Below are 144,179 nucleotides of genomic sequence, written 5' to 3'. Positions count from 1 at the left end.
TGCCTGATCTGCCTCTGGAAGCTTCGTCTCAGAGGGGTACCCGGCTGTATGAGGTGTCAGTGAGCCCCTACTGGGAGGTGTCTCCCAGTTAGGCTACTTATGGGTCAGCGACCTACTTGAGGAGGCAGTCTGTCCATTGTCAGAGCTCAACCACCATGCTGGGAGAACCACTGCTCTCTTAAAAGTGTCAGACAGGGACGTTTAAGTCTGCAGAAGTTTCTGCTGCCTTTGGTTCAGCTATGCCCTGCCCCCAGAGGTGGAGTCTACAGAGGCAGGCAGGTGTCATTGAGCTGTGGTGGGCTCCACCCATTTCGAGCTTCCTGGCTGCTTTGTTTACCTAGTCAAGCCTCAGCAATGGCAGTTGCCCATCCCCCAGCCTCGCTGCTGCCTCACATTTCGATCTCAGACTGCTGTGCTAGCAGTGAGCAAGGCCCCATGGGCCTGCCAGCCACAGGATATAATCTCCTGGTGTGCTGTTTGCTAAGACCATTGGAAAAGTGCAGTATCAGGGAACGTCCTGATTTTCCAGGTACCAGCTGTCATGGCTTCCCTTGGCTAGGTAAGGGAATTCCCCAATCCCTTGTACTTCCCTGGTGAGGTGATGCCCCACTCTGCTTTGGCTCACAGTCCATGGGCTGCACCCGCTGTCCAACCAGTCCCAGTGAGATGAACCTGGGACCTCAGTTGGAAATGTAGAAATTACCTGTCTTCTGCATCGCTCACTCTGGGAGCTGTAGACTGGAGGTGTTCCTATTCGGCCTTCTTGGAACAAAAGTCAAGTTACTGATTTTTCTGATTCTGAGCTAGATAGGAAACATAAAACCATCTAGGAGAAAATAGCCAATTTGATGAATTTAAGCCACATTCTCCATCCAACGTAATGAGTAGGCCGTATTTAATGAATGTGCTCAGCATAAGTTTTTCCTTCAGTGTGGATCAGAGCTTCTTTGCAGCCCTGATACTGGCCCTTGGATTCCCCATATTAAGCCTGATCATTGCTCTAAACGTGTACCCTTAAACTCTGAGTTCTGGTTGCAGATCTTTTTCCTGTCTTTGAGTTCAATCCTTGATCCCTCAAGCAATACTGTCACTTCCACTTTCTAGGAGGACTCAATACCCCAGAGTCTCCTAATCCAATGGAAACTGCTTGTTATCGTTCTTAAAGGCACTGATGCAAATGACATTATTATAACAAGAATGATTGAACAAAATAGATGCCTTTGGGTTGATTTCTAGTCACTCTTAATCTCTGGAGAAGTTTTAGTCACACTGCTTTTTCCATAAACAGAATTTCTATTTTCTCTCTTTAAAAAAAGGTACATTTGTTGTCACTGCATATGTGCGTGTGGATGGGGTGTGTTTTTTCTCCTGGTACATTGATGTAAACAGTTTCTTACAAAGGAAGGTTGGCCTTAGCTAAAGACTGATATTGGCAACACTTATCTAAGTTAACTTCCAGACTCTCTACTTGAAAGTTTCTCCTTCCTAACATAACTTTCTGTCCTTTTATTCCTTGAGGATAATTTTAGTTAACTTCTAATTATGTTTATTTTTCTATAGAGTGTATTTGTATAGACAGAGACTCTGCCATGTTCCTTTTGCATTGTTCTTCATTCATCTCTTTATTGACTCTTTCATTTAACAAATATTAAGCACTTTAGCATAGGCATCGTGCAACTCACCAGTAATAACATGGTAAGCAAAATAGATAGGCTTGGATCTTTTCATAAAGGGAGCTATTTACTTTTTTTTTTTTTTTTTTTTTTTTTGAGACAGAGTCTCTCTCTGTTGCCCAGGCTGAGTACAGTGGCGTGATCTGAGCTCACTGCAACCTCTGCTTCCTGGGTTCAAGCGATTCTCCTGCCTCAGCTTCCCAAGTAGCTGGGATTACAGGTGTGTGCCACCATGCCCAGATAACTTTTTGTATTTTTAGTAGAAACAGGGTTTCACCATGTTAGCCAGGATGGTCTTGATCTCCTGACCTCGTGATCTGCCTGCCTTGGCCTCCCAAAGTGCTGGGATTACAGGTGTGAGCCACCGTGCCCAGCCACCAATTTTTTGTTTGAAAAAAGATAACGCTATATTAAATGATGGAAAGCTTTATCTTTCTTGTTTTTATTCCATTACTTCTGAATATTTCTGCACTTAGATGTGAAGCAATAAAGAATAGATACATAGATGCTTTCTTAGCCTTTGACATCCTTTAAAAATATATTTTCATCTGGAATATGTATTAGTTGTAATCTGCCAAATATTACTGCTCTTTGAGGAAGCCCTGGTACAGGGAATAAAGACAAATAGAGTTGATAATTTTACAAGCATGAAAGGAGAAGAACCATCAGAAGAAAATAAAATTCGTAAAATGACATTTTATTACAAAACAATTAGAATTAGATCTCAATATGTAAAAAGCAAACAGAGTTTCAACAGGACTCTCTGAGCTTAGTGGTAAGAGTGGTTTAAGCTTACTTTTTTTTTTTCACATTCCTAAAGGAAGAGACACATCTGTTTGTATAACATTGAAGAAAAGGAAAAAATCATGTGTATGAATCAAATTTCAGGATAAGACTTTGTTTATTTGAGAATAAAACCTAGCAATTATCTACTGGTATTAAAATATCTTCTGGAGTAGGAGGAGGATATGTTTAGCTGGCTTATGTCTCTTCCAAATCTAAACCCAATGTCTAATGATTATTTGTACCATTTTTTAAATTCCTAAAAGGAAGATTTTTAAAAAAAATTTGTACATTTTGCACTTTGCTCTATGTGCAGGACAAGGCCATACATGTAGTAAGTAAGCAAGTGCAAAATTTAATAGAATAAAGTTGTTTTTGTATGATCGACTCGAAGACAGTCAGACAAGGAGTAATTATCATTTTACTTATCAGTTGGCAGATATTTACTGACAATTCATATGAGGCAAGAAATATACAAGGTGTTGGAATGTGAAGTAAAATGAGATAGAATCCATGCCTTAGAGGTATCCACTTAACATGCATGTTAATTATAGCACAATGTAGAAATATCAAAATGTAGCTATGTATAAAGTACTGCAGGAGCCGAAGGGGTCATGGACCAATGCTTCCTGGATAAGTTGAAGAGGACCTTACAAAGCACACTGGATATTTGGTTTAGATCTAGAGAGATTTTCTAGGTATTGAACGAGACAAAAGTGTAACAGGCAGGGACAATAGCTTGTGCAAAGCCATAGAGGTACAGAAGGACCTGGTTTGTGACAAAGCAGAAGAAATTGGGGCATGGAAGTTAGAGGGAGTCTAGGAAGGCATGGATCTTTTGTTTTGCATGAAGTCCAGGTTTTATTCTCTATGCAGTGGGGAGCCATTGGATGATGTAAGCAGACCAGCGACATTATCTTGAAATACCTCCAGCTAGTTTTAAGAATGGGTTGGTGGAGAGGAAAAGACCAGAGCCAGCAAGGCAACAAAAGCAGTCAGAAGATGATAGCATTAGTCCAGCCGAGAGATGGCCAGGGTCTGTCTGACATAAGACATAGAGACAAGAAGGGGAAGGAGAGACTTAAGATTTTATAAGGCAGATTTGAAAGAACTTGATGAGTAACTGAATTATAGAAAAAAGAGAGATGAATAAGTTAGAGGAAGGCATCTGGTATAATTTCAAATCCTAAAAAGAATCCCATGTTATACTATGTTGTTCAGGTGGAAATGCATCTGATTAAGGTTGATATTAACTCAACTTATTGCCTAATGAAAACCTATTAATGTAACAAGCAATTATCATTTATCTCTTATGTGTTGGACACTGATTTCTTCTTAAAAAGTCAGTAACAATAACTAGTATTATTGAGTGCTACTTATTTAGGCACGATGCCAAGGACATAGACATTTTTGTCATTCTTGCAATCACCTTGGGATGTATGTATTACAGCCCTTGTTTTATAGATAAAGATGCCCAGGCGCGAGTGACTTGTTTCCCTTGTAACCTGCTAAGCTTGTAAGAGGTTTCCATAATAGAACAAACACTGGACATTTCTAGTTCAAAAACCCTGCTATTTTCTAGCTTACTCTGCCTCAGTATATCAATTTAATATATTCTGTGTTTTAGGATTTTGGAAAGAGAAATATTCCTGATTGATCATTAGAAAGCACCAACTTGTCCACATCCTCTGAATTACTTTAAGTTTGATTCCTGTGGATTCTTAGTTCTCCTTTTAAGATGTCTATGTTGTTTATCTTGCAGCAGTCTCTGAGGTTCCATGGGTCTTAGCTCTTTTGATGGTGTCTCCTGAAGACTGCCGATGAGAACTGTTTTATATTTGCCTTACAAGTGGTATACAGCATAGGAGTCACGCTGTCTGGGTTGAGATCACCCCCTCCATCATTTATTAGCTTTATGACTTCACTTTAATTCTTTATGCATATACATTTTTTTTTGCTCATTCATCAAGAAAAGATTATAGTTTTATTTCACAGGGTTGTGGTGAGATAGTTAGCATAATAGAACCTGGCATATAGCAAACATTTTAAAAATGATCATCATTATTATTTTTTTTAAATGACCTAACACTGTTGAATCATACAGTTTCCAGAAACAAGTATATTATTTTTGCATTTCTTACTTTGCTGTCTTTATACATACTTTCTTACCTGGAGTAGACAAACTCAGTTTCTAAATCTTCAGTTGCTTCTTTCTCTAGAACAGGAGTTGGCAAAGTTTTTCTGCAAAGAGCCAGAAGGTAACTATTTTAGGCTTTGAGGTCCATATGGTATCTGTTACAATTGCTAAATGCTGCCATTGTAGCATGAAAGCAGCCATGTTCTGAAAGGACTAATTATTCTGTGTTCCAATAAAACTTTAATTATAAAAACAAATGTCCAACTGGATTTGGCCTGCAGGCATAGTTTGCCAACCTCTTTCCTAGAAAGTTCTTTCAAAGTTCCCAGTCTGAGTTGGGAGCCATTCTAGGTGAGCCTTTATCCACTCATTACCTCCTATTGAACACTCTACATGCAGGAAATAATTTATATCTTTCATAAGATGAAGAACTTTGAGAACAAGGATTGTATCTTGTATTTGTCATCTCTTTGTAACTTTTGCAAGGGTAGAAATGGTTCATTAATGTTTCTTGAGCGAATGGATGAATTTCATTAACAGGGTGCTGTGCACTGGCTCTATGATTCAATTGCTGTTAAAAAAAAAAATCTGACCTGCACTGATAAGATTAGTGTAAGGTTCAAATTGAGGCCCAATCAGCATGGATCATAGTTGGGAAAGGCTTGGCCTCCCTGTCTCACAGATAACACAAAATAAGCATATACTACTTCATGTTTGCTTTAAAATAATTATTTTCCCTACCAAGGAGTACAGCTCTCAGAGGCCATTGAAATGAAATGATGCAATATAAACAGTTCTTTTATTTCTTAGAAATAGGATCACTCAGTTAAGTACAATTTTAAATTTAGTGATGTAGGAAAGACAGTGTTTGGGAATGGGATGTTGATTAGTTGTAGGCTTTGGAAATGCCTGTTAATGGATTATCAAAATACACAGGAGAAATGCTACACACCTTTGATATATGCATGACAAGACCTTTGTGCATCTTCAACTTAGCTGAGTAGGGAGGAGACTGAAGATAAGGGTTACCAAAACCCAAAGAAGAATTGATCTGGAGGAGACATCTGACAAACCGCATGATAGAAAATGATCAAATTTAGACACCTCTTTTCTGATTTCTCTTTATTTTGCGTACTGTAATTCTTTGTTGACTACTAAAGAAGCAAGATTTTGTACCACATTTTCATGTTTGTTCATTAAATTGTCTAGACACATACAAGTGAACTCGATATTTAAATAGCTTTGGATTTCCGTTTTTTTTTTGGCAAAAGTAAGCAACAAAGTGCCAGGCTGTGTAGACTTGCATGCTGCTTCTAATTTGCGATGAGTAATTGACAACAATTTGTTTGAATGTTCATTTCTTTCTCCATTTCAACCTCGCTGGCTGAAAGTTGGCAGAAACACTTCTGATACATAAACCAGCCATCACTTTACGGGTTACACACTGATAATATATGGTGTGCCTTTTAGAACTGTCTCTCGCCAGTAACTCATGAGAGTGATTTGAGGGGATAATATGAACTTTTAGAATTTCGATTTTTGTCTCTGCCTGAAGGCTGCTCAGCTGGATAGATTGAGTAGTCCATGGTCAAATCTGAGCATAGACTTTATTTTGATGTAGGCTTAGAAATCTGAGGCTGATGTCCTTTGAAATGGCAAGCAAGTGCTTTGCCTTCCCATTCATTCTAGTTACCACTATTCAAATCCAATTCTTTAATACCTCAGCTTAGTAGCATATCTTCCATTCTTTGGTTACTCTCTTTAACCACCGTGTGTATTAATATTATTACAAAACTCCTTTCAGAATATCATTATTTGTTCTAGAACATGCAATGAATTCTTTATCTACCTCATCAAGGGCAAGTTCTTCAACTTCGCTTTAGATTCTGAAATCTAATCTCATTCTGTCTACTTAACACACGATTTTCTCCTTTACCTAATTTAAAACACTATTCCTGACAGATGGATTTACTTACTGTCCCCTGGGCCTGCCAAAACCATGTTCTTCATCTGCATGCCCTCCTCCAATAGTCTGCTCAGTTGAACACTGGTCAGTCTCTGAGATTTTCCAGTTCCCTGAATCCTCTAACTACCTTAGCCTACCCTGATCTAACCTTCCCTCATCTTCCTTCCACCCCACATGTGTTTGTTTCAGTTAAAAGAGCTCTAAGTTCCTTGAAAGCAGAGGTTACTAGCCACGTGATAGATTTTTTTTTTTGAGATGGTGTCTCACTTTGACCCTCAGGCTGGAGTGCAATGGCACGATCTTGGCTCACTGCCATCTCTGTCTCCCAGGTTCAAGTGATTTTCCTGCCTCAGCCTCCCGAGTAGCTGGGACTACAGACATATGCCATCACACCTGGCCAATTTTTGTATTTTCAGTAGAGATGGGGTTTTGCCATGTTGGCCAGGCTGGTTTCCAACTCCTGACCTCAGATGATCCACCTACCTTGGCCTCCCAAAGTGCTGGGATTATAGGCATGAGCCACTGTACCCAGTAATTGATTCTTAATAAATGTGTATTTGGTTTTACTAATGAGCATTAGAATACCTTTCTTTGAATGTATTTTTATAAAGTTGTTTTTTCTATGTCATTAAAACTTCTGGATTCTGAAAAAAATAAGAACTAGTAAAATGCATTGCCATACACTTAAAAATAGAACCAAACTGTTTGCTTTTGGTACAGTATTAATATTTTGGCAGTAGATTATAACTCTTTACCAGTAATAGTAAACTATGGCAGGTCCTGGGTTTTAAGTATTAGCAATAAATAATTTCAAAAAATTTAGTCTTGAAAATTGAAAAAGTTAAAATTAATAAATGTAAAAATTAAAGAACAAAAATGCTTTCTATTCTACTTCTTCCTCAATTAGAAGTATATTAACCCAGATTTCTCTTTTACCCCCATGCAACTCTTTTGCCACCCAGTTAATGAGAGAAGAGGGTTTCAACAATAAGAGAATTAAATAAGAACATAAGTAACAAAAATCCCTCTCTAGATCATCCCAGTGAATGTCAAAGTAAACGTTGTGTATAATATAAAAATATCTCAGTTATATTTTAATTACAGAGCCAAACACTTAGAATTAGCTGCTGGATGTATAGAAAACTCCCATCAACCATAATGTAAGGATCAGAAAATCTTCCCAACCTGCCAGGCGTGGTGGCTCACACCTGTAATCTAAGCCCTTTAGGAGGCTGAGGTGGGTGGATTGCTTGAGTCCAGGAGTGGCAAAATGAATGAATGAAAATCTCCTAAACCAGAATTATTTTTACATGATTCTATAATGTAGTTGATATTAATGATAACCCAGAGGCATTGAGCAAGATTCTGACTTAGTGTTTCAATTTTGGAAGGGACTTTAATGGTTACCCAAAACAACTCCCTTATTTCTCACCTGAAGAAACTGAGGATCAGAAAGGTTAAGGAATTTGGTCAAGCTCACTCAGCTTTGATCCAGAGAACCTGATCTTTTGATACCCAGGCCCGGATTTTTAAAAATTTTCACATCATATTCAAGAAAAAGAATAAACTATATTCAGTAAAAAATCAACAACTCTGGAAACTAAAAGAAAATATAGGCTGGGCACAGTGGCTCACACCTGTAATCCCAGCACTTTGGGAGGCTGAGGTGGGCAGATCACAAGGTCAGGAGATCAAGACCATCCTGGCTAACATGGTGAAACCTCGTCTCTACTAAAAATACAAAAAAAAAAATTAGCCGGGCGTGGTGGCGGGCGCCTGTAGTCCCAGCTACTTGGGAGGCTGAGGCAGGATAATGGTGTGAACCCAGTAGGCGGAGCTTGCAGTGAGCCAAGATCATACCACTGCACTCCATCCTGGGCCACAGAGTGAGATTCTGTATCAAAAAAAAAAAAAAAAAAAGAAAGAAAATATAAGGAGTAAAATGAATATCGTCTACCTTTAAATTATCCGAAGATAGCTTATTTTATAGATTCCCTTACAGTCCTTTATTTGAATCTATATTGAATACATAATATAACTTAGCTATAATCACTGTGATCACATAAAATATACAGTTTTCTATGTAGTTTATTTCTACTTAGAACTTCATGAAGCAAGGAGGTTGTGGTTTACTTTCTGCTTTGTTCTTAGTGCTTTGAACATTCTCTAGCATGTGCTGGGCATCAACAAGAACAACTTATTTCCCCATTAAGTAGTTTTCTAAGTCATGATTTTTAATGGCTTCACTATATTTCATTATATAGTTATACTTAGTCTCTTATTTTGTACCATTAGGTTGTCATTTTTTATATAAATAATGCTGTTATGAAGATTCTTGAAGACAGATCTTTCAGAATACATTTTATTGATTTTTTTTAGAAGATAAATACTGACTTAGCACTATTGGGACAAAGGGTATGGTCAAAATTATTTAAGGCTAAATTATGGGCATTGTTCATTTTATTAATAGTATCAATTTTGATAATTTTTCTTTAATAGATGAAAAAGAATTTTCATTTTAAAGTTTACATTACTCTTATTCATCAAATTGAATATTTTTCAATATTTATGGATTATATTGTTACTTATCAATTGCCTGTTCATAACTTGTGTCTTATATTTTATGAGGACTTTTCTTACATTTCTCATTTTGCATTAGTATAGAGATTGTATGAGTCTGTTCTTACACTGCTATAAAGAACTACCTGAGACTGGGTAATTTATGAAGAAAAGAGGTTTAATTGACTCACAGTTCCAGAAGCTGTACAGGAAGCATGGCTGGGAAGCCTCAGGAAACTTACAATCATGGTGGAAGGCAAAGGGGAAATAAGCACGTTTTACCATGGTGGAGCAGAAGAGAGAGCTGGGGTAAGTGACACACACCTTTAAACCATCAGATCTCCTGAGAACTCATTCACTCTCGTGAGGACAGCATGGGGGAAATCCACCCCCATGATCCAATCACCTCCCACCAGGTCCCTCCCCCAACATTGGGAATTATAGTTCACCATGAGATTTGTTGGGGACACAGAGCCAAACCATATCAGTGATTTATAGATTCAAAGTACACACAGCTTCTCATTTATTCATTATAACAACCTTGTGGGGAAAATAGTGTATTAATCCAATTTTATAGATGAAGACAAACTTAAAAAGTTGTTACTTACTCAAATATGCAGCCGGGATAAGAACTGAGCTTTTTTCTATTAACATTGCCCTGGCCTAAAAAATATCTTTTCAAAGGAGAGATCCTTGAACATAAAAGATAAAGGAAAACTAATACTACATGAGAATATCAAGTACTGTATAATTAAATTGATGTAATGTGAAGCTTATCATGGGGCAGATCAGTGCTGATTAGCTTACTAGCACTGATGTGAACATCTGATATAGGCTAGGGACTCAATTCATTGTTGCTGAGCAAATGGCACGGTCTAAACTGGATAAACTGGATAAAGTTGCTAGGAGGGTACACGGTTGTTATGGCTGAAAATCCAAAATATTTGGGTAAAAGTTTGGCTTGGAAAAAAGTCCATTATATTTGTCAGTCAAGGTTCAGATCTACATTTGAAAGCAGTTTCTTAATTGGAAAACATCATTCTCAGTAAACTATCGCAAGGACAAAAAACCAAACACCGCATGTTCTCATTCATAGGTGGGAATTGAACAATGAGAACTCATGGACACAGGAAGGGGAACATCACACTCCGGGGACTGTTGTGGGGTGGGGGGAGGGGAGAGGGACAGCATTAGGAGATATACCTAATGCTAAATGACGAGTTAATGGGTGCAGGAAATCAACATGGCACATGGATACATATGTAACAAACCTGCACATTGTGCACATGTACCCTAAAACCTAAAGTATAATAAAAAATAAATAAAATAAAATAAAAAAAAGAAAGAAATCTATTCCCCCTATAAAATACTGAAAAAAAAAAAAAAAAAAGAATCTCTAAAGTGTATTCAAAGAGGTTTGCATGTACCCAATATTCTGGAATATATAATGTAGACTCATCTTTTTCTTTCTCTTTCTTTTTCTGACGTAAACATAAGAGTTCTGCATAAACGTAATATTAGACCATGGGAATTTAGGTGACTGTGCTTCTCTGATATAGGTGGTCAGAAATTTAATGCCAGAATTTAAATTCATTGTCATTCCTTCTGCTTTGGAAAGAATGTATCCAAAGAGAGCCTTGTAGGGGAGAAAAAGCTCCAGCTCTTCCTTGGTGAAGTTTGCATTATTTTAGGTTTAACCCAACAAACACTTTAAGTCACTGTGATGTTGTATATAACATTCAACAGACCTTAGGGTGTCAAGAATCACAGTTATTGAGATACAGTTTATAAGATTATCTGATTTCAAGAATGCATTCTATTCTTTAGGATAAAAAGGAAAAGCAAAGATAGAGAAATACAATTATACTTAAAGGCCCCTTTTAAAAAAATAGATATTACAATAGTATTGGAAAATATATGCTTTACAAACAAAATGTATTTTCCCTGACCAATACCCTCCAGATAAAAACCATATTATTCTGGCTGTAAAGGAGTGTAATAGTAGCTGCAAAAATCTTTATCTAAATGGAAATATATTTCATTATTGAAAAACCATGGTTTTATTCTGATTACCAACTGTGCTATATTTTATTTAAGTATTAGCAATAAGTAATTTCAAAAAATTTAGTTTTGAAAATTGAAAAAGTTAAAATTAATAAATGTAAAAATTAAGGAATAAAAATGCTTTCTATTCTACTTCTTCCTCAATTAGAAGTATATTAACCCAGATTTCTCTTTTACCCCCATGCGACTCTTTTGCCACCCAGTTAATGAGAGAAGAGGGTTTCAACAATAAGAGAATTAAATAAGAACATAAGTAACAAAAATCCCTCTAAATAGATTCCTTCCTTTTCATACCTATTGCTCCAGGCCCATAATGTATGACTTAGATTTCTTGTTTACTTTCTACATTGTTCTATATTCCTACCAAATAACTTTCCAAAACATTACTTTGATTATATTACACGTGTACTCTAAAACATTTGATGATTACTCCATTTCCTAAAGGGGAAAGTGCTTTCAGTTGAATAATTATTAATAAACAAATTCTAAATATTAGAAATATCTTATCATACTACATTAATGTTGTTGAATTCTCTATGTTGGAGAATTGGAAATGTGTATATATGAACATTGAAGGGGAAAAAAAGCTGGTGCATGTTTTCCTTCCACTTTTGAGATGAAGTCTTGCTCTGTTGCCCAGGCTGGAGTGCAGTGGCACGATCTAAGCTCACTGCAACCTCCACCTCCCGGGTTCAAGCGATTCTCCTGCCTCAGCCTCTCTAGAAGCTGGGACTACAGACACGTGCCACCATGCCTGGCAAATTTTTTGTATTTTTTTAGTAGAGATGGGGTTTCACCGTGTTAGCCAGGATGGGTCTCAATCTCCTGATCTTGTGATCTGCCCGCCTCGGCCTCCCAAAGTGTTGGGATTACAAGTGTCAGCCACCACGACCGGCATTTTTTTTTTTTTTCTCCTTAAAGAGGAATTTTATTCCAAAGTTCGACTCTCTTTTTAGATTTGGTTCTCAGAATCATCTTTCTCCTGAGGAAACTCCTGTGGCTGGGGTTTCTCAAGTGTAAGAGTGTAATAGGATGACACCCATCTAAAGTTGTGGCCTCCTGATTTTAAAATATTCTTTTCCATAGTAATGAACCCATTGTTTAAAATGAAAATTAAAATGGAAGTTGTAAGTTGTAATTTACTTTATAGTTGTTTTAGACCAAATCGTGTCACCTCTTGGACTCTTAAAAGTTGTTAAATAAATTTGTGCTTTGATAATCATTGTTGCTGCATAACTCTTTGCACATTGAGGATTTTTTTTTTTTTTCTGAGTAGTGGCACTTTTCTTGTTTGCTTGTTTTTTGGTCTCAAGTCATTAACTGAAGAGCAATAGTTCTTAAAAGCAGTTTACCAATCCGAAGATGAAATATACGTATCTGTCAAATTACCAGTGATAACTTCTAAATATCACGAGGCAGAGCAGAAAACCATTTACAGAAGTGTTTGTCACTTGCCTGCTTGAATTTGTTTTTTAATCCTAATAGTTGTTTTCCATTGATCATAGAATTAAGACCACGTTTCCCAAGTCCTTCAAAGCAGTTCTCTCATTTTTATTAACTTTTCTTATTCTCATTTTTGCTTTTTTAGCTTTCCTAAATGGTTTTCCTGAACATTTCCCTCACTGGATTTTTGTCCCACTCCCACCTTTGTACATTCCCCAAATTCATACCCAGTGGAAATTGTCCTCCTGCTTTCAGATTGTCAAGTTTTAAAATTTTACATTAATTCTGTATTTCCATCTCTTTCACTAAAACTTTCTCACCTCACCGATTAAAGGGTATTAAAAGGCATTTTCTTCTATATGAAGCTTGCCCAGGAGAGCACATTCCATGAACCTAGTAAGTGCTTTTGGTCATGATGAGAAATAATTAACTAGAATTTTAAGACCTTAGTCAACATTTTGATCTTTCAAAAGATTGAAACAAGCTTAATTAATTTGCTAACGGAAAAATCAGAAAGGAAAATAGTTAATGATTGTTGATCTTTTATTTTGGTACCAGTATTACCTGAGTACCATACTGCTGCGGTCAATTACATGAAGTTAAAGTTAACTCTTCCACAGGGCAGCTCCACGTGTGATTGCTTCTCAAACAAAGCACTCTCCCTAGAATGTGTAAAGTTTTTGTACTATCACACCTTTTCCTGTGTAGTCTACTGTGGTTCATTAAGAAACTACTTAGAATTTCCTACATGATAGTATTAATCATTTTCCTAGGTGATATAGGAGTCCACAGTTCCGCTGAGGAAGGCAAAACATATCTGAAGCTGTTAAATCTTTGTATTAGAAATCACATAATTAAGTGCCAAATTGAGTACAGGAGATGGAAATACAGACTAGGGATACACTGAGGTGTTCCGGGCGAAATTTCATTGAGAAGGTAGATGTGGACTTGAGCTGTGCAAGAAAAAACGAAAGGATGGGAAGAGCACTGGTGAGGCTTCATGATGATCAACAGAGGTGCTATTGGCATTTTGGTAGCACAGTGTCTCATCATGAGGTATTGCCTGGTCATTGTGGGATGTTTAGCATCCCTGGCTTTTGAGTACTAAATGACAGCGGTACTTCCAGTTGCAGGGGCAATCAAAACACCCCACACAGGTCCAAAGCACTCACTTGGATATTGTACTTGCCTTGGTTGGGAGCCATGTCTGGGACATGCCATCCTCCTGTGGACAGTTTGATTTTTGGCCTTTTGAGGCACAGAGTTTATGATGCCAAGTAACAGGAGGTGAAGGTTTATATATTGACACTGTAATGTATTTTAGGAGAAGATGTAGAATTGGATGCTTTAAGAAACAGGTTGAATTTTTTTCTCTTGAAATTATTCCTAAATCTGAGTTTTGCAGTCAACCAGGGAAAACTTTACTGTGGATCCAAGAAAAGATTGTGTGACATAGGCAGATCATACATCAAAAAGGCTGGGATGTGTGAGAGCAACATAGGAACCAACAAAATATAAGTTACTGAAATTGGTGAATTCAAGAAAAATCTGGGAATGGGTCATTTTTGGCTGACTTATATGCCTATGCAGGGAAAAGACCTTCATACTTAGTGAAGCAAGCTTTGGACTAGTTTTGGAAGCTTGTAGTCTCCATGTATCTTTAGAAATTATGCATAATTATAATACTAAACAAATATATGCTTATCTTTTAAAATGTGAAGAATGCCAAACATTTTGGAAAAAGAAACTAAAAATTACCTCACCAAGGAATTTTTTTCAAACTATGCTTTCTGTGGTTGAAATCATACAATATACACAATTTAGTTTCCTGTTTTTTAAATTTAAATTTAATTTTACATTTAATTTTAAATTTAAATTTAAAATTATGAAAGTATTTTACTTGCACATTAAACTCTTTATAAGAATATTGCATCAATAATAGAATATTTACTATAAATGGTCAAACAATTGTACTGTATTCTTCATTTATCAGTTCTGTAAAACTTCTCATGTTAAATAAACCCAGATGAGGAAGCATCATTGATTTTTCTCATGTTTTAGCAGTGTTTCCTAATCTCTTGCTTTCTCTCATGTCTTTGAGGGTCTAATGAAATCACTGGATCTCTTCCAGAAAGACATGTGTACATAATACACATTTTTTTCTGTATTATAAAGCAGTCTCCAGACCTCCTGAAGACTATCTATGGATCCATTAAAGGAATATAAATCCTGGACTGTGAATTCCTATTTTTCAGCACAAACTTTCTTTCGAATATGGGAAAAATCAGGAGAAGAATTAACTGTGATGTTGAGATGTCTGTCACTTGCTGGTCTCAGTGGAACTTAATGATCTGAGTGTGTTGTATGGTATACTTATTGCCAACTGTTCAGTACCCTGAGGCCATCTTCAGAGTTTGTTTATTCCAGGCCATTGTACCAGAACGTCTTTATTGATGAAGTTGGCTGTGTGCGGTTGGAAGGGGTATGAAGAGTCTCTAGGTTATTAACTTGGGCAGAACTGTAAAGTCACATCTTCAGAGTCTAGAGACAAGCCTCTTTGCAGACACGACTGGTTTGGTGCACAATGGGAAAGTATCCAAAGATTTTCCTTGGTGATTTCTAACTTTTCCTTCAGGTGTTTTCATCTTTCTGTTTGGTATTCCATCCTCAAGCTCTACCAAATTCTCCCTTTCAAGCACCCTTAATTAGCACTTACAGCATTTCCCTTTTCATTTCTTGCCCCACCACTATCTTGTCTATTTTATTCTTTTCAACCTAGGCTAGGTACTGTTCTGGGACACAAAAATAAAAAGGTATTTTCTCAACATATAGTATGTTTCACCCTATGCTGTCCTATTCAAAATCTCTAGAAATTCCTTGGAAGAGGTGATTGTTCTCAAACTTCCATTCTATGCATTCCCTTGGCTGTTTTATTGCTATAGAAACCTCAGTAGGCCTAAAAGTCAATTCACTTCTCTGATTCCCTTGGCCTGAACCAGGCTGTTTTCTTACTGTGACATTATTCCAATCCCCTTAGACTCAAAACTGCCCAGTCATTTTCCACATCGTTATCTCACTGTCCAATTAGAAACATGGTATCCAGTCCTTCCTAGAAAACAAATCGTTTCTTACATTCCTTCCTTTTCATACCTATTGCTCCAGGCCCATAATGTATGACTTATATTTCTTGTTTACTTTCTACATTGTTCTATATTCCTACCAAATAACTTTCCAAAACGTTACTTTAATTATATTACACATGTACTCTAAAACATTTGATTACTCCATTTCCTAAAGGAGAAAGTGCTTTCAATTGAATAATTATTCAACTAGAATATCTTAAATGCCATTCTTCATGCTGTATAGGGTACAAATGCGATTTCGATGTAGCTTCCCGAGAAACTCACAGTACAGCAGGAAAACTGAGGTGCACATAGTTAACTATAGTGTTATATAGAAGGTGCTGTAAGTCTTGAGAGACAAAAAGTTTTACTAAATCTGAGAGAAGAGAGTGATAATTCCTTCTAGTAGAGAGGCATAGGGGAAGATACTACTTTAAAGCCATATCTGAAAGAAAGTAGGATGTAGACACAAGGAGAAATGAGGCAGCATATTTGAAAATGGAGAGGATAATCTGAAAAAAGACCAATACCCAGCCAAGGCAAAAAATACCCCAACAAAATTTGGGGAACTTCAAGTTGTCCAATTCAAAGTTGTTACTCTGGCTCTCAGGGCTTTCCAGATAATGGACAGCCATCTTTCTGGACATGTCTCCTTCCACTTCCTACCCACATTGTCCTAGGCTTTCTTGTCTGACAATGCTTTGATTTCATTTTATCCTTTCCTTTTACTTTTCTGCTAGTGGGCTCTTACTTTTCTCTCTAACCAAAGTTCAAACTGCCAGTCTGATGTCCCAATTCACATCTGAAAATGTGTTTTCTTTGTAGGTACAGTGTTTGTTTTTAAATTAAATTTGAATGCCTAAATGTGGGGCAAGCACACTCTATTTCACCACAGTCTGCCTAATTTTCATTGTCATATTTTCTAAATTGGCTTTTCTCTTTTTAGTTTCTGCTCAGGCTCTTGTCATAGGGATTTAAAATCCCTTGAGCCCACTCAAATTGTACTGAATTTTTCTTTAAGAAAGACTGTCCAAGCCACTCTAGCCCATAGAAATAACTTCAATCTTTAAATTTTCTTTCTCTTCTGATCATACTGTTTTATGCTTTTCAGTTATAAATTATGTATTGCCTTAAAATACCCCTAAATTGAGTGATTTAATAGCTACTTAAATGTTTAACTATTATACCTTATCTCTTCAGCCAGCTGAAAGAACTAGAAGTATTTCATGCCCACAAGAATGACTTACATTCAGCATGAGTGCAAAAAACATTAGGTCTAACCATAAGGAATTACTACCTTTGTTTGTCCAAATGGTTGAATATCAGCAATTTGAAAGCATTCGATGTAATAGTCAAATTTGACTTTTTACCTTGCAAATTTATAAAACTCCCCAAAATGGATTTTTAAAATTTTATAGCTAAATATTTGTTTATTTGGCATCTTTCATATGGAAAAATTTCAATAACATTTGATAGAGCTTGACCACTGTATTTATAAATTAAGAGTTTAAAAAGTCATTTTAATCTGGGCATATGAACAATAAATATCATTAATCTATACTTATAGAAAAATCACTATTTTGTTGAGGAAAGGTAACATCTTAGGAAAGATCACGTCGTATTTGATCAGCATTTTTTTTCACAGAAAGAAAGAAGTAGACAGTTGTAGTTGTTTGAGTATTATCATGGACTCAGTTACTGGAACTTTAATTCTGGTCTGAAACAGGTCACTTCATCTTTTTACCTTCTGTTTCCTGTTGTGTAAAATAGAAATAATGGTAATGATACCTTTTTCACAAGCTTGTTGGAAGGATCAAATAAGATAACATGTAAAAGATTTCAAGGATGTGCGTAGTACGTAATAGACACTCAGTTTCCTTTCCTTTTTTTGTTCAGGCAAGGGTGGTCTTAGGGAGAATGTTAGTTACAAATGACAGTAATTTGTAATCATCAAGACTAGGGAAAATATTTGCTTTCCTATTTACTCATGTTTTGTTCATTTGGATCTACATAATAAGTATCTCTGACTTTGTGTCTCAATACCTTTACCTATTCGTCTATTGTTGCTTTCTTGGTCCCAGACAACTTCAAGTCTCTTAATCTTTGCTTGAACTATAATTTTCCCCACACTCACTAGGGCCCATTTCTCCATACCCTGTACTACTTTTTTCTTTGCAGCACTCATCACAATTGCAATGGAAGAGTAATCATGGAGCTCAGTGTTTAATATCTGTACCTTTGCTAGTATATCTTTGCTAGTACAGTGACCATGCTGATTTCATTTGTTGTTGTTACTACAGAACCAAGCATAGTACCTGGCCTATAGTATGGTAATGTTTAATGAGTACTTGAGAATCAATGATTGGCTGACAGTTTTAATTCATACATTTATAGACAAAGACCTAAGAGTGGCCCATGCACAGCCAAGATGGAATAAGGGTCTGTTCTCTCGTCCAAACTCATTTTCCAGCTATAAACTACCTAAAAGAAGTACAGATTCTTATTTATGAAACTGGTAGAAAGGAGAATTTTGCCTTTAGTGAAACCAGTGACGTGAGCTCTGTATTCAAAATGATCAGAATATAAAGATTTGCAAGTAACTAATGCTGAAATTTGGAGAACTAGAAGTGCAAATGTTATTCAGAGTATAAGAGCCAAGTTCAATTGCTGACTCAGATGAGAAAGTTAGTTTTAGTTGATACAGTGAATTTACCATTAAGTTTCCTTTATGTGTATAAAAATCAGAGTAAATTCATTCTACTTCTCCCTCACCCGCCTCTCTTCTTTCTTAAATATACTCCTAATAATTTTGCCTCCTGCTTTCTTCCATATGCCAGTGAGATCAATCTATCCGTGCATATTGATCTGTCTGTGGATGTCTATGGATACCTATCCATCTATCTTATCTGTCTCTGTATACCCAGCTATCTACTGATATCTATTTAACTCATATGTCATATCTGGAGAATGTAGATAACTGTGTGTGTGAGTGTGCACACATGTATGCTCCTATGTATTTCACTAATGTTCTGTCTAAAATATCTTCCTAATAAGTTTTCTTTTTAAATTTTATTTTTCCATAAGTTATTGGGGTACAGGTAGTATTTGGCTACATGAGTAAGTTCTTTAGTGGTGATTTTTAAGCTTTTGGTATACACTATACCATATTTGTAGTCTTCTATCCCTTGCCCCATTCCTATTCTTCCCCCAAGTCCCCAGAATCCTTTGTATCATTTTTATGCGTTTGCATCCTCATAGCTTAGCTCCCACATATCAGTGAGAACATATGGTCTTTGGTTTTCCATTCCTGAGTTACTTCACTTAGAATAATAGTCTCCATTCTCATCCAGGTCACTGCAAATGCTGTTAATTCATTCATTTTTATGGCTGAGTAGTATTCCATATTATGTATGTACACCACAATTTATTTATCCACTTGTTGATTGATGGGCATTTGTGGTGGTCCCATGATTTTGCAGTTGTGAATTGTGCTACCATAAACCTGCGTGTGCAAGTATCTTTTTTGAATATTGACTTCTTTTCCTCTGGGTAGATACTCAGTAGGGGACTGCTGGATCACATGGTAGTTCTACTTTTAGTTCTTTAAGGAATCTCCACACTGTTTTCCATAGTGGCTGTATTAGTTTACATTTTCACCAGCAGTGTAGAAGTGTTCCCTGATCACCGCATCCACACGAACATCTGATTTTTTTTTTTTTTTTTTTATTATGGCCATTCATGCAGGAGTGAAGGGGGTATCACATTGTGGTTTTGACTTCCATTTCCCTGATCATTAGTGATATTATGCATTTTTTCATGTTTGTTTGCCATTTGTTTATCTACTTTTGAGAATTGTCTATTCATGTCCTTAGCTCACTTTTTGATGGGATTGTTTTTTTCTTATTGCTTTGAGTTCGTTGTAGATTCTGGATATTAGTCCCTTGTCAGATGTATAGATTGTGAAGATTTTCTTCTAAATAAGTTTTCCGGATGGGTTATTTGAATTTCGTTTGGAGTTAAGACATCTCTTATTTTTATCATGTAACATTTTGTTATTTTCTCCTCTCGTGCTCTAAGAACCTGTTGTTTTGCTATAATTTTTACAGCAGGATCTGATACTTTCAAGTGGCCAAACCTGTTCAAATGGCCAAGCCTGTTCACATTAGTTTAAGTTCCCAGATACCTCATTTTGATGCTCTGAAAAACAGTAGACTCTGTTGATCCCTGGGCTCTGGACGGCAAATCGTATTTCCTCTCCTGGGGCACTGAAGCCACGTTAGGGAAATTGAAGAAAAAAAATTTTTGTTATTGTTGAGTTTTAAGTGACTTTGCTCTGAAGCTAAAGACTCCCTTGGCTGGTATATGTAGAACTGTTAAAGAATTGAGAGGCTAGTGAATGTATCTGTAGGCCCGAATATACTCTGTCAACTATTCTCGAGGCTGAAACAGGTAGAACTGGGAGGAGTATGGATTAATTCTGCTTCAGTGTTCATGACTTACATTTTTCTTAAGGAAGTTTTTCATACTGTCATTGGCTTTCCTTTGTGCATCTTACATTGAGGCTGAAATAATACAGCCAATTCCACGCATGTACGCTAAGGCTCTATCTCAGAAGTTTTGTGGGGAATGATTTGTGGCAAATTTTTCTTCTCACTTTTTACATTTTTATTTTAAATCTTTCTCATCACCCAGGTGCTTACTTTGACTCTGTCAGGCAGAAGTGATTGAAAATAACCAGATCTTTTACTTTTCTTGAAAAAAGCACGCCGTTACTTTTTTTATTCTCCTTAACTTTGTGTGTCTATGTATGTTTCTGTATGAGATTGTAAACATAAAAACATGAAAGTCAAGCTTCAAGGAAAGTTTTTTCCTCTTAGCTCATCATAAAACTGGTCGTTCCTCTTTTTCTTGTATAACTATGTAAGATGGGTGCTGCCAAGATCTTACCGACAGTTGCACAGAAATCCCTGACTAACAAGTCTTTGATTACTGTGGTTTCCTTGAAGACAGGAAAAGAACCCTTCAACTTCTTAGAACCAGAGCTGCCCAAAGAATATTATATGGCAATTAAAGAGTTACTGGAGAATGTAGATGATGTGGAAATATATTCACAATATGATTGAGTAGAAAAGTATAACATAATAGAAAAGTTATATATGTATGCATCTGTGTGTGCCTGTGTGTGTACATGTCTTGATGAATATTTATTTTGATGTTAATAGTGGTGGTCACTGGAGATACTATTTTGGTTTAAAATTTTTAATAAAATTGCAGTAAAATTAATAATGGAGGTAACCTTTCCTGAGGGCTTACTGTATGTTAGGCATTGTGAATGCGATATCTGACTTGTTTCACTTCTCAAATTACTTAATAGTATACATATTTTAATAAGTAATAAAATAATGTTGATGTTTCAAAAGAAGTCTTCCTTTTTCTTCCTACTTTGCCAACAACAAATATTTAATTAGATAAATTGTGGCATTAACATTCCTTTTCATGAAGATTCAAAGTCTTCCATTTTATTATACTTCAAGAAATCTCTTCATAGGCAGCTTATAGATGTAAAGTAGAATGGCTCTTGGTATAAGTTAAGATGTGATATTTAGGATTCTGTCACTTTTGAACATCTGTGGCTCTATAAACACTAGGTCCTTCCCTGAGAGAGATCCCACAGATGATCTGCTGCTATAAAATTAAAGATCATGCTCAATTATCTGGTCTGACCATGAGGATTTAGAATTCAGAAACGAGGTTTGATGAATTCTTTGGTGTTCTTTGGTCTTCAATGCAGTGGTTCCTGAGGCTGTTGAGGAAGCTTCTTAACTGGCTTATTTTCCATCCATAATTAGGAAACCATTGCCCTTTTAGGTAATCTAAATTTTCAGAAATCGAGTCTAATTTGTTCCTTGTAACCTCATAAATCATTGATCTATTCATACTTGGTCTCCTTCCCTGAAAAATTTGACCTCACTTATTCTTATATGTTAGATAACTATCTAATAAGTGTAAGAGCCATCAATTGAGCAAATGCTGTCTCTGAGAAAAGCATTTCCAAACATTCTGACTGTTAGCATATGTTCTCAGTACCAATGGAAGATCACATGTACTTACCAGAAAAGGATAAATGTTTGTATTGTGTATATGTCTGTCAGCCAAACACATGGTAAACTAAGAATCAAACTGATTTTTATGGAACACTGATTGTCATTTTCTTCAGAAACTTTATAATCTATTCTCAGGTTTTGGAAGATTTATTAAAGTTATTGCTATAAATTAATATTTTGAGCCCTTATCCATGACTTAAGCTACAGGCCAACTATATAATAACTGGCTTACTGTTATATAATGAATAATATCATATAGTAATAATTATTTAGGGATTACCATAGCAGCATGAAAATCAATGAAAATGAGTTATATATACACAGTTCCAATATCCAATTGACTACCAGATATATCTGTACCTTGATATTGCACAGACAGTTCAGAGCCAAGATTTCTAGGCTAATTCTTATTAGTTTTGCCAACTCAGCTCTTCTGAATGTGTCCCCTTTCTATATTTTCTATCTTTTTTTTTTTTTTTTTTAAAGACAGAGTCTTGTTCTGTCCCCAGGCTGCAGTGCAGTAGTGCAATCTCAGCTCATTGCAACTTCCACTTCTCGGGTTCAAGCGATTCCCTTGCTTCAGCCTCCCAAGTAGCTGGGACTACAGGCATGCACCACCACACCCGACTGATTTTTTGTATTTTAGTAGAGATGGGGTTTCACCATGTTGGCCAGGATGGTCTCAATCTCCTGACCTCGTGATCCGCCAGCCTCAGCCTCCCAAAGTGCTGGGATTACAGGCATGAGCCACCATGCCTGGCTTGTATTTGCCATTTTAAGGAACAGCCCACCACTTTTCTGCCTCTTTCTCTCAACTGAGCTAGAAATCTTGGATTCATTCTTAACTCTATTCTTTCCATTACCATTTCCACATCCAACCAGCCACTACTACTTGTTGACTTTATGCCTAAATCTTCTAAGACTCAGCAGGTGTGGTGGCTCACGCCTGTAATCCCAACACTTTGAGAGGCCGAGGTGGGTGGATCACTTGAGGTCAGGAGTTTGAGACCAGCCTGGCCAACATGGTGAAACCCCGCCTCTTCCCCCCCACCAAAAAAAAAAATAAAGTAGCCAGGTGTGGTGGTACATGCCTGTAGTCTCAGCTACTTGGGAGGCTGATGTGGAAGAATCCCTTGAACCCGGGAGGCAGAGGTTGCAGTGAGCCAAGGTCATGCCACTGCACTCCAGCCTGAGTGACAGAGTTAGACCCTATCTCAAAATAAATATAAAATAAAATATTCCAAGACTCACTTAAATATAACAGATAATCTGCTAATGTAATTATATCAATAGTAACTGCTTTTCAAAAATTGTAGATAAGGACTAGTCATTCAATTTGAATGAGTGTCGTGGTCTGGTTGCAACATGATTGTGAAAAACTGGAAATAAGCCATGTTGGAAGTACAGACTCAGTGTGTTCAGATCTTTTCAGCATTTTATAAGAAGTTAGAAATCTGGGTCATTGTATGGAGTCCTGATTTCTAAATGTAAGCCTCTAATACAAATAAAGATGTTCCAAGCCAGTTTAAAAGTTCTATAAGTTAAATTTACTTTGTGAGTTGCTAGCTTAGATTTATGCATATAGATCATGCTGGGTACCAAATTTTACATGCGTTTAAATTGCGTTCTTTTTTCTAAATAGTTATTAAATAAATATTTTTCAGAAATAATTAGTTTTCTAGATTGATATTTTGAGACTACAAAAGAGACAAATATGGAGGTGTTATTCTACCTTCTCATGTTTTGGAACCATTCTTCAAAACTTCAAGAACAAACTTCTGACATTAGGATTTTGGGCTCCCCTTGTGCTACTCAAAGCTTTTAGAATTTTTCTTTGTTTTTTCCTTTATCAAGTAATAAGTGTGTTTTCATTCCCTAAAGGAGGATATCATGTGACTGTCTCAATTGAGGTATCTCAGAAGATGAAACATTTTCTAATTTCTTGGTTATATTTTGCCAGAAGGGATAAACTTCAGAGTCCATTATACTTTTTTCTCTTTTAATTAAAAGATTTTTATTAACTGAAGAATGAATGCCTTTTATGGCTGTTTTTAAAAATGACATTAGAAGTAATCTTTCTTTATTTTAGACTCTGGAGAGTGCCTGAACAATCTAAAGGCTCACCTAAAATTCTATCAAAATAAATTATTCTTAATATGGTGTTCTTACAGAATTTAATGACTGAAATAAATTGTTACATTTAGGTACAAGGCACAAGAGTTTTGCTTTTCCTTCTGATATTGCCTAAAAACCCTAAGATTGCTAAAGGCTAGGAAAACCATAGCTAAAATTTCAGTGGTATCTATGGGAGCATCAAAGAATAGAAATGCGAGTGACTGGCAGTTTCCATGGCAACAACGGAATTTTCGGGCTAGAAAGATGTGTAGGTTACACCATCAAATGTGCCAGAGATTGGTCTCCATGACGACAGCAGTGTGAATGGGGAAATGTATGCTCATGAGATTTTGTTTTAAAAGCCTATTGGGTTATTTTAGAAGAAAAGTCTTTGCCAAATTAATATCTTTTCTATTATGCTTTACTTTTTGTGGAAAACATATAGTTAAAATAAGGGATTCCATTCGTTCTAATATTTTTGAGAAAGTAACATTCTTAAATATTTGTACTACCAAAGAGGTTATTGACTTAAAGTAACTCCTTTGGCAGCATTTCTGAAATAAGGAACCAAAAGAATGCAGGTTTTTCCAATTTATTTACTTTTACATTTCAACATTTATTTCCAGGAGCAGTGCCCCTAAATATGAAAACAACTAGAGTTATTTAAGTTTTCTGATGTATATGAACATCGATTAGCCACCAGAATATATGATATATTAATAACGTTTTACTCTTGTGGTATCAAAAGACAGGATTTATTACAGCATCATGGAATAGAAGAATACGGAAAGCTAATTACTACTCAAGTTATGCTTCCATTTGTAACAGCTTTTGATGAATTTTTCTTGTTGGTGTGTTTCAAAAAACTCTAACTTATAAGCACTAGCAAAATGGATCATTCCTTTAGTGTTTTGTGTGCATAATTAAGGATGGATATACTATGTGTTAGTGAAGGATTGACTCAATCATAGAAATAAACACTGGCCTTATGCCTAAGGTTTAAAATACTTTGGGAACACATTTTGTTTTTGTTTCATGGGCAGATGCTTGTGTAATCATTTTTGAGACCTGCTTGGTAAGATTGATGTGTTTATGTTAGGAAATGTACAACTTACAAAACTATAAGCAGGGAAAAGCAAAAAAGGTGTAGTCTCCTCAGGGGTAGTGCCAGCTGGAAGCAGTTTGAACTCTTAGACTCAAAGAGACAAGAAAGGAGGCAGTCCCAGAACCTGAAATAGTAGCTGTGGAGGAGGGCCACCTGACAGGGGCTGTTGCCTTTAGTAGAGGGACACAGAAACCAGCTTAGAGAAGCCTAATTAGCAGGAGCTGAGGAAGGAAATACCCCAACCACTCTCTCCACCATTTCAGTCTCCTACTGTTGTCTCCTGTTGGCTGAACCCAAAAGAAGCCAGAGGTCAAAGATGCAAATAGGTGCAGTCCATAACGATCAGTTTACAAGAGCACAAAACAAGGAAAAGAAGGGTCAAAAATGAATCTGGGAAGGCAAACACAAGATTTCCAGTACCACCAGAAATGATACATATTTCAATGTGCCAAGAAAATTAGTATGAGTTAAAAACACACATACACATGTACATACACGTATATATACATACACATGTGTATGTATCAGTTGGAGCTAACAGTGATAGAAAATACTGGTGTAAAATGTTAGAGAAATAATTCCTTTTATGCTCTATTTAAAAAAGCAAAATTGAATGTTATTAATGTTAGGGTATGATTAAAGTTTAAAAACTAATGAGTTTTACTTTCTCATTGTTGATAATCATTTATCCAGCATCTGCCTAGAGCATACAATATTGTTTTGGGCTTATATAGAGTGAGCTAAAGAATATAGTCCCATTTTCTAAAGATAAGTATCTCAGTCCTGAAAAGGATTACCAAAATATTAGATATATAAACCACCAGAGAAGACATTATGTAAACCATCTCAGTGGTTGATGAGTGTGATGCCTAAGGTCATTTCTAAGTAGGGGTGAAGGAAATATAAGACATTGTTCTGGTCTTCAAGAGCTAATCATTTATTTGAGAAAGAAGAATCTGTGTTCAAGAGACCAAGGGACGTTAAAAACGATATGTGATAAAGTACAAAAAAAAAAAAAAAAAGACTACACAGATATAAAAGTTATATTGCTCTTCGCTTCTTTTTAAAAAAAATTCCGGGTGCAGCAAACCAACATGGCACATGGACACATATGTAACAAACCTGCACATTGTGCACATGTACCCTAAAACCTAAAGTATAATAATAAAATAAAAAATAAAAAAAAATTCCAATCAAGAATGCCACTTATTTGAGGGTTCATCTGGTACCCTTGCTGGCTCCACACAAGGCAATAATTTTTTAGTAGTTTCTTTTCATATAGCGTTATATGTGTAAACTGGTTGGCTTGGTTTTACAATTGAATATTCAATTGTAAATATCCCACTGTACTTAAAGTAAGAAGACTCAAATATTAGCTTTACTATTTTCCAATAGCGTGATTTAGATTTTAACGTTTTAGTGCCTCCATTTTTTTACTTTTAAAGTACAAGAAAATTTTACTTAGCATGAAACAATGCATGGAAAAGTTTTTCAAATGCATTTGGCGCATGGTAAATCCTATAAATAAACTGGATCCTGTTCTTTTACTTGTAATTTAAGCAGTTGAATTTTTCATATAGGGTTAGAGATGTAACTGTTTTAAAAGTTTAATTAAAATTTTTGTTTAATAGAGGAGTAAACTGGAGTTTTGAGAAACTAAATCTTACACAAGGCTATATAGCTAATAATGCTAGAAATGGGATTCAGAACAGTCTAACACTAAAGCCATGTTCTTAACCAGTACCACAGTTTTAAACACTTTACTAAATTGTGTTAATGACATGCATGCATTTATCTATTCATGCACTCAACTTGGCATATACCACAGTATACAGTAATTTTTACTTTCCCCTCTCCTAAGTTTGATAGCACCATGTGGGAAGTAGGTCTGAGAAGAGAGGAGGTGCTCAAAAACTGTAGAATTAATCCATTAACATTTACTGAACTCAGGCCCTTCTTTAGGTGCTGGGGACAAATAAGAAAGATGAGGAACCTGGAAAGAATATTTAATAATCATCTCATCCAAAACTAAAGCCATCCCTAATATTAGAGAAAGTGGTGTAGTGTTGTGAATTATATGGGCTCTGAGATAGACATACTCCCATTCAAATCTTCATGTACATTTAACTTCCCTGAGCCTTAGTTTTCTTAGCTGTCAGTGTGGTTAATAGTGACTAAGTCATGTTGTGAACACTTGTGATGTGCTGCTAAATATGTTTATATTCATGTAAACATTCATTCAACACATGGTAGCTAGAAATAATATTTTAGTGCCACCTTATTTTTAATGCAGCCGCAGATATCTTTCAGCTTTGAAGTTGGCAATTGCCTAGAATTCCACTTAATCACTATTTGAAAGTATTAAATGACACACCAGGCCTTGCCTGGTCATTGAAATGGCCACACTGTGAATTGACCATACTTAAGGAGTCTTATTTCCCACTAGACTAGTTGATCCCCAGTGATATACCCACCTACTCTCTTCCACCTCTGTGACTTTGATTATATTCACTCTATGCCTGAATAAATTGTCTTTCCTAACCTACCAGTCCGAATGTTACTAGTACTTTTATATTTAATTTCAATTTTCTTTGTCCAAAAAGTCATCTCTGTCCTCTATCATTTATTATTGCCTGAGAGTTCTAGGCTCTACCATATTGTGTAACACTATTTTATGCTGGCTGAGGTTGTTTGGTATCATTGCATGCAGGTGAGACTTAAGGGCAGTAATTGTCTTGTATTTCTTAAGTGTAGTCATGGCTGAGTCTTATTTCATCCTCAACACCAACCTCACACTGATTGCTTATCTCAACTTGCGTATATAGTATCCTTCCAGTGGATACAGGAGTCATTCTAGCTCTTCATTTTGTCACCCCCTACTCCCTACTATATATGGCCAAGCTGCATAACTTCTCCTCTAGAAAGTATTAAGCAGTTCTGAGTCAAGATGCTGAGAGCTTCAGGGATCTTCTTGGCCAAAGGTCAGGGTATTGCCATGTTCCTGTCAGGACCTAAGTTAGTAAGTATGTTTTATTTATGAAGCAGCAAGTGAAAGATTTAGAAACTCAAGGGACAAAACTCAGGAAAAATGAACCTTATTTAATAAAGTCACTTTTACATTTAAGATAATATGAAATAATAATCAGATATTAGCCATACTATTTTGTTTGCTTTCTGCTGATGAAGTTTCTTTCTCTGGGAAGACCTGTCTCCTTAAAAAGAAGTAGGTTAGAGAGGTAGGTTCGTGGTCAATCCTGTGGGCTTGAGTTGGTTACTGATTCCCCAGGATTAAGACCAGTCTCCTTAGTCAATAAAATGATTGACAAAAATAAAATCAAATTAAAAATGCTCCATTCTGAAATGTGGTGCTGAGAGTTGGGCTTCCTCATTCTCTAATTGGTAATATTACCAATTCACAAGCATGCATACTTCCTCGCAACATAGGGCAAGATTTAAAGTATTTAAAGATCTTTTTTTTTTATCATTGTTTTCTCTTCATTTTGTGCTTTGTATATATTATCTTTTGGGACTGGAATGGCCCATGACTTGAATTCGAAGAACAACAATGGCATGTTAGCAGCCTTTTACTAGAAGGAAGAATTCCCCGCAAGCAAATAGCCAAGAAGACCACTGCACATTGAGGAAAAATGAAGGTCCCTTCTAATGCTGAGAATGTTGTATACTAACAATTTTAGTTAAGACTTATATTTCCTGAAACTATACATACACATTCTAGGAAAAACATCAGTAGAATCTGCCTTGCCTCTCCCTGCTCCATCTTAAAATTAGATGAAAATAGAACCAGAAACCAGGGACTGAACACATGGCAATGCATAGTGGTTAAGAACAAGAACCTGGCATACGCCAAGAAAGTTCCTTGCATATGCTGTGGGAGTGAATGACATACTGACCCTATGGTTCTCTTGACACGTTTTACAAGACAAGTATAGGAAGTTTGACTGTTTGAGCTCTTTCTCTGCTAGACTATGAAGATTTTGAGGCCAGGGCTGTCTGATTCACAGATGTATATATAAGTTTATGCTTTTCAACATATAAAGACTGACCAAGTATTTATTTGAATTTAAAAAAAAAGATTCTGGGAAAGAAAAAAAATTCTGTATACCAGAAATTCCCAGCTGTGAGTGTTTGAGAGTCATCCTGGAAGCTATTGCATCATTCAGAGCCCACACCAGATCAATTAAGTGGGTGAGGCTATTTTAGGTATTCTTAAAAACCTCTCTAAGTGATGCTAATCTGTAGCCAGAATTAAGAGCCACTGCTCTGACTGTAACACCAAAATTTATGTGTCTTACCATAACAGAAAAACCAAGACCCAACAATCAGAAAGTGGCTTTGGTGACAGAATTGAATGTAAATAAATGCCAGTTAGTCAACTGACTATGCTAAAGGATTGTGAAGCAATGAAAATTAATGTACGCTTTTATAAACCAGAGTAACCATTATCTTGTTTCAGAAAAGTTGATATGATTTAAAGTATGGTTCCAAGTAATGCTCATCAACATTTTATATCTGCAGAAGACCTACTTGGACAGTGTAGATCCATTCTGTCACACATCATAAAGATAGATTAAGTGTTTATATTTTCCTAATATTATAAATTTGCCACTTTAGGTAAGTATTTCACGTAGCAAAAGTTGAAATCAGATTATTTAAATATTGTACAATAAGAAAACTGAAACAAGATAACTATAATGTAGTTATAAATTTCTGCAATGCCAATTTACACCTAAAATGGAGACAATACTGGTTTTTATTATTTAAAAATGTGTGCTTTTTTAGTATTTATATCTTCAAACCCATAGCACATGGCAATTCTAATTTTACTATTGCTAGACATTGAAGTAGGAAGATACAAATGTAAATTATATCACCGTGTTTCAGAGATAGTTGTACACATTATATATAATTATTCAATAATATATAGTATTTAGTATAAAGGCTGGACTTACTTGGATCCTACCCAAGCAAATTTATATTTTAATTAGCAAGTATAATTTACTAAAAAGTTTTACTTAAATGATATTTGAAGGTATTAACTCAAAGGCATTGTTCAAAATAAAATGTTTTGTTAATTTGAATAGTGACAACATAGAAACACTCTCTGATTTCCAAAGGGGCAGCAAGTGGAAGCATCTGAGTGAAATGCAAGAAAGAATAAAGCTGGAGCCCTTTATCCTGAGAACTTGGTGTGGTGTCTGTGATTTATTAGGTGTTCAATAAGTGATTGTTGACTGAATAGCACTTTCATGTTGTCAGAACCAGGAAAATGATAGCACAGACTGTCAATGCCTTGGACTGGCTCTAACTATAGCATTATTAGATGAGGAATATGACAGTTGAAGCTGCAATGGACTTTTTGCTTAATGGCTCTATAAAGTGGTTGTACCAATTTACAAAGTGGTTGTATCCATAGTATATGCAAGTTCTGTTGCTCCACATTCTTGCCAACTCTTAGTATTTTTGGTCTTTTTCAATTTGGCATTTCAGTGTGTATATAATGGTATCTTACTGTGATTTAATTTGTATCACCTTGGTGACTAATAAAATTAAACCCTATTTGGTCTGTTTGACTATTTGCATATCTTCTCTTTCAAAGTGTTTCAAATATTTTCTTTATTTTTCTGTAGGGCTGTCTTTTTTTTTAAACTCTTGATCTATGAATTATTTATATATTCTAGAATGAATCATTTACAAATATATATTAGAAATATCTTTATCCACTCTGTAGTTTGCTTTTTTACTCTTTCAATAGTGTCATTGGACAATCCAAATGTCCATCAATACTAGAATAGATAAATAAATTGTGATATGATATATTCATATAATCAAATACTATATAGCAATGAGTAAGATGAAATATAGCCACATAAAAACCATAGATGGTTCCCATAAACATAATATTAGCCAAAGAATCCAGACACAAAATAGTACATATGAATTTTTTTAATATGTTCACAAACAGGCAAAAATAATCTATGGGAAGCTAATGTCCTATTTTTTTTTTTTTTTGTCTGGGTGCTTTTCACATGGATGTTAGTAATGTTGGTGTGTTCACATACTAAAAAGACATCAAGTTATACACTTATGATTTGTGTAGTTTCTGCATATAGTATACTTTTCTCTATGTTATACTTCAATAAAACTTTACATAAAAAAGATACACGCTAGCCACACCTGGAGAATAACATACCAAGAAAGAAACTCTGAGAGATGAGAGAGGTGGGCATGGTGATTTGCTACAGAACTGTCTCATGGTAAGTTGGTTCTGGCAACGTCCATATCATGTTTCTGTCTATTGAATGCAAACAATTTCAGAGGGCCAATAATTATATTTTACATTAAGTGTAAACTTGAGATTTAATTTAAAGAAACTTAGTGAGACCTCTGTGTGGCTGATCCCTTCTTGTAAAATGCCTGAAATAATTGTGTTTGGATGGTGGTTAATATTCCATCTCCGAGGTTAAAAAATAATTTCTTAGAGGGCTTTTAAAGTCCATATACTCTAGAATTATTATAATGATCTGCTATCAAAGTATCTTTGGTCAATAAGAATTGTTAATGAATGGCCATTATATTTAAATTTTTCTATCTACGTGAAGCAGTGTTGTGTGGTACAGAGAACAAATAATTCGGCATCTCCAAAAAGGTTGTTCAGTTTTACCATTTATTCTGCATTCATATAAATTCCTTAATTTGTGAGCCATTTCTAACTTGCAAACTAATATAATAACACTTTCATGGCACATGGTAGCTATGTAATAATTGGTGGCTATTAGTATCAATGTAATTTGTATAGTTTTTTGAATTTCAAATTCTATTCTCTAGAGAATGTAATGTGCAGTAAGAGAGCTGAAAATTAAATTTTATGATAAGCATAAAAAATAGAGAACACTTAAAAATTCAACTTAAATATTGAGTGGAGATCTAAATATATATTTAATCCATGCTTCACTGTGCATTTGTGAACAGAAATTTCCAAATTTTCAGTTTTCAATGTTAATAATTAGAATATAATTGAATATAAATCATATTACCCATTTTTGATGAGTAGAACACGAAAATATACATTTAACTTAGATAAAAGGAATTATGACTGTATTGATCAGGATCATGATGATAAATAGCTAACAGTTATTGAACCCCTACCATGTGCCAGACACTCTTTGTTAGTTTTATACTCATTTACCTATTCCTAACAAATTGGATGAAATAGAATATTTATACTCTATTATACTAACTAGGAAAGAAAGATATTAAGGCATTACTTTATACATGGTTACAAATATAGAACTCCTGAAAAATTACTTGAGGAGTTACATATCCATTTACTGATAATTATGAAAACAATGATATATATTTATAGTCTTATTAACCTATTCATGTAAATCACTTGCAAGGGAAAATTGTTTCTTCAAAATTACAAGAATTTGCCTTAAAATTATTAAATCTGTGTTATATCTTGTCTGATATTCTTTAAACCTAAATAAAAATGAGATATAAAATTCCATTTCTTCTAGTCCATTTCTTAGAAGAGATGGACTTTTATATCTCATCGTTTTTGTGACTTCTTCTAGTTAATTCAGCAAAATTTGCAATATCACTCCACCTCCTCACCACCCAAATTAGAAATTATGATCTGTTTGCTTAAGGAAACAGATTAAAGTCTTGTCAGGCAGTATCTAAATGCATCATTTAATTTTATCAAAGATATGTTTTATTGCAGTATAATACACAGATATACCTTGGAGATATTGTAGGTTCAGTTTCAGACTACTGCAATAGTTACACAAATCTTTTAGATTCCCAGTACACATAAGTGTTATGTTTACACTACACTGTAGTGTATTATGTATGCAATAATATGTCTAAAAAACAATGTACATACCTTAATTTAAAAAGACTTTATTGCTAAAAAGGGCTAACAATCTGAGCCCTTGGTGAGTTGTAATCTTTTTACTGATGGAGGGTCTTGCCTCAATGTTGATGGCTGCTGGCGGTTACTGAAGGTTGGGATGGCTGTAGCAATTTCTTAAAATAGGACAAGAATGTTTCTTTTCTTGGAAATTTAAGTTCCTTGTAGATTCTGGATATTAGACCTTTGTCAGATGGGTAGTTTGCAAAATCTTTCTCCCATTCTGTAGGTTGTCTGTTTACTCTGATGATAGTTTCTTCTGCTATGCTGAAGCTCTTTCGTTTAATTAGATTCTATTTGTCAATTTTTGCTTCTGTTCCAATTGCTTTAGATGTTTTCATCATGTAATCTTTGCCCATGCCTATGTCCTGAATGATATTGCCTCGATTTTCTTCTAGGATTTTTATAGTTTTGAGTTTTACATTTAAGTCTTTAATCCATCTTTAGTTAATTCTTGTATATGGTATAAGGAAGGGGTCCAGTTTCAGTTTTCTGCTTTGGCTAGCCAGTTCTCCCAGTATCATTTATTAAATAGGGAGTCCTTTCTGAAACCATTGCTTGTTTCTGCCAGATTTGTCGAAGATCAGCTGATTGTAGATATGTGGTCTTATTTCTGAGTTCTCTATTCTGTTCCAATGGTCTATGTGTCCTTGTACCAGTGCCATGCTGTTTTGGTTACTGTAGCTTTGCAGTATAGTTTGAAGTTGGGTAGCATGATACCTCCAGCTTTGTTCTTTTTGTTTAAAATTGTTTTAGCTATTTGGGCTCTTTTTTGGTTCCATATGAATATTAAAATAGTTTTTTCTAGTTCTGTGAAGAATGTGACTGGCAGTTTAATGGGAATGCATGGAATCTATATATTACTTTGAGCAGTATGGCCATATCCATTATATTGATTCTTCCTATTCATGAGCATGGAATGTTTTTCCATTTGTTTTTGTCCTCTCTGATTTCTTTGATTAGTGGTTTGGAGTTCTTGAATAGGTCCTTCACTTCCCTTGTTATCTGTATTCCTAGGTATTCTATTCTTTTTGTAGCAATTGTGAATGGGAGTTCATTCATGATTTGGGTCTGATTGTCTGTCGTTGATGTATAGGAATGCTAGCAATTTCTGCACATTAATTGTACATCCTGAGACTTTGCTGAAGTTGCTTATCAGCTTAAGGAGCTTTTGGGCTGAGACAATGGGGTTTTCTAGATATAGGATCATGTCACCTGCAAACAATGACAATTTGACTTCCTCTCTTCCTATTTGAATACCCTTCATTTCTTTCTCTTGCCTGATTGCCCTGGCCAGAACTTCCAATAGTATGTTGAATAGGAGTGGTGAGAGAGGGTATCCTTGTCTTGTGCTGGTTCTCAAGGGAAGTGCTTCCAGCTTTTGTCCATTCAGTAGAATATTGGCCATGGGTTTGTCATATATGCCTCTTCTTACTTTGAGGTATAATCTCTCAATACGTAGTTTGAGAGTTTTTTTTTTTCTTGACACGGAGTCTCACTCTGTTGCCCAGACTGGAGTGCAGTGGCATGATCTTGGCTCACTGCAGCCTCTGTCTCCTGGATTCCAGCAATTCTCCTGCCTCAGCTTCCCAGGTAGCTGGGATTACAGACACGTGCCGCCACACCTGGCTAATTTTTGTATTTTTAGTAGAGATGGGGTTTCACCATTGGCCAGGCTGGTCTCGAACTCCTGACCTCAGGTGATCTGCTTGCCTCAGCCTTCCAAAATGTGAGGATTACAGGCATGAGCCACTGCGCCTGGCCTTTGAGAGTTTTTAATGTGAAGGGATGTTGAATTTTATTCAATGCCATTTCTGCATCTGTAGAGATAATCGTGCTTTTTGTCTTTAGTTCTGTTTATGTGATGAATCACGTTGATTTGTGTATGTTGAACCAACCTTACATCATGGATATCAAGTCAACTTGATTGTGGTGGATAAGCTTTTTGATGCGCTGCTGGATTCAGTTTCCAGTATTTTAGTGAGGATTTTTGCATCAATGTTCATCAAGGATATTGGCCTGAAGTTTGCTTTTTTGTTGTATCTCTGCCAGGTTTTGGTATCAGGATGACGCTGGCTTTACAGAATGAGTAAGGGAGGAGTCCCTCCTTTTCAATTTTTTTTTTTTTTTTTGTCTAATTTCAGTAGAAATGGTACCAGCTCTTCTTTGTACCTCTGGTAGAATTCAGCTGTGAATCTGTCTGGTACTGGGCTTTTTTTGCTTGGTAGGCTATTTATTACTGCCTCAGTTTCAGAACTTGTTATTGGTCTATTCAAAGATTCAGTTCTTCCTGGTTCAGTCATGGGAGGGTGTATGTGTCTAGGAATTTATTCAAGATTTTCTAGTTTATGTGCATAGGGGTTTGTATAGTTTTCGCTAATTGTTTGTATTTCTGTGGGGTCAGTGGTGATATCCCCCTTATCAGTTCTGATTGTGTTTATTTGATTCTTCTCTCTTTTGTTCTTTATTAATCTAGCTAGTAGTCTCTTTTGTAATTTTTTTCAAAAAACCACCTCCTGGATTCGTTCATTTTTTTTTTAAGGGTTTTTCATGTCTCTATTTCCTTCACTTCATCTCTGATCTTGGTTATTTCTTGTCTTCTGCTAGCATAGGGGTTTGTTGGCTCTTGGTTCTATGTTTCTTTTAGTTGAGATGTTAGGTTGTTAACCTGAGATTGTTCTAGCTTTCTCACGTGGGCATGTAGTGCTATAAATTTCCCACTTAACACTGCTTTAGCCACATCCCAGAGACTCTGGTACATTGTGTCTGTGTTCTCATTAGTTTCAAATAACTTCTTGATTTCTGCCTTAATTTCATTGTTTACCCAAGAGTCATTCAGCAGCAGGTTGTTACATTCCCATGTAGTTGTGTGGTTTTGAGTGAATATCTTAGTCTTGAGTTCTAATTTGGTTGCACTGTTGTCTGACAGACTGTTTATTATTTCAGTTCTTTTGCATTTGCTGAGGAGTGTTTTACTTCTATCACATGATAGAGGTAAATATTGATTACATATGATTATGTAATGTGTTAGATCTCTTGAAGATAGCATGCCAATGGGTCTTGACCCTCTACCCAGCTTGCCATTTGGTATCTTTTAATTGGGGTATTTAGCCCATTTACATTTAAGGTTAGTATTGTTATGTGTGAATTGATCCACATTAAAAAGTGGGCAGAGAACATGAACAGACACTTCTCAAAAGAAGACATACATGTGGCCCACAAGCATATGGTAAAAAGCTCAACATCACTGATTATTACAGAAATGCAAATTAAAACCACAATGAGATATACCATCTCATGCCAGTCAGAATGACTATTAATAAAAAGTAAAAACAACGACAACAACAAAAAGCCAAAAACAAGTGCTGGTGAAGTTGCAGAGAAAAAGGAATGCCTTTACACTGTTGGTAGGAGTGTAAATTAGTTCAGCCATTGTGGAAGACAGTGTGGTGATTCCTGAAAGACGTGGAGGGAGAAATACCATTTGGCCCAGCAATTCCATTACTGGGCATATACTCAAAGGAATATAAATAATTGTCATAAAGATATACGCATGCATATGTTGATTGAAGCACTATTTACAATAGCAAAGTCATGGAATCAGCCTAAATGCCCATCAGTGATAGACTGGATAAAGAAAATGTGGTATTAATACATATATACAATGGAATACTGTGCAGCCATAAAAAAGGAACGAGAACATGTCCTTTGCAGGGACATGGATGGAGTTGGAAGCCATTATTCTCAGCAAACTAATGCAGTAACAGAAAACCAAATGCCACATGCTCTCACGTATCAGTGGGAGCTGATTGATGGAACACATGGACACATGGCGGGGAACAACACACACTGGGCACCTGTGTGGAGGATGTGGGCGGGGAGAGCATCAGGGAGAATAGCTTATGTTGGGCTTGATACCTAGGTGGTAAGAGGATCTGTGCAGCAAATAGTTTACTGTGTAACAAACTTGTACATCCTGCATATGTACCCCAGAACTTCAAAGTTGAAGAAAAAAAAAAAAAAAGACAAGAATGAATTTTTTTCAAAATGATTGACTCTTTCACCGAAGAGTTCTCTATGGCATGTGATGCTGTTAGATAGCATTCTACCCACAGTAGAACTTTCAAAATCAGTCAATCCTCTTAAACCCTGCCTCTGCTTTACCAACTAAGTTTATAACCTTTGTTATCATTTCAACAGTGTTCACAGCATCTTCACCAGGAGTAGATTCCATCTCAAGAAAAAACTTTCTTTTGAGCATCAATAAGAAGCAATTCCTTATCTATTCAAATTTTATGAAACTGCAGCAATTCAGTCACATCAAGCTCCACTTCTCATTCTAGTTCTCTTGCTACTCTACATCTGTAGTTACTTCCTGAATTGATGCTTTAAACCTCTCAAAGTCGTCTATTATAGTTGTAATCAACTTCTTCCAAACTCTTGTTAATGTTGCTATACTCACCTCCTCCCATTAATCATGAATGTTCTCAGTGGCATCTAGAATGGTGGAGGATCTTAATGTACTTTGCCCAGATCCATCAGAAGAATCACAATCTGTGGCAGTTATAGACTTAAAAAATGTATTCCTTCAATAATAAGATTTGAAAGTCAAGATTCCTCCTTGATCCATGGGCTGCAGAATGTATGTTGTGTCAGCAGGCATGAAAACAACATTCAACTCCGTGTACATCTCCATCAGAGCTCTTGAGTGACCAGGTGCATTGTTAATGAGCAGTGATAATTGAAATGAATCTTTTTTTTTTTTTTTCTCAGAAGTAGGTCTCAGTGGGTTTAAAATATTCAGTAAACCATTCTGTAAACAGATGTACTGCCACCCAGGCTTTGTTTTTCCATTTGTAAAGCACAGGCAGAGGAGATTTAGTATAATTCTTAAGCACCCTGGGATTTTTAGAATGGCAAATAAGCACTGGCTTCAAATTAAAGTCATCAGCTGTGTGAGCCCCTAACAAGAGTCAGCCAGTCTTTTGAAACTTTGAAGAATTGACTTCTCCGCTCTAGCTGTGAAAGTCCTAGGTGGTCTTCTTCCAAGAGAAGGCTGTTTTGTCTGCATTGGAAATATGTTGTTTAGTGTGGCCATTTTCCTCAATTATTTTATCTAGACTTCTGAATAACTTGTTGCAGCTTCTACATTGGCACTTGCTCTTTCACCTTGTAATTTTATGTTAACAGAGATGGCTTCTTTCCTTTAATCTAATGAAATAATTTCTGCTAGCTTCAAACTATTATTCTGCATCTCCCTAATCTCAGACTTTATAGAATTGAAGAGAGTTAGGGCCGTGTTCTAGATTAGGCTTTGGCCTAAGGGAATGTTGTGGCTGGTTTGATTTTTTTCTATCCGGACCACTAAAACTTCCTCCATATCAGCAGCAAAGCTGTTTTGCTTTCTTATTGTTTGTGTATTCACTGTAGTAGTACTTTGAATTTTTTTTCAAGAACTTTTGCTTTGTATTTACAACTTGGCTAACTGGCCAGGAGGCCTAGCTTTTGGCCTATCTTAGCTTTTGCTATGCCATCCTCACTAAGCTTAATTATTTCTAGTTTTTTATTTAAAGTAAGAGATGTGAGACTCTTCACTTGAACACCTACAGGCCACTGTTGGGTTATTAATTGGTCTAATTTCAGTATTCTTTTGTCTGAGGGAATAGACAGGCCCAAGGAGAGGGAAAGAAACAGAGGATGGAAGAGAAACAGGAATAGCTGATAAATGCTTGTGTTCTGACTGCTTCATCTATCAATTAAGTTCATGTTATGTGGGTATGGTTTGTGGCACACCAAAACCATTACAATAGTAACATCAAAGATCAGTGATCACAGATCACCATAACAGATATGATAATATTAAGAAGAAAGTTTAAACTACTGTAAGAATTACCAAAATGTGAGACACAGACGTGAAGTGAGCACATGCTTGTTGGAAAAAAAGAGCTGCTGGACTTTGACACAGGTTTGCCAAAATCTTTAATCTGTGAAAAGCACATTGTCCATGAAGCACAATAAAGTGAAGTGCAATAAAATGGTGTATTGCCTGTACATGCAAAGAAGTACACAAATTATAAGTGATGATATTTACAAAGTAAACACACCTAGTCAACCATAACCCCGATTGAAAAATTGACTGTTCCCGGCCAGGCACGGTGGCTCACGCTTGTAATCCCAGCACTTTGGGAGGCCAAGGTGGACACCACGTCCAGGAGAATCGCTTGAACCTGGGAGGCGGAGGTTGCAGTGAGCTGAGATAGCGCCGCTGCCCTCCAGCCTGGCGACAGAGTGAGACTGTGTCAAAAAATAAAAAAATGGACCTTTCTCAGCAAATCAGAAGTTCCCTTCAGCCTCCTTTGCATTTACTACACACCTAGATATAGATTTATTAGAGTCACCATTTTTGTTCAATATCTCTAAGTTTCGATTCTTTAGAAACATGTTCATTTTATTTTCAAGTGCATTGTCATAAAGTTTCTTAAATCCTCTTATTTTTTAATATATAGAGTATTAGTCTTTTAAAAACTTCTAGCATTCCGGCCGGGCACGGTGGCTCACGCTTGTAATCCCAGCACTTTGGGAGGCCGAGGCAGGCGGATCACGAGGTCAGCAGATAGAGACCACGGTGAAACCCCGTCTCTACTAAAAATACAAAAAATTGGCCGGGCGCCTGTAGTCCCAGCTACTCGGAGAGGCTGAGGCAGGAGAATGGCATGAACCTGGGAGGCGGAGCTTCCAGTGAGCCGAAATTGCGCCACTGCACTCCAGCCTGGGAGACAGAGCGAGACTCCGTCTCAAAAAAAAAAAACAAAAAAAAACAAACTTCTAGCATTCCAATTAGTATCCTCTTTTTTCTCCTCCATCAGCATTACTAGGAATTTTATTAGTCCTCTCAGATAAACACATTTCATTGTTTATTTCTCTTATTATAAGCTTGTCACCTATTCTGGGCATCTGTGTTCTCTGCTCTTAATTTTATTTTTTTCCTTCTGCTTTTTTGAGGTTTTGTTGTTCTTTTTCTAAATTCTTAAAATAGCTAGTAAGATTATTGATCTTAGTTATTCTTTTGCAATATATGTATATAAGACTATCTCCTAAGCATGGCATTTTCTGTATCCTGCATGTATGTCTTATTTTTATGATCATTCGGTTTACTATTTTCTACTTTCCATTGTGATTTCTGCTTTGATCCATGTTTATTTGGGGGATTTTTATATTCGTCACACATTTCCTTTCTACTTAATATTTTTATTTGTTGAAGTTAAGTGAGTTCAACTGAAACCAATATTTATTACAAGTTGTCAAATTTACTTATTAGTGTTTGTCTAGTTATTCTGTTGTGAATCAAAAAGATTTCATTTTGTTATGGATCATAAAGATTTGCTTTTTTAAATGAACCAAAGCCAAAACATTTTATTTTTTCACCTAAACTTAAGTGTTAAAGCAAACATTTCAGACTAGTAAATCATTAAAGCTGTTACATGCAACTATATTAAGGCTAGAGATATTTATTATATTAAAAAAGCATTATAAACTGCTACATATTAGGCATTACCCTATTTTGATTTACTAATTATTGTAAAACCTTAATACCAATACACATTCAGTAATAGAAGCAGCAGCTCATCTTAGCCTGACATTGAAATTGGTAACTACTTGGAGCTCTACTTAGGGTGCTAATCAAATATAATTTATAGTTGATGAGAAAGGATTTTTTTCAGTGCTTTGAGGTTTAGAAAAATATTGATACAATTAATATATAGTCTGAAACCTATTTAAATTTTACTAATTAAGTGAAACTTTCAGCCCCAAAAGACAAATATAATGTCATATGTTGAACACTCTAGGAGCAATAATAACAGTAATTGCTCAATTGTTATCATATATATATATATATATATATATTTTTTTTTTTTTTTTTTTGAGACGGAGTTTTGCTCTGTCGCCCAGGCTGGAGTGCAGTGGCGTGATCTCTGCTCACTGAAACCTCCGCCTCCCGGGTTCACGCCATTCTCCTGCCTCAGCCTCCCAAGTAGCTGGGACTACAGGCGTCCGCCACCACTCCTGGCTAATTTTTTGTATTTTTAGTAGAGGCGGGGTTTCACCATGTTAGCCAAGATGGTCTCGATCTCCTGACCTCGTGATCTCCCCGCCTCGGCCTCCCAAAGTGCTGGGATTACAGGCGTGAGCCACCGCACCCGGCCTGTTATCCTATATTTCTACATATCAAAGGATGGTTTAACAATTTTTAAGAGGCAGTAGAATTAATATGCCATTTTAGCATTTGTAGAGCAAGAAAAATTCTCTCATTAGTATAATTAAAAGCAATCCACAATTTTGATTCTAAATCTGGTATCACTATATTTTTAACATATGACATGCAGTGCCTATAACGAAGATTCACATCATTGTTAGGCACAAAAATTAGAAAATCCTCACCACAAGGTAAAGTGATAAGAATTTAGAAATTGATAAATGGTTATTCACATAAATACATAGAGTGTATTTTACAGTTTCCTATGAGGAACTTGTAAATACTCTCAAAACAATACTCTAGATGTATGAAATAATAGCATATATGAGATTTTTAAGCTACCATTTGAATATATGTTATTCCTTATTTTTTAAAATGTGATTGATATTGATTTCTACTATCATAATGGGAACCCAGAAGTATCTGAGACAGGTCTCAATCAATTTACAAAGCTTATTTTGCCAAAGTTAAGGATGCACCTATGACAGAGTCTCAGGTCCTGATGACATATGCCCAAGATGGTCAGGGTTTTATACATTTAGGGAGAGAGGAGAAATCAATCAGTATATGTAAGACATACATTGGTTTGGTCCAGAAAGGCGGGACAACTTGAAACAGAGGCTTCTCTGGGTCATAGGTAGATGTAAAAATTTTCTGATTGGCAATTGGTTGAAAGAATTACTATGAATAGAAAGGAATGTCTGGGTTACAATAAGGGATTGTAGAGACTAAGGTTTTATCATGCAGATGAAGCCTCCAGGTAGCAGGCTTCAGAGAGAATAGATTGTAAATGTTTCCTATCAGACTTAAGAGAGTCTGTTCTATCAGTAATTACAAAAGGGAGGAGGGTATAATGAGGCATATCCGGCTCCCACTTCCCATCATGGCCTGAATTAGTTTTTTCAGGTTAACTTTGAAATGCCCTTGGCCAAAAGGAGGAGTCCATTCAGGTGATTGGAGGTCTTAGAATTTTATTTTTGGTTGATAACACGACACTGAATGTGGCTTTAGAATTTATATGATAATTAGGCTGTTTTTGTCTTTCCTGGGCTTGAAATTATGAGTGCAACTTTTTGGTACAAATTATTGGAGGGATACTAATATGACTTTTCAGGTTTCTCCATAGGCCCAGAGGGTTTTTTTTTCTTTTTGTTTTTGTTGTTGTTGTTTTTATTAGGGGGAGGAGGAAATGGGGCAATTTCTGAAACAAAGATTATGCTTAAAAGAATGGAATGCTTCACTGAAATGACACTTTGGTCTGGACTTAGCACACATGAAGTGGGAGTTGACTTTATAACTCTCATACTGTGTCATATGCCCTTAACGTTTTCCAAAGCATTTGTTAGGTGTGGCCAGCAACTGTGACTTTATTCTGTTGTGCCATGGATTGATTTCCTTATAATGAAAGGGCTTCAATTAGTGAATAAGTTGAACTTGTGATTCGTAACCTTCTTTTAGCTTTAAATTTTCTCTCATTTTAAGATCCTAGGAATTAAAGGGTAAGAGAAAAATCTGCTTTGACTCACGTCATTTCACTTTTGTAAAGACTGTGGATTGCTGGTGAATACTACCTCAGTCTACAAATATGAAACTAAAAAAATTTATTTAGGTGAGGATATGGTTATAAATATGGTTATATAGATTATCATTCTCTGGCTACTACTAGATCATATGAAGTGGCTGTTGAAGTAGGCATTATCTAGATAGCCAGTTAACTAGCGAGCTAAAATCAACCAACAAACTTAGCTAATAATTTTTTTTCCTTTCCAAAAAAAAAAAAAAAGGGAAAAGGAAAGTGACAGTGAAGTGAAAAAAAAGAGAAAGCAGGCTACTAGATCAGGAATGTAGTTTAAAGTACATAGGGCCACATGTATATATTTTCTGGCATCTCTTAACAAGTATATGAAAGAGTGACTCTGTAGGCTCAGACTCAGACCACGCTACACCGGTTCGGCCAAGAGATCTTTATTAGAGGCAGCAGGCTGGGCTGGGCAGGAGACAGAGAGAGAGAGCGGTGGGGGGTTTGCTTCTTTTATACCCAGGAGGTCTGCGTGGATATTTGTGATTGGTTGGGGTGGGGCTTAGAGCGAGGCAGGAAAAACACCTCTCTGATTGGTTTTTCCTTTGGCGGGTTTGCATTGAGGAAGAAGAACCCGGAACCAGTGCCATTAGGGTGCTCTAGTTACCTAACATTCCTCCCTTTTTTGTTTTTTAAGAAGTGGGGAGGTGGGCGTCGCTGTTCGTCTGGCTACTTCCTGCTGAACGGGGGCATCGTGGGAAGGGATATTGGAGGACTGTAGGGGCAGAGCAATAGCAGGAGGCCAAGGAAGACGGCGCTGAAGGTGAACACTTCCCGGGGTGTGAAGTCTAAAGATGTCCCTTGTAAGTAGAGGTCATCTATGGACGCGAGCCATCCGTATGGCAGGGAAGGATCTGCTATGAGCCACGTATCTTCTTGGAGGGCCTGGAGGAAATCTAAGAAATTACAGGTCCTGGAGGTGGAGGCCATGGGTAGGTGAGTCCTGGTCATCTTCTTCGGTTGCTAGGAGTTGGTAGTGCCTGATGAGAAGCTGGTTAAATGTCTGCTTAGATAAGGAGGAGATTCGTTGTTGCGTGAATTTTATTAAGCAAGGGAGGAGGGTACAAAAGGCCGCTATTCCTAGGAGGGGTCTGAGAAAGGGTAGGACCCAAGCTAAAAGAGGCATTTTTAGAGTGTCCCAAAGTGAGAAGCCTGTATTCGTTTCGAGGAGCTTTTGTCTTAAGTCATTAAGATTTTTTATGTTAGTCTCGACAACCTGGGACTCATTAATAAAGTAACAACAGCTTTCTTGGAGGAAAATGCATGTGCCTCCCTTTTCAGCTGTCAGGAGGTCTAGGGCTCTGCGGTTTTGGAGGACTACTCCGGCTAAAGAGGTGATTTGTCGTTGCAGGGCAGCTAGTGACTGCGCAGTTTGTTCAATAGTGGATTCTAGGTGTACCTTTAATTCATTAACCTGCGAGACTCCGTATCTGAGGGAGGTGGTCCCTAGAGTGGAGCCTAGAAGGGAGGTTGCAAGGGAGAGGCCAAGGATGGCAGGTATAAAGACAGCCCATCTTTTTCTTGGGGCCTGATTTATGGGAGGGTGGTTAAGGTTGAAGGTGGTGGTCCCTTCCGAAAGGGAGAGGAGGGTAAGTGGGTAAGTTGTGGCAGGAGTGTGATGGGGAAGCAGGTGGTATTGATGGAGGAATTGATTGTTTTGTAAAGAGTGTGGTTACACCAGAAGAAGTATCCATTGGGGGCGGAAGAGTTAGGGTAGGAGGTGGAGGTATTGCAGAAGGGAAAGGATTCAGGGGAGTCTGTGTAGCAGGTAACGGCCTGGGACGTATTGAAGAGGGGAACCCTGGATATTAAGGGGGTGTTGGGGGGTGGTGAATGATCAGAAGTGTTGGTAGTGTTTGGGAGGGTGACAGGAACAGCAATAAGTGGCGGTTTATTGAGGCTGGCACATAGGAAGCAGTTGGAGGGAGAGATATTAGAGGCGTTTAACAGTTGGATTCCTTCCTGTAGAAGTAAGAGCCAGGATTGCTGTACTGAGACGGAAACAGAGGAGGAGTCTAGCTGCTGAAGGAGGTCTTCAGCGGCTTGAGAGATGTCGCTGGAGACGCCGGGAAGTGTGAGGAAAGGAAGGGGGGCACTGGGGCATGATCAGGAACTTATGAGAGCATGTTAGGGGTGGGGTGGTCTTTGGCTGCATGGGGTGGCCCCCTACTTTGACTATAGGAGGGCCAGAGGTGGAGACAGCGCCTTAATACTCCTGCAGAACCGAGGAAGTAGGAGGGAAATGACGAGACGCCTACTCACCGCAAGAGGCACCCTGGGCTCCTGCGTGGTGATGGTGTGTGTCGGGAAGAGGTCCTAGGGCCCTGTCAGTCATAGGCTGCCAACATAATGAGATTGGCTTTAGGACGGGGTCTGGCCCATCTCCCCCGAGGGAGCTGGGGCAGTCGGTCGCCCAGTGGCCGGATTGTTGGCACTTGGGGCATGGTCTTTTGGGTGGCCTGGGATTAGTACACTCACGAGCCCAATGACCTTTGTTCCCACATTTAAAGCAGGGTCCAGAGGGTTGGCGGTGAGTGGTGGACATAGAGGCATGGTGTCCGATAGGCTGGGCTGAGGCCTGGAAGGCCTGATCCAACATCTGGCACTTATGCGTCCTTGTCTGCTCGTCATGGTTGTGGTAGACTTTTTGAGGATCTCGGTCTGCATGGTAAAGGGACCTCTGTCTAGCTGTTTTTAGTTTGGTCTGAATGTCTGGGAAGCTTTGTGTGAATAAATGCTTTGGGGTCTATGTTGTTGGATTGTTGGGGTGCCTGTGTAAGGCGGGTGAGGAAGGCGGACGGGTTTTTAGGGGAAGTTGGAGGGGTCGGAGAGGAAGTTGGAGGGGTCAGAGAGGAGGTGGGGGTGGGGATTGTTGGCGGCGTCGCAGTGGCGGAGGGGCGAGGTTGGGGATGGTGATATGGCGGCGGTTCGTCAGCAGGGTTAAAATCGGAAGTAGGAAGGGGAGAGGGTTGGGAAAGACTTTTGGAGTGGAGGCCAGCCATGACACTTGTTGTGGTTAGGGTTAACAGGGACACATAGAGGTGAGGCTTATCGTCTAATAGGAGAAGCTAGGAATATGGAGGATCTCTGCCCAATCTCCTGTGTGCACAATCGTTGTAAGGGCCCTGGGGAATTTCAGAGTCTAGGGTCCCATAAGGGGCCATTCATTTTGGTTGTCTAAGGGGTAGGTCAGCCAATCTTGCGTGCAGAATTTGATAAGGCATTTAGGCTTGAGGTCGGCAGCAAGGCCCAGGGTAGCCAGATTGTCTAGAAGGCATTTTAGGGGGGAGTCGGCCGGCAGGGATGCGGAGCCTCCCATGGCGGAAGGAGAGGCAGTGATGGCTAAGAGGGCGTCCCCTAATTAGCTGAACACTGTAACCAGGTTCAGGGCCTTCAGTTGGTCGTCACCAAGGCGAAGGGACTGAAGGGCCAACAGGATGGCCGAGGGACCGTGAGCCACCTGGTACCAGGATTTTGTATGTAGCCAACAGCATGGTGCGGGGCGGAGGCTCAGGCTGGAGGGGCGAGGAGGAGAGGGAGAAAACTCCGTTCCCTGCGGGTCGAGGAGGGAAAGCAGGAGTCTGCCGCCCCAGTATAGGGCTAGGCGGCAGGCTACGGAAGGGGACTTACCAAACAGGAGCCAGTGGTGGATGCGCTGTTCAGCGGACGGGAAATTGGGCGAAGGCCGGCCGGGGCCTGGTCTGAGTCTGAGGGGGACTGGGGTCCCGCTGGAGGCGGGGAGTCCCAATCCGAGTCACGGCACCAATGAAAGAGTGACTCTGTAGGCTTAGACTCAGACCACACTACACTGGTTCGGCCAAGAGATCTTTATTAGAGGCAGTGGGCTAGGCTGGGCAGGAGGCAGAGAGAGAGAGCGTGGTGGGGGGTTTGCTTCTTTTATGCCCAGGAGGGCTGTGTGGATGTTTGTGATTGGCTGGGGTGGGGCTTAGAGCGAGGCGGGAAAAACACCTCTCTCTGATTGGTTTTTCCTTTGGCGGGTTTGCATTGAGGAAGAAGAACCCGGAACCAGCGCCATTAGGGTGCTCTAGTTACCTAACAGTATATGCTTGCGAAAGATGCAGACCATGTCTTCTATATGTAATGTAAATATGCTACCCATTGTAGTAGGTTACAAACAATATGTGATTTGGTGAATGCTATTAAGGAAGAAACTTCAGGACATATAGAAGAACTTATAGCACATTGAGAGTTGCAAAAAATCCTATGGTTTGTGTCTTTAAGCCTTTTTGGAACAAGTCATGGCATAGATAGTGACAAACACATTTATATATTCTGCATTTTCCTGGTGTGACTATGAGACTCTAGCCATAAAATTTCTGTCTTTTTTCCTCTTTAAAAAATTTTTCCTCAGACTCAATTTATAAAGTTTCAGGAGCTCTGTACTGAGTAGAATGCCTAATTTTATTGCAGGTCATTCATTCATTCAATGTTTTTTTCAGATCACTTTTTATGTGCTAGCTCTTCTGATCTCTGCTTGGCAAATAGGATTGAACAACATAGACTTGGGGGCCTTTCCAACTACTGGGTGAGGCACTATTCTATTCCCTTGGCACACAAAATGTTTGTTGGCTGAACTTTTTCTCCCTTGAGGCCTTGAGATAAAAGCTTCCTTGCTGTTAGTACGATTCACATGGAAATTCAGGCCTGGAGTTTAGCCAGCTGCCTGAGAATTTTCCAATCACTGTTTGTTAGTGAAAGATTCAGGGTTGCAGTAGCTTCCCTGGGCTAATGGATGAACTCTGCAGCTGTCAAACAAGTAATCAGATGGTCAAATCAGCTTCTACAGTTTTACTCACAATCAGAGGGAATGGTACCATTGGGAGTCTCATCACATTTTAGCAAAGAAAGAATTTATATTAAGGTCACTGTGGCACATCTAAAAAAAAAAATCTTGGTCCTTTCTTCAGATGTTTAGGTGTAACCCTGGTTACTGAAACTTCTTTAGTCAGTGAACTTAATGTGTGTGTGTGTACACATACACTCATATATATATGGGTGTGTGTGTGCACATATATGTGCATATATATGATATATATACACACATGCACACACACACAGGAAGATACTAAGGCAGCAAGTTGAAAGATCAGCGATTTAAGACATTTGAAGTAGGAGAAAATAACTGTTAGGAGGGCAAAAAGCAACATATGCCTGTCCAGAAATTAGCTGCATATCCTCTTTCTCAAGAGAGGTGGTAACTTTCCCATGGAAATTCTTCCAGTAACTTAATAACATGGGGGAAATTGCTAATTCCTCATACCTTGTTCTCTTTAGTTTACAGAGCACTTTTGCCTTTAATGCATCCTCAAATAACCATCCTCTTATTTGATGGTTTTGATGAGCTTAGAACCTGGACTAGATCTTTTTGGGTGAGAAAGCAGACTTGGAGAGATTGGTTACTAAATGGTGAAATCATAACCACAGCTCAGATCTTTTTTGTCCTCTTGTAATATTCTTTTTCGCTACATGACCTTATTTCCAATCAAAAGAAAATTAAAAAGAAAAAAACTGCACAAACTGTTACATTTACAAACTTGCCTTTTACAGGTGAATTTAGACTCGGTGAACCAACAAATCTCCATTTCCCTAACTACAAAATGGAGAACTCATTGAGTTCTCCTGAAGATTAATAGCCTTAGACCTAGTGTCTGGAACAGAGGCAGACATTCCAGGGTGGTCAGCTCTTATTATGATAGACTTCCCAAAATACTTTTGGTCTCTCTTGAGCATTCATGGTCTTGATCATATTGATCAAATACATGGTTGCTCTTCATCATTCATATACATTCTTTTCAAAATGTCCTCTTAGCTTGGGGTAAAGCATTGCCAGCATCTCTCAATTTTTCAGACTCTTATTTTAAGGAAGGAAATTGGATTCTGAGATTGCATTGAATGTTTTCCTCAAAATCATTTTGTTTTGTTTATCCTCTTGTTGGAACAAGACAGTTCCTTAAAAAAAAAAACCACCTGTAATTGTTATTCTATTCATCATAATACAAGTTAATGCCTCTATCTGCCTGACGCTTTTAAAAACAGTCAATTAAATACTCATTTGCTCTATAAAAATCTTCAATTTCTTTCAGTTGGTGAAATCTTATCTATAAGATTTCTATAAGAAATCCATTTGAATTTGTAAATTTCTGAATGTGCAGATTTACCCCTGCCAAATTTTATCTATTAGAGATAATAATCTCTAATAGTAATTAGTAAATAGTAAAAATAGTGATCTGCATTGAAATAGTAAATAGTAAAAATAGTAATCTGCATTGAAATTACTGAATTTATTTTAGGTATAGCTGTCATGTAATAAAAAATATGTATATATATTTTAAATGTACAAACAGAAGCTCTTGCCATGAGCCACTGCCCTACAAAACAAATTACTAGCAGGAGATTGATGTCTTGGGAAGATAATACTTTCAGACAGCAACTGAATGTGTCCTTAAAATACAAAGATAATTATAGTGGCCCTACAAGGTTAAGTCCTAGGCAAACTGGTTCTGTAGGTAGCTTAGGTGTGGAGACTCATATTTTCCTTTCTCTCCTCCCCTCATGCCACCTTGACCTCTCTTGGTACTTAGGCTATGAGACCTTGGCTGTCTCCAGGGCTGCTGAGAGCTCAACAGGGCCTCTCCCTTCCTTGGCCAATGCATATTCCAAGCTCCATGCACCTCCCTGTCCCACTCCCAGGTACCCCCACCAAGTGTCATTCCTTCCATACTAACTTCATTTCTTCTGTCTTCCAAGGAAACAGTAATAGGATAAAAGTGCCCATGTACTTGTGCGTACTCTTTGACAGGTAATAACACGTTTGTATTTTAACAACTTGGGCCTTAATTATAGAAAAGAAATGAACTCAAATTTTTAAGTTACATCGTGTACTATTTTGGAGTGTTTACTATGTGCTAAGCAATTACCATACCAGATACTATACTGGTAAATTTCCTATGATGACCAATCTCTGAAAAGCTCTTTTAATAGCTTTCACCTCATTTTATTCAGCTCAAATGGAACCTCAGAAAGGTGTTCCTACCTAACATGCACCCCTCCCCATCTCTCTTTATCCCCCTTTTTTATTTAACTTTGTTTCATGTCACTTATCATGTGGGTATACTATTAAATATTTATCTGTATATTGGTTTATATTCTGGTACAGCAACTAAATAGCAGCCCCATGAGAGCATGAACTTCGTTTTGTTTACCTCTGTATTCCCTATATTTAGAACAATAGGTGCTATATACTTATTTGTTGAGTGAAGTGAGGCTTAGAAGTTAAATAATGAGCTCAAAGCCACATAAGTAGGAAGTGGTGGGAATGGACAATAATCCAGGCTTGTTTGGCTCCAAATTCTTCTGTCATTACACCATGCCACAACTTTCTACACCCCCAATATAATGAGGGATTCTAATTAAAGAAATGGAGGGTGACAAAATAGCTATTCAAGGGACAGTTTTTTTGCTAAGCTACATACCTGAGATCTCTAAGATCATAATCCATATGTTACCATCTATTCTACTTGTACAGCTAGTCCAGTTATATGTTTATATTTGGGGAACTTTCAGAATCTAAGATAAAGTGATGTCTTGAATGAAATTAAGGTAAAGGAAACATTTTTATAAGATGAGAAAAATAAAATGAAGATCAGTTTAATGTGAGACTTGGATATTGGAAGATAATAAAAATGTGGAGAAATAATTTTTCATTATAATCTTTACATGCAGCCTGGGGTTTTCTTAGTGAGAAGACAAACTTCACCAAAAACATGCTATTATGTGCTTTAATATTAAACAATTATTATGAGCCAATGGGATGTTTGTAGGTAGACTTCATTTGTTCATTTATTCCAGGTAGCCAGGGGTCACAGAATGGTGGAGGAAGCTTTGTCTGTTGTCTACATTGAACTAAAAGAGAAATTGGCTTTGCTGCGCTTAAGTCCTTGTCAGTTAGCTTATTTCCTTGTGTACCTTTTCTTTGTCCTTTTTTTCCCTTCCTGACCTGGTGTGACTAACATCAGGTCTTTCTTTATGTCTGTAGGTCTACGTTGCTAAAACCAGCAGATTCTAGTGAGAAATGAGATTGCATCTTATTTTATTTTCTTTCCAAAAAAGAATAGATTCCTTACCCTAGGCAAATGCTTATGAACATTCATGTGATGATTCAGTTAAAAAGAAAAAGGATGTATTTTTGTGTCTCAGTAAATCTTTAATGATTCGGTTACTGGTTTGCTTAATTGTAGACTTCTTTGTCATTACTTTCAGTGCCCTGGGTCACTTCCCAGAATGATAAAAGACATTTTATTTAATGAGACATACTACTCTCAAGCTGTAGGTATAAATATTCTTTTATTGTCTTGTCCATGAAGTCCTTACCACCTCCTGCCTCCTAGGATTGACAAAGATTTTTTTTTTTTTTTTTGAGACGGAGTCTTGCTGTGTCGCCCAGGCCGGACTGTAGTGGCGCTGTCTTGGTTCACTGCAAGCTCCGCCTCCCGGGTTCACGCCATTCTCCTGCCTCAGCCTCCCCAGTAGCTGGGACTACAGGCACCCGCTACTGCGCCCGGCTAATTTTTTTTGTATTTTTAGTAGAGACAGGGTTTCACCGTGTTAGCCAGGTTGGTCTCGATATCCTGACCTGGTGATCTGCCTGCCTCGGCCTCCCAAAGTGCTGGGATTACAGGTGTGAGCCACCGCGCCCAGCCGATTGACAAAGATTTTAAAAATCACTTCCTTGTCCCAGTTTAGCTCTGAGCCTCACATGAAATTCTAAGAGGATTTATGATTCTTTATAGTCATTTGGAATAACCAGTTGGGTTCTGCGATAAGCAAACAAATTAGCTGACCTTCTTTTAATCGCTCTGTCTCCCTGACACTGCTGAAGGCAGATGTGTTGAGGTAATCTGCCCACCACATGCACATTTTACTCTGGCCAATTAGTGGTTGGAAATGTCCAGAAGAGTATCCTGTTTAATTAGGCATGGCCAAACAATGACTGCATGTGTCTCATATTATCTTTGAATGTTCAAGTTTCCTTAATTGGTTCAAGAATTGGTTTTCAACATTTTTTAGAACTGATAATCCTAATGGTGGTGAATAAAAATATTAAGGATTCCCCAAGAATAACAATGATTTTTTTTTTTTTTAAAGGAGAGAGCCCAGTTCTTTTTATTGTTGTTGTCTTATTTCCGTATGCTCTGCTCTTTATTTGCTTTCCTTTTTCTTGTTTTGGTTTTTGCATGCATATAGATCTCTTGTCACCCAATTGTGAGATAGCCTTGAATCTTTTTTCCAGTCCTATTATTTTTCCTGGTTGGCATTAATAAATAGCTTTCAAAAGCTAAATGAACTTAAACACCTCAAGTTTAGCGTATCATTTAATCCATGTATTTTGTAACTATTTTTGTACATTTATGTTCTAGACCATGCATTTCATAACTATTTTTGTACATTTATTATGTGCCTAGGCCTGAGGACACAGTGGGGTCTATGCCAGGCTCAGGTTCTACCCTTACAGAACTTGTAGACCAGGAAGGTGACAGGCTTCAGCGAGCACTTAAATCTAGTGTGATGTATTATGGTAGTGCCCAGGATCAATAGGAAAGTACCAGGGGCCTCCTGGCCAGGGGTCGGGAAGAATTCCCAGAGGAAGTGCAGTGCGTAAAAGCTAAGACTTGATGGGTGAGAATGAGTTAGCTTAGAAAATGAGATTTTACAAAGCACATTTTTACCTCTTTTGGGCTTATGAGCTTCTAGCTCTGGCAAATGTAGTTTATACAGGTGGATGGAGCCAGAAAAGTTGTTTGAAACCAAAACCAACTTGTTGAGTTAGAAATAAAACAACATATAGTTCAAACCAGATGGAACAGTATGGTGACATGCAAATAGAATGACATTGGAATGATAAAGGCTTGAATTCAAATCTTAACCCCTGCTATTTAATGGTGATTGTAATCTCAGTTAATGGTAATTGTAATCTCCCAATTTGGCTTAGGAAAAGTCACACAACTCCAGGCCTGTTGGCAGGGGAACTACTTGTTTGACTAGTATGGGCATGATTTAAGACTAACAATTCTGTAGTTACACAAGAAAATGATGGTAGACTAGTGTTATTAACCTGAGAGTAATATCAAATGTCTTCTCATTTCACTGGGCATTTCTCTTAATATACTCTTAACTCTTCAGTAGTAATTTGTTGGGGTCCAACAGAGCCCACTTGCAGAAATTCTGCTATATGAAAAGTGTATGAAGGACCATTAGTACAGACAGTAAAACGAATGCAATTAACATTTCTGTTTTCTCAACTTTAACATTAGTAAGGCTTCTTATTTTCAAAGCATTGCTCTAAAGACAATTTTGCTTTCTTGGTTCCTTTGCTTGTTTTAAATGAAAGAATCACTCTTTATATTCTTCAGCAATCCCAATTAAATACCACTAGGCTTTTTCAAACCCATGTCTGCTAAGCTTAATTCCTAAGGCGGCATTATTGTTTTTTATCTTCACAAGTTTTGTACTAAATTACATGCAATCATTAGCTAAAGCCATAATCTGTGTTCCCAAATCTCTCAGGTTTAGTAGCTACCAGATACTATTTAATTTGAAACTTTAATTCATTATGTTAGAAGAAAATGTATTTAATTACAAGTTACAAAAATTGTTATCACTTATGTTCAGAAGATTTACCTGTAGTCATAGAGACATGAAATGATATAAAATGGAGAAGATCATTCTGCTGGTTGTTAATTTAAAACTTTAATTTCAACTCTTATATTTTTAGAGTGTATAAGTATACTGGCTGCCCTAGTGTAATATGCTTTAATTGGATAATAGTAACAGTGTACTTTTACTATTTACTGTACAGTATCCTTCAGGGCCAGCCACATGGGAAATAGTCAAGAAAGCAGAATTTTTCTTTGTTTCACTCACAACTTCCAGCACCAACACCCTTCTTGCTATTCTGAAAGAAGACCCTGAGGTGAGCATCTTTGACTATTTTTCAACTCTGCTGTTTCTGAGGTCAGTATCCTTAGGTCTGGGCTCACAGTTAACGGCTATAGGAGCATCACCTCCCAGGGGAATTGATTTTGCAATCAACTATTTTTGAATAAAGGAATCTTAACCCCGTGGAATGAGAGGTGTTCAAGATATGGGAACAAACCGACTGGGGATAGTCGAACCCTGCCTGAATTCCCTTCATATACGCGAGGTGTGGCCTTCAGGGGCCTTATCTGTGGGCATGATTAGTGTGGTAAAGATAGTATTAGCTGGGATTTAGCAGCCCGAGGTGCCTTCCCAATGTGGATTAAGAGTATGTGATCTTAAATTACCTCCTAGCTGAGCCTTGGTTCTCTGGCTTGCAGAATGAAGGGGCTTCGACTAGAACATTCTGTGATTCTGTAATCTCTTTCATCTCTTTTTACACACTAGCTTCCATTGGACTGCAGGTTTAAAAAAAAAAAAAAAGCAAGATTTCATTTCAAATGTATTTGAACCTGATCAGGGATAACTGATTAGTCCTTCAATCTTGTAATAAATCCAGCTTAAATTGTTTCAGCTTTTTGGTGGAAATTACAGTGTAGTGTAGACTGAAAAGTTTAGAGCAATTTCACACAGAATAATTCATAGGCACTAGAGACAATAAAAGCCATTATTAATGCCAGAAGTTGCTCCATTACTGTGACAGTGCCATGGGGACACTACCAATAAATATGCAGTCTGGTCCAAAAGAGAGCTTGCATATGAACACAGATGCAAGAGAATAAACCTTGCTCTCTCTCCAGCCAGCTTGACATACCTGAGCCCTTCATATGTAAAACTCCTGTAGTTACTACATTCTAATCAACAATTTTCGTTCTGATCAGCCACAGGGACAACGCATGAACCAGCCTCTGCCATCAAATACTTGTGTGTGTGGATACATTATTCTAGTCCCTTTTTCTTCCTTGATCTCCACCTAGTCCCTTTAATTTTCCCATAACTCTTTGGGAGTTAATTTTTTCTTAAGCTATGGTCTCTCAAAATAGCATAGAGAGGTATTTAGTGTCCTGAGATATTTATTAGTTTCTGAGATTGCAAAACCCATTTCAGAACTAGATGATAGTGAAGACTGGGAGGCTGAGGTGGGCAGATCACCTGAGGTCAGGAGTTCAAGACCAGCCTGGCCAACATGGTGAAACCCTGTTTCTACTAACAATACAAAAATTTGCTGGGCGTGGTGGTGCACACCTGTAATCCCAGCTACTTGGGAGGCTGAGGCAGGAAAATTACTTGAACCCAGGAAGTGGAGGTTGCAGTGACCTGAGATTGTGCCACTGCACTCCAGCCTGGGCCACAAAGCAAGACTCCATCCGAAAATAAATAAATAAAAATTAAAAATTGTTACAAAAATTCTTAATATACACAAAAGGAGAGAATAATATAATGAACTGCCATATGTCTACCAGCTCGCTTCTACAGATTCAACATTTTGGCAATCTTCTTCCTTCTTGATTATTTTTCTGGATCATTTTAATGCAAACTCTACCATTATTACTTGATGATATAGTGCTGTGCTCTGGGCATTAAATCTTGTTTAGAAAAATTCAGTTGAATGCACAGATAACTACAAATTGACTAGTTTATCTGATTCCAAAGAGAGCTGATGCTGTGCAATCAGAGACTGCCTCTAAGAGCTGGTATATGATATTGCCTTATTATGAATCATCTACTAAACTGCAAGCTCATGAGAGCAGCGTGAGCTTATATGCTTAATATTTAGACTGTGGTTTTCAATTTAGAGATTAGAATAAAATTAGAAATCAAGTGCATCTTTGTTATTCTTTCATTCCCAACTATAGTACCTAATCTAGTGCCTTGTGATGAAATATCTGACTTATTTTAAAGCTGATTTTGGTGAAATTAACATGTCATATTGAAATTCTTAAGTTTGATCTGTTGTTTAGCTTTCATGATCCTGTACTCAGAAATGTTTATAACAAAATTATGATGTTTATAATACCATTCTATCAGTTCCCTGATTACCAAAATGGTAGAGACTCGTTCAAGGTCAAATAATTATACGTGGTTGAATTAGAACTGGACTCCTGACTCCTGAGTCTTGGCCTAGGACATTGGCTACTATCTCTTTTTGCCTTCTGTAATCCAGTGGGAGCTTTGAGATTACCTAACCTATCGTAAGATCACCCAGCTTGGAAGTAAAGATTAGGATGATGATATAAATAATAATGATGAAAATAATAATAACTAACACTAATTGTAGTTATGTGCCAGCCACTCTTCCTCTAGCACTGTTCATTCTTTCTCTTGTATGTAATAAATGTTCATTGAATTCCCACTAAGTACCAGCCACTCTTCTAGGTGCTAGAATGTAGCAATAAACAAAACCCCAAATCTCTGTTCTTAGGCATCTTATCTTATAATAGTATTTTACATAGATCATCGCATTCTTAAAATTTACATAATAACTTTATGGATAGTTACTCTCATTCGCATTTTATTGTTAGGAAAATTGATTGACAGAGAGCTTAAGTATCTTAAACCCAAGGTCATACAGATAAGATGGGACACCCAGAATTTGAATTGCCCTGAGTCCTGAAAATAATGAAATTTTCTGCTTAATGTGAAGCTCTAGGGACATCTTAAAATCCTAGATGGAAACATGCACCCAAGAAAGTTACTAAGAAAAGACAGGGAAAAGATAAATATATGAGCATAATAAGAATTATGAGACGCAACCATAATATTTGTTGCTAGCAATTAAACTGAAAAAAAAAATCATGCAGTAGGTTTATGTTTTAGAATAATAAATAGCAGTGGGTTAATAGCAGAGGTCTTAGGTATGGGTTTAAATTATGTTAGTTTAAATGAGATGAATTAAGTCAACTGGAAGCATTTACATAGGCACATTTTAAATATTCTGTGAAGGTTTCAGTAACTTCTATTTAAAATTTCCTTTCTTCATGGATGCAGCCATACTTGGTCATTACAGAGATATTGCACACATGTGTGAACTTGTGCATGCATGCACACACACACACCTCACTTTGTGAGATTTCCCCTTTCACTTTATTAACCACTATTTGACTCTTCACCAAATAGATTGTGCGAATTCCAACAGATTCATTACCTCACATTCAAGCTCTAAGACTTTTCTTTTACATTTTGCTTCTTCCCTAATGTCACTCTTTGGGTAGTATAGGACAATTGCTACAGTTAATCTTGCCCACCCTAGTTCTTAGTGCTTAGATAAATGATACTTGGCTTTCGTTTCAGAAAACTCAGTGAGGCACTATATCATCAAAAGAAGTATTACCAAATTCATAATATATGTTCAGTTTATTTACTTTGATGTGTAAAGAACCATGTATTTTTAAAAAAATTTAAAAGACCATGGGATGTGATTGCAGCTCACAGAAAGTTTGGAAATTATAGGCTACACGTGTTCATCCCTTTGGTAATAATAGCACCTATGCATTACAAACCCTGATAACCAGATGGATAAAACCACATTTCCAGAGCTATGAGTTTGATCCACTTCCCCGTGATCAAGTACTTGGTGGTAGAAGATAGATGTCACATCACGACTTTAAAACTTCTGTTGACTCCTCCTTTCACCTTGCTCCATTTTCTGTTCTTTCTAGTTTCCTAGCTACACCTCATGTTCTGTTCTTTCTTTACTTTCCAGCACCTTTATATTTAGGGTTTGAAATTTGAAATATCTTGTTAGAGGGCTTGCTGATAGATAGGCATTTAGGCTCATGGCCTCTTTAATGTGAAGAGAACAGAGAGCTTGAGCAAATGGGCATGCTTGCAGCCCTAGATTTTTGGAAGTTATACCCTAACCAATCAATAGGGTAGACTCCCTTAGTTGCTTTTCCAGTATTGGTGATTGTGTTGATCTTACTTAGCCCTGCCTGACAGATGATGCACATTTTCTTAAGCTTGTAAGTCTGTGATTTTCCAATTGATTTAGAGTTAACAGATCTATGTGGGGATTGAATCCATAACTTTGGCCTCACTAAACCCTACTAATGAGTGAATTATTTATAGATAAAACCAAAAAGAGAAAGCATCAACAATAAGATGCTGTTGAGAATGATAATGATTGATAGCAAAATAAGTTGATATCTTGTTACTGAGCTTTCAGACTATTTTGCCAAAAGTAAAATCTGAACCCAAGCTTATCAAATTTATTGAAGATAAAATGACTGGTATCTTCTAGTCAGTATGTAGGTTCTTTGGAGAAATTATTGTGTTCTCTTAAAATACAATAAATATTGTACTCTCTCCATATTGTTCACTCATTTCTGCACTTTTTCCTACCCCCCAAGGCCCTTGTTGCATTAAGACCTGGGACAGAAATGTAGAGTGAGCAATCAAGCCCATTTTGACAAACAGAAATTTGTTTGCAACACAGAATATCATGTTTCATATTGCTTTATAAGTGCTTTTGGAATCACTTTCCTTCATAACAGATTCATAGGAAAAGCTTTGAACTGAATAGTTATTTGACTCAGTCTCTCTGTATAAAGAAGAGGAAAAAGAAAAGAGAAAAGATAAGAAAAAGATGCATTTTTTTTTTTTAAGGAAAGCATACCACTTGAGTATGATGCAGTTAGACCTACTTAGAATATCATCCCAGTGAGCAGACAGCATGATTTGTATTTCAAATAAGGCTAGTTAATTTTGGTGTGTGACATGACCACAGACAGTGTTCTCAAATCCTGCAAAACATCTGGAAAATGCATGCTGTTGTTAATTAGAGACTGGGCCAGAAAATGCTGATGGATGCAAATTCCTGCCAAAGCGAGGGGACAGTACTGCTATCTTTGTATGCAATGGAGAGAACTGCTATGAATTTCAGTACAATAAAACGTGTCTGCTTATCTTTGCATTTGGAGTTCCTAAGCTTTGGTTCATTATCACATTACACATCCCTCACTGTCTGGGATAATGGCGCTTGAAGAATGTGAACACGCTTTTTAGGAAATATCACAACTTTGGTTTCATAATAAATGACATAAAATTGTACATTTAGACATAGTGCCTTTTGCTTCTTTAGAAATAACACCATGTAGCAAGTACTGATACTGCAGCAAGAAGTAAAGCTTGCAGTGTTTGAAAATGAGTCAAAGACATAACTTTTAAGCAGTATGTTCATTATTTTAAGAATTGTTTTCCCCCATAGCAAATATAGTTTTGGGGGTGACTCTGATTGCCAGATTTCTGGCAGGTGGGCTCTCCGTTTATATGTACTCTGCTGTCCTTTTATCACTATTTTGTTTTTCAAGGCTACCATCAATCACATGACTTGTCAGGAGCCATGTTACATATATTCTATGTTGCAAACAAATTTCTCTTTGTCAAAATGGGCTCGATTACTCACTCTACATTTCTGTCCTAGGTCTTAATGCAATAAGGGCCTTGGGGAATAGGAAAAAGTGCAGAAACAAGTGAACCATATAATTATGTCATGGTCCCTGCTGTCTCACTGATCTCTCTCTCTCTGGGGCTCAGGGCTGGAATACACAAGGGACTAAGATTCAGAACTGGATATGCATAATAAACAGAAAATGGCAGAAATCTCTTAATTTTGTGCTACCACGTCAAAAAGTTCTCTTCACAATAACAATTGCTAGCATTAATTGAGAAATACTATGGACCAGATACCAACCCCAGTGGTTTTCATGGATTATCTCCTTTAACTTCCACAGTAACTGAATGAAATTATTATCCCCATTTTTACAGTTGTTAAAACACAGGCTTAGCTAAGTGACGTAATGTGCCCCATAAAGATAGAAAGAAGCTGAGGTTTGAATTCAGGCCCATCCTCCTAATTACGTCTCTATTTTACAATCTCATAGTATAGAGACAGTAACTTCTGAGTTTTCGGGGTCACAGACACCACACAAAAATGGTTCCATTAAACACCTGGATGCATAGAGGGAAAAAACACACATTGGGGCCTATTGGGGGGGTGGAAAGAATAGCTAATGGGTAGCTTAACACCAGGATGATGAAATAATCCATACCACACACCCCCATAACACAAGTTTACCTATGTAACAAACCTGCACATGTACCCCTGAACTTAAAATAAAAGTTAAAAAAAATTCCGTTAAAAGCATATGATATACAGGGCTACAGTAAAAGTAGCTGTTTCCATTGGTTGAATGGAATCACCTGCTTGGCTTGATTTTGACAGTGGCAGAGAGACCCACCTGCTGGTTATTGCCTGAAGTTTCATGATTTGGGATTTCCTTCAGGAATAAAAACACATTGAAGCCCAATCAACCACTCGCTAGCTTGCAGATTGCTTTTCCTGAAGTGTGCTTTTTCTAAGTGTAATGGTTTAGATCATTCAGACTTTAATAGAAGTTTTACTTGGCTAATAAATATCTTATTTTTTTTCAAAATATTCTTTTCTTTTAAGGGATATAATATAGTCCCTGGAAAAAATGGAATATTTTGTGTTTTACTGTGGTGAAAATCTAAATATTAATGCTTTATGAAGAGCAAAAGTTTTGCCCTAGCTCATGCTCTGTATCCACATCCATGGCGGGTTGTTAGAGACCCAAGCCAGAGGGTCTTCCTTTGGCAGTTCTTGCCCACAAATAATACATGTACTTCCTTTTACCTTGTTGGAGAGAAATAGTCACATGGCCTCAAATAACCACAAGGGGACTCTATTGACTTCCTAGGGCTGCCGTAAAAAATGACTACAAACTGAGTGGCTGAAAATGACAGAAATTTATTTTCTCACAGATCTGGACTTCAAGTCTGAAATCCAGTTGTCAGTGGGGCTGGATCCTTCTGAAAGTCTGAGTGGGTATCTGTTCCATGCCTCTCTCCTAGTTTCTGGTGATTGCTGTCAGCCCATGGCCTTTCTTGGCTTGTAGAAACACTACGTCAATTTTTGCCTCTGTCTTTACATGGCATTCTCTTCTTTGTGAGTCTGTATCCAAATTTCCCTCTTAAAAGAAAACCAGGCATTGGGTTAGTGCTCACTCTAATCTTCATTTTATAATAACTTGATTATATCTGTAAAAAACTTTTTCCAAATAAGGTCACATGCACAGATACCAGGAATTAGGACCTGGACGTATCTTTTTGGAGGATGTAATTCAATGTATAACAGGAACCATTAATTGCAATTGAACCATGAGATTGGAAGGAAAGAGACAAGAAAACATATGGCAATGGGTACCAGTGGCTAATTATGTTCTCATTTAACATTTGAAACGGAGACACTTCTTTTCATAAGTTGCCAGGAGTTTAAGAAAGGTTAGCAGCTCAAAGAACTAAGAAAGATCTGACGATAGATGTAAAACAAATAATTTACGTGTTAAGAATGTTTGAATAACAGAGAGATACTATTTGGGAAAGGAGCCACAAGGACATTTACGGTTCATTGATTTGAGGCCTCTACTTACCTTTGCCACCTTGTGGAAAGAAGTGAAACAGATTTGTTGTAAGCACAGGGGCAGAAATACAAACCAAGCCCTTTTACCTAACTGGAGCATTTTATATAGAATATGGCATCATCCCGGTAGTAATTGTGACAGAGGACAGAGGATAACTTAGAAATAAGTAGAATAAGACATTTCGGTGGCAGGGATGTCTCAAGATTTAAGAATATATTACAAGGAACATCATGTGATTATAAATAATGATTCTGTTTAAGTTGATGATGAAAAATTAAGGATCAATTGAAAAGCTGACAAGCTGTGTATTTGATTATTACTCAGGTATCTTTTGAAATAAAATAACTGTTTTAAAATTCTGTCAAAGGGTAAGTTGTAATTGGATAAATAAGCTGTGGGAAATGCATAGTTATAAGTGCCTTGGTTATGAAGCAGGTCCCATCAAAGCTTGTTTAAAGTCTCTACAGTGAGGTTTGAGTTGTGTACCTAATGAGTGTGTGGGCGGATGGGATGCAGGGAGTATCCTTGGGGTCTGCCAAGTTACAAAATAGAGTCATTGGTAAGGTGGCATCTGAAAACCTTTATCTGTGGCCCTCACTTATTACAGGATGAGTCTTCTTGCAGCTAGACATTCTCTGTGGCCTATTGCAACTTGCTTGTGTACCTCCCTATTGACTCTCTCCCAGAGTTTGGGGAGTGAGGGTTGACAGCGGTTAGACTGTTCATGCATTAGAATCTCAAATGTCAGCAAAACATGAACAAAATTTCAGGAGCGGAGAGAGGAAAGCATATGGAAATAACAGAGAAGGGCTACAGTTACATCATATGATGGGTGGCCTGGATCTTAAAATAGTCTGCAGTACTTGAGATGAGAGGCCATGAGATGGAATAGAAAGATTGGGAGACAGAAGAGCTGGGTTCTAGGCCAAGCTTTGTCACCAACCATCTGTGGCTTAGGCAAATCCCTCATCTTTCAAATGAAACCAGATGTTTTCTAAACTCCTTTTTGGCTGGAAACTACTGTGGTTAAGGATGTTTACAACTTTCTGTTCACCAATATATGTGGTAGATGATTCATGAAGAATACGCAGCCCTCAACATTGGGGAAGCGTTATTTTAGAAAACTGCCAAATATTTACAAAAGAAGGGAAACTTAGGTTTGGGGTCTGAACTGGGTACAGAGGACTATAATAAAAATAAAGATAGAGCAGATATCTGTCAAGGATAATAATAAACACATTCCAATTGACAGACACTATTCTAAGTGTTTTCTATCATTAATCTTTATACAGTTTTGGCAGAGGAAAGAGACCACAGAAGGTTGAAGTCACTTGCCCTAGGCAACACAGGTAGTGATGAGGTGCCCTGACTGTTGAACCATTGCCCTTAACCCCTGCACCCTAACTCTGCCATGGATAGATACAGAGACATTCGGTGAGAAGGAAAAGCCAGGGGACAGTAGTGGCCTTGGACATCTCTTACCTTTATGCATTCACCCATTTACTCAACCATTATTTACTGTGTACTAACTGCCAGTCACTGTTCCAAACACTAAGGAAGTAATGTAATCAAGGGAAGTCCACTTCCTGCCTCCACGGCGTTTTTAGTGTAGTGTAGAGGAACGTAGGGAGTCAAATAGCACTTAAAATACAGCGTGAGAAATGCTGACACCGGTTGGGAATAGTCAGAACATGTGAGGGTGGGATGGTGCATTGGAGAAGGAGTAACATTTAAGCAGTAACCTGAAGGATGAATATGACCTGAAGGTCATTTCAAGCAGAGAGAGCAGGTGGTAAGAATCTGGAGTCAGCTGTTAAACTTTGGGCTGGTGCCAATCTGGCTGCTTGAACATCAGTTGCGATTCTGATTTGGTTGGTGTGGGATGGGACCTGAGTGTTTATATTAAGAACAAAGTGGTTTGGAAGCCAGGATAGTTTGACTCCAGGAGACCTACGTGGAGGCAGGTGGTTCTGAGGCCCCACCTGGGAGTTTTGAATCATGTTGGAAGGGGGCAGGAAAAGAGCTGAGTTAGATATGAAAGGTTACAACCTCCAAGGGAGCTTCCCCCTCTGGGTAGACTTTAGTTTTGGTGGTGCCTGAGATAGATAAAGGCTAGAAATTCTGGGAAAATCTGGTAGTGGTTGGGCCACCCAGGGAAACAACTGGAAGAGATACTAAAGTGACATGGCAGAACCTGTTTCTTTGTTTGAAAAAGTATATATAGTTTAGGAAGTATTTATAAAGACTTGTGGCAAAAAGCTGCATTATGGGATGAATAATGTTCATTTAGGTGCTTTCTTTTGCATGTGAACCATGTGACCAAGTGCCTGTTAGTATTCTGACACTATATGCAAATATTTTACACTAACTGCCTAGGTCAAATGCTGGAATAGCATATCCCATTTTTTTTTTTTTTTTTCAGTAAGTAACTCTAAAAGAATATAAACAGAGAATCATCATTTTCAATAACCTCAGTGACATCTCTATGCTATTCTTTCCAGGGAAAAATAAGTTGAATATAATGGATAACTATATGAAGTTATACTATATTTGAGTTGCTCTAAGAATACTCATGGGAGAAATTAAGTCAGTTTTCTTTTGAAAATTTTTTATTAACGTTTCTTCTGAATTATGGAACTTTTCTAATACATAAAAACGTAAAACAAATAATATAATGAACATTTGTATGTACACTGTTCACTTAAAAAGTCTTCCCATTTCCAGCCAGGCATGGTGGCTCACTCCTGTAATCCCAGCACTTTGGGAGGCCGAGGTGGGTGGATCACGAAGTCAGGAGATCAAGACCATCCTGGCTAACACGGTGAAACCCCGCCTTTACTAAAAATACAAAAAATTAGCTGGGCATGGTGGCGGGTGCCTGTAGTCCCAGCTACTCGGGAGGCTGAGGCAGGAGAATGGTGTGAACCCGGGAGGCAGAGCTTGCAGTGAGCCGAGATCACACCACAGCACTCTAGCCTGGGCAACAGAGCAAATCTCAGTCTCAAAAAAACAAAAAACAAAAACAGACAAACAAACAAACAAAAACTTCCCATTTCCTTTACTCTCTCCTACCTTCTTATTGCCTCTCCTCCCATAACTTTTATTGTTGGACTTAGTGTTTATCATTTAGGACATTTAAAAACATCTTTCTATGTAAGCATATAACCCAACAAATATATATAGCAAATTGGACATTTTAAAATGTTATGTAAATCATAGCTTCCTGTAGATATTCTTCCACAACATTTTTTGTCCATTATATTTTGAAGATATACCTATGTATATATTACTACATTCATTTTCATTGCTTTGTAGTATTTGACTGTTTAAAAACACAATGATTTATTTATTCATTCTCCTGTTGAAAGACATTTAAACTGGAAACCATCTAAATGTCAAATTCTTTCACTAATCATATATATAGTTTCGATCATTCAGTTTTTGCCATTTCTAGCTGTCTCCTTCCTTCATTTTCAATTATCATCTAGGTTATAGAATAATTGTTTCAGAAAGAAGTGTATCGTAAGGCAGACAGCATTGCAACAATCACTAAATTTGTTCATATGAATCCAATTACAGCCTGAACACTGTGTACCTAAGCTTAGAGTCTAAACTAAGGCTGATTTTCTAAATAGATAGTAGCTGGTTAGCGATAATAAAGCCAACACTCTGGTTGTATTCCATAACCCAGTACTTTCTAGCTCTAGTGAGTTTAGTAACAGGGCCAAACAAATTGACAGCAATCTACAAGAAAAATGTTTTCATATTAACTTATTCAGGACAGCTCATCAGGTTCACCTTTAAAAAGGATGACTTTAGGCAAAGATCACCCAATCAGATCCTGTCACACTCTTGGCCTTTTCAGTCTTGGATTCCGAATCAAAAAGTCCTTTGTTTTTAGTCATTCCTAATTTCCAGAAAGTTTTAGAAATAGTTGCTTTATGAGCATGGAGGTAGATATCAACATAGCCTAATCGCCAGGGTATTTATGGAACTATCGCCCCCTCCCCAAAATATCTTCCACACCAGTTATCATTGATCCTTCAAATGTTCTCACTGGAAGGTACATCTTTCTGCTGTATGACTAAAGATAAAGCTTATTAAATTTGGGGTAACATAAAGCTTGGCAAATGACTTGAAGTTAGATGACAGAGCTGGCAATTTCATATGATGGAAGAAGAAATCCAAGTCAACAAAATAAATTGAACTAGAATGAAAGGAAAAATTCAAAAATCAATGTAAAAGCATTGGACTTGGTCAATTATATTTGACAACATTTCATGTGAAATATCTGAGGATTTTAGGTGATACAAATCTTCATGTGAGTCAGCAATTCAATTATTCTGTGAAACTGAAAATGCAAACTTAAGACTACAGGAACAGCCTTAGGTGGAAGTATAATTTCACAATCAACAGAAGTGATCCATCTATTGTATTTAGGAACTAGTCAGACGACAACTAGAGATTTTTTTGCAGTTTAGAATCTGCATTGTCATTGGAACATTGATAAACCAGGAATCAGCAAACTAACCAGAGTATTGAAAGATTGGGGATAGTGCCATCGAAGAATTTTTATGAAAACTAGTTTCTATGTAATGACCTACAGTTCTGTTGTCATGATTGACCAGTACTTGACATGAAATATCTTGAAGAGATTAAATTGAAACAGTATGTAAATTGTGACTTCTTTTCATAGACTGTGAGATATTTGCTCATTTATTTGTGGAAACATCTCATGATTTTTCCAGGTAGGACAAATCATAAATAGCAAGATTCTAGAAGAATCCATTTGATACAGTCTCCAATCCATAGAGTGTGTATAATTAGTAATACCCTTAAGTCAGAGCAAATGTTAATTTTTTAGCTTCTACACAGGTCATTTTTTAGGCCTATATATATATGCACTTACAATGAGAACACTATTATGATGGAGTGTCTATGTATATGCACTTACAATGAGAACACTATTATGATGGAGTGATGGATCCCAGGCTTCCATGTTATCACTTTTCTTCCCCAGAGTCCAATAGTGGTATGGAGGATTTGGTAGTCTGTTCAACGAGATGAACAGGTTCCAGTTCTGTAGCAGAGTGTAAGAATTCATGTGGGGGAAAGATTTCACAACATAGTCTAATAGTTTCTGAGGCTCCCTTTCAAATACATTTTCAAATACATTGGTCAAAAGAAAAGACATTTGAGTGACTGTTGATTGTAATCATATTTTAAAATGGACCTATGAAAGAGCATTCATTAACTTTAAATGTAGGTTTTGATTTGTTTTGGTTTTGGCAAACTTACACAGTTAAAATATTATAAAATATCCTGGGGTTTTAAAAACCTAAATTCAATCTCCATTTAAGGAAACGATTTACTGAACGTTATGCTGAAGTCTTCTTAGTGGAATTTCTCTTTGCTGGTTTTCTGGAATGCGAATTGCTCTATGAGTCTTAATCTGCTCAGCTCTGATGAAGCCTCTAAAAATGTACATTTCCATTGTGATTTAAGGTGGAAGTTCCCCTGGCTCTACCAGATTGCCTCTCTTCTATTGAGCTTTCAAAAAAAGTACAAGGTCCTGATATTGAAAACATGTAGTTTTATAATTTTCTCAGCCAAAGACTGATTTAAATTACATATGGATTCTTGGATAGTAGAGAGAGAATTTCAGAGCCATCATAATACTGATAAAAGATGCATTTTTGGATCCACATTATCTCCATCTCTTATTTTCTAATCTGAAGTACCACTGGAGCAGGCAATCTTCAGAAGAATGTAGTACTTTCCTAGCCCTAATATGAGCCAGGTGATGTTCTTGAGCATACAGTGTACTTGAAGCCCAGGAAGGGGGAATTTAAAGCACAGCATGTTTGATTTGCTTTTGATTTCACATGTTGGCTGACTTAACTGATCTTCAATAGCTTTGTTTAGGAAATTTCACAAAACGGATCAGTGGCCGTTCTAGGAATAACTAACTTACATTCTTATTCTTTCATAAATAATACAAACTGGCTGGGCATAGTGGCTCATGCCTGTAATCCTAGCACTTTGGGAGGATTAGGTGGGTGGCTCACTTGAGGCCAGGAGTTTGAGACCAGCCTGGCCAACATGGTGAAACCCCATTTCTAGTAAAAAATGCAAAAAAAAAAAAAATAATAAATAACCTGGCTTGGTAGTGGGCGCCTGTAATCCCAGGTACTCGGGAGGCTGAGGCAATCGCTTGAACCCAGGAAGCTGAGGCTGCAGTGAGCGGAGATTGCGACATCGCACTCCAGCCTAGGTGACAGAATGAGACTCAGTCTCAAAAAATAAATAAATAAATAAATAAATAAATAAACTGTTTTCAGAAAAGTCAACTACCAAACTATCAAAATGACAGAATTTTTGAAACAATTTCCCTATCTGCAAAAAAAATGAGAACAGTCTGCTTTTCTTTCTGGGTTATTTTGCAGATTAAATGAGTTACATACTGTTTATGAAAGGACTTAGCACAGCAACAACTATACAGGAGAAAGTAGTGAAGTAACTGAATTATGCTGCTCTAAGATAATCACAAAAAATTTAAAGTCTAATAGCTGTAGCAACTGTTCATCAAATGTAGCAATGATTCATAGACAAGCCACAAAACTTTTTCTGGGTAATTTCTAAATAATTAACATTTATTTAAATTACTAGTTTCATTGCTCACTGAAATGTGTCTCTGTGTATGTGTAACTTTTAAATTCTCAATAGGGCAAAAATAATTTTCTTTTTAGGGGCTTCACACTTTAAGCTGTCTGCCAATAATCAGAAAATAACAATTAAATTTTTTTTTATTTCTTTAGGTCATTTGTCACTTTTGTATAAAGAGAAAATATTCCTTAAAGCTCATGGGAGTTGTTCATTTTAACTTTTTTCTCAGCCAAAGAGGATCATACTATTTCTTCTTAGTGCAAATCAATCAGCCCTATTTGCAGGGAATGTGTATCTTCTCAACTTTTCAAGAAATAAGCAATCAATAACATCTTTAAATGTAAGGTGTTAAAACCTAATAAATGCAATTTTAATTAAAAGTTTTAATTTAAAATTTTAATTAAAATTATTTTAGTATTATTTTTCATTTAATTTATTTTTAATCAAAATGTTTTTAATAAACACGAGGCCTCACTATGTTGCCCAGGCTGATCTCAAACACCTGGCCTCAAGCGAGCTCTCAGCCTCCCAAAGTTCTGGAGTTACAGGCATGAGCCACCTCACCTGGCCTAATGTCTCTTAAATTTCATGTTAAATTACAGGGGATGAATTTATTGTCTGGGGGCAAAAAATTAAACTATTCAAGATGTTTATTTTGTGATTTTAAAACTGTCACCACAGTATTGATGTAAAAGTTTTGAAAAATTTAAAATCAACCACTGTCTGTCAAGCATGATAATAGTGTATTTCAATAATGGTAAGTAAATTAACTAAAAAATTGAACAGAACTAAGTAAAATCCACGGACAAAGAGCCTTTCTATGCTTTGTCAGAAAATAAGACAAGAAAACCTCAACTCTTTGCGGGGGAGAACTGCAGATGCTTATGAGGGTACTACTGACAAAAGGGTTCTAAGGAGAGTTACAGGAAAACTGACAGTAACTGAATGTCTATTATATATCAACATTTTCACATTTGCTATCATGATTAACCTTTCTAGCAACATTATTCTTAGGTGATCGTATAATTTATTGTCCAGGTGGGGATAACTTCAACCACGAAAATGCTAAACCAAACATGATATTGGAACAAAAGGAATATATCAGAGCTATTTGTGAAAAGCAGAATATATAGTCTGCACATATGACTTACCTTTTTCATTATAGGGAAGCTCCCTCCCCTTTTGGGATTTGTTTAATAGCTAGATTTCCTAACATATCAGAAATGTCAGTTTCTCTCATCACAGTTCACTCATGGTTTGTGCTACATTTCTGAGTGGTGAGAGCAATGTTGTATCCTGACTATCCGTGCCCAGAAAATAAAAATACAAAACAGATTCTCTATCATGATCCTCACTCCCCATCCCAATCAATGAGGTTTTTCCAAAAGCAGGTAGTACTCCTACCTCCCACCCCTACTCTGTTCTCTTCTGTACACAGCTGCTGGTTGTCTCTCTTTGCTTTCCTGTTTCAGCCAAGACAACAAGGTCAAGATACCACTCCTCTTAATTTTTATATTTTCTCTCATTACTTTATCTGAGGCTAACCTCCTTCCTATGAGCTACTCCCTGCTTCCCTTGGCTCTTGGCCAGTGGAACCTCTGTTTCCCAAAGGCACCTCTTTCCAGTTAAAATTCTTTTTATCTTTTGTTTTTCTGGTTTACAACAGCTGTTAGTGACACTGGCTCCCTTGCAAAGAGTTTAGCTCTCTGTATTGGTTTACCAGAAATCTAATGCAGTTTAATGAGGCCCGGTGCCTAATTTTGTACTTGTACTATTTTATTTCTTAAAGTACAACCCTAAGACTATAGAAGCAGCAAACTCCTAAAACCCAGGACACAGTGAGGTGCAGAGACAAAAGGTAAAAATGAGGATAGCAAGAAGGGTCAAGATTTTGTTGTTAACTTTATTGCTTGCAAGTTAAACATTAATTTTTTAAAGTCTACAGATTTTAAGTGTACAGTTTGATACTTTAAAGATTCATCCTTGTTTTATGCATCAATAATTTCTTTTTATTGCTGAGTGGTATTCCATTGTATGAATATGTGCTATAATTTTTATTTCCACACATCTGTTGGTAGAAATTGTTGTTTCCAATTTTGAAGTGAGTAAAACTGCTATGAATATTCTTGTACAATTCTTTGAAAGAATATATGCTTTCATTTATTTTGATAACATATCTGTGTGGTATTGCCGTCTTTTAACAAACATTTTAAGAAAAATATGCTAAACAATTTCCTATAGTATACTATTGGTAAGGTTAAGACTTCCAGTTGGTCCACATCTGCCAACATTTTATGTTGTCAGCCTTTTCAAGGTGAGACATTCTAGTGGATGTGTGGTGTAATTTGTAATTTTAATTTGCATTTCCCTGAAAACCAATAACATTCAGCATGTTTTATGTGGTTATTAAACATTTATATATCTTCTTTTGTCATATAACTGTGCACATCTTTTGTCACTTTTTTATTATACTTTAAGTGCTGGGATACATGTGTAGAACATGCAGATTCATTACATAGGTATATGTGTGCCATGGTGGTTTGCTGTACCCATCAACCCATCATCTACATTAGGTATTTCTCCTAATGCTCTCCCTCCCCTCGCCCCCCACCCCCCGACAGGCCCTGGTGTGTGATGTTCCCCTCCCTGTGTCCATGTGTTCTCATCGTTCAACTCCCACTTATGAGTGAGAATATGCAGTGTTTGGTTTTCTGTTGCTGGATTTGTTTGCTGAGAATGATGGTTTCCAGCTTCATCCATGTCTCTGCAAAGAATATGAACTCATCGTTTTTTATGGCTACATAGTATTCCATGATGTATATGTGCCACATTTTCTTTATCCAGTCTATCATCAATGGGAATTTGGGTTGGTTCAAGTCTTTGCTATCGTGAATAGTGCTGCAACAAACATACGTGTGCATGTGTCTTTATAGTAGAATGATTTTTAATCCTTTGGGTATATACCCAGTAATGGGATTGCTGGGTCAAATGGTATTTCTGATTGTAGATCCTTGAGACATCACCACACTGTCTTCCACAATGGTTGAACTAATGTACACTCCCACCAACAGTGTAAAAGTGTTTCTGTTTCTCCACATCCTCTCCAGAATCTGTTATTTCCTGACTTTTTAATGGTCACCATTCAAACTGGCATGAGATGGTATCTCATTATGGTTTTGATGAGAATTTCTCTAATGACCAGTGATGATGAGCTTTTTTCATATGTTTGTTGGCCACATAAATGTCTTCTCTTCAGCAATGTCTGTTCACATCCTTGGCCCACTTTTTATCTTTTGCCACTTTTTAATTTGAGTGTTTGTTTTCTTGTTATTGAATTGCAAGAGTTCCTTATATATTGTTTATAAGTCATTTGTCAGATATATTGTGAATATGTGATGAACAGAAGCTTTTAATTTTGATGAAATCTAGTTTATAACTTTTTTATTAGTACATTTTGAGTCCTAGCTAAGAAATCTGAATCTGTCAACCTCAGTGGTGTGATGATATTGTCCTGTGTTTCTTCTCAAAGTTTTATAGTCTTAGCTTTTATGTTCGTCCACTGTATTGCTATTATTTTTCCCTAGCAACTAATAAGCAACTTGTGAGAGATATTTTTAGGTCATGCAAATATCCTGTTTTTTAAAAATACATTTTCCCTGGTAGATTTAGTATCCATTGGTGTTTCTCGGTCCAGTTAATTTGTTTTTTTTTTGAGCTGAAGTTTCACTCTGTCTCCCAGGCTGCAGTGGAATGGTGTGATCTCGGCTCACTGCAACCTCCGCCTCTCGGGTTCAAGCAATTCTTCTGCCTCAGCCTCCCGAGTAGCTGGGATTACAGGCAGGCACCACCATACCTAGCTAATTTTTGTATTTTTTGGTAGAGACGGGATTTCACCATGTTGGCCAGGCTGGTCTCCAGCTCTTGACCTCAGGTAATCTACTCTCCTTGGCCTCCCAAAGTGCTGGGATTAAAGGCGTGAGCCACCGTGCCCAACTATCTCAGTTAATTTTTTCTATGGTGGTTTAAAATGACAGATTTTCAACTTACTCCACATTCATCAGTTATCATCTTATGTAACGAAGATTCCCTCCTCTTCAGTTTATCTATCTATCTATCTATCTATCTATCTATCTATCTATCTATCTATCATCTATCTATAATCTAATCTAATCTAATCTAATCTAATCTAATCTAATCTAATCTATAATCTAATCTAATCTAATCTAATCTAATCTAATCTAATCTAATCTAATGTAACATGGAATAATAGAGTCCTATTTTATGCAATAGGTTATAATTGTTATCATTAATTTGATACTCAAATTGTCCCAGATATGGCCAGTAGGTGCCCCTTCACCATGAGTTCCCATTCCTTTTGAAAAACCTCCATCATTCTTAAAAATAACTTCCTTACTTTCTGGCTTAATAAGATGACTCAAGCTCATCTTATATTTTCCCTACGTAAGACCTGGAATAATCAATTTCTTCAAAGATTCCTGGATATTTTGTTCCTTCTAATGGGAAATTCTATGTTAGAAACCAGTATCTGGGTTCTAAGAGTGCTTGCTTCTCCTGAGATGTTATTACTTGGAGGCCCTTTCAGTGGACAGAGTTAGAATATAAATATATATTTACCCTTTTCTCTTTATGAAATTACTTTCTGTAATTATTTTATGTGGATAATTTCAAGCCAATCTCACAGGATTCTTCTGTGCTTTCTTTTGTATCTCCTTTCTTCCATGTGAGTGGCCTAGCTCTCAACAATATCAACAGATCTATTGATTGTCCAACATAATATGCATAAAGTAGCTCCAGAATGGCCACCCCATGCCATTACAAAAGCCAACCTACTAATAAAAGTTCAGGATGTATTTGAATCCCCTCCCCACACTGATAGTGAAGTTGTATTGTCAAAATACTTTGATCAGAAGCTACTTGGGCTAGTTCTTTCTTTCTTTTTCAGTGTCATTATTTATTATTGTGAAATATAGTTGAGTACATTTATTTTTGTCTGCATTCAGTTCTGGGTTTCCTTGCTTCCTTTTTAACTTATTTTTGTGTGCTAAATACAACATTTATGTGCTCCCAAAGTCAAAATTATACTTAAAAAATATACTAAAGGAAGTGTGGGTCCATTCCCTAATCCTTTCACTCTTTTACCCCCCTTCCTTCCCTACTGTAAGCCCTTATAGAAAATCTATATAATTCTCTGTGTCTATATAATTCTTCTTGTGTTTCCTTTGGCAAAAATAAGCATATTTATTTTTTTATTTTACCTTTCTTATACAAAGGGTACACTATTGTAGATATTTTTAAATTTCATAGACTTAGTAATAGGCACTAAAAGATTCTTCATTTTTGTTGTAGCTTGATAGCTTATTTCTTTTTATCACTGAATAATAAACCATTATACAGATGGACCACAGTTCTTACTTTTTAAAAATTCACTTATTAAAAGACATTTTGGCTCATTCCAATCTTTTTACAACTATGAGTAAAGCTGCTACAAATATGTGTGTGCAGGTTTTTGTGTGGATGTAGTTTGGCTGATGGGGGTAAAGATCTAGGAGCATAGTTGCTGGATCTTATAGTAAGCCTAATTTACTTTCGTAAAAACTGCTACATTGTCTTTCAAAATGATGGTACTATTTTGCTTTCTCACCAGCAATGAATGAGTTTTTGTTGCTGCACATCTTTGCCAGCACTTGGATATATATTATTTTTCTCTTCATATTTTTCACTTAATAATACATCTTGGAAATTATTTCATATCGCTTCTTGGAGTTTACTAAGTACTTTTTATAGCTGTATAGTACTCAATTGTGTAATTGTATCATAATTTATTCATATTTATCATATAATATCATAATTATTCCACCAGTCTTTTATATTTGGGCATGTTCATAGTTTTCAATGCTTTTGCAATGTGTTTCAAAAGTGTGTTTTCAGCATAAAGTTTAAAAGGTAAAAACATATATATATATATATATATAATATATATATATATACACCTTTTCTCCATAAAGTTTGGCACATTTGGAACGCCAAATGTGCCAAACTTTATGGAGAAGATATTTAAAAGTGATATTTAAAAGTGTCTGTTTCCCCACAGCCTTGCCAACATAATCTTTCTCATTTTGATAGATGAGAAATAGTGTTTCTATGTGGTGTTACTCTGCATTTTTTTTGAGTGAAGTGTTTCGTCTGCATAAGGACCATTCTTAAACCATTTTAAATAAATTGTTCCTGTCTTTTGCTCATCCTCTCTGCCTCAATTTTTGGAAGCTCTTTACACTTTAGGGGGATTAGCTCTTTATCTGTGATGTATTGCAAGTATTTTCTCCCAATTTGAAATTTTTCTTTGACTTTGTTTATGGTATTATTTTTAATGCAGAAGATATACAAAAGTGGAATGTCCTCGTATATACTTTTCTCCACTTCCCTTTAAGTTAACATCTTCCATAACCACAGGAAAATTATCAAAACTAAGAAATTAACATTGGTATGTACTATTAACTGAATTACAAATTTTATTTGATTTTTTTTACCAGTTTTTTTTTTTTTACTAGTTTTTTTTTTTTTTTTTCCAGGATCCAATCTAGGATTCTACATTGAATTTAGTTCTCATGTCTTCTTACCCTTCTCCTATTGAGCATTCAATATATATCCTTGCGTTTTGTAACCTTAGCAATTTTGAATGGTACTTGTCACTCATTTTGTAAAATGTTTCTCAACTTGAGTTCGTCTGTAGTTTTCCAGTGAATAGGTTGAGGTGGTGCATTATTGGAAAAGATACCAGAGAAGTGATATGCCCTTCTCAGTACATGTACCAGATGTACATGTCACGTTGGTAGTGATGTTAACCTTGATCATTTGGTTAAGGTGGCGTCTGCCAAATTTCTTCACCATGAAGTTACTTTTTTCCTGTTGTAATTAACGAATATTAGGGTAGGATATTTTGAGATTTATGCAAATAGCCTGTTTCTGCTTAAACTTTTGTTGACACATTTAGTATTCGTCAGTGGATATTGCCTGCAGCAAATTTTACTGTGGTGTCCCACTGGTAATTGTTTACTTTCCTCTTTCTTCCTATATATATCAATTGAAATTTTTTTATGAGTTCCTTTTCCCAGTTTATTCAGTTATTTGTATAACCAATATAGACTCATAAATATAGTATTATTGCAATAATATATTTTTTTATTTTAATGCACAGGATGTTCCAACTTTGGGAGCTTTTTCACATTGGCTTCTGTGCCCTTTTGACACAAACTGATGATTTTTGGTGGTGGTGATGGTTGCTGTTGCTTTTTGGCACTTTCTTACTTTCTGGCACCCCAAATCATCTAGGGTTCTCTTGTATAATTTTCCTGTTCTTCCTCTAGAATGACCACTTCTACAAGGAGCCCTGGTTTCTTTTGTTGGAAAATGGTAGTAAGAAACAAAAATATGTTTGCTAGGTATGCTTATTGCTACTGGGTGTCACTGCTTTTAGTCCTATTCAATAGATAGAGCTAAGAAATATATGTACATATACCAACTGTATTAGTCTGTTTTCACACTGCTGATAAAGACATACCCAAGACTGGGAAATTTACAAAAGAAAGAGGCTTATTGGACTTAAAGTTCTACATGGCTGGGGAGTCCTCACAATCATGGTGGAAGGTGAAGGACATGTTTTGTATGGCAGCAAACAAGAGAAGAGAGCTTGTGCAGGGAAACTCTCCTTCTTAAAACCATCAGATCTTGTGAGACTTATTCACTATCACAAGAATAGCATGAAAGGACTTGCCCCCATGATTCAGTTACTTCCCACTGTGTCCCTCCCACAACACATGGTAATTGAAGATGAGATTCGGGTGGGGACACGGCCAAACGATTTCACCAACCCATGCATTCACACACATACTGGTCTCTGTATGTAGCTCTCATTGTCTGCAATGCATTTCATTTGCACATTTGTTACACCCTGGCATATGTATAGTTGCAGAAATGCTAAACCATGTCCCAGGAGAAACAAATGCATCAACTTCAATCCAATGTTTTGTAGATTTCTTTTTGTCTTTAGCCTTACAATGTTCAGTCAAAATCCTGTTTTCAAAGTTACTTAGGTCAATTTTATTCCCTGAATCTACTCAGTGTGATTATGAGATTTATTTATAATACAGATAGATTTGTTTGACACTGTCTGAATTCCGTCTTTACCTACAACCTGTTTTTGTAAATTTATGTACCAAAAACATCTATGTTGTGTCTAGTTCTGAATTTTATCAAATTCATAGTCATGCGTTCACCAGCAAAGTTCATATAGAACAACTCCATCATCCCCAAAATTCTCCTGCTACCCCCTCAGAGTCAACTCTTCTCTCCATCTCCCGGTCTCCAGAAATCACAGATCTGTTGTCTAGTCCTATAGCTTTGCCTTTTCTACAGTACTAAATAAATGGAGTCATATGCTATGTATGGCATGATGAACAGATCTAATATTATCTTTTCCCAAATAGCTGATAATTATCCCAACATGATTTATTTAAAAGTGTGTCTTCGACCCAGCAGTTCAAGAGGCCGCCTTTATCATATGCTAAATTTCTATATGTTATTGAGTCTATTTCAGTACTTACTCCGTTCCATTGGTTCGTCAATTCATGCACTAGTGCCCACATTTTTTTACTTTTGGAGGCTTTGTAGCATATGTAAATATCAGGTAAAGCTATTTTTCCTTTAAAGCTCTTTTCTTTGACTGTTTTTCTAGTTATTCTTGCATATCAATTTTTCTGTTTGAACTGCATTACAACTTGTGTAGCTCCAGAAAAAAGATTTTTATTGTGATCACATTAAGTTTATGAATTAACTTTGACATAACTAACATCTTGATATTTGAGACTTTTAAAACAATAACAAGGGGTGTTTTTAATTTATGTAAGTCTCCACTTATATCTTTTAAGGATATTTTTATAATTTTGTTCATAAAGGGTTTGAAGTTCATTTTTGAGTATTTTTTTATTGATGGTATTGTGGATTGAGTTTTCTCTTGTATTTTATCTTACTCTGTAAAAAATATTGATTTTTTTTTTTAGCATCCTAAGTTTATATCTGCTACATTATCTAATTCTTTTATCATTTTAACCATTGGTTCTCTAGCCATTCCTGGGTATACTATCATGTTATCTACAAATAGAGATAGTTTCATTTCTTCCTGTTTCGTGTCTAATTGAATTGGTTAACACCTTCAGTCAAATAGTATTGAAAAGGTGAATATTGGACATCTTTGCCTTGTTTTTGATTTTAGCAGAAACACCAGTAATGTTTCTCTGTCAAGTAAGATGCTGACTCTAGGACTGAGAGAGGGAGGGGTGTGTGTGTGCAAGGAAGTATCCATCTATTCCTCTTTATCAAGGATTTTTATTTGAAATGGGTGTTAAATCTTGTCAAAGGCTTTTTTTTTTTTTTTTGCAGCTAGTTATGTTTTATTTCAGATACTGCTTTTTATCAGTTTTAGGATTTTCATTACTTTTACATTTTTCGTATCTCTTCTGAGATCCCTGTCTCTCATTACTCATATGTATATCTTTTCCTCTAGTTTAACATTGATCATAGGTTCTTTTTTGTTTTATCAATTCTTGTCCACTAATTCTGAAATCTGCCTTGTAACTGGGTCTGTTTCTGCTGACTTTTCTCTAGACTGAGTCATATTTTCATGTTTCTCTGCTAATTTGCTGGACATATTACGTATGACACATCATATAGACTTTGCCTTCCGCCATTTCCCTCTGAAGAGCATTGAACGTTATTCTAGCAGGCGATTAAATTACTGGCAGATCATCTTGGCCTTCTGAAGTCTTGGTTTTAGGTTTGTTGGAGTAAAGCTAAATCAGGCTCGTACTTACTGTAAGGAACATCTCTGAGTCATTAGATGTGACTTTTATTCCTCAAGTAAACAAAGGTTCAAAAAGGGATGGCTGAAGTTTGTACTGAGCCTTTTGACTTAGTGAGCAGCGGGGCCAAAGTTTCTGGTCAGCTCTTTTTTTTTTTTTTTTTTTTTCTGTTGTTGATGTTGTTGTTGTTATACTTTAAGTTCTGAGGTACATGTGCAGAATGTGCAGGTTTGTTACATAGGTATACATGTGCCATGGTGGTTTGCTGCACCCATCAACCCGTCATCTACATTAGGTATTTCTCCTAATGCTCTCCCTCTCCTGGCCCCCAACCCTGCAACAGGGCCCGGTGTGTAATATTCCCCTTCCTGTGTCCATGTGTTCTCATTGTTCAACTCCCACTTATGAGTGAGAACATGTGGTGTTTGGTTTTCTGTTCCTGTGTTAGTTTGCTGAGAATGATGATTTCCAGCTTCATCCATATCCCTGCAAAGGACATGAAGTCATCCTTTTTTATGGCTGCATAGTATTCCATGGTGTATATTTGCCACATTTTCATTATCCAGTCTACCATTGATGGGAATTTGGGTTGGTTCCAAATCTTTGCTATTGTGAACAGTGCTGCAATAAACATATATGTGCATGTGTCTTTATAGTAGAACTATGATTTATAATCCTTTGGGTATATATCCAGTAATGGAATTGCTACGTAAAATGGTATTTCTGGTTCTAGATCCTTGAGGAATTGCCACACTTTTATCTTCCACAATGGTGGAACTAATTTACACTCCCACCAACAGTGTAAAAGAGTTCCTGTTCCTCTACATCCTCTCCAGCATCTGTTGTTTCCTGACTTTTTAATGATTACCATTCTAACTGGCATGAGTTGGTATCTCATTGTGGTTTTGGTGAGAATTTCTCTAATGACCAGTGATGATGAGCTTTTTTCATGTTTGTTGACTGCATAAATGTCTTTTGATAATTGTCTGTTCATATCCTTTGCCCATTTTTTGATGGGGTTGTTTGTTTTTTTTTCTTGTAAATTTAAGTTCCTTGTAGATTCTGGATATTAGCCCTTTGTCAGATGGGCTTCCATTCTGTAGGTTGCCTGTTCACTCTGATGATAGTCTCTTGTGTTGTGCAGAAGCTCTTTAGTTTAATTAGACCCCATTTTTCAATTTTGCCTTTTGTTGCCATTGCTTTTGGTGTTTTAGACATGACGTCTTTGCCCATGCCTATGTCCTGAATGGTATTGCCTAGGTTTTCTTCTAGTGTTTTTCTCGTTTTAGATCTTATGTTGAAGTCTTTAATCCATCTTGAGTTAAATTTTGTATAAGGTGTAAGGAAGGGGTCCAGTTCCAGTTTTCTGCATATGGCTAGGCAGTTTTCCAAACACCATTTATTAAATAGGGCATCCTTTCCCCATTGCTTGTTTTTGTCAGGTTTGTCAAATATCAGATGGTTGTAGATGTGTGGTGTTATTTCTGAGGCCTCTGTTCTGTTCCATTGGTCTATATCTCTGTTTTGGTACCAGTACCATGCTGTTTTGGTTACAGTAGCCTTGTAGTATAGATTGAAGTCAGGGAGCATGATGCTTCCAGCTTTATTCTTTTTGCTTAGGATTTTCTTGGTTATGCAGGCTCTTTTTTGGTTCCATATGAAATTCAAAGTAGTTTTTTTCTAATTCAGTGAAGAAAGTCAGTGGTAGCTTTATGGGGATAGCACTGAATCTATAAATTACTTTGGGCATTATGGCCATTTTCATGATATTGATTCTTCTATCCATAAGCATGGAATGTTTTTCCATTTGTTTGTGTCCTCTCTTATTTCCTTGAGCAGTGGTTTGTAGTTCTCCTTGAAGAAGTCCTTCACATCCCTTGTAAGTTTGATTCCTAGGTATTTTATTCTCTTTGTAGCAGTTGTGAATGGGAGTTCACTCATGATTTGGCTGTTTGTCTATTATTGTTGTATAGGAATGCTTGTGATTTTTGCACATTGGTTTTGTATCCTGAGACTGCTGAAGTTGCTTATCAGCTTAAGGAGATTTTGGGCTGGTCAGCTCTTTCAACCTGCTATCTTTTATTTTTTTTGGACAGTTTGTAGTCTTGCCCTGATCATGTATATGTTATGAAACTGTCCTACTTACTTCCTAGGTGAGAAGCATGAGTTCTATTATTTTGTGGTTATTTTTCAGGCTAGCTTGCCAAAAGACACTGATGTCTTCTTGGAGTATGTTAATAAGCTAATAGTTTGTTTTGAATGAATTGATTGGTAGGCTGGAGGAGCAACACCTTTGAATATTTTTCTCCTGGACTATCAGTCTCACGGACTCCATGATGATTTTTCTGACTTTGGCAAATCTCTCTGCTGCTCATGCTGTTCATATGCAGAGTCAGATGCCAAAAAGGACCATATCTCCCCACTTGTAAAAGGGTTAAAGATATTTAGTATTGAAGTATAAAACTGTTTCTGTTAGATTCTAATAAATTCCACTTGATGTTAGACCACACCTGACATTCTTTATGTTTACAAAATTAATTTGAAGAGTTGAACAATATATGGTAAGTCTGTGGGAAATAACTCATTTTAAAAAGGTTATTTCTGTATTCTTTTAAATAACTCAGTTTATTGATCCCGGGGGCCAAACATTAGGCTAAGTTTTGATTTCTTATATTATTTCTTTTTTTTTTTTTTTTTTTTTTTTTTTTTTTTTTTTTTTTTTTTTTTGAGACGGAGGCTCGCTCTGTCGCCCAGGCTAGAGTGCAGTGGTGCAATCTCGGCTCACTGCAAGCTCCGCCTCCCGGGTTCATGCCATTCTCCTGCCTCAGCCTCTCCGAGTAGCTGGGACTACAGGCGCCCGCCACCACGCCCGGCTAATTTTTTGTATTTTTAGTAGAGACGGGGTTTCACCGTGGTCTCGATCTCCTGACCTTGTGATCCGCCCACCTCGGCCTCCCAAAGTGCTGGGATTACAAGCATGAGCCACTGTGCCCAGCCCGATTTCTTGTATTATTTCAAATGAAAAAATAGGAAATTTAATTTCAGCAATTATATTCAGAATTGTTTCATACCTGCGATGAGGAGATGCTTTTGTATGTAGCGTTATCAAGTTTAAAGTGTTCAGTATGTATAAGTCACATAGGAAGATAATAAGGTCGTGTTCTATTTTAAAAGTACTCACTGTATAAGAATTTAACCACAAGTCATTTAGTTTAAAGATGGCTATTCTCTTTGTGAAGCATTATTTCCTTAATATTGGTTTTGTATAAATAGTCTTCTGGTATATTGAAAAAAAATGTAATCTAAAAGAACTTGATTTGCCAAACTTCTACCCAGGGTTTCAGGGCAGGGTCTAGTGTTACTGAAATCTGTAAGTCAGTCAATGCTAAATAGAATATCTTGCTAGGGAGGAGAGCTAACTCCAGGTCTCCAAGAAGCCGTGACCATGTTTCATGCCTGCAAACTTATTAATATACTTTCACATCATTAAAGTGATTACAGGTGCTTCTATCCATAATTTTTTGGTTACCCATGATCTCCTTCCTAGTACCTTCTAGTTCATTTCATTCCATTATGGCATTTAAAAGCTAAGTGGTGGTGACATTTTGTAATGTAGGGCAAAATTCCATCATATATTATTACCAATAATTGATTTCTCTTCAGTGATTCTTTATGGAGCTCAGTATTGGTGTGTATATGTAGAATAAAGCGACAATGAGGTAAATAGTTGGAAAGAAAAAGATGAAGAGAAGAAAATAATGCAGTAATTAAGGAGTTAACTCGTAAAGCCTTGAACCAGCATCATTACTGTAAAAATATAAAGGAAGTAATATTTAAGCTAATTAAGTTAAAGTTAAAGAACAACTAATCAGATTTCATAACTCAATGGAAATGGCTATGGAATGGTTCAGGAGGAGGCAATTTGGGGAGAAAGATGGTTGTTGAATAAGAAGGAGGATAGCTAAGAGAAAACACAATTTGAGATAAAGGATTATAGTTTAGGGATGTGGCCAGAGATAGAAATGGCTATTTGGGATTCATTCTCTTAGAAATGGTAGATGAAATGTTGAGAGTGGGTAAGACAAGATTAGCCATCGTCTGTAATAGAGCAGATGATGTTATGGTAATTCTGTGGCAAACATTTATAGAAATATTTTGTCTTAAAATGTTTTAGTATGACTTATATCCATGAGTACATTTTTATGTTAGAAATTGGTCTCTTTTTCCTAGCAGTTTGCAACTCATGTATATTAACCACAGTATAGTCTTTCACATTTAAAAAGGGGAAAATAATCCCTTAGGTTTTCCTCTGCTGCTTGCTTATTAGTATTCTGTAGAAACACACGAGTAAAATATTAGGCAGATTTAATATTAAGAGCTTTCAGTGATTCAAGGTCTCCTTCTGGTAAATTACTTAGTTATAATTTTTTTCTCTAATTTTATTACTGATGGTCGTGCCTGCTTGCACCAGAGCTTCTTACCTTTCAAGATACCATCTCTGTTGGCATGTTATACTTTAGAGGAAAAATTAGTTTGTTGTTTCATTTTATTTTAGAGGACTTTCTCATTCCACAGATTTATCAATGGATGATCACTTTTGGTCATCATCTCTGGCATTTCCCTTATTAGCATACCAGTGGAAAATTGGAGCTTTGCAATTCCCTTTAACCTTCAGATGTGTTATTTTCCTCTGTGTAACATATTGAGCTATTAAACGAATTGGTTTTCAACTTAAATAGAAACAGGAGATTTCACGCACTGGAATCTGGGTTTCCAGCTGCTCTTGAAAATTTATAAAATTGGTTCACATTCTGTATTAGGTATCTGCTGTTTCAAACAACAGTATTTATTATCTCTATTTCTGTGCGTAAAGAATCCAGGTGTAGCATAATTGGACCTCTGGCTCTAAGTCTCCCACAAAACTGCACTCAAGTTATCTGGTGGAGTTGAAGTCATCACAAGAGTCTGCTGGAAGAGGACTATTTCAGCTCACTCCCATGGTTGTTGGAGGAATTCAGTTCCTAAGAGGATGTTGGTCAAAGGTCTCCCTCAGTTCTTTCTCACAGGGGCCTCCCCATAGGGCAGTTTATCACATGGCAGTTTGCCTTATCAAAGCAAAATTGAGAAGAGCCAGATAGTGTGCTAGCTGCACAGAAATGGCAGTCTTTTGTGAGCTTATCTTGGAAATACCATCTTGTCACTTTTGCTGGTTCCTACTCTCCCATTGGAAGTAAATCTCTAAGTTCAACCCACACTCAATAGGAGAGGATTATCCAAGGGCATGAATGCTATTGGGAGCTATTTGAGAAGTCGATTTCGTACTGCTGAGTTTTCACAGCACAGACACTTGTTAGAGCTGAGTTCTGACCAGTTTCCTAGAAGTAGGTCATGAACTCTCTGGTTCAGAGCTGACCTGTTGCAGTCCCCTTAACGGATTCATGTTCCCTGCTGGGATTCTGTACACAATTGAGTTTGTAATCTCTGTTTAGTGTCATTGTCACTATCTTTTTTATAGAAATATTTGTTCTACAGTTCAAAATTCTTCCCTTTTCTTCCCCGGGAAGACAAAATAACCACATTGAGTCCAAGTATTATACTTGAAAGAGACCAGATTGAATATAGGCATATTGTTATAATATACCATGTTTTGGAAGTTCTGTGGGAATTCTCCTAATTTTGATTTGAACTTTATTGACATGGATATTTCAATGATTTAAAAACTGTTTAAGAAAACCTACTAGAATATATTACATAAAAGTTGTCACACTTAGAAACCAGCAAAGCTTAATTTGTGTTTTTTTCTGGGCAAAGCTTCCACTTTGTGCATACATTTAAAAATTTTTCTAAATGTGTTGTTAATTAGAAGCTTGTGGCATTACACTGATCTTTTTAAGAAATCCTATAAAATTGTATACGAATGCTCAATGGTGTGAAGTAGCATCTTCATGAAATTGTGCAACTAAAATGAAATATAGGAATCAATTGGTAAGGAAACAGATATCACAGTGTAACTTTTCTCTTTATCTCCTGATTTCACATTTTTTTTTTTTTGGTTCATCAGAGTAGAATCTACTGCATTCTTATGACTGGCTTTGTAACAAATACATTTTTAAAACTGAGTTTATTTAAATTAATAAAATGTCACTCTTAGCTCAATTGTCAAACTGTGTTAGGTTTCACTAGAGCAAAGGGTTCTGTGCTGAAACACACACACACACACACACACACACACACACACACACACCCAACATTGAAAACCACTGACCTAGACTAAGTTTTTGGGGGCGGGTAGACAGACTTTAGCCAAAGATGTATCCAAAAAAAAGCATTATTCCTAGTCAAAATCATAAAATAGTGGAATAAAAGCTTGTTTTTCTGTAATAGCTACAACTAATATTTAAAAACTCCAAGGTGCAGCAAAATTCTAAAGTATATTTTAAAATCATCCAAGATTTGAATATACTTAATAGTTTTCTTAGTCAAGGGGTTATTAGTAGTGGATAGATATGTTGATTTTGTTATTTGACCAGTGTATTCAATTAACCAGAATTTTCTATTCCTTAAACATACTGTGTTTACAGAAAGTTTATTTTATGAATACTATAGCTGTACAATAACCTGCATAAATAGTTTAACCCTCCTCCTTCTCCTCCTCCTCCCTACTCCACCTTCCTCTTCTTCTCCTTCCCCTTCTCCTTCTCCTTCTCCTTCTTCCTCTTCCTCCTCCTCTTATTCCTCCTCTTCTTCCTCCTCTACCTCTTCTTCCTCCTCTACCTCTTCTTCTTCCTGTTCCTCCTCCTCCTCTTCTCCTCCTCCTCTTCCTCCTCCTTCTTTTCTTTCTTTTCCTCCTTCCTTTTCTTCCTCCTCTTCCTCCTCCTCCCCTCCCCTCCCTTCCCATCTCCTCCCCTTCTCCTCCCCCTCTCCTCTCCCCTCCCCTCCCCTCCCCTCTCGTCTCCTCCCCTCCCCTCTCGTCTCCTCCCCTCCCCTCTCCTCCCCCTGCCTCCCTCCTTCCCTCCCTTCCTTCCTTCCTATCTTTTTGTCCTTTTCCTGCTCCTCCTCCCTCTCCTCCTTCTCCCTCCTCCTCCTCTTCTCTTCCCCCTCCTCCTCTCCCCTCTCCTTCTTTCCCCTTTTCTTTCCCCTCTTTTTCCTCTTCCCTCCTCCTCCTCCTCCTCTTCCCTCTCCTCTTCTTCCTCCTCCTCCTTTTTCTTCTCCTCCTCCTTCTCCTTCTTATTTTTAGAATATAAACTAAATGATAAGAAATGTAAAAAGCATGCTTAGTAAATAGTAAATATTGGGGTTCTTCTTGCAAGATTATAATGTAGAATATAGAATAATTATGTTTTATGTAGAATATAAGTCATATAAAATGTAGATGAGAAATGAGGCAACTATGTCCAGTAACTATGTCAGGAAACCAAATATTACTGTGCCGTCTATTATAAGCCTGCATTATAACTTAGATCAGCATGAAGGATATTTATTATGAGGCAAAATTACTGTGTGGCTAGTTTATCTTATTTGAACATTAGTGAAAGTTTTCATATGCTTTTAAACACATATTTTTAGATTTCACAATCTAACTTTTAAAATGAGTTTCTGTTGTGTAATACTTGTTTTCACAAGAAGTTGTATAAATTTATCCAAAATTTTGCCTAGGATTATTTTTATTGTGGTATAATTAACACACATTTATGATTATTTTCTAAGTAATCAATAATTTACTAATATTTTTAAGGTCAACTATATGAAATTATGTTACCTACTCTGGAGTTCTAATTTGTCTTAATTTTATTAGTGGAAAATTGAGATCCCAAGAATCTTAGCAGCTTTCTCAAGCTCTCATGGTCATTTAAAGATACACAAAATCTGTTTTTTGAGACCCAGACAAGTCCTGTAAAATAAATGGAGATGTATCTAGGCCAGATCAGCACTTCTATCAGCTGCTGCCCCTCCTGAGGCTATGGAAACACCACCAGGAAAGACTGTGGTTCCCTTTTGACTCTAGGAGTTTTAGTAGGTTCTGCCTCCTATATCTGTGTGAATCCTTCTCACAGTCATCTGACATACTTGGATCTTAACCTGCTGCTGCCTTGTACTCAGATTCCCCTTATCTCTTCTCTCTATAGTGTATATTAAGTGTTAAACCCTAATTTACACTGGGTGTATTAAACACTAAGTTTTTAATATACCCAGCACCCCGTCCCTCCTTTTCTGAGATAGAGAAATCAGAAATGTAATCTGTGTCTTTCTGCTATGGCATATTAAGAATTTGATTTCTTATTATTAGAAAAATATTGGCAGTAGGAAATTCTAACATTTCAGGGATATTGTGATCATTAGTATCATAATAGCTGGTAAGTAGCTGGCATTCAATAAATATGCTCATTATCCGTTTTCTAGTGTAAATAATTAGTATAGGATTCTGAATTTTAACAGTGCCATTTATGTGTGAATCTACACAATGATTATAAAAGTGTTTTTCTCTCATTGAAGCAGGCCCTACACAGAACTGAAAACTTTTTGGTCCCCTAATTGAGTTACTGTGTATTTCTGAAAGTAATTAAACTATGTAACCTTAACAAAAATCTGCAATCTAGTTTTTCACAGATTCAGACTGCAATTTCTGCTCTAATTAGCCAAGATTAGGGAGATGTTCCTGTGTGTGGTCCGACAAACACAAGAGCCGCCTGCAGGAAGGATACAGCAGGACTGTGCCTAAGGAATACATTTTTGGGGTGCTATGCTGGGCACCATGCTGCAGCTCCTACCAGACTGTGATTGCTAGTGGTTTGGCTTTCTTCTATTGTACTTCTAAATTTGGGTTCTTTTTTTCTCACTCTTTTTTTCTGGTCTGCCAACTTACATCTCACAACTCCTGCAAATTAAATCTTAGAAAATGATGCTTCCAAGAAATTTTCTGTATTTATTTGTACAAAGGTTCATGAGTGCTTATGTTTGAGTTATTGGATGCTCTGCACATAGCAGGTGCTCAAGAATCCTCCTTTAATAGAATTTCAGAATCATATAAACATGTTTTTACATTGTTAGACAATACCCCCAAATGCTAGGGCCAGGCATATATCTCTTTTCTTCAGGATAAAGGATGCAGGAAGAATATAGAGCAGGAGAACTCTAGAATTTAGAGATAATAAATAGCTTGAGGCAAGATATTTAAGATTCATATTGATTTGTCTTCATGGTTACATATTATTTTGAGTACTCACGACAGTGGTTTTCAACCCTTATTTTAACCTGTAACCCCTTCTCCCTCATGCAATATAATTCATATCTCCAATTTATAAAGCATAAAGTAGAGCTCCTTTAGTTGCTGCATCTTCGTAGCCCCTTTGAACTTTTTGCTGTATTCCTGAGGTTCAGCTCACCTATAAGGCTTTGGGATATTCCACACTCAACTCTTATTGACCAATGGAAATAGTGAAGAATCATCAGATAATCAAAATGGTATTTAATTCAGACTGTCGAATATATGCTTGGAATCATTTTAGATACTGTACAAAACAGAAAATTATAAGACCTACTCATTTCTCTGCAGGTGCTAATTTGAGAGACAAAATAAACACACATGAAATAAGAGTGAACAGTCAAGGCAGTTGATAATTAAGCATAGCTACATCGCTATTCTGGGATTGTTGCTACTGTTGCTGTTATGTGTGCTGCAAAGCCAACGTTAACAAGCAGCAGGTAACATTCAGTAGTGTTAGACATTTTTCTTACCTTATCTTATTCATCCTCATAATAGTTCTATTGTCACCTCTCTTTTACAGAAAAGGAAACCGAGGCTCAGGAAGGTCAACTTCCTTGCCCATAAACACCAGAATAGAATTTTGAATCCAATTAAGTCTACACTTTTGATTATTACACTTTGCAGGCATTCAGCATTGTCCATATGTGAGTACAAAAGGTGTTGGCCTCTGGGAATGGTTATAGGGATACATTGCTTTCTGTGACAGCATTGAAGGTAGCAGTTAAAATACAAATGGGACCTGTGCTATAATGCAGTACATTAGACATAATAAAAATATCCGAGCAGTTGAAGGAGCTTTTGTATTTTGAAACCAGTTCCATATAAATTGTGAATTTTTAAATAAGTGATTGTTTTGTTACAGGTATTGCTATGCCCATCAGAAAGGATGAGGAAATTGACCAAAAGACACCAAATGACTTGTCTTATGCTATGTGGCTAGGGAGAGATCTGGGAATGGAAATCAGTCTTCTATGCCCCTTTCTACCAAGGATTTTTTCAAAATTGGGAAAGTAAAAAAACAGACATTTTTGTAGATTTAGTGGCAAACCTGGTTTGTAGGTTTAGTGGCAAACCTGGACAGGTTGAGCTTCCACATATGTGCGAAAGATAAAAGAGAAGTCACCCAGGTTGCAATGTAGTGGCCCAATCTCGGCTTACTGCAACCTCTACCTCCTGGGCTCAAGCAATCCTCCCACCTCAGCCTCCTGAGTAGCTGGGACTATAGGCATACACCAGCATACCTGGCTAATTTTTGTAGTTCTTATAGAGACGGGATTCCACCATTGTTGCCCAGGCTGGTCTTGAACTCCCATGCTCAAGCAATCTGCCTACCTCAGCCTCAGCCTCCCAAAGTGCTGGGATTACAGGAGTGAGCCACTGTTTTAGGCCCTATTCTATATTTTGAACAATTTTCTTGATTTTATAGAAAATACAAAGAAGTTGTTTTATCAATCAGCCTTTTTTTACTTAACAAAACATTTCATACTTCTGGCCCAAATACTTGTGATTCCATTTCCACTAGAAGTGATAGATTCATCTCTCTTTTTAAGTTCATTTTTGAGCCTTTAATCTCAGCATTCTCATGTGCACCACAATGGGAATGTAGCAAGACAGGTAAGAAGTACATTCTGGTTGTAATACATCCTTGACATCTTATGAAGGAGAGAGTAAAATAGAATGATAGAAACCAAGAAGTAACATAGGGGATACGGTTTATGTATAACCTCAAACTCTTTCATGCCTCAAAGAGTTAGGAATTCAATATGTGCAAATTTTCTTACTAGAAAAGAATTAAAAGTGATACTGTAGAATTATGAATGCCATTATCCATCTGAAAAGTGGTAGGCAGGTGGTCCACAGGGTTTTATTTCTTTATGATGAGATTAATTCTTATGAGTGGTATCAATTTTCTGTTGCTGTCATAACTAATTCCCACAATCTTAATGGTTTAAACAACAAAAATGTATTACCTTAGAGTTCTGTAAGTCAGAAGCCTCAGTGACTCTCATTGGGCTAATATCAAGGTGTCAGCTGGGCTATGTTCCCTTCTGCAGGCTCTGGAGGAGGATCAATTTCTCTACCTTTTTCAGCTTCTAGAGGTCACCTTCATTCCTTGGCTTATGGCGTCCTTCTTCCATCTTCAAAGACAGAAGTTGTTACATCTCTTGGTGACCTCTCTCACTTTTATCTCAGACACAAACGTTCTTTTAACAACTCATGTGATTCAAATGGGCCCACCTGCATAGTTCAAGGTAATCTTCCTTTCTCCAGGTCCTTAAACTTAATCACACTGCAAAATCCTCTTTGCAATGTAAAGTAACATATTCACACATTCCAAGGATTAAAACATGGACATCTTTGAGAGGTCATTATTCTGCCTACCACATTGGGTAAAATACTAAACAGTTAGGGAGTAACCAAGGGCAGAGACAGATTGAATTAATGGACATGTTTTAGAGAGTATCTGTTGGTATGGTCTTCAAGAGAAGAACCAACAAAAACAAAATTATCAACAGAAAAGTAGACATTGGGATAACACCTTTTAGTTAGCAGTTGCCACACTTTGCACATAGAGCAATCCTCTTTGTTCATTCAATATTTAAATAAACTAATTACACGATTAGGCCTGTCCTGTCGTCTGTTTCCCAATCTGGGTAGCAGATGCAACTCCATCATTTAGGTACTTGAAGTTCTGTAGCAAACAGTTGAAAACTACTAAGGCAAAATAAAACTAGGTTAATAGACAGTTTCTAAATCCAGAGTTTCTTGCCTAGAGTATATTTAGGGTCCACAGGAGAATGACAATAACTATAGCCCAACCAAACTTTAAACCAAATTTTGTCTTCTCAGAAAAATGTTTTTGACTTAAATAGACAAAGCTATAATATGTCTACATCAAAAGAAGGGCAAGATTTTGTTCTAGTTTTTAAATTTGCAAAATAAAAAGTCCCAGTTGTCACAAAACTTATTAATAAGAAAAGGCAGATTCTACTATTAAAAATCTTTTTAAAATGTTGCTGGATAATATCCTCTGTTTTAGTTAATTAAATACCCTAATTTCTTCAGAATCCTTTTAAACTGTATTTTTCTTAAATTGATTTTAATAAATGAGCTGAAGGAAATGAATATTCATGTGAATCTAGTAGATGGCTACAAACTTAGCTGGATTTGATGTCTTAAAATTAATTGTATTTTAAATTAATTGAAATTTAGAGCTCAAGCTATAAAATCAGTGACAACTAAGCAGGGATCCAGACAGAGTAGAAAGATAATTTCATGTCATGGGAAATTTCTCAGTTTCAAATGTATGGGAAGTTTGAAAAATGCCTCTTCCTCCCCATTACTGATGCTTATAAAAGCAATAACTGGTTTTATATACAAAAAATGCCTGAATTATGCAATAGAATCACTTGGCCTATTGAAAGTTAGTTCATGTGTGAATGTAAATCAATACTATATTTACTTGTGTAATTCTTTTCCCCACCCCCTGTAGAGTGGGCTGGACAACCTAGGAAAAATCCAGAATCCCTTTGATTTCAGTCTTCCTTGATGCAAAAGGGAAGGACTCGGTGAAGTAGAGGAAATTTGGAGGCAAAAAAGGGTATCAGTGCTTATTAAACCCTACCATGTACCAGATATGCTGTTTCATACTTTCTACACATTGCCACACATTTTAGTTAGTTATCACCCAGGAGACAACACTGAGACTTAGTGTGGCCAAGAACCTTATACAAGATGAAACACTCTACATAGTCTATAGTCTAGCCTGGCTTGGATGCTTATAGGCTTGTCTCCAAAGCTTTGTTTTTCTTACCTCTTCCACGCTGCCTCTGAACATTAATGCCCCCCACCTTTTTTTTTTTTTTTTTTAAAGTTCCTCTTCTCAATCAGAAAGTCCTGCTGCCCTCAAAGAGAAAACCAGCTAAGTCCCTCCAAATCTGACACTGACATGTTTATAGGATTCCCCAAAGCAGCCCAGGGCCCTCAAATTAGAAAAGCCTTCAAATCATGGGACTTTACTTGTTCTAGTTGGGGGATTCATTTACTTTTCTAACCTGTGGCATCACTCCTAAGTGATGACTCCTGTCTGGGAGCAGATGGAATGTGTCATGCTCTCTGAATGGGGGTGGGCCATAGTTATGCTTCAGCTCAAATTCTCCCTGTCTTGTCAACCCACATCAGATTTCTCTGAGCATTTCGGTTTCCCTCTCCATTGCTTCCTTCTATATGCTCTTTGGGATTAATAGGGTAGGTATGGGGCCAAAAATAATTTTCTGAATTTTAAAAGAAACTTTTCAATAATGTTGACTATAGTTGAAACTAGAGAACAAAGAAATGATCACACAGGCTACTGAAAGAGAAAGAAACTTAAATGTTGAAGAATAAGGAAGGCAGGACTATGTGGAAAATAAGTTTGATAAAATGCTATCGATTTATGTGATATTTTTCTTTGATAAAAAATCATATGATAACTGTGTTCTTGGTGTATTTATCACAGGTATAAGTGAGTTCTCTTTAAGGCCAATAGGATATTATCGAGGAAAAACTCCTGTAAAAAATGTTTAAAATATAGGGAGGGATTACAGTGAAAAGATATTCATCACACCATTATAATGCCCAGCAATAGGAGAATAGTTAAATAAATTATTGACTCTATTGTGAGGTCCTCAGCCTTTAACAGTAGTGTTTATGAAGAATTTATAATGACATGGAAAAGAATTTTACAATAATATTCTAAAACAAGATAGGAATATGATCTTTTCTTAATTATGAAAATGCAAAAAAATTCTCAACAAAACTACTAAAATGTTAACAGTCTTGCCCAAGGAATTCTGGTTTATTGCTGATGTTTTCTTCTGCTTCATTATACTCTTTCAATATTTACAACCAGAAAAATGATAAGGTTTCATGATGAAAAAGAAAAACAGAGTTTGAGTATTTTCAAGTGACCAATGAGGAAATAAAATATCCTTCTGATCAGATGGGATTTCTCATTGTTGCAATTTTAATGGATTATGTGATCTTTCTGTTTAGATTAAAGCCAGTGGAAATAAGGAAATGACAGTAAACCTAAAGACTATGTTATCTCAGTAAAAGGAAAAAGTAATTAGAAAAGTTATGCAACAGAAATGTCTTAACTGTGATAGATCAAGAAAATGGATATCAAGAGTCATATAAGGTACATCTTTCAGACATTAAAATATGATGTGATTTACTTTTGGACACATATATAAGTTAAATAATCTTGGAATGAAACATAAATGACATCTTAATGCATTTGCTATGTTTTGCCTTTTCATAATTTCCTTTAATGTAAGATTATCTTATAAAACAGACAGGTCATCTAGAAATTTAGGAATCAGGTATGAAATCTCAGTTCATTATTTTAAAAACTTTCAAAGTACTAGATTTGGATATCCATATCAGTGAGCAATGATTTATGTAAGAACATAAAGATAGTACTTTAAAAATTTTTAGTGTTTTGTCTTAATAGACTCTTTTTTAAACAGCAGATTAGGTTCACTGCAAAACTAAGCAGAACATACAGAATTTCCGTTGTCCCATATGCCACTTTCCTCCACATATGCACAGCCTTCCCGACTATAAACATCCTGCGCCAGAGGAGGTGCAGGTGCATTAACATTTGTTAATTGGTGAATTTACATTGACACATCATTATCACATAGTTTATATTAGGGTTCACTCTTGGTGTTGTATGTTCTATGAGTTTTGGCAAATGTGTATAATGACATGTCTCTCCCATTGTACTACTATACAGAGTAATTTCACTGCCCAAAAAATCCTCTGTGCTCTGCCTATTCATCTCTCCTTCCCTCTAATCCCTGACCACCACTGATCTTTTACTGTCTCTATAGTTTTGCCTTTTTCAGAATGTCATACAGCTAGAATCATATGATAATGTAGCCTTTTTCAGATTGGTTACTCTCAATAATATGCACTTAAGTTTTCTCCATGTGTTTTTATGGCTTGATAACTCAGTTCTTTTTGGCGCTGAATAATATTCCATTATCTAGATGTACCACAGTTTAGCCATTAACCTACTGAAGGACATCTTGTTTACTTCCTAGTTTTGGCAATTTTGAATAAAGCTGTTACAAACATCCATGTGCAGGGTTTTTCTTGTGGATATAAGTTTGCAATTCATTTGATTAAATGTGTAGGAGTACAATTGCTGGGTTGTATATTAAAAGTATGTTCAGTTTTATAGGAAACTGCCAAACTGTCCTCTAAAGTGGCTGTACCAATTTTGCATTCCCATCAACAATGAAGGATAATTCATATTGCACCACAGCCTTGTCAGCATTTGGTGTTCATCTTCTGGATTTTGGCCATTTTAATAGATATGCAGTGATATATCATTCCTGTTTTAATTTGCATTTCTCTGCTGACATTTTATTATGGAACATCTTTACGCTTGTTTGTCATCTGTTTCTTTGGTGAGCTGTCTGTTCATGTCTTCTGCCCATTTTTAATTGGGTTGTTTTCTTACTGTTGAGTTTTAAGAGGTCTTAATATATTTTGTGTAACAGTCCTTTATCAGATATATATTTTGCCAATATTTTCTTCAAATCTGTGTCTTCTCATTCTCTTGACTATGTCTTTCACAGAGAAGAAGTCTTAAATTTTAATGAATCTCGGCCTATAGATTACTTCTGTCATGGATAGTGCTTTTGGTGTTAAATCTAAAAGGTCACCACCATACCCAAGACCATCTAGATAAGCTCATCCAACCGGAACCCAGAGGCCTCATGTGGCCCAGGATGCAAATTCATAAACTTTCTTAAAACATTATGAGATTTTTTTGAGTCCTTGAATGTAGCCCAACAAAAATTAGTAAACTTTCTTAAAACATTATAAGATTTTCGTGTGTGTGTGTGGTTTGTTTTTTTATTTTTATTTTTATTTTATTTTTATGTTTTTGCTCATCAGCTATCATTAGCATATTTGATATGTGGCCCAAGACAATTCTTCTTTGAATGTGGCCCAGGGAAACCAAAAGATTGGACACCTCTGATCTAGATTTTTTTTTCTATGTTATCCTCTAGAAGTTGTATAGTTTCACCCCTTACATTGAGATCTATGACTCATGTTGAGTTACTTTTTTTGCAAGATTTAAAGTCTGTATCTAGATTCAGTTTTTTGGCATGTGGATGTCCAGTTGTTTCAGCACTGTTTGTTGAAAAGACAGTCTTTGCTTCATTGTATTGCCTTTGCTCCTTTGCCAAAGATCAGCTGACTATATTGATGTGTGTCTAATTATATGGCTGTCTGTTCTGTTCCATTAATGTATTTTTCTATTTTGTCAATACTACACTGTCTTGAAGAGATATTACTTTTAAAACTCACAGTTTCTTCTGTCTGGGTTTGACACACATTTTCTGCAAAATAATTGCATTCTTGAACATGTTGCCCTCATGTTAAAATTAGTTCTGATGTTATACACAGCATAAGTACAGGAGAAAAGATGAATTTACAGAAAAATTCTTTAGTGAGAATTTGTTTTCACTTTGTGTACAATTTTTAAAACCATTTATTTCTGCAGGAGTAAACATGAAATAAATTATTAGGATATTATATTTTCTTTAAAGTCTCCCTCCAAAAAAGTATTTAAGGTAGAAGAGATGAAGAAAAATAACCTTAATGTTAATTTACTACAATTATAGGATAATCCTTCTAATAATTTTTAGTAATAGTTCTATTTAAGACTGAAGGTTAAGGAACAGATTGAGAAATTTACAACTCAGTATCAGATTAAAAACTCTTCAATTTTTTTCATCTCTTAGTTAACTGTCATCTTTCTCTCCATAGTAAAAAGAAAAACATTAGGTTGTTTTATCATCAGGTTAAGAAACACATTAGGTTAAGCTTTCTTTGGTGCCTAGATTTTGGTAAGGTGTGTTACTCAGTATATGTTCCTATGCTTGAAGTCAGAGCATGTCTGGTCAGCTGGAGGTGATACTGAGAGACTGATTTGTATTAGCCAAAGTCACAAGAGACTGATTTATAAATCTTAATGTCTGCTCATTAATTTACAGTAGGCGCTACACATAAGACAATAACTGGATTAGTTAATCATAAAAGACACTCCCCTTGGGTGAGAAAATGTGCTCTGGTGGCCAAATTATAGGTAGGAAACTTGCTTGCTGGCTATGAAATTAGAGCAATGGGAATTGAATATTAACAGATACTACTTTCCAGCCAAAAGAGCCTGATAATTTACCCTTTGCCCCTCCAGAGATTTTCCTATTCTAATAACCAGAGATATTGCCTAGATCTCTTCTTAAAAATTTACCTTACCCACTTCTTTCTCTAGATTCTTTAAGGTTACTATAACATACTGTAATTAAATCATCCTTCATGAAATGTTGGTTTCAGTTTTCAAGATTATAGTACATTTCAGATTAGTTTTATCTTGGGTTATTTTTTCCTGACTGCTAGAGAGACATATAAAAAATAAACTCTCTGAAAATAACAACATAATAGATTATAATTTCAATTATTGTGTGATGATTCTTACCTCATTTAATTTCAGAGATTGCTATACATTCATTTAAGATTCTTATCCTGTGCTTTTGACTTGTTGCTTTCCTTTTAACGTATTGAATGATAGGCTACCCAAGATCTCATTTTAATTTTCTATTTTATTTAGATGGTTTGCAAATATTCTTAGTTTAGCATTTTTGCTATCCACCTTAATATGTTACACCTGTTTCATTTATGAAACTAAGTTCTTTCCCAAGATGTGTTCTCTACTGTAAAATTCTTTCATACATCAGTTTATGGGATGAAGAATAATGATAGAAATATTTCATTTAATTTTTTATCCCACAAATCACTCTTAGAAATTTTTTAAAATAGCATGCTGAGGGAATCTTTTATTCTGTCATTTTTGTCAATTCTGCCATGATACTTTCATGGCATTTTAATTGAAATGAATGTGTGTGCATTTCAGTTGTAAATCAAGATGTCATCGTATTGCTTGCAGAAATTGTCATTCTAAGAAAATGGAAATAATGAAATCAATATTCAAGTTTTGTTTTTCCATTAAGTATTTATTAAATACAATGTTATTCGTGTGCTCATTATTTCAGAATTACACCAAAATTGTAAGAGCAAGAAAATAACTAAAAATCCTAGAATGAGAAACTGCAATAGTGATGGATTTGGCAGAGCATACTTTATTTTGGGGATAGGGAATATGTGATGGTAGTAATGCCCTGGATCCTTCCAATATGTTTACTAAGTAACTAAAATGATTTCACCTTTAACAATCTATACTGAGATATGTCCATTTTGCCTGCATTAAATATCAAGCTATTGAATTGGTATCCTTCTGGAAAAAATATTAGACATGCTACTATATTATGTTAGTTTGAGTGTATCTGCATTAAGAAAATCCATGAAACATAGAAATTCTGCCATGAATACAAAACAAAAATGAAATATTTATGTAACTCACCTCAGAAATCTAGGTGTCCTAAACATTACAGCCATTAAAAAGCTGGGCAACAGACAAGATTGGTTGTTGTGAGTCTTTTTGAAAAGGTATAAGTAATCTGGAAGCAACACTACTCGATGCACATTAAAAGATTAAAAGTAAATTTCAGATGGTGACATGTTTGTATCTCCCACTATGTCCTGTTTCTTCAGGCCACTCCTGCGATGCTTTAGAACATGTAGCAGCATATGTAGCAGCACCTCTAAATATTGACCAGACAAGGGCAGGATTCTACCCAATGGAAAACTCTGATAGCCTATTCAAGTCTCCATCAATCTATGTCATGTCTCTTGATGAGAGAATGACATATTCTTTGGTGTGCTTGGAGAGTGACCATAAGGGAGGAATGTGATTTAATGTCAGTGCAGGACCCAGTGCTTTAGAATTAGTGTCATAATCTCACTCCCAAAGATTGGCAGTCAGTCTCAGCCAGAAGCAACTGTGGCCTGTATTTCTTTTCATTGCAAGCTTACTTTGGTTTTCTGCTTCTGTGGTTTCATCTTCCATTTTTGAACTTCAATTACAGAGCACAGCAGTGCTATTTATGTCAAAAATCCCCATTACTTTGTTTGCTGAGGTGTAAAATAATTTTCCTTTTGAGTCAGACCAAGTGCTACCTAACCTCCAACTGATCCTACAAAAAGAAAATGATTAGGTTCTTTAAGAGTGTTAAATACTATCTTTAGGTATTTTAATGAAATGGTAACTGATCATTAAATAGTTATGACAACTAGATTCTGCCTGAATTGCTAATAAGCCTGGATAAACGTAGTAATCACAAATTGATGTTTAAACCAGTTGTATAAACAACGCTGTTAATCTTCCCCTCAATCTTCCTGAACTCATGCTGAGAACATCTCAAATAATCCTCTAAATTTAGGCCTTCAAAATGTATAAAGACAAACAGAGATATAGGTTATTTTAAAGAAATAAATATTTGTCAATGATCAAATACTTTTGCATTGATTATAAATATAAATTATTGATTTAGGGGGCAGGGATGTTAAAATGTATTGAAACTTGAGTAAAACATTGCCACGCGTGGTGGCTTACCACCAAAAATACAAAATTATCTGGGCGTGGTGGCACATGCCTGTAATCCCAGCTGCTTGGGAGGCTGAGGCAGGAGAATCACTTGAACCTGGGAGGTGGAGGTTGCAGTGAGCCAAGATTGTGCTACTGAACTCCAGCCTGAGCGACAAGAGTGAAACTCCATCTTAAAAAAAAAAAAAAGAAAAAGAAAGAAAGAAAAAATAACTTCTAATAAAAGGCTCCAGTAAAATAGGTAAGTACAAAGTAAATAAATTTTTAAAACATCCCAGCACTTTGGGAGGCCGAGGCGGGTGGATCACGAGGTCAGGAGATCGAGACCACGGTGAAACCCCGTCTCTACTAAAAATACAAAAAATTAGCCGGGCGTAGTGGCGGGCGCCTGTAGTCCCAGCTACTCGGAGGCTGAGGCAGGAGAATGGCGTGAACCCGGGAGGTGGAGCTTGCAGTGAGCCGAGATTGCGCCACTGCACTCCAGCCTGGGCGACAGAGCGAGACTCCGTCTCAAAACAAAAAACAAACAAACAAACAAAAAACAAAAAAAAACAAAATAAATGCCTTACTAGAAATAGTCACTTAGGAGTTACAACAAATATTAAATTTATAATAATAGCAAATTGCATGAAATATATAAAAAGTAATCTGCAAAGAGATTGAGCATTTTTCTATAAACCTTTACTGAGATAATGAAAATGTGAATAAATAGACATACTTCTAGTGGGGAAAAAGTATATCATATGTTAGTACATCCAAAATGGATCTTTGAAATAATGCTTTTACCTAAGAAAAGACATGTGTTATTAGAAAAGAATAGCTACTGAATAAATCTAATTATAATACACATAACCTCTTCCCCCACTAAAAACAGAGGGCAGGGGAGAAAGCAGACTATAAAAAACAAATTATTTCAAATGAATGGTTAGCAGTTTGGGGTACAAATTCAGTTAGATGCATGTTTTATATAGTTTACTACAATAATTTCTAAAAATTAAAATATGTAAACATAAGAAAAAATAAAAGAAAATTGAATACTTATCAGCTCTTAGATGAAAAAATTCTAAATTTAATACTGTTAGAAGAAATCAACAACTTAAATTCAAATGCAATTATAGGATTGGTAAATAAACAGGGAAATAAAGATCAAAGCATCTATTAGGAAAACAAAGAACATAGAAAAAGGAAATAAAAATAAAAGACAAGAAAAAGAAATGATGAGATTTCCATGAAGCCACTAATCATATGTATTGCCAGGCCACATAAAACTAACTGGAGATTATCAGTACTCACAGAAGTGTTCATGGCCTTTGACCCAGTAATCCCACTCAGGCATTCCAGATTAAGACGGAATTCAAATGAATGTAAAGCCAAAATAATTAGTCTTAAAAAATGCATAAAATGTTCAGCAGAGGAGCGACTGCAGTAAAAAACTGGGAGCAAACTAGTGAGTGATCTGTGAAGTGTTAAATTAAGTTTTGTAGTAATGTCAAAGATATTTTACAGATAGTAACAGTGATACATAAGGAGCAATATGGAGTTATCTTTAACATGTTGTTGTTGAGACGGAGTCTCGCTCTGTCACCAGGCTGGAGTGCCGTGGCGGGATCTGGGCTCACTGCAACCTCCACCTCCCAGGTTCAAGCGATTCTCCTGCCTCAGCCTCCTGAGTAGCTGAGACTACAGGTGCACATCACCACACCCAGCTAATTTTTGTATTTTTAGTAGGATGGGGTTTCATCATGTTGGCCAGGAACGTCTTGATCTCTTGACCTTGTGATCCACCTGCCTCAGCCTCCCAAAGTGCTAGGATTACAGGTGTGAGCCACCATGCCTAGTTTTTAAAAATCATATTTGAAAATAAATACATAGAAGGCTTATAGATATCAGAATAGTGAATTGATAATCTGTTTTCCAAACTGTTTGGATTTTTTAATATGAAAAGACAAACCAAGAAGTAGAATAAAAGTTTCTGTATTGAATATGTCTATTAGTTATAGAAATATTAAACCAAGAGGAGGAAATGAAAAAACAAAGATCCTAGGAAAGCACCTCATTCAACCCAGGACACATTTCTCTGCAGGGGGATCCCAGTCACAAATGGAAACTTTGTATAACAGTTCAAGTCATTTGCTGCATGGCTCTCCAGAACCTATCTTCAGGGATCTCCTGTTCAGTCCAGAATTTAGACTGCATGATTTTGATTTTATCTAAATAGCCAAAATGTTTCTTTTTCACCTTCTAAACTATAACCAATCAAACAAGTTTGTGATAATAGTTACCAGGTAGCAAAGCAAGGCCATGTGCTCTCTACATTTTTGCTTGAGAGTCTGTGCATGTAAAACAAGGTGTATATGCATGACAGTCAAATTTCCCTTTTATTAATGACGGTTGTCAAACTGGACAGGAGAATTGATCCATCAATGTGAAATACAGAATGGGAAAGTTTAGTGTATACAACAAAGCACCCTTTCTCAGATATTTTTCTTGCAGTTAGAATTGCAAAGAAAAGTCCTGATCAGGAAAAAACTCTGATCCTATAAGGAAGATTTTTTTTTTTTTTAAAAGAAGGAATTCTGATCCAAATATAAGGTAATTCCTAGTAATGAGCAGATATGGCTGTAAAGAACAGGCACCGTGATCTAAAGAAAGAGAAAGCACATCAATACTAGCATTCCAAAACTTCTGAACATCACCTGTTAGCCCTGGCTTTCCTACCATGCTGAATAATGACCTTCAAATCCACTGGGTACCTTTGCTTACAGACTAAAATCTTTTGGGGAATTGTGCTCTTCATTACATTGGAGCCCATTAAATTATCTATCAATTTAATTTTGTATAAGCAAAACAAAACATTTTGTATCAAAATGTGTCACTTGAGCTACTCGTAACTCCATCTAGTCAGAACTCTGTCTTTACTAATATTTTCTTGTAATTTTCTTTACCAGACCTTTACATTGGAGAAAAGTACCAACAGCAGCAGACATCAGCAGGTTGACACAAATTAGGTCTACGTGGCAGTTTTCTGCCTTACTCCCCTAGTATGATGAATGCAGTCATTTTATGAGGCTCACCATTCCTGGAAAAGTTTTTGCTAGAATGTCTAAAAATCAGCCTCCATCTCTGTCAGTCCTAGAGGTTTCTGAATCTTGGTTCTTGGCTTTCCTCTGCTTCTACAGCATTCCAAATGTATTTTGATTATAATTAAACCTTTTAAAACATCCTGTCCATTCATTTTCTCACTGCACTAAATGTCCATGCCTTTCTTGCAAGTATAATGAGAAGAGCATTGCCCTCATAGACACATCTGTATTCCTATTACCAGCTGTGTATGTTTGGGAAAATTCTTGGTCTCTTTCAGCCTCAGTTTCTTATCTGTATAATGGGAGTATAATCTCTGTCTCACAGGGGTATTTTAAGAATAGAATGTGACAGGGAAGGCCAAGTCTTGAGCTTAGTACCTAATAAAAAATGTTCAACTAGTGGGAACTATTTTTTTGTGGTGATGATGGTGTCTCAGAAGCTCTTGGAATCCTAGGCAAGGAGAGAAGACCATGATCAAAATGAGAGATTCACCCAAGCTACAGAACCCAACCAAACTAACCAATAAAACGTAATCTGTTCCGTCTATACGTGGTTTCACTGATGTCTCCATTACTCTTGTACTGTATCCTGTAGTATTTAAGTATGCCTCAAGAGAGAACGTCGTAGGTCAGATTGCTGCTCTACAAAATAACTTCTGCAGATATAATCGCTGACCTAATTTTTAGTACTTTATTTTATATTTACGTGGTGATGTGGCATGTCTATGATGCACTATTCAATATGCAGAGATTTGAGAATAATTCATTTAGGCTTAATTTAAAATGGAATTTGACTTAAGTAAAGGATTATCCTTCCAATAGATGCTAGGTTGGATTTCTTTGATATTTGTAAACCTTAATTCTAATTGACATCTGGTTGATGCCTTGTGAGAGTATGCTTATTTACAGCTTAAACCAGTCCTTACAATACCAACTTCTCATCTCACTAACACAAAGGGTTTTGGAACACCGCCTTCCGTCGGATGAGGTGGGCATCCACAAGAGGCTCCTGCAGCTTTTCAAAGCTGACACTAGTTTGGAAAAAATAGTCTAGCTGAAAAGCAAAACCCAGATCAAAACCAGACCTGAAGAACTCTATCCTTAACTTGGTATGTTAATTTAGCATGACTGCAATAAAACAGTATAAGTATATAATATTACTATCTCTATAGCTGTGTAGACAATTTATGTACATCAAGTTCAATTTGTTGCATTATGTGTGCAGTTTCTTCAAGCTAACAATTTTGTGTATTGGTGTCCAATATATATGTGTCTGTGTTCACAATGTGTGAGTTACTAACATATTAATTTCACTTAACAAAAACTCTTGTGTACAATATGTTGTTTTAAAATATATGTATTTTATAGAATGGCTAGCCTCAAGTGTGTGTTACACATGTTTTTGTATAGGAATTAGAATAGTTTTTTGTTTTTGTAATTCACAGAAACAAATCTTGAACAATCATTGCAATACAATAAACATAAAGCATAGTTTTATTTTCCCTAAGTATTTCTATTAAAAACCTATTTAAAATAATGTAACAACTTTATGTTCTACCTTTTCTCCTGAGGTCTTGATAATAGAGTTTTATTTTCTGTATCTCTGTAATTTAATAAGCTAGTGACAAAAGCTAGGCTATTAGATTTAATTTTCACTAACTCTAGGCAAAGCTTGAGCTCTGTTTTACAGAGTTTCTCTCCTCTGTCCCTCAGGGAGCTTATATCTTCTCACTAATGAGCTAAAAAATGTAAAAACAGTACAGTGCCAAGAAATGCATGGGTTCATAGCTGGTGGCATGGGGATTGCTCACCCATGTATTTTACCTTAGTCACTCTGACTTACTGCCATTTCTCTAATTGTCTGTCTTGAGATTTTTATTATGTATTTCTCCCTCTCCATTTACCAGTGTTCAAAAGTCAACATGTAAAAAAAAATCACCGTAACCTGTTAAAATTTCTACTGCAGAATGCAGATACAGTGATATTTAACTTTGTTTTCTATAATTAACTCCACTTGGTGTTGAGCTTCCATTTCTGTTGATGGTGGAGGAAAATAAACTTTGTCTTACCTTTTCACAGTAATTTGTTCTCTTCCTTTACACAGTTTAGGTTTTTTATAGGGCAATGAGTCCAGGGTTGTTTTCTCCCATCTCCCCGTCCCTTTCCTTTTCTTAGGGAAGATGGGGAAGCTTACATCACACCATGATGGTGGGGTGGGGTGGGGTGCCCAGGAAGTCCTCTGGGTTCCTTCAGGCCACTGTGGGTGAAGAAACTAGATTTGCTTAGTCTCTGAGCATTGGTGAGCGCCCAGTGCTAGTGTCCCTAGAGTCTGAAGTGGCCTCAGGCTTCAAGTTCCGAAACTCTGCACACAACTGCTTTCACTTTACTGTGGCCACCAAATATCTTCCCTAGGCCTTTCTCAGTGACATAGCACTATGCTTTTTTCTTAATTCTTGACTTCTCCCTTTGTAGTCTCTTCAGTCCATACTATAATTTACAAAGCCTCCCTCCCCCCTCCCTCCCCTCCTCCCTCCCCTCCTTCCTTCCTTCTTTCTTCCTTCCTTTTTTTCTTTTTTAAAATGTTTATTCCATATTTGGCAATTGACATTAATAATCTCTATGCTGAGTCTTTCAGCTTTGTCTCATTGGGCCTCCTAAATCCATCCTCTCAACAAAGACTGGCTCTTACAAATAAAAGCTCTGGCTCTTACAAGTGTTTCTGACATGGCCATTAAGAACTCATTTTGAAATTTAAAATTAGAGTATAATTGTATTTGCTGCATTCTGCCAGTCACTTGAACCAATGGATGCCTCAGCTTCAAGGAATATAATGACTGTCAAGAATTGGAGAAATGAAATTATATCAAACAGCATTTTAGAATTATTTGATCTCGTTACTTTAAGCTCATGCATTGCAGATCTTGCATATTTCTTTTGTTCAGTATTGCTCATAGAATATTTTGGTGGCTTTTAGACTTTCATATCAGTTAGGTAGTCCTTCTTAGTCTGTTGGCCTTTCAATCTGGTCATAAAATAGTAGGTGATGAGGATAAATAAAATATTTACTAATATTTATTGGCAAATTTCTATGATTTCAGACATGTTGAAGAGTATTTGCAATGACTTTTATTCTGTGATTAAAATAACTACAGTTGATTTTTTTCAAATGTGTACATTTTTTAAACTACAGTTTCATAGAAAGTAATTTAAAAGCCTACAGTGTAGGTGTTGATTTGCGACACTAAATTATACATGATTTTTTGTTTTATATAGACATTTGGAGTTTGCTGTATTATTCCCAAAGCTATGGCAATTATCTGTAATGGTTAGAGTAAAGAGGGGCATAAACACAAATGCTGTTTCATTCAGTGCAAAATTTGAAGGGAGGATAATCAGATTTTCTAACTATGGAGACAACCTCTTGAGGGTAAATCCATGTTTCCACAGAAATAGAAAGGAATTTAATATTTATGAAGCATCTACTATATGCTAGGTACTACATTAATAGCTTATATGTATATGATGTTTCATTTAGTACCTATTAGGTAGACAGTTCTTATAATAATAATAATAATAAAGCACTTTGTAACGAAGCAACTGGCTCACAGCCCAGCTGGAATTTAAAAACTACGTTTCTCCCCCGCACCCTATTGCCAAACACGAAAATCATCTTCATAAAATCTTTCCCCTTATCATCTGAGCAGCAGTTGACATTTGAATAAGGTGATATCTTTAAAAGATATACATAGAGAAAAGTTAGCCAGATAACCAAGAAAATGATTCATTAAATATATTTTTATAATATTATGTTTTGCCATATGATATATTTAGTCTGAGTCTTGTATAAATGGCTTCAGTATGTGGCTTTGAAACTGAGTATAAGTGATTTTGAGAACAATTAAGCACAATATGTTGGTACATACTCAGTGACCCTTGGGAATTAAGAATAGCAGTAATCAATGTATAAAGCATCAGTTTTCCCTCCTGGGAATTATTTTAGAAATAGGACAAACTTTAGAAGGGAAATCTTTCTATCTATAAAGTGTAAAATTACTCATAATACCATTCAGGTCCCCAAACATTCTTTGGGTGCTTTTGGGCAGGGTTCTACGTCACTTGCTCAGAAGACAAAGATGAATGAGATGAGATCTCTTGCCTCTAATCAGACATCAATCCTAATTAAAACTTTTTGGTACATGTTGCTCTGAGACAGTTCCCTGAGGGCAGGTATTCTGTTTTCTTATTTCTTCTTATGCTTTTAAATGGCATAGACATAGGAAGTGCCCTATACATATTCATTTGATGGTGATGAAATGAGAGCGTGGTGAAATGAAGCCTCGGTTTAATAGCACGGAATCTGGCACATAATAGCTATTGAATATGTATAAATCACATTGAATCAAATTTCAAGGTGCTACTTAAAGCATTTTATTGAGGATCCAATTTGGTCCTGAGAATATGAGTCAGCAGTAGTGGGTATCCCCCTAAATGCTGAATCCCATATATCGTATATATCTGATTATTGGCTTTAGAAGTTTTTTTCCATTTCAGAATTTAAAATCACATTTGAAATAGATCATCTAGGGATTGCTTACACAGTTGTAAGAAAAAAGGAACTGGCAAGGCTTTTATTAGCAAACTTTTACATCATAAAGACTGACCTTTAATTAACTGAAGGTTCTAAATTGGGAAGTGTGAGGAAATTCCTGACTTAGAATTATAGTTAATCTTTTAAACCAGCATCATCTTTAAAAACAAACATACACAAGGAAGCCTTGCTGTATTCACCATTCAGGACATTGTTTTGAGTTAACAGTACTGAGTTTAAAAAAAAAAAAAGCCTTAATGTCAAAAGTTGTGGTTGAGTAGGTAAGTCTTCTATTTACTTCTTCAGTCTATATTTTGACAAAATAGAATGCTTAGGAAGGCACTAACAGACCTTACATAAGCTAAGAAATGCATAGATTTTATAATTGAATGGAGGGAAGAATCGAATTAAATAATTTATTAGCCCATTAATCAGCAGCATCCCTGTCGTGGGCTTCCATGATAGTGTCGTTAAAACCAGCTCGCAGATTCATGCATTTTGAAAGTGTGTTTTGACCACCGATGAGAATATATTTAAATTTTTACAAAGTTAATGTTTCTAATGTTTATAAGGTTACTGTTTCTTTGGTTATCCTATGATTAATACTATTTCACCATTATAGACATCCTTTTATCTTTAAGGACCATGAAATAAGGAACAGTGTCAGTGACATCTTGGTTCTTTATAGCTCCAAGCACAGAGATAATTGTCAATTCGAAATTCTATTTACTCTTTACATATGGGTTATGCTATCTGGCAGCAGACGACACAGCTCCTAGCTAACTTTACTAGACTTTCCTAGAATCACCTCCACTACTGAATGTCTCCTATATAAATATGCCTTCTTGTGGATTTTCATCCCATTTTCTCTCTCCCTTACATTATAATATATCTATTTAAGCTTGGTTAACTTTTGCCCTCTTATCTGGAGTTTGATCCTTAATAGTCATTTTTCCCACAAATTTTCAGTTTCTTTATAAATGTGCACAAGGCCATTTTAAGGGAAGGTATACAGTGTTAGCCAACAGAAAATAAGATACAAAGTTTGTTTGCCTATCCAACAACTTTTACATGGAAAGTTCTTCGATTTTTATGAGAACTGAGAGGCACATTTCACAATATAACTAACCATTGAACAATTACATAGTTAACAAATTAGAATAGTTTCTATTACATTAACATTTCTCTTCCCTCCTTCCTTCCCTCCCTCCCCTCTCCTTCCTTCCTTTTCTTCTTTTCTCCCTTTCTTTGTCTTTTTCTCTTTTATTTTCTTTCTTCCCCCTAACTTCCTGTTTTTTCTCTTTCCTTCTCAGTTTCAATTCCCTCATTTGTAAGACTGGGAGAATATTAATACAGATATAGTAAGAGAGTTGTTAGAATTAAGAGATTAACACACACTAGCGTTTACCACAGCCCTGGGCACAGAGTTAAGTCTTAGGTCAATTTTGGGTGATTAAAATAAATACTTGATTTTGTTCATCTCAGTCAAAACACATTCAGACTTAGAATTGGAGAGCCTTAATAATCTAAAGAGTCCTAATGTTCTTTGGTTTGCTTAAGGTATTTCACCTAGTCAGTTGCAAAGAGAATGCAGTCAGACCTCTTGGCATCTATCTTAGCCTGTACTCTGCAAGCACAATCAATGGTTTTCATCATTCAGAAGGTGTGCACTAGAAAGTTCTGGTGTTGAGTAGAAAAAATGTTTTCTGGGTTCAACATTAAAGAATTAAATTCCGCAGTCTCTTTTTTATCCTTTCTTTTAGACAAAGATTTATCTAGTATTACCTTCCTGGAAATGAGAGGAATAAAATACAGAGTTGATTCTCTTATCTAGGAAAGTAGGACGATGTCAGCTATAAGTTGAGCTGGTTCTTATTCCCATGTGAGTTTTTGATTTGGTGTCTTTTTCCTTATAAAAGAGGGTTTCATAAAAATACTGAGATTTATTCTGCAGGTGAAAGCACATTTGCCTAGTGACGCAAGTACTCTGAAGGAGGCCTGTTTTGAGCTAGAGAGAGATTGAGAGAGAGTGCGGAGGTGACATTAGAAGGTGTCTCCTGTGTTGCTACCTGCAGTTTTATCTTGGGCCCTGGCCAAGCAGTGAGGAGGCATCTGTTTGGCCTCTAAATTCCTATTATTGTGAGAAACAGATTTTTTTAAAAAAGTGTATGATGGTATAATTAATGGGATTAGTGAAGTACCATATTGACTATATACTGCTGCTAAACAAATGTAAAACCATAAATCTTTATATCTTCATTTATGTAAAAAAAAATGACCAGATTATTTTGAAAGTCCTTCTTTGTGCCATGATACTTTGGGGAATCACATTTTACTGTGCCCCGGACCATATTCATCCCTTGAGCTTAGACAAATATCTCAGTGCATGAGTTTCTTGATCTTCACAATGAGGAAATGTTGGATTGACCCAACCAGATGTATGGATTATATTTCCTGATGAGAAGCAAAACAAACAAGCAGCAAAAACAAACGTTAAAGATTTCCAGATCAAACAAAGTTGAATATATCTTATATTCTGCTTTGATGATACTCATAATGACACCCCATTAAAGACTTAAGATATCCTGCAGTAAATAGTCATGTTTAGATTTGACTCAGTTTACTAGAGGAATTTTTTTTTTTTCTGGTGGCAGAGTTTACTAGCATACTGTGGACTACTCACCCTCCCACAGATCTTAGACTAGAGTACCTCAATTCCAACTGTAAACATTTTGATGCTATGTTTATAAAATACAATTTAAGAGACCAGTATGAGTTGGTAATCACCTCTTTAAGTCTGCTCAGCCATGCACCATTCACTTTTTATTGTCCATAAGGGTCAATTACATTACAGGCATGCTAAGGAAACTGTGAAATTGGGCAGTCAAGTGGTCAAGAGAAGGAATATGGAGCCAAGACTGCTTGGATTCAAACTCTACTTCTGCCACTTACTAGCCATGAGACCTGGAGCAAGTGAAGAAACTTAGTGCTTCATTTTCTATTGATATGTTTTGGCTATGGCCCAACCCATATCTCATCTTGAATTGTAGTTCCCATAATCCCCACATTTGGTGGGAGGGACCCAGTGGGGAGGTAATTGAATCATGGGAGCAGTTTCCTCCATGCTAGTCTTGTGATAGTGAGTTTTCATGAGATCTGATGGTTTTATAACGGGCTTCCTCCTTCATTCCGATCTCATTCTCCTTACTGCCACCATGTGAAGGATGTGTTTGCTTCCCCTTCCACCATGATTGTAAGTTTCCTGAGGCCTCACCAGGCCTGCAGAACTGTGAGTCAATTAAACCACTTTCCTTTCTAAATTATCCAGTCTCAGGCAGTTGTTTATAGCAGCATGAGAATGGACTAATACATCTGTCATCAAGTAAATGAGCAGATAATAGCACTTACATCTTAGGGCTCAGATCAGGAAGATGGCCCAGCATATCGTGACTTCTCTATAACCATTATACTATTAGATACCATTATTGTTATTGAAGAAGGCTGGTGACTCCTCTTCTGGAGATACTGAGAAGTAACTAAAAGAAAACCCAGTCTCTAATAAAAAATACAAACAAATTAACCACGTGTGGTGGTGCACACCTGTAGTCCCAGCTACTCGGGAGGCTGAAGCAGGAGAATCGCTTAAACCCAAGAGGCAGAGATTGCAGTGGGCAGAGATCGTGCCATTGCACTCCAGCCTGGGTGACAGAGCAAGACTTCATCTCAAAAAAAAAAAAAAAAAGATTCACATCCCATGTTTGTTCATGTATTGTTCAATTTTCATCACTTTAAATCTTCTCTCTGCAGTGTTTCTCATCTTCAATAATGGCATTACCCTTCAGCAGTAGTAGATGCCCAAAACTTATGAGCTCAATTAGTAAGTTCTTTCTCTTCTACTTTCCAAATATTTCTAAAAACCAGCTCTTTTTTTTTTCTTTATTGCTACCATCTCAGTGTGAATCCCCACCATCTAGTCTGTTGGGTCTTGTAGTAATCTTCTAATGGTCTGTAGTTTCCCATAGTCCTTTTTTATCAGTAGCAGCTAGAGTGCTAGTTTAAAAATATATCAGATAATTTGCCTAGGGCTCACGTGCATTAGAATAAAGTTCAAGCATGTAACTGCGACCTTCAGAGGTCCTCCTTAATCTCATGAGGCCCCATTCATGGTGCTTTGGTCAACCTGGCCTAACACACACACCTTGTTCTCTACTTGCTGTTTTGCATTTATGTTCATTCAACTGGTGGTATTTCTTCCCAAGATCTTCATAAGGCTGATTCCTTCTTTGTATTCTAGTCTAGGTCAAATGTTACGTTCTCAGAGAAGCAATCCTCCATTGCCCTAGGAAAAAGTAGCCTCCAACACACTCTATCTGGATTTTTTGTCTACTTGTTAATTTTTTTTTCCCTCTTCCTAGCAGAATATGAAGCTGCAAGGGGGTAGGGACCTTGTTAATGTCGTTCACAGGCATCTAGAACAATAATCTCTTATTTTCATTTCAATGTATATTTAGTGGCTGAATGGAGTCTTTAAGGGCCAAATAGTACTCATCTCACCAGTTTGTTTTGAAGATTAAAAGACAAACTATACGTAAAGCAGCTGAGTCCAGAGCTTAGTACATGAAAGCTGTTGAGTATCTATGTTTAGTATTTGTTAGTATTTTAATACCATTTTCACAAACATCTTCCTATACACCTCTAAGGCTTTAGGAAAGAAACTCTATTGACTCCCCTAAAATCTGGAGAGGATGAAGAAGCAGAGTCAGGGCTGGAGACTGGATCTTAATGCCTTTGGTCCAGGAAGAGTTCTGTCACTGTGTTGATCAACTTCTACTTCTGTGGTAGAAAATAGTAAGCATTTAACTTTTTTTTTTTTTTTTTTTTTTTTGAGATGGGATCTTACTGTGTTGCCCAAGCTGGCATGCGGTGGCATGATCATGGCTCACTGAAGCCTCAAACTCCTGGGCTCAAGGGATCTTCCCATCTCAGCCTCTCCAGTAGCTGGGACTACTAGTACATGCTACCAAGCCAGGATTGCTTGTTTGTTTATTTACTTACTTATTTGTACAAATACAGTCTTGCTATGTTGAGCTGGCTGGTCTGGAACTCCTGGGCTCAAGCCATCCTCCCTGCCTCAGCCTCCCAAAGTGCTGAGATTACATTTGTTAGCCACTGCACCTGGCAGTATTTAAATTTCAGAGACTTTAGATACATGTTCATACTTTATAAGATAAATTATACTTTTGTTAAAGAAAAAGGAAGCCAAAATAGATTTCAAACCATGATGGAGTTAATTTACCCTCCTATGATTATTTAAAACAAATCTTTTATCATAGCTAATCACTTGTATTTTTTTCATGCCTTCTAATATTCAACATTTGGCATGAGCGTTCATTCTACAATAGTACTCTGTCTATTGTAACTCTATAATTTTTAATTTCTATTCACAGGCTTTGAAAATACTGACCATTATCATCTCCCTTGAATGAATACCTCCTACCTTGCTGAGCTTCATGTTATTTGCATAATGAATCGGCAAGGTTTATATTCAGAGACCTATATTGCTCATAGAGTTAAGCATTTTGCAAAAAGTATTTTGAGATATATCACATGTACAAAAGTGTGTGTAACAAGAGCATAAAGAATAGCATTAAATAAACACCTCTATTTTTAATATCCAGGTTATAAAAATAGAATATGATCAGTATCCTTGACACTTTCCTCTTACAGAGATAATTACATCTAAATTTGTTATTAATCATTTCCTTTTCTTTATGTCCCTAAATAATGTAAGTTTTGTTTTGCCTGTTTTTGTCCAGTTCATATAAATGGAATCATACTATGTATATTGTTCTGTGATTTGTTTTTCGCTTTATGTTTGAGATTCATCCATATTGATGAACATACTCAGAATCAGTCGATACAGAATTTGATTGTGTGAGTAAATCACAATTTAATGCTCTGTCATCTTGTTGATGAATATCTGAGCTTAGAGTTTTTTGCTATAATGAACGACGTTTTTGTGGACATTTTCTTATGTCTCCTAGTACACCGTGCAAGAGTTTTTCTGGGGTTTACACTTAGAATTAGTCGTAGGTTTATACTTGGTCATTAAATATTCTCATATTCAACTCTGCTATGCAATACCAAGTTGTTTCCCAAAGTGATTATATCAAATTACATTTTCCTTCAGTGATACATAAAAATTCATGGAGCTTTACATCCTCCTCTATATTGTCAAGAAGATTGTCAGGCTTTTTAAGTTTTGCCAGTCTGGCAGGTGTGAAATGGTATCTCCTTGAGATTTTAATTTGCATTTCATTGCTTACTATAGAGTCTGAGCATCATGTCATATGTTTATTTGATGTTCCCATTTCCTCTTCTGGGAAATGTTTGTGTTTTTCTATTAGATTTTTTGTTTTTGTCTTACAGATTTATAGGAGTTCTTTTTATATATTCTGGGTACAGTTTTGTTTGTCATATATACAGCAAATATTTTCTCTGTTTTTGGATTATCATTTTATGGTCCCTCTTGATAAATAGAAGTTTTACATTTTAACAGCATTGAATTTATCAATAGTTTTCTTTTTTAAAAAATTGGTACATAAAATATTCTTTACTATGATATCATAAAGATAATCACCTACATTTTCTCAAAGATCCTTACCCTTCACATTAAAGTCTTGGAAGATATTTTTGCATTTATTCCAAGAAGGAATTGATGTTGTATTGTGTTTTATATGGATTTGTAATTATTTTGCATAATTACTGAGAAATCCATTCCTCGCAGGTATACAATACCAGCTCTATCTTATATGAAGTCTCTACATACGCATGAGTCTGTGTCTGGTTCTCTCTCATTCCGTTGGCTTGTTTGTCCTTAAGACAATATCATTGTTATAGTTGTATAATAAGTCTTAATAACTGGTAGGGATATATTTTCAAGATATTCTTAGTCGTTTACTCCTACATGAAAATATTTAGAATTACTCTGCCAAGTTATTTGAAACATCCTTGGGATTTTTACTGAAATTGCATTAAAAGTATAGATCAATTTGGGGGAGAAGGTTCATACCTTTACAATATTGTGCATTTTTTTTTCACAAATGTAGTATATCTCTCCATTTATTTAGGTCTCTCTTAGAGTCTTTCAATAAAATTTTGAACTTTCTACATAAAGGATTTGCACATCTTAATATTAGATTTATTCCTGGGTGCCACCAACCTTTTTTATTTGTAAAGGATATATTTTAAAATTGAATTTTTCTAATTTGTTCTATTTAAAATCAGTGTACTTTATTTTAATAATTTGGAAATGCTTAAGTTTTCTATGCATAAAATGTCCATGAATAATTGATGTTTTATTTCTTTATTTACAAACCATTTATGTGTTATCTTTTATCTTATTGCATTGACTCACAATCAAAGTTAATGTAAGGAAGTGATAGTGGGCATTTTTTGTGTGTCATTTGAAAGGGAATAATTTTAATATTTCACTATTGAAAAGATAATCGCTGTAAGGTTTTTTTTCGTAGATACCCTTTATCAAGATGAAGTTGTATTTTATTTGTTTTTAAAAAGTTTTTATTACGAAGTGATGCTGAATGTTAAAGAATACTTTTTACCAAATATATTGAGATGAATATGTAGACTTTCATTGAACTGTAGCTGTGTTGACTTACATTTCTGGATTCTGATGTTCAACTAACTTTATGTCCTTGAGATAAACGCAGTTTGGTCATTTTGTATTTGCTTTTTTGGGCATTGCTGTGTTTGATTTGCAATTTTAGTTGAATGACAGTATATAATCATTCATTGATACGTGAATGATTAGGATTGGCCTGTTATTTTTCATTTCTGGTGTCTCTTCGGTGTCAGTATCAAAAGTTAGACTTGTAAAAAATTTGGAGAAGTATTTCTTCCCTTTCTGTTCCATAGAAATTGTAATATATCGAGGTTATTGATTCTTTGAAGGTTTGTAGAACTTGCTGGTAAAATGCTCTAGGTATGATATTTTCTTTGGAAAATCTTAAACAGCTAACTTATTTTTTAAAAAACATTATTAGGATTATTGTAATTTTTTATTTCTCCAATCTCTTCTTAACAGACTGATAGTAATACTGACTTAAGTCACTTTTAATAATTCACACATTTCTAAGAATGTTCTTTTTACCATATTTTCATAGTTTATTTTTTATAGTATCTTTTATTACTTTTCATTTCTGATATTGTTTATTTCTCCCTCTTTAAAAAAGTCAGTATTTTTTAGAGACTGCTGAAGTTTTTTAGCCATTAAAAACAGATTAACTCTTTTAATTCTCTCATATCTTCTTTTCTGTTTTCCATTCTTCTCATCTATTTCAGCTTTTGATTGTTTTTTTTTTTCTGATAGCTTGTTAAAATACAATTCTCCTTTTAAATGGACTCCTCAGCCTACTTAAGCCCTGGGTATGTGTGTATGCATTATCTACCTTTCTTCTAAGTGTGGTTTTCAACTTTTGAGGTACTGTGTTTTCATCAGCATTCACCAGGTTTTCAATGTTTCTTCTTTTTCATTATGCTTTACTTTTACATGCACTGTTTAGAAGTGGATTTCTTTAATTTCTGTTGTTTCTATCTTCTTCCTCCTTATTCTGCCTGCTCTTCTTGTCTTTCTCCTCCTTTTTCCCTCTTTCATTATTTGATTCTAACTTAATTGTTGTAGTAAGAGAACATGATCTACATGATATTGATTATCTAAAACAGGATGAGATTTGCTTTGTATTCTGAATTGCAATCATTTTCCTAAATGTCCCATCTGAACTTGAGAAAAACATGCAGTCTTCTGTTACTCGTTTCAGGATTTATTTGTCCATCAGGTCAACCTTCTGATTCTGTTACTCAAATCTTTTCTAATTTCAATAATTTCTTTTTGATTGCTTTATAATATCAATTATCAGTGTATCAGAACCTCCCACTATGAGGGCAGATTTGTAATTGTTTTTTGTATCTGTATTATTTTTTCTTTTGTAGGGACATATACATTTGAAAATATTACATATTCTTGGTAAATTAAATAACTAATCAATAGGTAATGACTTTCTTTTACCTCTGCTAATATTTTTGCCTTAGGGTCTATTTTGATGAGTAGTGATTAGCTTGATTCAGCTAATATTTGGCTAATAAATCTTTTACTATTGTCAAAGAATATACTTTTGACAAATTAAAGATCTAATTGGCTTTTATGAGCAATTCATGAATCAGGCAACGTCTAATCTACCAAATAGAAAGAGCTCCGCTGGGCATGGCAAAACAGTTGGTTTTGAGCCAGAACTAAGAAAGTACAATATGAGAAAGGAAAAAGGTTAACATCAGGTTACTTTCCTTGCAAGGGTTAAAGCAGAGGTTACTTCTTGTTATGCTGGCTCAGGTATACTGGGCCTCTTCTGACTGACTGTTGTGAATCTCCCAATTTTGGAAAAATTGGTATGTTTGGGGATTTTCCTGTATTTTAAGATTTCAGTTTAATTATGTGGCATTTGACAAGACTGTCTCCATTTTGGTTTGGTCTGCTGAGGCCTGGTACAGGAGTTCAATCCCAAATAATGGCCTCACATAAGTTTTATTTAATAGTCTTTTCTCTTTTAAATGTTTGCATCTTCATTAATAGTATATATTTGGATTTTATCTTTTTGAATCAAATATCATCTGTGTTTTTAGAGAGTTTAGTTCATTTACATTGATTATTGCTGATATATCTGCCTTCATTTCTAACATATTGCTTGTGCTGTTTTCTTTTTTCCTTGCCTTTTTCAACTTTTTTCTCTTTCCATTCTTCTCCATTAGTTTAGATTTTATACACTTATGTCATTCTTTTAAAAGGTCCTATACAGTTTAATAAGCATATTTAACAAAGCCTAATAAATATTTTACCCCCTCCCGAACAATATACGGGTTTTAGAATGATTTGACTTAAATTACTTCCTTCCTGATTTGTATAATTGTCTTGGATTTTAGCAATATCTTGATTACTCTAACTCTATAAATGAATCCTGTTTTATTTTTCTATATTATTTTGAGCATGTGTCTATATATTATTCTTGTTCATCATTTCTTGAATTTTATACATTCCTTTTGAGGTAATTTTTTTCTAACATATATCCTTTAGAAAGCTCTTTAGAGAGTCTCCTATTTCTAAACTCTGTTTCTGTTGGTCTGAAAATATCTTTGTTCTACCCTCATTCTATTGGACATTCAATTATTGGAACTATTTCTTTCTCAGTATTTAAAATGTATTATTCCAAATACTGGCTTCAAGTATTGCAAACAGAAATCAACATTCAATATAATTCTTTTTCATGTGTAGGTCTCTTTTTTGCCAATTTTAATATCTTTCTTTTTTTGGTATTCTGAATTACATTATGATATATTGGTGAGTTTCTTCTTATTTATTCCTGCACTATCTTAGACTGCTTAAGTATATAACTCGATGTCTTATCGGTTCTGAAAAAGAGTGCATGACATTACCTTTTCATGTATCACCTATGTCCCATCATGTCTTCTCTTTTGTGAACTTTGAATAGATACATCTTTCATTTTCTCATTCTGTTTTCCAGCCTCTGAGCTTCTCTCTTTTTTTTGTATTTTTCAAATTGACATATCATAGTTGTACATATTTTGGGGGTACATGTGATATTTTGATACAAGAATATAATATATAATGATGAAATCAGGGTAAATGAGATATCCATCACATCAAACATTTATCTTTTCTTTGTGTTGGGAATATTTCAGTTCTTATCTAGCTCTTATCTAGCTTTTTTTTTGAGACAGTCTTGCTCTGTAACCCAGGCTGGAGTGCAGTGGCACCATCTTAACTCACTGCAACCTCCACCTCCTGAATTTAAGCAATTCTCTTGCTTCAGCCTCCCGAGTAGCTGGGATTACAAGCATGAACCACCAGGCCTGGCTAATTTTTGTATTTTTAGTAGAGACGACATTTCACCATGTTGGCCAGGCTGGTCTCAAACTCCTGACCTCAAGTGACATGCCCGCCTTGGCCTCCCACAGTGTTGGGATTACAGGCATGAGCCACTGTGCTTGACCCTATCTAGCTATTTTGAAACAATATATTATTGTTAACTGTGATTTTCCTACTGTACTATTGAACACTAGAACTTGAGCTTCTGTTTTATATTTTGTCTCTCCTTGTTTCTCAGTGCTACATTTGGAATAATTTCTTCAGCTCTATCTTTAAGTGCGCAAACTTTTCCTCAGGTGTGCTTCATCTGTTAAATGCATTTATGGAGGTTCTGATTTCTACTATAGGCTTTATCTCTAAAAGTTTTATGGCTTTCCTTTTTAAAACGTTGAGGTCAATTTTTGATGGTTTCTTTTTCCTTTGACATACTCTCAGTATCATCTTTAATTTCTTTAAGTGCATTTATAGATACTAAATATTCGTGGGGTTTGCAAGACAAATCCTGCAGTTAGCATTTTCTGCTGTCTCTGTCTCTCTCTCTCTCTCACTGTTTTGTTACATATTTTGTGATGCCTTTTTAAGTGTTAAAGTGTGTTCTTCTAGAGAGGATTTGAATTTGCTTTGTGTGTGGCATTAGAGGTGCTGCACGTCCATTACATCTTTAAAATAAATGTGTGTATGAGGGACTGTTGAGCCAGTTACATTGTGGAAATTGTGTTCTCCCAAAACACAACTGGACTTGGAGTTAGAAAGTCTTGGGATTTTTTTCCCCCCTATTTCCACCTAGAGTCAAAACCAAGGAGATATGCATGCCCCACTGTCTCTCTCTACAGGAGGTTTTATTTTTGTAGATCAACCATTGGGAGCTTCCAGTTTCATATCTGCAGCTCTTCTGTCTGACTGCCTATCTGTTGGGCCCTCAACTTTTTTCTTTGATTTTCTTTAAAAATCTAGGCTCTGAGTCAACTCTGGATTGGCTGATGTACCCAGAGTAAACACCGGCTTCAGTGCTGTGCACCTCTTTGTCCATCCTTTGTCGTTTCTGGCCTCCAAGGAGTTCTCTTCATTTCCCTAATAACTCAGCTCTGTGTGAAAATGCCTTTTAAAACGTTCCACCGTTTTTAGTTCTTCCTTGTTACTGAGTTGGTGTGTGTGTTTGTGTGGTTTTTGTGTGTGCATGTATAAAACTAGTCTGCTATACTACTAGAAGCCAAACATATCTATTTTTCAATAGGGAACTTTCTGTCATACTCAGATGAACTTTGTCTATTTGTCTCCCTGTATGTACACATGTGCACATATGTGTACGTGTATATATACACATATGAAAAATAATGCTATGTGTAAACAGTACATTATAATTTTGTTAATAATCGAACAGTTTTAGCTCTACATCCAGAAAATAGCATTTATTGTAGACAATATTATGAGATGCTAACATGCCTTCTCCTTCTATTCCCTAAGGTATCTTTTGTTTTAATATCATAATTATGATATTAAATATTATAGGATAAAAATATATTTAATATAAATTTAATATCAGGGTTTAGAGCAAGGAATAATGGGGAAAACCTAGACTTTAAGAAAGCAAATGTTGTAAAATTTCCATCCAGCCAACAAAAAATATTTAACATTTTAAAAATATTTAATATTTAGTGTTTTCTGTGACCGAGTCCAATTCTAAATTGAAAAGGGATAGTTAACACAGATATGCTGCCCTCTAGAAGTTTAAGTTCAGGCTCATTGGTACCTGTATTTTGTAATACCTGTAAATATCTGAGCAAACTGACCAAGGGTTTATAAGAATTGCTACCTCAATTGTACAGTAGCTGCTTCCAAAATCCAAATTCCAGCTATTACTGTGTATGTGACGTCGGGCGCATTGCTTAGCCTCTCTAATTACCATTTCCTCATTTATTAAATGGGTTAATGAAAATAACACATGTATAGGTCTTACGTTGCTGCTGTGAGAAACAAAAGATCTTATTCAATTGATATACAGTGCATGGCTGTATATCAATTGTATTATTGTGTTAATAGTCCAGGCTTTTTTTTTCCTGAGTAAATGACACACTCTATAATTCTGGAGTTGTAGTTTTTTTGTACATTGAAGTCCAGCAGTTGAATTTTGAAGGCCTTCCTCTGTACCCTCCAAACTGAGAGCCTACGCTTGTAATATTTCCACTTTCCTGAAGTTGCTCAGCATTTATATACCATCTTATCTGTTACCATGAGCACAGATAAATTACCCCAAATAGGATGGAATTTGTGGGACAGCCTCATAGTGATTGCCAGTATAAAAATCTTATATGCAGCCATGAAAGCTCATTGGTGTATATTCTGAAATTCCTGAGACTTCAGAAGGTAAGGCAAGTCATTGCTTCTCCTGTGAACTATTCTATTTCTGCCTCTTCTTGGCATTTGTACAATACATACAGGTATTGTTTCTCTTACACAATGTATTTCTCAAATTAGATGGTAAATCTCCAGAGGATGCGTATCCTGATACTATCTTATTATGTTATTTTATATACATATATTTATTATTTATATATTTTTATTATATATATTTTACTGTATATTTTATTATATAATTTTATATTATGTCATATAATTTATATATAATATATAAATTATATAATAGTATATAATACAATATGTTATATATTATATAATATATATTATATTATATAGTATATTATATAATTATATAATATACAACATATAATATAATATATAATATAATTATATAATATACAATCTATATATATCATATAATTTATATATATATATATTATATATTATTATATATTATACATAGATTTATTATTTTACATATATACTTAAAATATTGAGAATAATCTTACTCTTGGTTCATTCATTCATTCAATCAGCAAGTATTTGTTGAGCACCTAGTAAAAGACGCTTACAAAGAAAAGTTTCTAGGCTCTAGGGTATTTCCCAGTAAACAAGATACAGAAGATTCTGCTCTCATGGAATTTACATTGGCTTAGAGGGAGACAGGAAAATGAACAAGTAAATGAACAAGGTTTGTAAATAGTGGTCAAAGAATGCTTCTGTAAGAGGTGACATTTAAGATTTGAATTAAACAATGTGAGGCATCTGAAGATGTGAGAAAACAATCCAGGCAGGCGGAAGGGGTTGGCATTTTGAAAAACAGGAAAAAGACCAGTATAGCTGAAACACAACAAACAAGGGGTAGATTGGTACAAGATTAAATCCGAGAAGCTGACAATGGCTAGGTTAATACGTGATTTTTATCAGTAGTATTCCAGGTGGAATTGAATAGAATGTATTGTACTGACTTCTATTTCCTTTTGCCTCTTCCCGCCTAAATAGGGGTTTTCCATTGCTAACCTCCTAAGTTAAAAGTAGTAAACTCATTATTTCCTGATTCCAGTGAATATCTCTTTTCCTATCCCAGTCTTCCACACTCATTATAACTCCTTTGGTCACAAATGACCAACAAAGCTAGTTTGGTTAGTGATGTATTAAAGAATTAATGTATTAATGGGCTCGATTCTCTGGGTTGAGATTTTCCCTCTCTGTGGAAGATGGATTTTGCAAAATGAGCTTTGCACATGAAGGGCAAATCACAGCAAGATTCTGGCTCCTTGCAATAGACAGATTGCAAATCCAAATAAATTACATGCCCTCCCCTGGTTTAGCTTAATTTGAATTACTATTGTCTAATATGAGTTTCCTGAATTGTTAATCATGATTTATCAACAAGTTGATTAGGAAACTACAAAACTACTAATCGTGGTCTGATGACACCTCACAAAATTGCAGTGATTCCCACACCTCGCTACCTTCTTATGCAAGGAAATTCTGAAGATCTCAGAAAAAATTGTCAGACTTTCTCAAACAGATGTAGAGCCCTTGATTTTATGGCTTACAGGTTTTCAGAAATAAATCACTTTTTTTCCCCTGAAAATCACGTGGCTTTTTGCATTAAATAAAAATAGGAGAAAATAAGGATTTGAAGGAAAGTTACAGGCCAATATGAATAATTTTGTGCTGTGACATTATAAGTCGTCCTGCTTATGTAAAATGGATATGCCACTGTTTGGAAATTACAGCGCATAATGGATTAATTTGTACCTGCAGAGTGATTGTCAAGGGGAGTCTAGGTGACAGTCCTCAGTGAAGCTTGATTTTGAATTTGGTACCTACTCCAGCTGGGAAGTTAGGCTGGTGAAAACAGCAGGAACAAGCCAAATGTGTGCAGAGACTGGTGGTGGTGGTGCCTCTTCTCAGCAAAGAAAGCCTTGTATGATGTCTGAGCACTTGAGCTGGCTTGGACCAAATAGCTTAGGCATTATTTGATTTGGACTAAGTAGCCCTGAGATGAAATGGCCTTTTATTCAACTTTGTTAAACTGGGGCGTGCTGGGCCTTGTTTCTCTGGAGTTTGCCAAGTGAAAGGATTGGCAGCCTCGGAAACAGAGCAAGACATTTCTGCCACATCAGTCTCTCGATGGCAACAGTTCGAGCTAATAGGCAGCTTTTCAACTCTGAGGACTATACTGTTTGCTCAGTGTTTCCTTGCTTGTTTGGGTACACAAAAAAGAATAGGAAGAAAAAGAGGCAAAGGCCATCTCTTTACATAATGCAGCTATGGCCCTCTAGTGGGTGCTAGTGAGAATGCAGGTAATTTGAACAGCGGTTGGAAAGATTAAATTATTTCTAACCCTCAGGTAACATGGTGCATACCCAGAAGGGTTGGAGGAGTTCAGGTTCAGTGGGGCCTAAAACTTATACAGTTTTAGAAGAAAATGTAAAATATCTTAATTATGTAAGTGTTACAAAAACATGCAAATATGTAAACACATTATTAGGGTTCTTTCCCATCTCCCAAGTTTCATGAATTTCATGGTAAATCTACCTCTGGATTTACCTGTTCTATGTTTGCTGATTTTAACTAAAATTGAAATTATGGAGAATACATTTTTTAAAATGTTTGAGAATTGTAGCTTTTTAGTCTATAAAAGTTATTTTGAACAAAAAATGTGATATACTTTGTAAGTGGGATACAAAATTCAGACAATTCACAATTTTTTCTTTGGAATAGTTAATCTAGCTTTTATAGCATTTTGCAGAGTGAATAGCCTTTTTTATTTCCCAGCTGAGTTTAGAACTGTATGTACTAAGTAATGTAGAATACATTAGTCTTTAGCTTATAAAATCTTAATTGAGTTATGGTAAAGTGCAAAGTTAGTAAATATTAGTGAATAACATTGCCCTCACTAACCAGAAGAAAGTATTCTAATGATCAGCATGGTCAATTCTACTAATTTATGGCTTACCTATATAAATAGATGTGTCCCATAATTAGAAATGTTTTTTATCAGAAATGTGTGACCTCACCACTCAAAAGAATAACAAGCTAATATAACAGTACCGGGTTTATTAGGCTCAGATTCTGAGAGGCGAGCTGAGAGACAACCTGAAAGGCCATCTGATCGAGTCTCCTAGGCCACTAGACAGATCAAGGTTTGTATTCTCCATGTTTTCTTCACGTATAAGGATGGCTGATTTTAAAGAAAAACTTAGGTTGAGCTTCTTGATCTCTCCCAATATTGAGACAAACTACCTGAAGGATTAAAAACTCTGGATGATTATCCTGAATCACTAGATGTCTTTTAAGTTGAAATGGAAGTTAATTTTATGTTTGCAAGTATAAATTATTTTAACTTAAAATAAAAAAAATAGCTAGCTTTTAGGTTTGCTTTTGTGGCGTTTCAGGCACTGGTCTATGTATCATGCTAGTGCAGTACTTTCCGTGTATTATTTCCTTTATCCTGGTAAAAAACCCATTGAAGCTGGTACTACAGGTGAGAACACTAAGGACCACAAAGGTTAAATAATTTTCCCAGGGTCATTTAGCTAGCATGTGGCAGAACCAGGGCTCATATCAGGCATTCTGCCTCCCTAATATGTTGTCTAACTGTCAGAATGCCCTGAGGAAACCCACTGGCGATGGGAAGTGGGACAGATTAATGCATTAAAAAAGGAGGAACATAGACACAATTATGAAACACAACTCTCAGAAGACAGTATCTGAACTCACATAGATGTTGGTATATTAGATAGGGCAATTGACTTGTAATTTGAAACTCCTGAAGAGGGGTGGTAGTTAAAAATATAAGAATAGAGCTGGGTATAGATCCAAAAGAATTGAAAGCAGAGTCTTGAAGAAATATTTGCATACCCATATTCATAACAGCATTATTTGTGATACCCAAGTGCCCACCAACAGATGAATGGATAAATAAAATGTGGTATATAAATACAATGGGATATGATTTAGCTTTAAAAAGGAAGGCGGCCGGACGTGGTGGCTCACGCCAGTAATCCCAGCACTTTGGGAGGCCAAGGCGGGGGATCACGAGGTCAGGAGATCAGGAGATCGAGACCATCCTGGCTAACATGGTGAAACCCTGTCTCTTCTAAAAAAAAAAAAAAAAAAAGCAAAAAATTAGCCAGGCGTGGTGGTGGGTGCCTGTAGTCCCAGCTACTCGGGAGGGTGAGGCAGGAGAATGGCGTGAACCCGGGAGGCAGAGCTTGCAGTGAGCCGAGATCGCACCACTGCAGCCTGGGCAACAGAGCGAAACTGTCTCCAAAAAAAAAAAAAAAAAAAAAAAGGAAAGAAATGCTGACGCATGCCACAGCATGGAGGAAGTTTAAGGACACCATGCTAAGTAAAACAAGCCAATGACAAAAACACAAATACTGCATGGTTCCACTTACATGAAGTATCAGTAACAGAGTCACAGAAATGGAAAGTAAAATGATGGTTTCCAAGGACTTGGAGGAGGGGAGAATGGGGGAATCGTTTAATACAGACTAAACTGTACAATTAAATATGGTTAAGATGGTAAATTTTATGTGACGTGTATTATACCACAATTTGATGGGAGTCCAAGAAAGGAATAAGAGTTGAGGGATCACGATATGGCACCTTGGGAAGCACTAGAAAGGAGGAAAGAAGGGCTGAAAGTGAGACTGAGAAAGAATGGTCATCAGCGGTGCCCCGAGGGGTAGGGACAGACATTCTTACCAGTTCAAGGTGGCTGGCAAAGCTGGTAGCATACACACATACCTTAGGTCTTACTGACTTAAAGATATCTGGTCACATCAGCCACTTGTAGAGTCTGATGATATTTTAGTTAGTAAGTGAGTTATTTTACATTGGGAGAGGATAGTGGGCAGGGGCAGTAATATTTCTAAGTAAGAACATCTCTCCTGTGGTTTAAGTTCTCATGCTGGTGAGTCTTAAGAAAGAGCATGCCATTAATTTTAACTTTAAATTCCTATACAGATAGTGCTCACAGATGTTTCCAACAACAGACTTCTAAAAAAATAACAATTTTACTTGAAGTTTAAACATAAATACGCACAGACTTTGTAGTGCTTTGGCATACCTCTTGTTTTTAAAAATAGCACTACCCTTTCACCTGCTTGGGGTGAGTGAGCCTTTGTTTAGTTACAATTTTCTTTCTTTCTTTCTTTTTCTCTCTTTCTTTCTTTTCCTTTCTTTTCCTTCTTTCTTTCTTTTCCTTCTTTTCTTTCTTTCTTTTCCTTCTTTCTTCCTTTTCTTTCTTTCTTTCTTTTTGAGATGGAGTTTCACTCTTGTTGCCCAGGCTGGAGAGCAGTGGTGTGATCTCGGCTCACCACAACCTCTGCCTACCAGGTTCAAGTGATTCTCCTGCCTCAGCCTCCCGAGTAGCTGGGATTACAGGCATGTGCCACCACGCCTAGCTAATTTTGTACTTTTAGTAGAGACAAGGTTTCTCCATGTTGGTCAGGCTGGTCTCGAACTTCCAATCTCAGGTGATCTGCCCACCTTGGCCTCCCAAAATGCTGGTATTGCAGGTGTGATCCACCGCACCTGGCCACAATTTTCATATCTACAGTACCTTACCATTGTTGAGGATGTTATTGTACACTCAAATGTGGTTTTCTCCTGTAATTGTTATGAATTTAATAAGAAATTAATACGATGGCTTAGGAATCCAGCAAATTCTAAAATAATATGAAAAGCATACCTCTTCAGTTTAGGAAGAGTGTAGTTAAAATGCTGTAGACAGCAACGAAAAGGACAGAAAGACGGACGTGGCTCTAAACTCCTACCAGCAGAATTAATTCAAATATATTGAGTGGATTCCATGTACTAGATACTATACCTGGGGAGACAGCAATGAACAAAATGCTTTCCCAAGAAGCCTTATTCCAGAAAGCACACAAAATATGTGAATAAAATAGATTGTAGCAGATGGGGGCAAATGATTTGGAGGTAAGGTGACCCAAGCTCTAACCTGATCCTGTAAGTGTGTCCGGGTGCTTATGAACTGTTCTTAATGGTCATTCAACTTCTGTCACTGTCCCACCGCTAAAGTTTGCCTCATCTTTATGCCATGTGTCCTGAATTGCTGTTGCTTTCTCAGCTTCTTCCATGATGCAGGCTAACCTTGAAAAGCCAGGGTCGGTCCCTGTCGCTTTGACACACCTCCTAACTTTGCTTGTGGTCCTGACTTGTCTGTGAGAGTGCACCTTCCTCTAGGATATTCACTATCCATTTCAGCAAATATTTATTAAGAATGTCTTATATACCAGGCACTTTCCAGGTGCCAGGGACACAGTGGTGAACAAGACACACGTGATCTTTGCCTGCATAGAGCTTACTATCAAGCTAGGGAAAAACAAAAAACATATAAACAGTCAAGTGAATCTGATAAATGCTATAATGGAAGCAAATAAGATGCTGAAATAGAGAATAATAGGGGAATGAATGTAGATATATTGATCAGAGAGTTCCTCCTTGAATGTGTGTCATTTGGATTAAGATCTGGAGAAAGAAAGGAATCAGCCCTTGTATTTATGCATTTGTGTGTGTATGTGTTTGTGTGAGAGAAGGCCACGAGAACCCCATGTGCAAAGACCCTTAGCTAAGGGGAGCAAAACCGAGCACCTTCAAGGAGCTGCACAAAAGCTTTTGTATCACTGAGTCGGTGTTGGAATACAGGGTGGTCTGAATCTGTTTCTTAAACAAAGCTAATGCTAAAATCTTATTTGACTCCATTATTTAATTTTTTTCCTCCCACAAATCCTCTCTCAAATCTAAGGCTTTTCTTTTCTTTTCTTTTTTTTTTTTTTTGAGACGGCCCCTTGCTGTTGTTGGCTTTTTCTGAAGGGGAAGGGTGCTGACTTAGCCAGATACTTCTGTGATTTGTAGGGGTGCTTTACTTGTCATAGCATCACACATAACCTATATATATTCCCATCGGGAAATTTTCCATTCGGGGAATATTTTTCCACAAACATTCTGTTTAAACAAAATTTCAAAATCATAGTGAGACTTCCCTAATGAAATTTGCCTACAAAAATAGGCAGTAAATTTTAGTGGTTCACATGACTGCAGGACCCACCATATGGCATTCACATGCCTGAGATGCTGGTGTCCATCACTGGAGGGAACTGCTTAGTTGGAACTACCATGTTGGAAACCATGTATCAGTAGAGCATAATTGGTTTTACATTACACAATAAAAGGAGAGAACCTTATACATCCTTTTTTTTTTTTTTTTTTTTGAGACGGGGTTTCACTCTCATCACCTGTGGTGGAGCGCAATGGCACCATCTCGGCTCACTGCAACCTCTGACTCTGGGTTCCAGCAATTCTGGTTCAGCCTCCTGAGTAGCTGGGATGACAGGCATGTGCCACCACACCTGGCTAATTTTTGTATTTTTTAGTAGAGATGGGGTTTCACCATGTTGGTCAAACTGGTCTCAAACTCCCGACCTCAGGTGATCCGCCCGCCTCGGCCTCCCAAAGTGCTGGGATTACAGGCGTGAGCCACCGCACCCGGCCGGGATAATTTCCATCAATGCTGGGTATTGGTACCTTTGAAAAAATATCAGTCAGCATTGTTCCTGAATCATCTCTCCCTGTCTACGCTGAGTCCTCTCCCCCAGGCTCTTCCTTCCTTAGAGGTTGTCCTCTGAGCCTGCTTGGGGGCTGGGGGAACCAACACTTCCAAGCGTTCACACCAGGGTTCTTTCTAGGCTGTCATAGAGTCCCTAACAGCCCTCCATGTTATGCCAGGCTTACTAAATGGCTTCACATCTTTCCAAGACACTTGCCACAAACACATGTGCGTGGTAAAAACATACAATTTCATTTTTTCACTCCTATAAAGTTTTCCTTTTAAGTCTAGATTTCAGTTTCTTTAATAAAAAATACTTTATTTTTCAAAACTGCCAGATGGACAAATATTTAACTACACCCTGTATTGCCTTGGAGAACGTCAGTAAGCCAGCACACCTTTGAGCTCCGTTGTGTAACTATCCATATTTGGAGATTTTTTTTTTCATAGTATATTTTCTACCCAATGGATCTGGCTCCAACTGTTTATATTTTCACAGGAAGGGGTTGCCCTCCTCTGTCTATGTACACATTTTGGGCTCAGTAGCTGGGCCAAAGGAAATATTTGTAGTAAAGGCCCATCTGTTAAAGAAATCAAGTTCCTTTCATTTCCACTATGGGGTATTCTTCAGCAATTCAACTGAAGAAAGAAATGAGCATAAATGGTTGTTGGTGGTTTTTTTTTTTTTTTTTTTTTTTAACCTAAGCAGGATAACTTTGGTGAGGAGAGAACTTGACATGAGTCTTACCAATCTGATGACCAAAAGAGAAGTATCTTCTTATGGCATTAGTATGCATTTCTTTGATTATCATTGTAACGGACTATTTCTGCTTATACTTGTTGGGCACTGGTATTTTCTTTTCCTTTTAGATTTAACCTTTTTGTCTTGATAGGTAAGATTTCTATAATATATGTGTTACATATGGATATCTCAATATGTCATCATTAACCCTCTGTCATATACGTGTCCAGGTTATTTCTGATCAAATCTGTCAATCTATTCCTTTCTGTCCAGTTGAGCCACATATAGAGTTACTGTTTCTGTCCATCAAGCATGACAAAAAACCTCAGCGAGGACATACAGTTCAACCTAAATAGTTTATAAGCCTTTGATGTCAAATCTAGAGAGTTTGTATTGATCTTATATTACATGATGTTGCATATGTGCTTTTCCTCATGCCTAATAACCTATACTATTTAAGAATTGTGTTTCTTTGAAAATTAACACTTTATTCCTCCTTCTAGTTTTAGACTCCCTTCTAACATGGTTCAGTTTTATCTGATTTGGCATCTTCTGCATTTGTTCTGATTCTAATACTGTGGTGCTCTTACCTTTCCCTAACTCCTTTGAGATTCCATTCAAGAATCACTCCCTTTGGGAAGCCTCTTTGACCTCTTTGGCATGGCCAAGTGCTGTTCTGTGCTTCTTTGGGAGACCCTAAGAGTATTTCTTCCATGGAATTTATCACCTCTACAAATGTTGTTGATTTCTCCTCTTCTAATCTGGGATCATGTCTTATTTACTTTCAAGTGCTAGCATTTAGGACAGTGGTTGCCTCATAGTAGATCCCCAGTTATTATTCCTTTTACTGAAATTGTACTAATTGTTGAGGATTTTCCCATGGACCAAGAAATAAAGCAGTTATTTCTACTGCTTAATGCTTAATGCTAGGTGATACACATCCAAGCAGCTGCCCCAGCCCCAGCACTGGTAGAAATAACAGGACCACTAGAACAAAATGTGCTGCCTTTTGCATTGCTATCCCACACTCTTTATAATTAGTTGCCTTTCCTTTGTCTGTCATTTTTCTTTTTATGTTTTTAAAAAATAATCTCCTGCTTTACAGTTCTACTCTCTTTGTCTCTGCATCCTCTTTTCCTGAAACCCATGTGTGGAGTGTGATGCTTAACTATTTCATGTGTATATGGATTACACATTGCTGAAGCATTTTTCCTGTTAGTGTTTTCTCCTTCAGGTTACTTTAATACAGACTAGATATTTGTTAAAATATTGCCATTAGAGGAGTCAAATTATTATATTCATATTGGACTGCAGACATTTTCTATTTGGGGAGGTGCTCTGCATTTTACCTGATCATGAAACTATTTTGTAGACTAATGAACCTCTTTTGTAGACTTCACTTTTCCCTACCTTGTAATATTCTTTGTTGTCCACATCTTTTTTTAATCACTCAAAAAAATTAGACTCCTTTGATTTGTCACATTGATTTTTCCAAAACTTTCAACTGATACCTGTTGCCTTTTACCTCAGTATGACTCATCATAAACTATTTATAACAAATAAAAACAAAACTATTTTTATTGAATTGTATAGCCTACATAGGAAAAAACACAGTAAACAAAATAAATGCAGTTTAAGAATAATGAGGAAATGCAGAACTATGTACACGTTACTCAGGAAAACAAATACATTTACTATTCCCATTTCAGACAAGTTTGAGCACGTGAGGGTGGTGTGGCCATAGACACCGTCTCCATTTCAATCGAGTCTTCCTTTCTGCGCAGGCCTTCAGAGGTGGCTACTGTCCTGAATATCATGTTTGTTATTCCCTTGCTTTTCTTAATAACTTTTCTTTAAAAAATAAGCATTTTTGGAATTCCTAAATATTACTTAGTTGTATCTGTTTTTGTAATTTAAGTAATGAGATCACATTGTGTGAATTCTTGAGTAACTTGATTACATCATTTATCATTATAGTTTTGTGATTCACCTACTTCAGTGACTAGAACTTAAGTTCATTCTTTTTCATGGCAGTATAGTATTACTTGGTATGGGCATATCACAACTTATTTTTTCATTTTACTTATGAGGCACACATAGGAGTTTTCCAGTTTTATTGCTATCATAAGCAGCATAATTATAAATATTTCATGCATATTTCCTTGTACATATAGGCAAAAATTTGTCAAGAATTAATACCTAGTAATAGAATTTTTGAATCAGAGGCCAGTATGTGTTCAACTTTCCTATGTGATTTCCAAAGAAGTTTTACTCCTTTACATATCTGCTTTTAATGAGTGAACACCCCCTTTGCTCTCTATTAATGGCATTGCTTGATATTATTCTAAATTTATATTTTTGCCAACCTTGTAGTCATGAATTATATCTCATGATTTTAATTGGTTTCTTTGATTACTAAAAGGGTCAACACATTGTAATCTACTTATGGGTCATTTATTTCTTCTCCTTGTAAAATTTGTGATTATTCCCTATTTTCTCATAGTGTTTCTTACTGATTCTTGGAGTTTTTTTGTATATGCTACGTAGTAATATTTGTGTTGTGTCATATCCAAATTTATAGCGTATATTTTTACTCCCTGATGGCTTTTGAGGATAGAAGTTTTTGATACAATCTTACCCTTCATAATCTACCCATTTTGTGCCTTAAATAATTTTTACCTCCAACATAAAAAAAATTTCCCTAAATTGCTTTTAAAATTTTGCCTTTCACATATGTGTGCTTCATTCATCAAGAATTGATTTGTGTGTACGGTTGACGAAGGGATTTTTTTCCACATATGTAGTCAATTGTTCCAGTGCAATTTATTTGTCAAAGTTCATTCTTGCAGCCGGGTGCAGTGGCTCATGCCTGTAATCCCAGCACTTTGGGAGGCCGAGGCGGATGGCTCATGAGATCAGGAGATGGAGACCATCCCGGCTAACATGGTGAAACCCCGTCTCTACTAAAAATAGAAAAAATTAGCTGGGCGTGGTGGCGGGTTCCTGTAGTCTCAGCTACTCGGGAGGCTGAGGCAGGAGAATGGCGTGAACCCGGGAGGTGGAGCTTGCAGTGAGCCGAAATTGCGCCACTGCACTCCAGCCTGGGTGAAAGAGCAAGACTCCGTCTCGAAAAAAAAAAAAAAAGTTCATTCTTTCCCCATTGATCTACATTATGAACTTACTCATATATTGCATTTATGCACTCATCATTCTATTTTGGGGTTCTCTATTTTGTTCTAACAAACAACTAGGGCTTTGCCTCAGGTTCTGTTTGTTAATCACTACTCCGATACCTATCTTCAATAATATGGCTTTATAATTGAAGTTTGCTATCTGGTAGTCAAGTTCCATGACATTATTCCTCTAATTAATTAGCATGTATAACTATTGGAACTTCATAATTCCCTACATATTATAGAAGCAGTTTGTTAGGTTCCACATATAATACACACACACGCACACATACATGTGCACACACACACGGGGTTGGAATTTTTATTGGAATCGAATTTCTAGATTAATTTGTGATCAAGTAACATTTTTGCAATATTGACTATTCCAATCTGTTAACTATTTTCACTTACACTATTCTTTTATATCTTTCAATAAAATGTTATCATTTTCACCATAGAGATCATGCATATGATTTTTCTTACTATTGTAACTGGTAGAAAAAAATTTTAATTAAAAACACTTAAAAAACATTTTAAAGCTTTGTTGCTGGGGAATAGAAATTCAAATGATTTATCTGCACTTGTTTCATATCCAACAATCTTGCTAATTGTGTTAATAAGTCATAATTCATTGGAAGATTCTTTTTTATTGCCCATAAACATAATTATATCATAGTAAATAAAGATCATTTTGCTTCTTCTTTTGTAATTCTTATGCTTTTATTTTTTTCCTTGCCTTACTGTATTGGCTAGGAGATCCAAAGTGAGAATGAACAGAAATGGTGATAGCAGGGATCTTTGCCTTTCTTTGCAAACTCAAAACCTTCTTCTTAGACTCAAAGGATTAAGTATTTCAATGTTGAGAATTAGAAGGGCTCCCTTTATCTGACATAGGCCTTAATATCACTTAAGTCCCTAAGAAATTAGTTAAATCACTGGAGGTGAAGGAGAGGATGTTAAACTAATCTGAAAGGTTATATTTGTGTCACTAAACATACTAGAAGCTAGAAGTAAAAATTAATTTCCATTATGGAGAAATAAAGTGGCATGCTTTGCATACCTAAGCTTGTAGACGAAAGCTCATGCCCACTACACAGTGAATAGATTCAAGAAAATGACACTCATTTTAGTGCAGAAAGCATCCTTAGAGTTTTAGGTGAGCATTTGCTGGCTCTCTCTATGCGCAGTCTCTTAAGGAATTTATGTGCAGAAAATTCTCCCTATTTGAGAGCAACACAGTTACTGACAGCCTAACTAGTCTTTGCAGCATTTCCTGTAGGAAGGGAAGATGACAGGGTGTTTGTAGGGCTCCTTAACTGTCTGTATAAATGTAATATAAGTGGCCTGGCATGCTCTTTCACTAATACCTTAATAGGTATGTGTAAGTTATGGAAAGAAAACAGGACAATAGTATTATCCAGCTGTCCCATTCTGAAGGAAATCAGAGCGTCTTAAGTCTTACCCAGTAAAACCACTAAGTTCCATGACAAACAAAAACAGAATTTTCCGTACTTGTCCTGAAATAGGGAGGGTTTTCTGTAGAGTAGATGTTTTTCCCTCCTGAAATCCACTTGGAGACTACAGATGTCAGTCCCAAGACATAATAAATCAAGGACTACCTCTGTTTGACATACATTTGTCACAGTGGAAGTGGTCTGAGCCTTTGAGCAACCTGGAGCATGGATGAACTAATGGATAAGGGAGATGGATAACTCATACCTCTGGGAGAGGAGTGAATGAGCAGTGTACAACAACCACCGGTAACAGATGAGGACATGCAAACAATGAATTTTATCCATAGACACTTTTCATTCATAATTACCCAGAGAAAAAAGGTGGCATATCCTTTATTATAGTCAGGGATCGAATTTGAGAGACAGGATTACTCAGGGAGGAGGGCCTTGGGGAGCACTGTGCAGAATGTAACTGAGAGATTGTGAAGTTACCAATATGGAGATCAAGGTTAGCCTGAAGAACAGATTTCATAATGCCCAGCAGACATGCATCTAGGGCAGAGTAACCTGGACTTTGCCCCAGGAACAAACATTAAAAAGTTGCATACATTTGTCATCATTTTTAGAGATTCATTATCTCCCCAAAGAGTTCCAAACTGATTATAGACACAAGTGTAATTGGTGCTTTGGGGAATAGATTAACAGTAAGCATTGTGAAGTTCCCAGAGTCGCATAAAGCCTTCCTTTTGGTGTTATAACCTTAATGTATAACCTTACTGACACCCTTAATGACAACCTTAACAAGGAAAAATACAAGCCATAATTACACCTTATCAAGTTATCACTTATGAATTTCAACTTGGCATGCCAGTGCTGCTGTCTCTATGGTTTTATGCCAAGAGGTGAAAGAGAATAGAAGACAGGAAAACAGAATTTCTGGTGAGAGGTCAGGTGGCAGAGCCATCTTTTTCTTTGATCTAACATTGTCATGTTTCTTGTCAAAATTATTTGCAGTAATTATGGCTTTGCTGTAGTTCTTCATTGTTGAAGAACTGTATACATGGAACCAAACATCTATCTGATAAAGAATGGAGCACAGAACAAGTAAAATTCTTATTTCTCCTTTTAACTTCAGGATCTGGTCAGCCAAATGATTGTTAGAGAATTAAAAATGCTTTAATAGGCTGGACTCAGAAATCCCGGCACTTTGGGTGGCCAAGGCAGGCAGGTCACTTGAAGTCAGGAGTTAGAGACCAAGTCTGGGCAACGTGGTGAAATCCCATCTCCACTAAAAATACAGAAATCAGCCAGGTGCAGTTGCATGAACCTGTAGTCCCAGCTACTCAGGAGGCTGAGGCAGGAGAATCGTTTGAACCTGGGAGGTGAAGGTTGCAGTGAGCTGAGATCATGCCAGTGCACTCCAGCCTGTGGAACAGAGCAAGGCTCTTGTCTCAAAAAAAAAAAAAAAAAAAAAAAAATTTACCGTTTTCATACAATGTTCATACTATAAATTCATGCACATTTTTAGATCCTGGCTCCTTATTTGCCTTATTAGAATTATGCATTTAAGTTCTTTTTACATAGGGCATAAATATAAGTAAATAATATAACACTAATAAATATATGATCATACAAAATGATAAAAGTATAGTATAAGAATATATAAATCATATTTATACAGTTTCTATTATACAAATGGGTGAATTTCATATTATAGTCTAGAAATAAACTATGTACAGGTATGTGAGCCTGTTCCAGTGGATACAGTTGAGTTTAATCATTTTATTATACATTAGAAACCTCTGAGTCTGTTTCATCTTTGTATTTCCCAAGCTCCTTAAGTGCTTATCAAATGAATAAATACATGGAGTGAATAAATTTATAAATGAGCTAATGAATATATCAATACCTGGAAAAGCGGTTAGTACATATTGGCATATTTGGACTTTGTGCACTATATTGTGAAATAGACTCATTTTTTAAATATTTTTATGTTAATGTATAAGATTTTGAATGTTTAACATTTTAAAAATTGTTTTGTCATTGTTTAAAATTGACCTATGTGCAATTACAGTCACCTTTAAAATAGTTTCTCTCAATAGCAATTCTATTTTCTTGATGTCTCAGACATTAAAAATTTTTAAAAAGATAAGAAAAAATGACACTTTTCTTCCATAACCCCATACCCAGACACTGAAAATGATGCTCTCTCAATTCAATTTATATTTACTACCTGTGGGGTTTATTTGCCATGATTCCTTTCAAGCACAACTCATACTTTTCTACTTGTGAATTAAAATATACCCCCTCTGTTAACCAAAATTATGTCTCAGACTATCCAGCTGGCACAACAAGGATCGGATAAGTGGTGCTGAATTGGCTCTTCACAAGAAGTAAGACAAGAGCCACTAGTTTGGCTCCCTAGGGATAGACAGTGAATAGATCTTTATCTTTTTTTCTCTTCGCATCACTCTGCAGTTTGCCCCTTTCTTTTATGTGTTTGGATTCAAGGAGACAGCTTCTGTTACTGTTCATCAGGTGGAAAATGGCTCAGCTCCATGTGCTTGGAACTTTGTGTCCAGGGCTGTTGAGGATGAAAGTGTCACCTCCCGTTGAGAAATCCATGGAGGTACGTTTGCCAGTCCAGTCATTACCCAAATTAAGCCAGGCCCAGCGAGTCCTTTGTGGCTCTTTGGTGGGTTTTTTTTTTTTTTCATTTGCTGAAGGCTAACTGAGAGCCCCTTACTCCCCTCTTCTGCTGGGTAGAAATGTTTCCTTAATCTTGCATAGAATCTGAGGCCGATGAGCCACCACACAGGTTGAGAAAGGGATTTATTTGAGTAGCCAACCTCCTCTGTGCTTTGGAGAAATAAGTGAAATAGAATTTTCACAGAGTGGTAAGCCATTCTTTCAACAGGTATTTATTGAACATGTATTCCAGATGACCCAATTTAGGCATAAACCTTGATGAAAAAGGCAAAGTTTCTGCCTTCAAGAACTACATTCCAGTAAGAAGAGGCAGATAGTAACCAAACTAACAATAATAATAATAAAAAATTAACAAGATAACAAGCTATGAATAAGTGTGAGAAAGAAAATAAAATGGCATAATTTCATAACACATGACAGCGTAGGTTCTTTTACCCCTGAGTGGGTGTCAGGAGAGCTCTATATGAGAAGGTATAATGGTTATTATTGCTGTGCAACAAATTATTCCCAAAATTAGCAGCTTAAAAAACAAACATTTATTCTATCTCATGGTTTTTGTCAGACAGAAATAATGACTTATTTGGGTAGTTCTATTTCAAGGTCTCTTGCGAGGTTGCCATTATCTGATGGCTCAACTGGGCTAGAGAATCTGCTTCCAAGATGGTGCACTCACACAACTGTTGGCAAGAAGCCTCAGCTCTTTCCCACATGGATCTTTCCGTACGATTCTTAGGAGTGTCTTCATGACATGTTGACTGGTTTTCCCCAAAACAAATGATCTGAAAGAGCAAGGCAGAGCAGCAATATATTTTATGTCTCAGCCTTGACACATCATGAGTCACATGCCATCATCACCATATTCTGCTGGTCACACAGATTAATGCTGATGCTGCGTGGGAGGAGACTATTACAGAGCATGTATACCAGGAATAAAGGTATTAGGAAGACATCATCCTTCCTACCACAGGAAGGAACAGTTGCACTGAGGCCAGAATAATTGCAAGGAATCAGTTAAGTGAATACCTAGGGAGGAGGGCTTTCTATTAAAAGAAGCAGCAGTTTCTATGACACTGAGGCAGGGGAACCTGGTTTTTGCCAAAGAATAGACATAAGTCTAGGATGAATAAGCAGGAGGGTTGTATGGGATGAGTCCAGTGAGCAGGGGCCAGATGACATGGACCTTTTAGGGGTTTGAAATATATTCTGAATGATGGAGTAAACTGTTAGAAAGGTTTTTTGTTGTTTGTTTTTGAGATGGAGTCTCGCTCTTGTCGCCCAGGCTAGAGTGCAGTGGCACCATCTTGGCTCACTGTAACCTCTGCCTCCCAGGTTCAAGCGATTCTTCTGCCTCAGCCTCCTGAGTAACTGTGATTACAGGCACCCACCACTATCCACGGCTAATTTTTGCATTTTTAGTAGAGACGGGGTTTCCCCATGTTGGCCAGGCTGGTCTTGAACTCCTGACCTCAGGTGATCAGCCTGCCTCAGCCTCCTGAAAGTTTTAAGCGGAGGAGTGACATTAACTGCACGACTACATATTGAACAAAAATACAATTATGAGAAAAGAACTGGATATGACCTGTAAAATTGCAATACAAAACAGAAAGAATGAGTTAGACTAAGACTGTTGACTTCTTCCCTTGATGGTCATATTATGCAAACTCATAAAGGTGAGACATACAAATATTTATTCTACTTTGTTGAATAATAGAATAAAAGTGATCCAGGGATTTCAATATGAAGTGTGAGCATCTCTGAATTAGTTCTGACCTCCTATTCTGTCATCATGAAAGAGGTTCTACTGTTGACCAGATTATTTATAGGGAACAAAATCCACAGGAACTACAGGCAAAAATATATTTTATAAATGTTTCAAGGGCCAAGTTACATTCCTGCTGAGGTGTTTTCCCTATTATTTGTCAGATGTAGGGCATCACTCACTCCGATTTCTCTAATTCCTTTTTCATGCTGTTAGAATGCAGGTTTTAACTCATTTACAAAATAATCACCTTAGACATAAAAGAATAGCCCACTCTCCCAGCTCACTGGCCAGTGATGAGTCTTGCTCTTTATAAAGTGGTTTTGATCTCCAAAGAAAATGCAGACTTTCATTTAAAATGAGATTATTCTGCTCTGTTGCTTGGTGCAGGTGTTGAGACTCTGGCCATGGTTCACTGAATTGGAAAAGGAATGTGTTCAGTTTTTCTCTTAAACCAGACATGCTTGCCATGCCCCTGCTGAGTCCCTCAAAACATTTCAATGGTAACAGAATCTAGCAGATAAAATCCCAATCGTGTGCAAAATTAACATTTTCTCCAGGTCTAATGGTTTGATGAGACATTCTTATCTCTTCACTGCTTACTTACACTTCTTTCTTTTTACTTAAGAACGGGAATTGTGCTTTTTAGAGCCTTGTGTATAATGTACCAGCTCTTCAGAAATGATTGTACTAAACATTGTTCTTATTATTATTCAAAGTATTTCTAAAGTTGGAGTGTAACTTCATTATAGAGTTCGAAAACTGTATCTTGGTTCACTCGCTACCTCTGCCCGCCCCCGTGTACGTGCTATGCTTTCATTCATCCTTAAGTAAATCATGTGCTTTTGTGTCTTTACTCTTTTGTATACATGGTTTGCTCTGCCTGAGATGGCCTCTAACCTTAACTCCTCTAATGAACTTATATTTCTCTGTCAAAGTTCAGTGCAAATATCACTTTCCCTGAGAAGCCTTCTCTGATTCTTTGTTTTTTTTAATTTTTAATTTTTTTAAAATTTTTTTGGAGATGGAGTCTCGCTCTGTCACCCAGGCTGGAGTGCAGTGGCACACTCTCGGCTCACTGCAACCTCTGTCCCCTGGGTTCAAGTGATTCTCCCGCCTCAGCCTCCTGAGTAGCTGGGATTACAGGCACCTGCCATCATGCCTGGCTAATTTTTGTATTTTTCTAGAAACTGGGTTTCACCATGTTGTCCAGGATAGTCTTGAACTCCTGACCTCAGGTGATTCACCCACTTCAGCCTCCAAAAGTGCTAGGATTATAGGCATGAGCCACCGCGCCCGGCCCTCAGATCTAGCTCCTATTGCCACAAGCCCATGCCAGGACATTCAGGCTTCCATTAGAGCATTGTGTTCTAAGTATTATAGTTGTTTAATTTTATCATTCAATTCATAGTCCCTGACATATCATAGACTTAATACAAGTTGTTTATTATTATTATTATTATCATCATTATTATTTTTTGAGACGGAGTCTCGCTCTGTCACCTAGGCTGGAGAGCAGTGCCGTGATCTCAGCTCACTGCAACCTCTGCTTCCTGGGTTCAAGTGATTCTCCTGCCTCAGCCTCCCGAGTAGCTGGGACTACAGACATGCGCCACCATGCCAGGCTAATTTTTGTATTTTTAGTAGGGACAGTGTTTCACCATGTTGGCCAGGCTGGTCTTGAACTCCTGACCTCATGTGATCCAACTGCTTCAGTCTCCCAAAGTGCTGAGATTACAGGTGTGAGCCACCACACCCAGCCCACGTTTATTATTTGATGGTCCAAAGCCATTTTAATCAATGCAAAATATTTCAAGGTTTCCCAGAAAATTTGTTCTGTGTCATTTGCTCATCAGAATCTTGTAACAGCTTCGAAGAATAGGAAGCAACTTCAGATCAGCTGATCTCAAGAGATTTTAAATACATTGAAGTGGGAAGTAATCCCTATCTTTTTTATACCCCCTAGGAACTATGGTAACAGTAGCCAGGAAGATCTGAGATTCGTTTTAAGTGATGATTGTTCTCATCATGTATTATCCACTGGAACTATTAGCAAAACTGATATACACAAGTCCATCGTCCGTCATGTGCATTTAAATTAGGTGACCTAAAATAAATGCCCATCCGTGTGGCTGGGCATTTAAAAAATAAAAGTATAATTAATAATCACATAAAAAGAGTAAGCTGTATAATAATCACACAAAAAGAATATGTCTTGGCATCTAGAGTGAGAGGTGGGCTGTGGAGTTTTAGGTCCTCTGTGAGGAGTGACAGAGATAAGTAGAGTCTGAGTAAATAGCCTCCTTGTGCCTTCCAAATCTTTGTGGCCTGGGGATAAGAAGGAGCTGCAACCCAAAGTACTTAGAGAAATAGCACCCATTCATTTAGCCATGCATTCATTTATTCATTCAACAACCATCTACAGAGCTGAGTGTTCCCTATGGGCAGCCACTTACTGGGGTCAGAACCACAGTGATGAATGAAACAGGTCTTGCCTTCATGGTGCTTCCAGTCTAGAATGAGGGTAAACATGAATAACTTATTTATTACATTTTTGATAATTGTCATAAAGTAATATTCCAGAGTGTTATAAGAGCATGTAATGGTAGAGGTGGGTGTTAACTTAGAGGGCTTTTCTAAGGAGGTGACGTTTAAGCTGAGCCTTGAAGGATAAGGCTGTCAGGCAAAGGAGAAAGGAATATGGGAGGAAAGGAAGGGGCCTGGAGGTGAAGGGAAATCCAGTGTTCCAGGTAGGTAGAATAGCTTCTTGGGACTGTCCGTGAATTTGCCATAGATGACCTAACAGCGTTAGCTTTCTTAAGTTTTTCTAAATTTGAATCATGTGGAATCAAATTAACTTTTGTCATTTGGCATGACATTTTTTGGGGGGTGGGGGGCCGGAGAAGTATATAGCATTTGAAGGATTAAAATTGTCATCATTAATAGAAACACAAAACACTAAGTGAAATAATCTAGCCACAGAAAGACAAATACTGTGTTAGTCCATGAATATGAGGTGTCTAAAATAGTGAAATTTATAAAATCAGAGAAGAATGGTGATTACCAGGGACTGAGGAGAGGAGGAATTGAGAAGTTCCTAAACAATGGGCATAAAGTTTCAGTTAAGCCAGATGGATAAGCTCTAGAGATCTACTGTACACCATTGTGCCTACAGTCAACAATACTGTATTATACACATGCAACTTTGTTAGTGATATCTCAGTATTCTTACCACAATAAAATAAAAATAAATTAAAAATAAAAATAAGATAAAAACACAAAACACACTGAAATTATTTTATTTATGCCTCTGCTCATTTTGCCCCTTTGGGAAGAGTAAAGATGGGAGAGAAAGAGGGATAAAGAAGGGGGGGGGGATTCTTGGAAGGATTACTGGACAAAGAATAAAGGCATAGAAAGAGAAAACAGAATATAATAGAAGCAGAGTTATGAACTGTATGTACCAACTACTTTTTAAAAACTGGTTTTGTCCTTTCTTACTGGAGCATCAAAGGTAGACCATTTTTTTTGCCACTCCCTCATGATATAAAAATTACTCACAACCATTAATTTTTCTTTGATATTTTCAAAGGGATTATTCTCCAGGTGTCAGTGCCCAGAATCATATAATTGTGAGGGCTGGATAAAGTGAAGGCAAGAACCCAGGCACACTTCAGTTCATTGATACTGTGTAGTGAAATACAAAGTGGGGAGCTACAATATGAAAACAGAGAATGGCAGAAACTTCTTAGGATTCTAGTTTTGGCTGCAGTGGACTCCTTAAGTTTGGAGGTCTGGCAGGCTTCAGCTGCTCCTGGTGTTGGAACTGGAGACAGACACCTGTTCTCTTTCTCTAGCCAGAGAGGAAACAAGCCAACAAACTAGTCGACACTCAGTGGCAAGATAGGTTATTCATCCTCAAAGGGATATCAGGATGTGATGTCAGTTGATAATGACAGTGATAGTTCTGAATTTTAATTGAGTGGGTCGCTTGAACTTAAAATATGAGAGGAAAAGAGGTGAGAGAAAGAATAGTCACTGGTTAGGTGAGGTGACGACAGTAGTTACTAATGACTCAGCTAACAGCTGGATATTAGAAAGGAAAATGTAAACATACAATAGATATTGCTGGTGTTAATTTCAAGGGTATTTTCCCATGCTGCTCAACACTCATAATAGGCTTATGAATAGTTCTAAGCTATCTATCATGGAGGAGTTTAAGCAATTAACACAGGCTTGAGCAACTCTTTTTTTTTTTTTTTTTTGAGATGGAGTCTCGCTCTGTCACCCAGGCTGGAGTGCAGTGGTGGGATCTCGGCTCACTGCAAGCTGCACCTCCCGGGTTCAGGCCATCCTCCTGCCTCAGCCTCTCCAAGTAGCTGGGATTACAGGCGCCCGCCACCACACCTGGCTAATTTTTTTTAATATTTTTGGTAGAGACGGGGTTTCACCGTGGTCTCAATCTCCTGACCTCGTGATCCGCCCGCCTCGGCCTCTCAAAGTGCTGGGATTACAAGCGTGAGCCACTGCGCCCGGCCTTGAGCAACTCTTGAGAACAGATGTTTGAAAACCAATGACAGGACAAGGAGGTATTGGAAATAAAGGTAGTGAAACTGGAATCAGAAGCCTATTAAATTTGGTTGAATTGATGTATATAATCAGATGGGACAGAAAAGCAATAGCTATTTAGCAAATATATTCACTTACATGCCAGTATATGTCACTATTTTCAAAGAAAGTTTTTAAAAATCAGTCTTATTACTGTATTGTTCCACCTCTCATCCAAATGATTTCCTCTTGCAAAGGATATCAGCAATAAATTTAATAAGCTGCATAAGGAACTTAATGTCAGAAAGGTAACTTATATTCAGATAGTCTATCTGGCTACTATGGGACATCTAGGCATTATTATGCTCAAAGAAAATTTAAAACTTTTTGACATTTAAAGTTTTGACACTTTAAAAATATATAACATATTGTGTAAGTAATATGAGTGGCTTTATTAACTTGTATATTTTTTCTTTGCATCATGAAAATTCTAATTCATCTTTTCCACTAATTTCTGTTAAAATATTGAAGATCTCTTGCTTGGATTTAAGAAAACTACGTGGGTGTTTCATACTTATATCTATCTTTGCTATCATCCAAATTAAATATATTTCTTTGTTAAAACATTCTTTCTCTAGTATTAATAAGAAATGATACACCCACACACCACCAATATAGTTCTAAGAATTTTTTCAATTTGGTATGAAGTAGATTTAAAATACATATTTTAGGATAGAAATGCTCTGCCTTGGGACATAGAGGATGGAAGATGAAGTGGTTTTATAAGGTGAGAAGAAAGGACGGCAGCAATGACGCTTAAGGTGAGGGAGGGTAGCATGCTGGACCCATGTGTGGCTGGCAAGTACACCTGTCTAGATTCTGACTCAGACTCCGTTCAAGGGCCATCTTGAGCAAGTTACCTAGACTTTCCTAGTCTTGGTTTCCTTACCTGAAAAATGAGAGATAGTGGAGCCCATTTTACAAGGGTTTGTTTCCTAAGGGTCAAGTAAGTGAATGTGTGTAAAGCTTATAGAAGCTTTCGTGTTTCTATGCTTAGAAGTGCAATCTCATCTATTAAGCTGAATTTATTATTTTCATTTAAGAGGAGGCTATTTTTATGCCAATTTGGGGACTTTTCTTTGGATCACTTACTGAGACGGAAACATCATTCACTCCCTTACCCCAGCTTTAATGAAGTGTAATTGATAAATAAAAACTGTGTATATTTTAGTGTTCTCATCATTCACTTTTGTTATCTATTTAGATAGTACAGATGGGAGGGGAGGTGTGGTCTGCTTTTGTCAGTATGAATGAATTCTCTCTGACTTCTGAGAGGGGGCACACCATTCCACAATGTGTTTTTCTTCCTCAGCTCTTGGCCCTTCTTGCGGGGTGTGTGTGTTACTTTTCCTTTTCATTCTTCTCCTACTTCAGAATCTTTACGATTAGGTCAAAAGTAAGTCACACTAATTGTGTGGGCTAGATCAGGGGTAAGGATTAATAAGAATAGGTGAGAGTGGCTGGAGTGGTGGCTCATGCCTATAATCCCAGCACTTTGAGAGGTTTGGAAGACAGAGGCAGGAGAATTACTTGAGCCCAGGAATTTGAGACCAGCCTGGGCAACATAGTGAGACCTTGTCTCTACAAGAAATTTTAATAAAAATTAGCTGGACATGGTAGCATGCATGTGTGGTCCCAGCTACTTGAGAGGTTGAGGCAGGAGGAGGCTGGCTTAAGCCTGGGAATTTCAGGCTGCACTGGGCTATGATCATGCCACTGTGCTCCAGCTTGGGCAACAAAGTGAGACTCTGTCTCAAAATAAAAAGAAGAAGGAAAAAGAATAGGTGTATTTGGGTATTTCAGACCAGGGGTGATTATTCTCTCAGTTGATTCCACGGCCCTTGTACATATTCATGGACATCTTGTACTTGGACTTGCTGTGATTGTGCCAGAATCAACACACAGCTTTGCTTCTCTTCTCTATGCAGAACCATGTAAGTGCTGTAGAGGATATGAAAGTAAATAAGATGAGATCCCTCATGACTAAGAAATGTTTCCCTGCAAACATACACAGTGTTAACTGACACCTCCATGGAGATCTGTAATAAGCGCCCTGAGAGCTACTGCTCAAAAGGTTGGAAGATGAAAGATACTGTTGTAGACTCAGAGGTCTTCATGAGACTCACCTTTGGGGTTTTTCTTTCTCACAGTCTTGGAAGTAAATTTTAAGCAAAATAAACAGTCTTTGTACTATCTTCTCATTTTTTGAAATTTAATCTTTGTGAAATTAAATGAAGAGAAAAAATATTTGTAAAAATTTGGTTACGGTGACATTTTAGACATGTTAAATGTCTAAAAAATGTAAGCAAACTTGGAGGAAACTTATAAAGTCAACTAAGATGAAGGTATGAAAATTATTATGAAAGCTCTTATGATGTCAAATAAAAATCAGGATTGTAATAGTTTTAAGTAGAAGACAAAAAACTTAAAAATAGTGGTGGTCAGTGAGAACTGTGAGATTATTAGTTATTTTTAGTTTTTCTAATTGGCCTTAAAGCCATTGTCATGTTTATGAGCTTTAAAACAAAATTAAAGAGATTAGATATTCAAATACAGTTATTACCATCAAGAAATTAAAGGTAAAGAAGATAGCCGAATAGGAACAGCTCCAGTCTGCAGTTCCCAGCGAGACAAATGCAGAAGGCGGGTGATTTCTGCATTTCCAACTGAGGTACCAGGCTCATCTCATTGGGACTGGTTAGACAGTAGGTGTAGCCCACAGAGGGCAAGCTGAAGCAGGGTGGGGTATCACCTCACCCAGGAAGTACAAGGGGTTGAGGAACTCCCTCCCCTAGCCAAGGGAAGCTGTGAGGACCGTGCCTGTGAGGGATGTGCTATCTGGTCCAGATACTATGCCTTTCCCATGGTCTTCACAACCCCCAGACCAGGAGATTCTCTCAGGTGCCTACACCACAGAGGCCCTGGGTTTCAAGCACAAAACTGGGAGGTCATTTGGGCAGACACTGAGCTAGCTGCAGTTTTTTTTTTTTCATACCCCAGTGGCACCTGGAATGCCAGCGAGATAGAACTGTTTATTCCACTGGAAAGGGGGCTGAAGCCAGGGAGTAAAGTGGTCTTGCTCAGCAGATCCCACCCCGCCAGAGCCCAGCAAGCTAAGACTCACTGGCTTGAAATTCTCACTGCCAGCACAGCAGTCTGAAGTCGAACTGAGATGCTCAAGCTTGGTGTGGAGAGGGACGTCTGCCATTACTGAGGCTTGCGTAGGTGGTTTTCCCCTCACGGTCTAAACAAAGCCCCTGGGAAGTTCAGATAGGGTGGAGCCCACCCCAACACCACAAACCTGCTGTAGCCAGATTGCCTCTCTAGATTCCTCCTCTCTAGGCAGAGCATCTCTGAAACAAAGTCAGCAGCCCCAGTCAGGGGCTTATAGATAAAACTTCCATCTCCCTGGGATAGAGCACCTGGAGGAAGGGGCGGCTGTGGGAGCAGCTTCAGCAGACTTAAACGTTCCAGCCTGCTGGCTCTGAAGAGAGCAGTAGATTGCCCAGCACC

The sequence above is a fragment of the Hylobates moloch genome, unplaced genomic scaffold (assembly GCF_009828535.3).
Source record: "Hylobates moloch isolate HMO894 unplaced genomic scaffold, HMol_V3 SCAFFOLD_10, whole genome shotgun sequence".
NCBI classification, from domain to species: Eukaryota; Metazoa; Chordata; class Mammalia; order Primates; family Hylobatidae; genus Hylobates; species Hylobates moloch.
This window is presented reverse-complemented; position numbering follows the sequence as displayed.